Here is a 101783-nt window from a genome sequence, read left to right as displayed (position 1 = left end):
CACTGCTATAAACAGGGGTATACACAGATCTTTTTGGATAGGTGTATTTGGTTCTTTATCCCCAGCAGAGGGATTGCCAGGTCATAAAGTAGCTGCATTTCTAGCCTTCTGAGAGTTCTTCAAGCTGCTCTCCACATTGTTGGGCCAATTTACATTCCCACCAGAAGTGCAGGAGGGTTCCTTTATACCCACAATCTCTCCAGCATTTGTTGTTACTATCCTTTCTAAGGAATCTCTATTTCACAGGAGTGGAGTGGTATGTCATTGTTGTCTTTATTTTCATTTCCATCAAAGGCTTTCCTTGCTCCTGTGATTATCACATCAATTAATCTTTGAATGTCTTCATCATTTTTATTTGCTTCAGGCTTGCTGGAATTTTTTTTCTGGGCTTCTGTCCTGGTTCATTATGTCCCTGTTCTTTTGGGTTTGAGCGTTATATCTGGTGTTCTTTGAAATGTGTGTCCTTGGTGTTTACCTATGTAGGTTTGTGCAGATATTGTCTTCAATGTACTTACCTCTGGGCAATATGTAAAATCTGTTCCTCTGCAAATACAACAGAGTCCCAGGAAAGTATATCCTGAGTAACCCCACTGAGGGCTTTGCATTACTTGAGATAAAGGTGGGGTATACCAATGTCCCTCTACAGAGGTAGGTCGTCCAAACAAGCAACTCCCAAGTAACAGAACAATACACCCCAGCCCACAAGTTTCTCTGATAGGAGTATACCAGCCACGTGGGCTAAAGCTTGAGTCAGGATTCTTTAGATTCTGTGTGTAGCAGCAGTAATTGTCGTATAGCTCCAATAGTCAATGAGGTTCCTCTGTATTTGTTGATCACTTTAGGGTATAGATGCTGCTTGTGGCTAAATTTCTGGCAAAAAGTACTTGTAGGCCAGTGGGTGGCTGCCTGAAATTCCAGGAAAAGTCAGAAAAGGGGTACTATGGTCCCCTGTAGGTGCAGCTGCCTTTAGAGTCTCATGTTGCTGTTCAGGTATGGTGTTGCCATAGCCTCTGGTCTTTTGGTTCCAAGACCCCTGAAACCAGCCACCTTGTGGTGTGTCTCCAGAGTTTTTGGAGCTGTTGTCCTAATGGTGACACCACTGCCTCTGGAATATGAGTAGTAGTGTTGCAGGGGCTGTTGTAAAGGGAGATGGGTCTCCTGTGGAAAAAAAAAAAAAAGAAAGCCACAGCAAACTAAAGGAGTACACACAGAGAAATACTTAACAAACATGTACACCCTCCTCGCTGGAATGCAGAGATCTGGACACTTGAATAAACAGCTTCTGGGTTGGATGGTGGTGTTGAGGAGGGGGGAGGGGAGTAGAAAATTCACCACTTTTCTTGGTCCTTTTCAGTGCTTTTTACGGATCATATATACTGGGTATAAGTGTACTCCATGCTTTTGGTGGTGGTAATAGTGTTTACGTACTCTCCTATTAACTTATAGTTATATAAATCACTACTTAATTAATATGAGAGAGGAAAAATTGATTGAATGTCTCAAACTTTCTAATGCACATAGGCTGAGTCTGAAATGTCGAGTTTCTTAAGAGCTTAGACCAGGGAGAACAGAAACAACTGGTGGCATTACTCTATAAGACACAGCTATAGCTGAGGGTAGATAGCATAATGGTTATGCAAACAGACTCTCATGCTGGAGGCGCCAAAGTCCCAGGTTCAATCCCCTGCACCACCATATATAAAAAAATTTTTTTTAATTATGAACAAGCCAATCACAGCCAAAGAAATTGAAACAGTCATCAAGAGGTTTCCTAACAATAAAACTTCAGGACCAGATGGCTTTAAAAATGAGCTATACTAAACTAGCAAGGAATATTTAATACCTAGACTGTGTAAGCTATTCCAAAATGTTGAAGACATGGGAATACTCCCATTTTCTTTCTTTCTTTCTCTCTTTCTTTCTTCCTTTCTTTCCTTCCTTCTTTTTCTTTTTTTGCCTCCAGTGATATTGCTGGGGCTCGGTGCCTGCACTATGAATCCACTGCTCTTGGAGGCTATTTTTCATTTTTGTTCCCATTGTATTATTGTTGTTATTATTGCTGTCGTTGTTGTTGGATAGGATGGAGAGAAATCAAGAGAGAAGGGGGAGACAGAGAAGGGAAGAGAAAGATAGACACCTGCAGACTTGATTCACCACTTGTAAAATCAACCCCCCTGCAGGTGGGGTGCTGGTCGCTCAAACCTGGATACTTGTGCTGGGCCTTGAGCTGGTCATTGCGCTTCGCACCATGTACATTTAACCTGCTGTGCTACTGCCCAGCCCCCTCTCTTCCACTTTCTATGAAGGTAACATCACCTTGATACTAAAATCAGAGAGGGACACAACAACAACAACAACAACAAAGACAGACCAGTATTTCTGATACATACAGATGCATTCCCCCTCAGAACGGGGACTAGACAGGACTGTCCATTATCATCATTACTCTTCAACATAGTATTGGAAGTTCTCGGCATAGCAATCAGACAAGAGAAAGGAATCAAAGGAATAAAGCTTGGATGGGATGAAGTCAAACTCTCACTGTTTGCAGATGATATGATACTATACATAGAAAAACCTAAATAATCCAGCAGAAAGCTATTGGAAATTATTAGGCAATATAGTAATGTGTCAGGCTACAAAATCAATGTACAAATATCAGTGGCACTTCTTTATGCAAACACTAAATCCAAAGAAGAGGATATCCAGAAATCACTCCCATTCATTGTCTCAGAAAAATCAATAAAATATCTAGGAAAAACCTAACCAAAGAACTGAATGACTTGTATACTGAAAACTATGAGTTGCTATTCAAAGAAATAGGAAATGATACCAAGAAATAGAAAGATATCCAATGCTCATGGGTTGAAAGAATAAATATCATCAAAATGAATATTCTACCCAAAGCCATATATAAATTCAATGTGATACCCATCAAAGTCCCACCAAGATTCTTTAAGAGACTAGAACAAAAATTACAATTATTTATCTGGAACTAGAAAACACCTGGAATTGCCAAAACAATCTTGAGGAAAAGAAACTGAAATGGAGGCATCACATTCCCAGATCTCAAACTATATTATAAGGCTTTCATTGTCAAATAATCCTGGTACTGGAACAAAAATAGATACAGTCCAGTGGAACAGAATTGAAAGTCCAGAAATAGACCCCCACACTATAGACATCTAATTTTTGACAAAGGGGCACAAATTATTAAATGGAGGAAGGAAGCTCTCTTCAATAAATGGTGCTGGGAAAACTGGGTTGAAATATGCAGAAGAATGAAACTGAACCACTTTATCTCACCTCTGGTGACAAAAGTCAAGTCCAAATGGATCAAGGACCTGGGTGTTAGACCAGAAACTATCAAATACTTAAAGGAAAACATTGATGAAACACTTTCCCACCTAAACCTCAAGGACATTTTTGATGATACAAACCCAACTGCAAGGAAGACTAAAATAAAAATAAATCAATGGGAATACCTCAAATTGAAGAGCTTCTGCACAACAAAAGAAACCATTACCCAAACAAAGAGACCCCTCACAGAATGGGAGAAGATCTTCACATGATATACATCAGACAAGATACTAATAACCAAAATATATAAGGAACTCACCAAACTTAACACAAAAGCAAATGATCCCATCCAGAAATGGGCAGAAGATATGAACAGAACATTCACTACATAAGGACTAACAAACACATGACAAATGGCTCCAGGTCACTGTCAGAGAAATGCAAATAAAGATAACACTGAGATACCACCTCACCCTTGTGAGAATGTCACACATCAAAAATGACAGCAGCAGCAAATGCTAGAGAGGTTTTGGAGACAAAGGAACCCTCCTGCACTGCTGGTGGGAATGCAAATTGGTACAATCTCTGTGGAGGGCAATCTGAAGAACCCTCACAAGGCTAGAAAGAGACCTCCCATATAACCCATTAATTTCTCTCCTAGGGATATATCCTAAGGACTCCATAACACCCAACCAAGAAGATCTGTGTATACCTATGTTCTTAGCAGCACAATTAGTAGTAGCTAAAACCTGGAAGCAAACCAGATGCCCAACAACAGATGAATGGCTGAAAAAGCTGTGGTATAGGTACACAATGGAATACTATGAGCCCACCTTCTCTGACCCATCTTGGATAGAGATAAAAAGAATTATGTTAAGTGAGCTAAGTCAGAAAGACAAAGACAAGTATGGGGTGATCCCATTCATAAACAGAAGTTGAGAAAGAACAGAAAGGGAAACCTAAATAATCTGACTGAGTTTAGAGTAGGGCACCAAAGTAAAAAAATCTCTGGATGGAGGGTGAGGGTTGATGTTCAGCTTCATTGGGAGGGAGGTAAGGATGGGGAGAGGGGGGAGGGGGGAAAGACACAGACCCTTGGTGGTAGGAATGGTGTTAATATACAATCCTATTAACTTAACAATCTCACAAATTATTTAATTGATAAAAGAGAGGAAAACAAACTTTTTGATGCATAGATCCTAGGCTGAGTACATGTTCCTTCAATCTAAGCACCTAAGACTTCAAATTGGAAATCGATTAAATTTTAACAGTGGGCTCAAATTGTTAATACATTTCTAATAATGACTTGTTCTTTGAAATATTCTCTTCAAAACTTAGACGAGGGAGGACAGAAGCAACTGGTGGTGGTACTTTATAAGATACAGCTATATATAAATAGCAGAAAAGGTCATAAATTATGGTGAGGTCTTGTATGGTATGGCAAATCCTAACATTTTCAAAGTTAACCCAATTACTAAATGATTTGGTTATAGCCTTCTTAAAACCTAAGACAGCAGGAACCTTCCCCTTTCTCCATAAAGCCCATGTTTCTCCCAGTCCTGGAACCTCTAGGTCGGGACTCACTTCTCTGAATGCTTCTCTCAATTCATACCAAATGATATTGCATCTGCTGATCTCAACCTAATCAATGAAACCAGTACCACCTCAGCATGCTTAACTGTGGAATGTGTCCAAAGATGTCAGGCGTAGAATTTCAACTCCAGCTTCATTACTCTGGTGAGACAGTTTCTAGCTCATAGGACTCCTTAACTCCATTTTGAGTGGTGCACTTGTTAACAAAACCTCAAAACCTCGATATAGACCAGAGCCCATGAGATAGGGCATATGTACATGCATCCATAAGTTTAGGGCTAAATACATATCTTAAAGAAAAGTGCACAATAGTTTGCAGAGAGTCAAAAAATGAAGCAAGAAAGTAGAAAGAACTAAAAAGACACCTTAAAGTACCTAATGAAATAGTTTCTACTTAGACCTAGATACCCTTCTCACCTACTTCCTATTACATGTCTCCCAATTACTCCAAAACTAACTGTGTTACACAAAGTAAGAACTAAAAAAGCTGAATAAGGGCATGAAACTGGCATATTTTAATGATGACTCAAGTCACAACCAGGCCACCCCATCATCTGGGGCCCTATTCAGGGAGCCCGGGGGTTCCCACACAGACATGATAGGCCTAGACCTCTAACAGACCACTCTCCTCACTGTCGCTGGTCATCTCCATAAGGAACAACACAATGGACCCCTTTGTGTGCCCCATAGGACCTTGCCCTTAATGTGGATCAATAATGATAGGGAATGTTCCATTCTCTGAAGGAAGGTTAGACAACATACTCTACCTACTACCAGAGGATGATGGGTCCTGAAATTAGTACAACCTGGAATGTTCCTAGCTGTGACCTCAGAATGCGAGCTCAGACCTACAGCGATGCAGAGGTTACATAGGCTTCTGTGCTGAATATGGGCCCCAGATCAAACTGATGGGTTCTACAGTTAACAATATTTACATACTTTCCCATAGTTAGGAGCTACTTTTCCCTGAACCAGCTTTCTAGTCCTTTTTCCAACTATGACACCATAACCTTCAGACAGTAACCTGGGTCCACCTGCATGTTAGATGACAGACTCAGACAAAAACTAGTAAAATCATAGGCCTATAGGAATATACATAAAACAGACCTAGCTTTTTCCAAAATGGAGACCCCAATTTTCATCTGCAATCTTCATCCCTTTAGATCCATGATTAGTCAACAATTTGTTCTGCATTATATCTTAACTCTTTTTCAGCCACCAGCTTCTAGATGATGTCATGATAACAACCCAACTTCCTTGAGCAGAGAACCCCACCATGTGTCCTGGAGCCCTGTCCCCCCAGATCCCTGCCCCACTAGGGAAAGCGAGAGACAGGCTGGGAGTATGGTTTGACCTGTCAATGCCCATGTTCAGTGGCTAAGCAATTACAGAAGCCAGGCCTTCTACCTTCTGCACCCCACAATGATCCTGGGACCATACTCCCAGAAGGATAAAGAATAGGGAAGCTATCAAGGGAGGGGATTGGATATGGAGCTCTGGAGGCAGGCAATGTGTGGAAATATCCCCCTCTTATCCTATAGTCTTGCCAATATTTCCATTTAATAAATAAATAAATAAATAAGAAGTGAAAGACTTGATAATGAAAACTATGAGTCACCATTCAAGGAAATAGAAAAATATTCAAAGAAATGGAAATATAGCCCCTGCTTATGGAATGGGAGAATTAACATAATCAAAAATGAATATTCTACCCAGTGTGTGTACAGATTTAATGGAATCACCATCAATGTCCCACCAATTTTATTAAGAATAAGAGTATAGGCTGCAAAGGTTTATCTGGAGTCGAAAGTACCTAGAATCACCAAAACAGTCTTGAAAAGAAAGAAGAGAACTGGAGGCATTATGCCGCCAAATCTCAAACCATATTATAGGGCTGGTGTAATCAAAACTGCCTGATACTGGAACAAAACACTGACCAGTGGAATAGAATTAAGAGCCCAGAAACATGCCCCCACACCTATGAACATTTAATTTTTGGCAAATGGGCCCAAACTATTAAATGGAAAAATGGCAGTCTTCCCAACAAGTGGTGATGGAAAAAATAGGTTAAAACATAACAAAGGAAGAAAGTGAACCAGTTTGGACTAGGGCAACAAAATAAAAAGGTTGAGGTTGAAGGTGAGGTTGAGGTTGAGGGTGAGGGTGAGGGTGAGGGTGAGGGTGAGGGTGAGGGTGAGAGTGGATGTTTGGCATCATGGGGCAGGGGCTAGGGAAGGGAATGAGATGGGACACAGTCTTTTGGTGGTTGGAATGGTGTTTATGTACACTCCTATTAATTTCTAGTCATATAAATCACTATTTAATTAATATGAGAGGGAAAAAATTGATTGAATGTCTCAAACTTTTTAATGCACAGACCATAGGCTGAGTCTTTGATATGTTGATTCTCTTAAAAGCTTAGACCAGGAGGCTTCTGGAGGCAGGGCTACAAGCAGCAGCAGATCTGTTTCTCTCCTCTCCTCTCCTCTCCTCTCCTCTCCTCTCCTCTCCTCTCCTCTCACGGATCAACTAGGAATACCAAAGGAGACCACCTGGGATTGAAACAAGACAGGACTAGAATGACTACAGGAACCCACCAAATCACCAGTGAGCGCAAACACACTTGGCTGGTGACAAAGAGGAGCCTAGGGAGAGACTAAGTGGCTGGTAACAGTCTGACAGTCTATCAGTTGAGACAACACCTCCAGTCTGTTCCACCAACAAGGGGATAGCTGAAGGGAGGAGAGGACTCCCTGGAGATTCACCAAGTACAACTCTGAGTCTCCAATGCTACTGCCCTCAAAATCTGGAGCAGCGGCTGGGAGGAACACCAGGGGACAGAGATCTAACCAGGAAACTCAGGAGAAGAACTATACCTCGGTGGCATAACTGTGGGGCTGTGAAAGTCTCTTTGCATAACCACTGGACTATCTCTGCCACACCCTGCCTTATCTCTTGGTTAGGAGTCAGTGATTAAGTTAAGAAGCCTACTTATAGTTAGAAGCCTCCAGGCTCCCATAGCCTACAGAGAAGAAAGAAAAAAAAAAAAAAAAGGCTTTTAAGGCACTGAGCTCCAACTCAGGGATTAAAATACTAATGAAACAACTGTTAACTTACACCACTATGAACCCTTTAATTACCTTACTTAGGCACAAGTCAATCCAGGAAATAGTAATCAGTAATTTGAAAAGTACTAAGAGAAGGAACTCATAACATAAATATATAAAATGGGTAAACCAACAAGAAGAAATATCGGAGAAACTAACCAGGACAACAGTCCAGCTAAAAGCCCCCCAGTGGGTAAAGCACAAAATAATGAGTTCAACATCCAAACATTAGCTAAGGAAATAATAACAGGAGTGAGTAAAGAGTTTGAAAGAATTGTAATCAGAAATACAGGAACAACAAATGAGACTCTGAAAGAAAACACTATCTCAAGGTTATTAGAGAGCTGAAAGCTGAAATAGCTGAGCTAAGAACACAACTAGCTGAACAAGCTAAAACAGTATCAGAACAGGATAACAAAATAGATGAACTCCAGAAAACAGTAGAGGACAGAGAGAATAGAATCAATGAGGCTGAAGACAGAATTAGCAAGATTGAGGATGAATTAGAGACAACTGAAAAAGAAGTAAGAGACCTCAAAAAGAGATTAAGAGATGCTGAAAACAACAACAGAGACCTATGGGATGACTTCAAAAGAAACAATATATGCATTATTGGCTTACCAGAGGAAGAAAGATAGGGAGAAGAAGAAAGCATTCTTCAGGCCATAATAGCTGAAAATTTCTCTAGTCTAGACAACATCAAAGACATAGATTTAAGAAGCCCAGAGAGTCCCAAACAGAATTAACCCAGACTTAAAGATACCAAGACACATCATATTTAGAATGGAAAGAAATAAGGATAAAAAAAGGATCCTGAAGGCTGCAAGAGAAAAACAAAGAGTCACCTAAAGAGGAAAACCCATAAGATTAGCAGCAGACTTCTCCACATAAACACTACAGGCCAGAAGAGAATGGCAAGATATCTATTGAGTGCTCAATGAGAAAGGCTTTCAGCCAAGACTACTATATCCTGCTAGACTGTCATTCAGACTAGATGGAGGCATCAAAACCTTCTCAGACAAGCAACAGTTGAAGGAATCAACTATCACCAAGACTTCCCTGAAAGAAGTTCTGAAAAGTCTTCTATAAACAGTCAGACCATCATAAGTAAAACATATATCAGAACACTCTAAAACTCTACAAGAATGGCATTAAAATATCTTCAGTCTTTGATATCAATAAATGTCAATGGCCAGAATTCACCTATTAAAAGACACAGAGTAGGAAGATGGATCAGAAAATACAACCCAACAATATGCTGTCTACAGGAAACCCACCGAACTCAACAAGACAAACACAGACTTAAAGTGAAAGGATGGAAAATGATCATACAAGCCAATGGCCTACAAAAAAAGGGCAGGAACAGCTATTCTCATATCTGACATGATAGACTTTAAAATAGATAAGATAAAAAAGATAGGAATGGACACTACTTAATGCTCAGAGGACCAGTCAATCAAGAGGACTTAACAATTATTAACAACTATGCACCCAATGAGAAGCCATCTAAATACATCAAACGTCTACTGAAAGAACTACAGCAATATATTAACAGCAACACAGTCATAGTAGGGGACTTCAACACCCCACTCTCTCAACTTGACAGATCATCCAGGCAGAAAATCAATAAAGACATAAGGGAGCTAAATGAAGAGATAGATAAACTAGAACTGTTGGACATTTTCAGAGTCATTCATCCTAAGAAACTGGAATACACATTCTACTCAGATCCACATGGGTCATTCTCAAGGATAGACCATATGTTAGGCCACAAAGACAGCATCAGCCAATTCAAGAGCATTGAAATCATCCCAAGCATCTTCTCAGACCACAGTGGAATTAAACTAACACTTAACAATCAACAAAAGATTAGTAATAGTCCCAAAATGTGGAAGCTCAACAGTACATTTATTAACAACCTCTGGGTCAAAGAGGAAATAAAGGAAGAAATCAAAATGTTTTGAGACTTCAAAGAAAATGAAGATACAAGCTATCAAAATGTTTGGGACACAGCTAAGGCAGTACTGAGAGGGAAGTTCATAGCTATACCAGCACACATTAGGAAACAAGAAAAAGCACAAATAAACAGCCTGATTGCACATCTTAAAGACCTAGAAGAAGAAGAACAAAGGAATCCTAAAGCAACCAGAAGGACAGAAATCACTAAAGTTAGGGCAGAAATAAATAACATTGAGAATAAGAAAACCATACAAAAGATCAACAAAAGTAAATGTTGGTTCTTCGAAAGAGTGAACAAAATCGACAAACCTTTAGCCAGACCCACAAAACAAAAAAGGGAGAAGACCCAAATAAATCGGATACTAAATGAAAGAGAAGATATCACAACAGACACTGCAGAAATTCAACATATCACGTGAGATTTCTATGAACAACAATATGCCACCAAGCTAGAGAATCTGGAAGAAATGGATGATTTCTTAGATACCTACCAACTTCCAAAACTAAGTAAAGAGGAAGTGGATAACATGAACAGGCCCATCACAGCTAATGAAATTGAAACAGTCATCAAAAATCTCCCCAAAAATGAAAGTCCTGGACCAGATGGTTTTACAAATGAATTCTACAAAACCTTCAGAGAAGAACTAATACCTCTACTTTTATAAGTCTTCCAGAAGATTGAAGACACTGGAATACTCCCTGCCAGCTTCTATGAAGCTAACATCATTCTGATACCAAAAGCAGACAGGGACACAACCAAAAAAGAAAACTACAGACCAATATCTCTGATGAACATAGATGCTAAAATACTGAACAAAATACTAGCCAACCAGATACAGCAGTATATTAAAAAAGATTGTTCATCATGACCAAGTGGGGTTTATCCCAGGAATGCAAGGTTGGTTTAATATACATAAATCAATCAATATGTTCCACCGCATCAACAAAAGCAAGACCAAAAACCACATGGTCATATCAATAGATGCAGAGAAAGCCTTTGACAAAATATAACATCCCTTTATGATCAAAACACTACAAAAAAATGGGAATAGATGGAAAATTCCTGAAGATAGTGGTGTCTATATATAGCAAACCTACAGCCAACATCATACTCAGTGGTGAAACTGGAAGCAATTCCACTCAGATCAGGTACTAGACAGGGCTGCCCACTATCACCATTACTATTCAACATATTGTTGTAAGTTCTTGCCATAGCAATCAGGCAGGAGCAAGGAATTAAAGGGATATGGATTGGAAGAGAAGAAGTCAAACTCTCCCTATTTGCAGATGACATGATAGTATACACAGAAAAACCTAAGGAATCCAGCAAGAAGTTTACTGGAAATTATGAGTCACTACTCAAGGAAATTGAAAAAGACACAAAGAAGTGGAAAGATATTCCATGTTCATGGGTCGGTAGAATTAACATCATCAAAATGAATATACTACCCAGAGCCATCTACAAATTTAATGCTATCCCCATCAAGATCCCAAGCACATTTTTTAGGAGAATGGAACAAATGCTACAAATGTTTATCTAGAACCAGAAAAGACCTAGAATTGCCAAAACAATCTTGAGAAGAAAGAACAGAACCGGAGGCATCACACTGCCAGATCTCAAATTGTATTCTAGGGCCATTGTCATCAAAACTGCTTGGTACTGGAACATGAATAGACACACTGACCAATGGAATAGAATTGAGAGCCCAGAAGTAAGCCCCCACACCTATGGACATCTAATCTTTGACAAAGGGGCCCAGACTATTAAATGGGGAAAGCAGAGTCTCTTCAACAAATGGTGTTGGAAGCAATGGGTTGAAACATGCAGAAGAATGAAACTAAACCACTGTATTTCACCAAATACAAAAGTAAATTCCAAGTGGATCAAGGACTTGGATGTTAGACCAGAAACTATCAGATACTTAGAAGAAAGAATTGGCAGAACTCTTTTCTGCATAAATTTTAAAGACGTCTTCAATGAAATGAATCCAGTTACAAAGAAGACAAAGGAAAGTATAAACCTATGGGACTACATCAAATTAAAAAGCTTCTGCACAGCAAAAGAAACCACTACCCAAACCAAGAGACCCCTCACAGAATGGGAGAAGATCTTTACATGCCATACATCAGACAAGAGTTTAATAGCCAACATATATAAAGAGCTTGCCAAACTCGACAACAAGACAACAAATAACCCCATCCAAAAATGGGGGAGGACATGGACAGAATATTCACCACAGAAGCAATCCAAAAGGCCGAGAAACACATGAAAAAATGCTCCAAGTCTCTGATTGTCAGAGAAATGCAAATCAAGACAACAATGAGGTACCACTTCACTCCTGTGAGAATGTCATACATCAGAAAAGGTAACAGCAGCAAATGCTGGAGAAGGTGTGGGGTCAAAGGAACCCTCCTCCACTGCTGGTGGGAATGTCAATTGGTCCAGCCTCTGTGAAGAACAGTCTGGAGAACTCTCAGAAAGCTAGACATGGACCTACCCTATGATCCTGCAATTCCTCTCCTGGGGATATATCCTAAGGAACCCAACACAATCATCCAAAAAGATCTGTGTACACATATGTTCTTGGCAGCAAAATTTGTAATAGCCAAAACCTGGAAGCAACCCAGGTGCCCAACAACAGATGAGTGGCTGAGCAAGTTGTGGTCTATATACACAATGGAATACTACTCAGCTGTAAAAAATGGTGACTTCACCATTTTCAGTCAGTCTTGGATGGACCTTGAAAAATTCGTGTTAAGTGAAATAAGTCAGAAACAGAAGGATGAATATGGGATGATCTCACTCTCAGGCAGAAGTTGAAAAACAAGATCAGAAAAGAAAACACAAGTAGAACCTTAAATGGAATTGGTATCTTGCACCAAAGTAAAAGACTCTGGGGTGGTTGGGTAGGGAGAATACAGGTCCAAGAAGGATTCAGAGGATCTAGTGGGGGTTGTATTGTTATATGGGAAACTGGGGAATGTCATGCATGTACAAACTATTGTATTTACTGTTGAATGTAAAGCATTAATTCCCCAATAAAGAAAATGGAAGAAAAAAAAAAAGCTTAGACCAGGGAGAACAGAAGCAATTAGTGCCACAGCTATATACAAATAATGCCAAATGACATAAATTATGGTGATGTTGTACATGAAAAAGCAAATCCTAACAAAGAGATTTATCAAAGTTAAACCAATAGCCAAATAATGGGATTATAGTAAGAACTATCTACTGCCTTATTAAGCTCTAAGATAGCAATAACCTCCTGCTTCCTCTATAAGATCCTTTATTTCCCCCAGTCCTGGAACCTCTGGAGTGGGTCCACTTTCCTGCTTGCTTCTTTCAGTTCATAAAAAATGTAGACATATAAATCAGTAGTTAATTAATATGAGAGGGGGAAATCAATTGTATGTCTCAAAGTTTCTCAAAAGACAAACTGAATCTTTTTAATATATAGGCTATGTATTTGATATGCGGACTCTCTCAAAAGCCTAGACCAAGTAGATTAGAAGCATCCAATAGCACAGCCATATACAAGATACTGGGTACTATACAGCAAACCATAACAAAGGGACTTTTCAAAGTTAACCCAATTAACAAATAATGTGATGATAATATTAACTATCGATTGTATTTTTGAACCCTAAGACAGCAGGAACCTCACATCTTCACTATAGAGCCCCTACTTCCCCCAGTCCTGGAACCCTTGGATAGGGCCCACTTTCCCGTATGCATCTCCCAATCCAAACCAAATAATATTGCATCCGCCGATCACAACCTAACCAAAGCAACGATTGCCACCTCAACATGCTTCACCTCAGACTGTATCCACTTCACGTGTGGAATGACAACCCTTCAACTTCATTACTCAGGTGAGACCTTTCCTTTTATAGTACACTCTAATTTCATCTCAGGTAGTTCACTTTCTAACAAAGTCTCATAATCTAGATATAAACCAGTTTCTATGAGAGAGCTTATGTGCACACGTATCCATAAACTACTGCAAAATATATACCTGAAAGCAGAAGTACACTAGAGTTTGCAGTGAGTACCTCCCTAACACTTCCTCTCCAATATTCCAAGCTTGGGATCCATGATTGCTCAACAAATTGTTTGGCTTCATATGTTAACTCTCTTTTCAATCACCAGGTTCCAGATGCTACCAGGATGCTGGCTAGGCTTCCCTGGATTGAAGACCCCACCAATGTGTCCTGGAGCTCAGCTTCCCCAGAGACACACCTTACTAGGGAAAGAGAGAGGCAGACTGGGAATATGGACCGACCAGTCAACGCCCATGTTCAGCGGGGAAGCAATTACAGAAGCCAGACCTTCTACCTTCTGCAACCCTCAACGACCCTGGGTCCATGCTCCCAGAGGGCTAGAGAATGGGAAAGCTACCATGGGAGGGGGTGGGTTATGGGGATTGGGTGGTGGGAATTGTGTGGAGTTGTACCCCTCCTACCTTATGTTTTTGTTCACTAATCCTTTCTTAAATAAAAAATTAAAAAAAAAAAAGATCCTATATTTCCCCCAGTCCTGGAACCTCTGGAGTGGGTCCACTTTCCTGCTTGCTTCTTTCAGTTCATACCAAATGATATCACATCTGCTGATCCCAACTTAATCAATGCAACAAATACCACCGCAGTATGCTTCATTTCAGACTGTGTCCAGAGATGTCAGGCATGGAATGTCAACCCTTCAGCCTCATTACTTGGGTGAGACCTTTCCTTTCATAGGAATCTCAAATTCCATTCCAGGTGGTTCACTTCCTAACAAAGTCCCAAAACCTAGATATAGACCAGTTCCCATGAGACAGGGCATATGTTCATATGTATCCATAAATTAGGGCAAAATATATACCTGAAAGCAAAAGTACACAATACTTTGCAATGAGTCAGTATAAAGTTCCTAATGAAATAGTGTCTACTTAGACTTAGATGCCCTCCTCACCTATTTCCTATTACACTTCCCTCACTCACTCCTAAGCTATCCTTACCAAAGGAAGGACTGCAAAAACTGAGTAAGAGCAAGAGACTGGCATACTTTAACAATTACTCTTTAGTCACTATCAGGTCACCCCATCGGCTGGGGCCCTAGTCAGGGAGTCCTTAGATTCCCAAACAAACATGATGTGCCTAGACCTCGAATAAATTCCTCTCTTCATTGTTACTGGTCATCTCTATCAGGAACAACAAAATAGACCCCTTTGTGGGCCCCCATAGGACCTTGCCTTCAGCTTCAGTCAACAACAATAGAGAGTGACCAAACTGGACAAAATACTTTATGCTACACCTAGGAATATGGGTCCTGATATTTGGGGCAGCTTGGAATGTTTTTACTCATGACCACAGAATGTGAGGTAGGATCTACAGGGATGCAGAGGTCACATAGGCTCCTAAGCTGAATATGAGCCCCAGATCACATCAAATCGATGGGGTTTACAGTCAACAATATTTATACACCTTTCCCATATTTGGGAGCTACTCTTTTCCCTGATCTAGCTTTCTAGTCCTTTTTCCAGCCATAACATCATCTCCTCAGACATTAACTTAGGTCCACCTGCATATCAGATTTCAGGCTCAGGGGAAAAAAAAACAACAAAAAAAAACTAGTATAGTCACAGGCTCTTTGGAATATAACTAAAATATATCTATTAGCTATCTACAAAACAGAGACACCCCCCACCCCAATTCTTCATCTGCACTACTCCACCTTTAGGTCAACAACTTGTTTGGCTTTATATGTTAACTCTCTTTTCAGCCACCATGTTCCAGGTGCTAGTATGTTGACAACCAGACTTCCCTGGACAGACAACCCCACCAATGTGTCCTGGAGCTCTGATTCCCCAGAACCGTGCCCCACTAGGGAAAGAGAGACAGGCTGGGAGTATGGATCGACCTGTCAATGCCCATGTTCAGCAGGGAAGCAATTACAGAAGCCAGACTTCCCACCTTCTGCATCCCACAGTGACCTTGGCTCCATACTCCTAGAGGGTTACAGAATAGGATAGATGGGAGTTGGGCTGCAACGCAGCAAGTTAAGGGAGGTGGTGCAAAGCGCAAGGACTGGAGTAAGGATCCTGGTTCAAGCCCCCGGCTCCCCACGTGCAGGGGAGTCGCTTCACAGGCGGTGAAGCAGGTCTGCAGGTGTCTATCTTTGTCTTCCCCTCCTCTCTTCATTTCTCTCTGTCCTATCTAACAACAACGACATCAGTAACAACAACAATAAAACAACAAGGGCAACAAAAGGGAACAAATAAATAAATATTTTAAAAAAGGAATAAGGAAGCAATTAGGGTAGGGATGGGATACAGAGGTCTGGTGGTGGGAATTGTGTGGAGTTGTAAATAAATTAAAATAAATTTTAAAAAAAGAAAGGAGAAATTGAAAAAAGAAAGAAAGTGAACTAGTACATTCCACCACACACAGAAGTAAATTCCAAATGGATTAAGGATGTGTTTTGTTAGACCAGAAACTGCAAAAATTAGAGGAAAATATTGGAATTACTCTTTTCCATCTAAATAGCCACAATAAATGCTGGATAGGCTGTGGGGACAAAAGGACTGTCTTAAACTTCTGGGAGGAATGCAAATTGGTCCAATCCCTGTGGAGAGCAGTCTGGAGAACACTCAAAAGCCAAACACACCCTTCCAAAAAGATCTGTATATACCTATATTCAAGCAATGCAATTTGTAATAGCCAAAACCTGGAGGCAACCTAGGTTATCCACCATCAGATGAGTGGCTAAGAATGGCATGGTATATATACACAATGAAATACTATTCAGCTATTGAGAATGATTAATTCACCTTCTTTTATTATTTATTTAGTTAAATATCTACCTATATATTTATTTATTTACTTATTACTGGATAGTGACAGAGTGAAATTGAGTAGGGGAGATAGAGACACAGACGCCTGTGAACCTGCTTCACCACCTGGAAAGTGCCCCCCCCACTCCACCCCACCCCCTCAGGTGAGGACCAGGGGCTTGAACCTGCATTCCCTTGTGTGCATGCTTAACCAGGTGCGCCACTGCCTAGCCCCCATTAATTTACCTTCTTCACCTCACCTTGAATGGTGCTTGAAAGAGTCAAGTTAAGTGAAATAAGCCAGAAAGACAAGGATGAATATAGTATGACCTCACTCACAGACAGAAGTTGAAAAAAAAAACAGGGAGTGGAAACACAAAGCAGAACTAGGATTGGGTCTGATGTATTGCACCAAAGTAAAGGACTCAGTTGTGGAGAAGAGGAGATTTCAGGTCCTGTTCCACAATGGTGAAGGAAGACTTGGGGCTGGGGGCAGTGTTCTGCAGAAAACTGAGAAATTTTACACATGTGGCAACAACTGTATTTTTACTATAAACCATTAACCACCCCCCCAAAAAAAGAGATAGCACCTGATTTCTTGGTATTATAAAGGACTGGTTTCTAAACCCAGCCTGAGGCTATCTATATGTTGACTACTTGGTAGCTGATTGATAAGGGTACTTTTTGGCTGAACCCTCTTAAAAATGACAGTTTGGGGAGTCAAGCAGTAACACAGCGGGTTAAGCACACATGGTGACTGGCGTAATGATACTGGTTTGAGCCCCTGATTCCCCACCTGCAGGGGAGTCGATTCACAGGTAGTGAAGCAGGTCTGCAGGTGTCTATCTTTCTCTCCCCCTCTGTCTTCCCCTTTTCTCTCCATTTCTCTCTAACAGTATCAACTACAACAACAATAAAAAACAACAAGACCAACAAATGGGAAAGTAAATAAATAAACATAAAAAATTAAAAATGAGATTTTTAATTTTATTAGTGATTTAGTAATGATTGACAAGACTGTATGATAATAGGGGTGACATTCCACACAGTTCCCACCACCAAAGTTTTGTGTCCCATCCCCTCCATTGGAAGATTCCCTATGCTTTATTCCTCTGGGAGTATGGAACAAAATTCTTTATGGAGTGCAGAAGGTGAAAGGTCTGGATTCTGTATATGCTCCTCCACTGGACATGGATGTTGGCACGTCAATCCAGACCCCCCCCCCCCAGTCTGTTTCTATCTTTCCCTAGTGAGGTAGGGCTCTGGGGAGGTGAAGTTTCAGGACACATTGGTCAGGTCATCTGCACAGGCAAGTCAGGATGACATCTTGGCAGCTTCTGAAACTTGGTGGCTGAAAGGCACTAAGATGGGACCGGGTGGTGGTACACATCATTGAGTACACATGTTACAGTGCTTAAGGACCCAGGTTCGAGCCCCCAGCCCCCAATTGCAGGGGGAAAGCTTCCAAAGCACTGAAGCAAGTCTGCCGGTGTCTCTATTTCTCTCTCCCTCTCTGACTCCCCTACCCTCTCAATTTCTGGCTGTCTCTATCCAATAAATAAAGATAAAATAAAAAAATTAAGAAAGAAAGAAAGAAAGTCACTAAGATATAAAGCAGAACAAGTTGTAGGAAGTCTATTTTAGGCATGTTCTACTAGGCTCATGACTTTAGTGATTTTTTGCCTGAGCCAATAGCTAACATACAGGTGGACTGAAACTATTGTTTGAGAAGATGGTGTCAGATTTGAGAATAGGGCTAGGAAGCTGGAATAAGGCAGAGAGTAGCTCCCAAATATGAGGAAAGTATAGAAATAGCATTTTTAGCTGGAAGTATTCCTAGCTGACATAATAAATTCTGTGGTTAATTAAAATAATAAAATTAAGTGTCTCTCTCTCCAAGAATGTAGTATATGTGAATTAATGAAGTGCTGGGGAATGAACAGAGGGCCTTGCACATGCCTGATACTAAGTACTCCTCACCAGGTCCAATTTTTTTTCATTCTTTTTATTTAGAGTGACAGGAAAGAGAGAGAGAGACATAGAAAGAGAGAGGAGAGAGAGAGAGAGAGAGAGAGAGAAAGAGAGAGAAAGAGAGAGGAAGAAAAAGAAGATATTTTAGTGCTGCTATACCACTGATGAGCTTCCCTAGTCCAATCCTAGGTCTCCCGTGTGGTGCTGCAGTTTCAAACTACAGGCTTGTTTGGTTGTTTGTGTGTTTTTAGATACAGAGATGGAGAAAGACAGAGAGAGACTGAAAGAGACCACAGCACCAAAGCTTCCAGCCATGTAGTGGGGGCTGTGCTCAAATCTGGGTCACATGGCAAAACAGTACACTTTCCAAGTGAGCTGTTCCACCTGCCCACAAACTAAGCCATTTAAACACCATAAGATGCATAGTTTCCCAGGTTAGCAATATCCTGGTGCCAATGCTAATATTATTACTGCAGGATTCATGGAAATATTTTATTTTTCATTTATTACATGTTCCAAAATCATATCTATTAAAGAGTAAAATCAAAGTTGGACTATAACGTATAAGATGACTGGCGTTTCCATATTTCCAAGTTTTCTCTTCAGTGAGTTGAAAATGCAAACACTTTTTCAGTTATATTTTGTCTTCGGGGTTTTCAGATAACAATCTGCATCCTATAATAGAGAGACCAATATGAATTAGTTTCTCCTGCTACTTACCCCAATTGTTGGCAATTAACCCTTTCTATTCTAAGGAGCTCTAGCATTATGGTTCCTTTAAAGAATGTAAAACCTGGGGAAATGCTTAAGTAAAAACCATATCCCAAAGTCTAGATCAACACAAAAATATCTCTAGTGGGCTTGGTATCAATCTTTCCTCTATGTGAAGATTTATTTATTCATTTGTGTTTAATGAGAGAGAGAAAGTGAGACCAGAGAACTGCTCAGTCTGACAAATGTGATACCAAGAATGGAACCTGGAACCTCTCACATGCCGTCCCAGTCCGCTATCTCCTGTATCTGGTATAAATACTATTTTTTAAATGATCTTTATTTATTTATTGAATAGAGACTGCCGGAAACCAAGAGGGGAGGGAAAAACAGAGAGGAAGAGAGAAAGACACCTACAGCCCTGCTTCACCACTTCTGAGGCTTCCCCCCTGTAGGTGGGGACCAGGGACTTGAACTCGTGTCTTTGCACATGTGCACTCAACCGGGTACAACACCACCCACCCTTTTATAAATACTATTGCTTATCATTCACTCATGTTAGTTCCTAAAAGCTGAAATCTCTGTTATCACTATTTGGGTCAGCATATCATGCCTACACTTGCCTTAATAAAGACAAAGATTAGCTCTGGGTATTCAGAGATTAAGTATTTCACTGATAACTCTAAAAGTATTTGTGAATGTAAGCATAAAGAATAAAACAAGGCAACTAAAAATATTATAAAGATATGCCATTGGAAAGATGTGTCCTAATCCTTCCAAAAAAATAAACATAAAAACTATTTAATATAATTTAATATTTAATATAGCTAATGCTCATGAACTATAAAAATATTTTTAAATGTATATTTATTTAGTTATTGGACAGAGACAGACTGATAGGAAAGGGGAAGATAAAAAGGAAGAAAGTCACCTAACAGCACTGCATCACTGCTCATGAAGCTATTCTCCAGCAAGTGGGGACCAAAGCCTGGACCCAGGTGCTTTGCATTGTGAAATCATGTGTGCGATCTCCCAGGTGTGCTATGCCCACCCCCAAAATAATATTCTTAAAAACAAATCTTCCTTTGCCATGTGTACATCCCAGTTTTGAGCCTCACCCCTCCCGTGGGGAAGAAAGGAGCAGAGAGGAGTGAATTAAATGCAAAACTAATGAACATTTTGTTGGTATGCTTCTAAATTCTGCTTCTAAGACCCCTTCTGTCACATTGCTTGAGGCTGTGGTCTATTTACATAATCACTGTTTTACCTGGGTGCCGCCCTGCCTGCAGGGTATTGGTTTAATCCCCACTGGTTAGATGGAAGTTTTCTATGTTCTATTCATGCTCTTTTTTTGCTCCGCCCCCTCTCCTAGTCATTTCCTTTCCCTTACCACTTCTAGTGAAGAGTTGCATAAAAGGCTATGTATCTGATTAATAAACGAGATACTGCTTCCCAGCTCAGCCATGAGTCCCTGGTCGTCTCTCTACCGCCCGTGAAGCTAGCCCAGCCAGGCAAATGGCACCCTTAACAGGGACTGGCAACATTTAAAAAAAAATTTTCTATGATTTTGTGTGATGAGGCTATCTCAGAAATGGTACTAGAATTGAAAGACTCCTAGTTTATCATAAAGACTGATAAAGCTGTGTGGACTACACATTAAAGACCATACTCAAGATGGAGCCAGGGAGAGAAAGCCATCATCCTGAGGAAAGGCTAGATGTCATCAAATGCTCAATTTACTGATTAATGCTCATACTTTACAGTCAGAAACTGGTGCCAGAACAAAACAAAGTAACCTTCTAATGTGCTTTCCCAGAACAACAACTGTGACATTCCGACTGAGACTCAGCACCCTTCCATTCTCTTCCCTCTTCTCTAATGTATTCTTTCTGCCCTACGAACTTTCTGAATGTTATAATTTACCAGCCGAGTTTTCTGCTACCATCAAAAGAAACACATTTACAGGTAATGCCTAACAAACATAAACCTCCTAGGTGTTTTTCAGGGCTTTCCTAAGCTAACCCATTTAGTTAGTATAATACTCCTCTGATTATTTCCATTAACCTCCCTTTGGCACATAGGGAGACTGATTTAAAGAGAAGGCACTCCCTCAGGTTATGGGATAGCCTGATCTGGCATTTCAACCCAAGTAGCCTGTGCCACCTCTCTAGTAAGCAGGCCTTTCCCTCCCAACTCTCACCTGTCACTGGGCACACTGCTACTAAGCCAGCCAGTCTCCAAGTGTCATACCTGCTTGTAATATTTGAAGGATCTTTCCTCTTAGAGCTATTCCATAGCATCAAGGCCCAGCATTAGCAAGATGTTTATAAATGATTTGGCACAAACCAATCTGGTTCCCATTATATGTTAGTGGAAAACAAATAGTATGTTTGGTCTTTTCAACCACTACACATATTTGTGTATAGTCAAATATTAATAATCCTTCTACAATTTTAAGCAAATTTTTACTTTTTCTCTCTAATTAATTTTACCGTCCTGCAAAAAATTTCAGCAAATTAAATGTCTAACATTTGATAGTTCACTTCAATAGTGAGGTTGGGCATATAATGATACATACAATATGGTTCCATTTTATAATTATCTTTAATTTTAGTTGGTTTTTCTAATTAAAAAATAATTTAATGAGAGAGAGAGATTGGCCAGAACACTGCTCAGCTCAAAGGTCATGCCAGGGAATGAACTTGGGCATGCAAGTACTAAACTCTACCACTGAGCTATCTCTGCAACTCTTAATTATATTTATATAGCAATCCTAATGAAAATCAGGTTAGAATCACTGAAAGAAGCATTTTAAAAATAAAAACTAATCATGAAACTATCATTCTTTATACAGTAATATCAATAATTTTGGTTTAACTCCACTTGCTATGTCTCATATATTAAATTCATTTGATGGTCACAACTTTCTCAGATAAAGTTCATAATGTGCCTCAGTATCTTCTATAAGAACAAATGCTAAAAGCATAAGTAATCGAGCTCTGTTTTTAAATCTTTAAAAAAAATTTTTTTCGATATTTATTTCTTTTTGTTGCCCTTTTTTTTAAATTGTTGTAGTTATTGTTGTTGGATAGGACAGAGAGAAATGGAGAGAGGAGGGGAAGACAGAGAGGGGGAGAGAAAGACAGACACCTGCAGACCTGCTTCAATAAAGAAATACAACTTCCCTGCCCAGCTGTATGTCTCCGCGTCTCTGTTACCCGCCTGTGAAGCTAGCCCAGCCAGCTGGAACCTCCAAAAATTTAACAACAAATGGCGCCCACGTGGACCTGACCTGCGCATCTCTCAGATAAGTAAAGACAATTTGGCTACCTATATACTATGGCCTTCTCTTCTGCTTGTGAAGAGATCTCCAAAGGCCTCTGCTCTTTCTTCACGAGACTGTTTTGCTGTTTCTGGAACATTTATCTCTGGACCACTCTGTGGTTTCCACTCGCTCGGGCAAACTCAGAACAGCCAGCAGGAAGAGCCAGTGGGCGGGAGGCGAGGTGCGGAGCTGCTGTTTCCACCTCGTTAAACAGCCAGCCAGCCGGCTGCGCCCAGACAACCCCACACACCGCGCACGCAGCCCCGCAGTCTGGCAGCCTGCAGGAGGCTGACGCCACCACGCAGGAGCCCGATGCCACCACGCAGGAGCCCGATGCCACCACGCAAGAGCCCGATGCCACCACACAGGAGCCCGATGCCAGCACACAGGAGCCCGATGCCAGCACACAGGCCAGCCCACAGGAGCCGGCTCTCCACCGCGTGGCGCAGGGCACTAGACGTGTGATCCCTCCACACTGCTCGGCCACTGTGAGCAGGGCAGCAGACATGGCAGGGACATGGGGCAGGGCCGCGGTGGCCTATCATGGCCGCCACTCCTGGGCACCTAGGCCCACGCCTTCTACAAAACTGGCCTACCTGCCCTCTTGCTATGAATTCTGGAACGATCCCAGACCTCCTGGACCCCGGGGCTCCCTGCCGAAACTGGGCACACGAGATCTCCAACTGCCGGTCCGGTCTGAAGGCAGACAAGCTGGAGTACGCAGAGATTTGTACAGAGATCAAAACCTGCAATTCCTAGAAGTAAAGCTGCGCGGGAAGCCACCTCCGGATGGTGAAACCCCCCCCCCCAACAACTAAGACAGTACATATCTAAATTCGTGTTTGAAATGACATGTCTTCGTAACAAAGGTTTCTCTCCTTGTGTATTAATGACCATGTTTATGTGTATGTTTAAAGTTTAGTAAACAGTAACTTTAAGGCTAAATTCTTACTAGTTAAAGTTAAATGAAAAAGGTTTTCAACATAATTCTCATAAAGATAAATTGACTTACATTTAAAGTCTGAGGTAAAAATTAGTTAACAATCAATATATTTTAACTAAGTTGGTCTAAACAAAAGGTTAAATAGACTTGATGATATGTAAAACTCTTCATTACCTTCTCTATTAGAAATGGTACATAGCACAATGGCTATGCTAATTATTCTCATGCCTGAGGTTTCCTTTCCTGCACAACTAGGGTGTGACTCCATTTGAATGGGTGTAACAAAAGGTTAAAAGACGTTGTTGATATGTAAAAGTCTCAAATTCCTTCTCTCTTAGAAATATGCTAATAACAAGTTTTGTTTCATAGTAAGTAAATTGCAGCCAGCTGCCTTTGGGACTCTAGGCCGTTCCCCGCCCCCATGCAAATGCCCGACGAGGCAAGTACGCCCCCCAGAGGCAAGAAAGTACGCCCCCCAGAGGCAAGAAATGTTTTTTTAAGCTGATAAAGTTTTGCCCACAGAGGCAAAAATGGCCCCCTCAGGCCTTCCCTTGGCAGCACACTGGTTCTTGTTACTTGCTTACATGTTTCTCCATGTTTGTGCCAGTTTCTTTTTTTAAAATGCCTGTATGATATATGTTTTTGTTCACCCCACACCCTTGATACTGTAGTCATTTAGTTAAAAAGAAAAGGGGGAATTGTTTTATGCTTTACATTGGGTTGTTCTAGTTCTCCCCCACCAAGAAAATTGGATCAGTCCAGTTAGTTTCGTGGGCCCGTTTGGCCCCGCCCCTAGTAACCCCGAGAGAGGGTTCCTGAGTTCCAGAGTTGAAGAGTTGCAGAGTTCGAGAGTGCTTGCGCCGCGGCAAAGAGGCAGCAGAGTTCTGTTTGGTGATTAGTTTGGTTTAGTTTATGAATCGTTGTTCCTGAATAAAGAAATACAGCTTCCCTGCCCAGCTGTATGTCTCCGCGTCTCTGTTACCCGCCTATGAAGCTAGCCCAGCCAGCTGGAACCTCCGAATTTTAACAACAATTGCCTGTGAAGCGACTCCCCTGCAGGTGGGAAGACGTGGGTGACAGAACCTGGATCCTTAAGCTGATCCTTGTGCTTTGGGCCACATGTGCTTAACCGGCTGTGCTACCGCCTGACTCCCTCAACCTATGTTTTTAAACAGGGACAGGCACATTTCATTTGTGCAAATCACTTTCAGAATGAAGTAGCACTAGGCACTGAGCATGAATCTGGCTCAATAGAACAGGAGATGCCTATGGCCTAACTAAGCAGGGATCTGAGGTACACATTTTCCTAGGAAGAAGTAGAAGGTTGCCCAGGAACCGAGACTTGAAGGATAGATAGCAGATTATGTTGAGTAAAAATGAAGAAAAGTAAAGAGAACATTCTAACAGGAGCCAAGTGGTGATGCACCTGATTAAGCACACGTTACAATGCGCAGGGACTCGAGTTCAAGCCTCCAGTCCCTACCTGTAGGGGGGAGCTTCCCAAGTGATGAAACAGTGCTATAGGTGTCTCTCTGCCTCTCTCCTACTCTATCTCCCCTTTCTCTCAATTTCTGACTGTCACTATCCAATAAATAAATAAATATAATAACAAATTAAAAAAAGGAAATGATGCCAAGTAGCTGGGGTGACTGCTGCCCCTCATCTGCTTGCCTGAGGCTTGCCCACCTGGTCTGTGGGAAGTGACTGCTATCCTACTGCCAGCTAGGAAGAAATCACCAGTGTAGGGTTCTGTTTCATCATGCTCTGTAACTCTTGGTCTGGACAACAGAAACTTCATGTTCCTTTAAAGAACGGCCAAGCTTCATATTTTCATTTATTTTTGTTAAGACAGAGAGAAACTGAAAAGGAAGGTGAAGAGAGGGAGAGAGCTGACACACAATTTCACAACTTCTAAAATTTCTCTCCTGCAGCTGGTGACTAAGGGCTTGAACCTACATCTTTGTTCATGTTAAAATGTACTCTTAAGCAGGTGTTCCACCACACAGCCATAACTTTATATTTTCAAGAAACTGTTATGACCATCCAGCAATTAGATATGATTCCAACAGTGAAATCTTCCTCTTAAACTGAGCTCCCATAGCACCCATGCTAAATCATATCTCCTTCAGGCATTATTCCCCTATTGGTCTTAAACTTTGATTGGTTTCATATCATTGTTTAACAGCATTTTTTTTTACAAACCCCTAGGCCTACTTTAAAATTCATGTGTCTCTGTAGGCAGAGGAGTAGCTCCGAGGGCAGAGAGCAGAACATCATGTGGAAGAGGCCCCAGTGACCGCTTACACTGTTGGTCACATTCTCAACTGCATCAGTTGAGAAGGTCAGTTCCATCAACTGGAGTTGGAGCAGTCTCACCTGAAGGGCATGTTTGCTGGCAGAATATCCAGTGGCTAGGGGTGCAGATCCAATACCCATGATGCTATTCACAGTAACGATCTTTCCTTGCTTCCTCTCTATCATGTGAGGCAGAACACATTTTGTCAAGGACACTGTTTAGCTCCATTATTTCCTTGTAGACATTTAAGCTGGTGTCTACAAAGAAGCATTGTTCTTCCAATGATCGTCCACCATTGTTGATCAGAATGTCAATCTAGTTAAATGAAATCAAAAAGAGGCTAGATCAGCGTGACCTAAAGATGGACTGATGGAATTCCTATGGAAGAATCTGAAGAATTATGAAAAAGTTCATATCAATCATCCTGTAATGAAAAATAAAAACTAAGATTCATCTGTGTAATTATATTATCATTTTAGGCGACTTCTTCTATGAAGTACCAAGTGTCATAAAAGTAAAAGGTTGCAGTGAATTCTCTGCTCCTCTTGTTCTACGTGGAGGAATTACTACTTGTTATGGAATGAAAAGTACTGGTTACATGAAGACAAAGACTTGATGATGAAGCTCAACTCATGGTCCTTGACCTCACTGCAAGGACCCATTTAGTTTTGCTGTTTTGCTGTTGTTGTCACTGGGGATTCACTGCTCAGGTTGACTTTTTTTTTTCTTTTCTGTTTTTCAGATGGAGAGAGAGACAGAGGGAGAGACACCAAGCACTGAAGCTTCCTTCAGTACAGTGGTAGCCCCTGGCTCAGCCTGGGTCATGTGACTGACAAAGCAAGCACATTATCCAAGTGAGCAATCTTGCTGGCACACCCACTTGCTTTCAGTGACAGCAATACAAAGGAACATCTCTTTTGTAGCTACTACAAAGCAAGGTATCAACTCAAAATGATACTTACTTTACCAAACTCCTCGAGAGCCATTTTGGTAGCTGCTTCATGGGTACTTCAGTTAGTCAGGTCAAGAGGCAAAACAAGTATATCTTTTCCTTTTAAATTGCCATTCTCTAGAAAAAGATAATTGAAAAATAGCATGGGAATGATGAGAGTGGTTTGGTGAGCAGTGTGTACAAACTGCATGTGTGAGGGCACCAGCTGGTACTGTATGTGACAAAGTAGAACTCTGGTCTACTTCTCTCTCTCTCTGTCTCTCTTTCTCCAATATCTTTAATTCTCTCAATTTAAAATAACTGTTAAGCCTGCAAAATAGCTCACTTGTGGGACCACTTCTTTTGCCATGTGTGTGATGCAGGCTGAGTCTGGTCCCCATAGAAATGTGCTTGATGAATCTATCTGAAAAAAAAAAATGTTCTGAGTGTATTACCTGTAAATGACAGGAAAAAAATTTTTTTTCCTTTGGGGTTATAGAATCTGTGATACTACAGATAAGGATATGCCAGGCACCTGCTTTTCCTTATTTTGGAAAGAGAGAAAGAAATAGCGAGAAGAAAGATACCATAGCTCTACTCCAACATTCCTGAACCTTCCCCAGTTGAGTCTATTGTGTTACTATATGGTAACAGGGCTCAAGCCCAAGGCTCCATGCAGGGTTAAGGTATACATCTACCAGGTAAACCATCTCCAGGTCATGCAAGTAAAAATGTCTTTTAAAAAATAAAATGGGCTGTGTGGCTGGTTGAGAATACATGTTACAATGCTCAAGGACCTGGGTTCAAGCCTCTAGTCCCCACGTGCAGGTCGAAGGCTTTGTGAGTGGTGAAGCAGTGCTACAGGTGTATCTTTCTCTCTCCCTCTCTGTCTCCTCTACCCTCTTGAATCTGGACATCTATCCAATAAATAAAGAAATTTTAAAAAATAAAGATAAAATAAAATATGAATGTGGGATTCACACAGTAGCTCCCTGCTATTCAGATTAAGTTTAATGCCCACCCTACAAGTAGATCTGATAAAGTCATTTGGGAATGACCTGGTTAAAGTCATTCTCATTGATCAAGAAAGAGACCTTATATGACAAACACCAACCACCAAATAGGATGGTTTTCCTCATCTTCAATATACAGACTAACACTTTAGAAGATAACAAACATATTGGGTTGCCAAGAAGTCACAATGCATTTTTGCATAGAAAAACAGAAATATACATCATGATTTCTCTGACAGCTCAATATATCACAATCTGGAAGAAAGCAAAGCTTTTAGAGAGATTTCTGATAGGTTCAAAAATTTTAGTTTCTTTTACACACATAAAATCAAAACTGGGGATGGGGAGATAGTATAATGATTATTCAAAGACTCTCATGCCTAAGGTGCTGTGCTCTCATGTTCTAAGTCCAATGCCACCATAAGGCACAGTTGAGTGGTGTTCTGGTGTTTCTGTAGCTTACTCATTAAGATACAGAAGTAATTAATTAAAAAATCAAGCCCAATGCAGCGTTGTCTAATCATATGCACACCGAAGTATCCTACCAGAGTCTAAGAATTCCAGGAGACAAATAAAGAAGAAAAAATTATAGACATCTGAACCAAGGAACATTGGGCCATAGTGGCCATTCCATTATTGCTCATCAAAATGACAAGTGAAACTAATTTTAACTCTGGAAAAATAACTAGTGCCAATGAGAAACACAGGTAGCAAGCAATAAATGATCAGAGTACTCTGGCCAGGGAGGTAGCTATAGTGGAGCTAGAGCAAGGGACTCACAAGCATGAGGCCCTGAGTTTGACCCCTAGCACCACATGTGCCAGAGAGATGCTCTTATTCTTTCTCTAATAAATAAATAAATACAGAATCTTTTCCAAAAGTAAAATATCAGAGACAAAGGAATACATTAAAGACAAAGGAATACATTGTGAAACATTACTTTTCCAAAGAAGTGAAACAGTCTGTACCAATGACCTGACAGATAAAGGAAAACAATCAGCTTCACGTAATAGATGCTGACATGCAACATCTCTACCAGAACCAGAACTTACAGGTCACGAGAGCAAAGGAGGAACAGTGGGACAGTGTGAAATTACAAGAGACTGTGTAAAGCAAAATCAAAAAAGAGGCTTGAGGTCTTTGCTTAGCATATAATTTTTTTTATTTAAGAAAGGATTAACAAAACCATAGGGTAGGAGGGGTACAATTCCACACAATTCCCACCACCGAATCTCCATTTTCACCCCCTCCCCTGATAGCTTTCCCATTCTCTATCCCTCTGGGAGCATGAACCCAGGGTCATTGTGGGTTGCAGAAGGTAGAAGGTCTGGCTTCTGTAATTGCTTCCCCGCTGAACATGGGCGTTGACTGGTCGGTCCATACTCCCAGTCTGCCTCTCTCTTTCCCTAGTAGGGTGGGTCTCTGGGGAAGAGGAGCTCCAGGACACATTGCTGGGGTCTTCAGTCTAGGGAAGCCTGGCCGGCATCCTGATGACATCTGGAACCTGGTGACTGAAAAGAGAGTTAACATACAAAGCCAAACAAATTGTTGAGCAATCATGGACCCAAAGCTTGGAATAGTGGAGAAGAAGTGTTAGGGGGGTACTCACTGCAAACTCTAGTGTACTTCGCTTAGCATATAATTTTATCTCTGGATAGCTTTCTCACAGCAAAATAAAGGTATTCAGAGAATGAGAATTATAGAAAATGACACAGAATGATCTGTTAGAAAATTCGAAATTATCTCAATTTAAGTACTAAATATACCATAAGTAATATTAGTGAGTATTTGAGGTTGGTGAGCACAACTATAGCAAAACTCAAATAAAAAAGGATACTGTTGCCTTATATATGAATAGGAAAAGTTACCTCAAGTTGCATTTGGTAAACCTAATTCCATTTATTTCTCACCTTTTCTAAAGACAACCCTGCTGCTTTACCTCCCCCCCCACTCCAACCCCTTTACACTTTCCCTTCCAGGCTCTGAAAAAAAGTGGATTATTATGATAGAGACCAAATGGCTCTACGTATTTTCTCCCAAAATATTTAGAGAAACAATTTTTTATGTAAGTGACAGCTAGCAGATATAATCCTCTGAAAGTCAGTGAGGAGGGAGGAACCAGACATATGAGTTCTAGCAATGTCTATCATACTGGAGGGAGAAATTGCACTGCCATCTAATGTATGTGTGTGTGTATGCACATTGAGTATCTCTCTTGAACTCGAATCACTTTCTTTGAATGCTATTAGACATCTGCAGTAAATAAAGACAGTACTCAAGAAGACCATTCATGCCCAACCCCCTTGACTTTCTGCAAAGTCCTGCATGGTCTTTGGAATCAGATGAACTCAATGTGTCTCCTGTCAAATAGGTTTGGGAACTATCATTTAAAACTGCATTTTTCAGAATTTGCTTAATATGTTCTTTCCTAGAATAGTGGCTCTTAGAGAAAAAGGGAAGTTAGCCAGTATCTGTATTTATGCTTCATTTTCTAGATAAGAGAACGAGGTACTGCAGACCCATTTCCTCTCCACCTTCCTTCCTTGAGGATGTATGATCCCTTTCACTACGTTTTGTATCCACATGGTTCCAAAACCAGGAGCTTTCTCTTTTATTTATATTTTGGTGCACTGTCTTATAAATCTAACTCTTTGTTAAATAAACCTATACTCTTTATGCCTCCCCCCAAGAAAAGGTAATAAAATGATGCATAGAGGGTTCAAAGACTTCTGAAGACTTCAAAACCAAATAGAAACATAAAAGCAGATTCCTTGATCCTAGTTTAGGAAACTTTTTATTACTATTTTAGTTCTTGGGAAACATATCACAAATTCTGGTTCAATTTAATAGAAATTAATGTAATTTTAACATATTTTTTAAAAATACTTTTGAGACAGCCAGAAATCAAGAGGGAGGAGAGTGATAGAGAGGGAGAGAGAAAAAGACACCTGCAGCACTGCTTTACCACTTGTAAAACTTTCCCCCTACAGATGGGTAATTTTATATTTACCATCAGTTCTACATGTTTGTTGTATTCATAGGAGAAAAGGTTTTCACTAACATTTTCCTGTAGCAGAGGCCTCCACAAATAAATCAACACTGCCCTCTACTGGCTGGTGCATGTTTTGTTACTCAAGACTTATGTCCAGGATAATGAAATAGAATTATTATTTTTCTTCATTACAGTGATTCATGGTACCAGGATACTGGACTTCTCTGGATATTTCCCATGACTATTAATATGACTCTATAAATATTTTTATCAGAAAAGCTCTTCCTAGAATGTAGATTAAATGGTTGGGTTCAGTTTGAGGCCAATTTATAAACTAATGATCTTTTGGATGCTCTTTTAGGCATAAAGAACAAATATTCTTTCCCCTGCTTATTTTATAAATCTGTGATAAATGTAGGGAGAAAATGCCAAGGTTTTCTTTGGTTTTTGTTCAGAAATACCATCTGAGACATGAGCATCTATCTCTGCCACTTACAAGCATAATGCTTATGATCCCTAAAACAACTAGATTCAGAAAGTAGGAGAGGCATGAAACAAATATTTGTGATTGGGGATTCATTTTATTCCTTCTCTTTTTAGAAAGTTGGAATTCTCTGGGCACATATCAACAAACATGCTATTTCTTAGAATAAACAATATCATGGCAATGAAAGGGTACAAAGACTAAACAGGGTGCCCCTACCTAAACTTTTACCTGCAAGGGAATGATTGTGAAATTTAAGTGTTGAAATATGAACACATTGGACACCAAGGTTACTCCCTAAGCTATATAAAATTACTGCACATCTGTAAGAGTCATATTAATAAATAAATTCACAAACACTCCAAATAGAAACATGTCTAGTGTTTACAATTGATAAAGAAAAAAGATAGGCTAGTAGTTTATGTAGTCAATTATAAAGTTAGTACATAGAAGCATGAAAGAAAATGATTCATTAATCAGACTCATTAAAGTGACTTATTTAAGAACTGACTAGAAAAATCAATTTGATTATCTAAGGCAGGCAGTATGGAATGTGAGGCAGACTCTTATAATATTTGTGGCCACTCACGTCCTAATACTTGGGGATTAGGTGATGACTACCTTGGAAAGGGAACCCAATATTTTTCCTTTAAAACAGGAACATAGCGCAAAGCACAAGGACCGGCATAAGGATCCCGGTTCGAAACCCGGCTCCCCACCTGCAGGGGAGTTGCTTCACAGGCGGTGAAGCAGGTCTGCAGGTGTCTATCTTTCTCTCCTCCTCTCTGTCTTCCCCTCCTCTCTCCATTTCTCTCTGTCCTATCCAACAACGACAACAACAATAATAACTACAACAATAAAACAACAAGGGCAACAAAAGGGAATAAATAAATAAAATATATATTTTAAAAAAATTAAAAAAATAAAATAAAATAAAATAAAACAGGAACATAGACATGTAACTACAATACAGCCAGTTGAGAGACACTGACACAAAAGATAGAAACAGAAGAAGTTGATGTACAAAGTTAACTTTCTGTTGGTGATGACAGCACTGGTGTCCACTTTGTGGGCATCTGGGCTTCTGGCATCAACCAGTTCCCAGATTTAGCAAGTGAGCTACAGCAGTGTTACCTGATGACAGTAACATAATCTTCTCTGGGATTGCCCCAGTGTGGTGTGAGCATCCTTCAGTGCTGTGAAGTCCCAGTATTCCCAATCAACAAATTCCTTAGCCTGCAACATTTACATACCCATGGTGCAAATATAAACTGGAACATCACTTTTGTAATGTGTTTCAGTATTATATAACAAGATTCAGAAAAACATTTATCTCTGGCTTCGTAAAAACTCTTCTAAGAATGCATGATAAGGAAATAGCCTCCCCACAAAAGGATAAATGTCTATATGATGGGCATGATTTAATATGTCAAGGGGTTAGGAACTAGTCTGAAGACTCATCATCAGGGAAACAATGAAGGCAACTCTGGTATTCCTTTGGGAATCAGTACAGTGACAGTATGGTAGGGATTTGGGATACACAACTTTGTTGGAGGGAGTCTAGGAGACTTTAAATGCTATTGATTGATTGATTGACTTTGATAAACTAGGCCTAGAACATAAGAAAATTCACCACTCCCAGGTACTTTTTTCATTAAGAAAAACAAAGAGAGACACCACAGCACCAGAGCTTCCTTCCTCTAGTGCCATGGCATTTTCAATGGTACAGGAACTTAAATCTGGCTTGTGTATGGCAAGGCAAGCAGTGCTGCAGGTCTCTCTCTCTCTCTCTCTTTCTTCTCCTCCTCCTCCTCCTTCTCCTCCTCCTCCTTCTTCTTCTTCTCTACCTAACCTTTCATCAAAAAGATTGTTAGTTTGTAAACTGACCAAAACTCTAGAATTATTCCAACTATCACTGAAAGCTTTCAGGAATTCATTTTGATTACATACAATTTGCAACTTTTGCAGGAAAAAAAAAAGCATTATCTTCCATTATAACTATAAAATGTAATGACTTTGGAAGACTGGGCAGTGACACACTGGGTTAAGTGCACATACTACCATGTGCAAGGACCCAACTTCTTTTTTTTTTTTTTATGTTGACAAGATTTTTATTTCTTTTTCACCAACCACATATACAAAAAACAATGTAATTTTAATAGAGTCATACTGTTGCATTTTTAGCTGAAAGCAATTTTCTTTCTGGTAGGTGGTTTTCTTTTATTATTATTATTATTATTATTACTTTAAATTTATTTATTTAAAAAAGGAGACATTTACAAAACCGTAGGATAGGAGGGGTACAACTCCACACAATTCCCACCACCAGACCTCTATATCTCATCCCCTCCCCTGATAGCTTTCCCATTCTTTACCCCTCTGGGAGTATGGACCCAAGGTCATTGTGGGTTGCAGAAGGTGGAAGGTCTGGCTTCTGAAATTCATATCCAATAATATTGCATTGGCCCATCATAACCTAATCAATACAACGAGTGCCACCTCAGCATGCTTCACTTCAGACTGTGTCCAGAGACTTAAGGTGTGGAATGACAACCCTTCAGCTTCATCACTCAGGTGAGACCTTTCCTTTCATAGGATTCTCTAATTCCATTCCAGGTGGTTCACTTCCTAACAAAGTCCCAAAACCTAGATATAGACCAGGTTCTGTGAGAGAGAGCATATGTTCACATGTATCCATAAACTAGGGCAAAATATATACCTGAAAGCAAAAGTACACAAGAGTCTGCAGTGAGTACCCCCCCAACACTTCATCTGCACTATTCCAGCCTTTAGGTCCATAATTGTTCAACAATTTGTTTGGCTTTGTATGTTAACTCTCTTTTCAGCCACCAGGTTCCAGATGCCAGCATGATGCCGACCAGACTTCCCTGGACAGACGATTCCACCAATGTGTCCTGGAGTTCTGCTTCCCCAGAGACCCACCCTACTAGGGAAACAGAGAGGCAGACTGGAAGTATGGATCGACCAGTCAACACCTATGTTCATCAGGGAAGCAATTACAGGACCCAACTTCTAATTCCTGCTCCCTACGTAGAGGGGATGCTTCATGAGCCGTAAAGCAGATCTGCAGGTGTCTATCTCTGCTCCCCTCTCCATTTCTCTCTGTCCTGTCAAATAAAACAGGAAAGAAAAGAAAAAAGTAATGACTTTGAGGCCAGGTGGTGGTGGTGCACTTACTTGAGTGTATGTATCACTATGCACAATCACCTGTGGGAAGGCTAGGGGGTGCTTCACAAGTGATGAGGCACTCCTGCAGGTGTCTCTCTTTCTCTTCTATCTCACCTCCCCCTCTCGATTAAACTCTTTCTATTCAATAAATAAACAAAATATTTATAGAAAAGTAATGATTTTGGGAGTCAGGCTGTAGTGCAGCGGGCTAAGCGCAGGTGGCGCAAAGCACAAGGACCGGCATAAGGATCCCGGTTCGAACCCCCGCTCCCCACCTGCAGGGGAGTCGCTTCACAGGCGGTGAAGCAGGTCTGCAGGTGTCTATCTTTCTCTCCCCCTCTCTGTCTTCCCCTCCCTCTCTCCATTTCTCTCTGTCCTATCCAACAACGACAACAATAGTAACTACAACAATAAAACAACAAGGGCAACAAAAAGGGAATAAATAAATAAAATAAATATAAAAAAAGGAAAAGAAAAGTAATGATTTTGTGATTATATCTCAGTACACAATTGTTTGCTTTCCTTTTATGTTGTGAACCTCTTTTTCTTCACTTTAACTACATCATTTGTCTCTGATCTTTTTATTTTGTAATAGATATTCTAGTGTCATTAAAATAGTGATATTTCAAAAAAAAAGTAATGATGATATTTCATCTGTAAGGTTGATTAAAAAATCTAAAAATTCTTGTTTTCTCCTTTTTAAATATACTCTGAAACTAATGATAGATAAAGCAAGTTTGGGTCCAATAGGAGGCTTTAAGGAGCTGATCAACTACCTTGAAGAATATGAAAATTACTGGTATATTGGTGTAGTATCTGATGAAAAGTGCAAAGAAGCAGTTTTACAAGAAAAACCATACTTGTTTTCTCTGGGATATGTTCCTAATATGGTAAGGTTAAAAATATGTTGTTCAACATTTTCATACATTGACCTTCAAGAATAGAAATCACCTATAAAGCGTTTAAACTAAAAGAGAGCACTATAGCATTCCAGGCATGTATGTAAGTGAATACAACACATGTAATTAATATATACTGCTTTGTTTCTTGCATCTCATTTAAAAGATATAAAAATTATAATGATGTGTTATTAGGTCATATTAGCTTAGAACATTTATAGATATAACAGTACAACAGTAATACCACAAGAGTAGAACATGGTGAGGATAAAGTGTATAGAAATGACATTTCTGTATTTCACCAGAATGAAGTTCGTATAAACTGGAACTATTCTAATAAGTTGAAGATGTGTAAGAGTTCATCCTGTGGTAACCACTGATGAAATATTTTTTATGAAAAATACAAAATTAAAACTTAATGGAATGATGTATAGAATGCAAAGAAAGGGAGTCGGGTGGTAGCTCAGCATACTCAAAGTTAAAGGACGGGGTAAGGATACTGGTTCGAGCCCCTGGCTCCCCACCTGCAGGGGAGTTGCTTCACAGGCTGTGAAGCAGGTCTGCAGGTGTTTAACTTTCTCTCCCCCTCTCTGTCTTCCCCTCTTCTCTCCCATTTCTCTCTGTCCTATGTAACAACGACAACAATCATAACTACAAAAATAAAATAAGGGCAACAAAAAGGAATAAATAAATAAATATTTTTTAAAAATGCAAAGGAAAATCAAGAGAAAGATGAAGTAGCTGTGCTATCATTGGCCAAAACAGACTTTAAAACAAGGACTATAGAGATCTCGAGCAGCTGCTACGGAGCGGCTGAACAGATCGCCCCGCCATGGCTGAAAGCAACTGGGACACCATGACAGTGCTGCGCAAGAAGGGCCCCAGGGCCGCCCAGGCCAAGCCCAAGCAGGCCATTTTAGCCGCTCAGAGGTGAGAAGATGTGGAGACTTCTCAGAAATGGGCCACTAGTCAGAACAAACAGCATTCGATCACTAAGAAATGTGTGTGTGTGTGTGTGTGTGTGTGTGTGTGTGTGTACACGTGTGTATTTTTTAAATCAGAACACTGGCTATGGCTTATGTTGGCACTGGGGATTAAACCTGAGATATTTGATGCCTCAGGTATAAAAGGCTTTTGATATAACCATTATGCTGAAAGTCAGGAGGTAGCGCAGCAGGTTAAGCACACATGGTGCAAAGCACAAGGACTGGCCTAAGGATCCCTGTTCGAGCCCCCAACTCTCCATCTGCAGGGGAGTCACTTCACAAGTGGTGAAGCAGGTCTGCAGGTGTCTCTGTCTTCTCCTCTTCTCTCCATTTCTCTCTGTCCTATCCAACAACAATAACTACAACAATTTAAAAAAGGGCAACAAAATGGTATAACCATTATGCCATCTTCCTAGCCCTCAGTTCTTTATGTTTATGCATTACTCAGCTCACTACCAAGTGAGCATTCTTTTATTTTTATTTTTTTGCCTGCAGGGTTATTGATGGGGCTCAGTGCACTTGAATCCACTCCTAGAAGCTATTTCCCACCCCCCTTTTTTGTTGTTGTTGTTGCCCTTGTTGTTTATCATTGTTGCTGTTGTTGGATAGGACAGAGAGAAATGGAGAGGAGAGGAAGACGGGGAAGAGAAAGACACCTGCAGACCTGCTTCACTGCTTGTGAAGTGACACCTCCCCCCCCCCTGCAAGTGGGGAGCCAGGGGCTCGAACTGGGATCCTTATGCCGAGTCCTTGAGCTTTGCACCATGTGCACTTGACCAGATGCACTACTGCCCACCCACCCCCAAGTGAACATTCTTGGTGCCAGTGCTAATATTATTACTGCAAGATGCATAGCAATGTTTTATTTTTTATTTAGTACATATTGTAAGCAAAATCATATTGAAAAGTAAAATCAAAACTATTCTATAAAGTATAAGGAGACTGATGCTTCCATATTTTAAATTTTTCTCTTCAGTGACTTGAAAACACAATTCACTTGTATTTTTTCTTCAATGCAATCATATAAGAAGAATCTGCATCCTATAATAGAAAGATAGCAATGTGAATTAGTTTCTCCGTCTATTTACCCCCAATTTTTGACAATTAATCCTTTCTGTTCTAAGGAGCTCTATTATTATGGTTCCTTTAAAGAATGTTTGTAAAACCTGGGGAAATGCTTAAATAAAAACCATAGCCCAGGGGTCGGGTGGTGGCACGCCTGGTTGAGCGTACATGTTACAGTATTCAAGAACCCAGGTTCGAGCCCCCGGCCCCTAACCTAGGGGAAAGCTTTGTGAGTGGTGAAGCAGGGCTGCAAGTGTCTCTCTCTGTTTCTCTTCCTATCATGCTCTTCCCTTTCAATTTCTGGCTGTCTCTATCAAATGAATAAAGATAAAAAAATTAAACCTTTTTTTATATTTATTTTATTTATTTATTCCCTTCTTGTTGCCCTTGTTGTTTTATTGTTGTAGCTATTATTGTTGTTGTCGTTGTTGGATAGGACAGAGAGAAATGGAGAGAGGAGGGGAAGACAGAGAGGAGGAGAGAAAGATAGACACCTGCAGACCTGCTTCACCGCTTGTGAAGCGACTCCCCTGCAGGTGGGGAGCGGGGGTTCGAACCGGGATCCTTATGCCGGTCCTTGTGCTTTGCGCCACCTGCGCGTAACCTGCTGCGATACAGCCCGACTCCCAAATTAAACCTTTTTTAAAAAAAACTATAGCCCAAAGTCTAGATCTATACAAAAATATCTCTAGCTACACTGGTATCAATCTTTCCTCTATGTGAAGATTTATTTACTCATTTATATTTAATGAGAGAGACCAGAGAACTGCTCCATCTGACATATGTGATACCAAAAATGGAACCTGGAACCTCACACATGCAGTTCCTGTGTCTTACCAGTGATGTACCTCTGCAGTCCTCTTCCTCCTCTATCAGGTATAAATACAGCTAGTTAGCATTCATTCGTGTTAGTTCCTAAAAGCTGTAATCTCTTTTTTTAAATTATCTTTTATTTAATGAATAGAGACAGCCAGAAATTGAGAGGAAGGGGGAGATAGATGGATAGAGAGACCTGCAGTACTACTTCACCACTTGTGAAGCTTTCCCACTGCAGGTGGGGACTAGGGGGCTTGAACCTGGGTCCTTGAGCATTGTAATATATGCACTCAACCAGGAAAGCCACAACCTGGCCCCAAAAGCTGTAATCTCTGTTCTCACTTTTCTGAAGCAGCTAATCATGCCTTCATTTGCCTTAATAAACACAAAGAATAGACCTGGATATTCAGAGATGAAATATTCCACTAATAACTCTAAAATGATTTGTGAATATAAGTATAAAGAATAAAACAAGGCAACTCAAAAATCATTAAACTATACCACTAAAAAGATATGTACTTATCCTTCGAAAAAATAAACTACATAAAGAAATTTTACATGTGGTCCGGGAGGTGGCTCAGTGGATGGAGCATCAGACCCTCAAATATGAGGGCCTGGGTTCAATCCCCGGCAGCACATGTACCAGGGTGCTGTCTGGCTCTTTCTCTCTCTTCCTATGTTTCCCATTAATATATAAATAAAATCTTTTAAAAAAAAAAAAAAGAAAATTTGGGGAGTCGGGAGGTAGCACGTTAAGTGCAGGTGGCGCAAAGCTCAAGGACAGCAGAAGGATCCCGGTTCGAGCCCCCAGCTCCCCACTTGCAGGGGAGTCACTTCACAAGTGGTGAAGTAGGTCTGCAGGTGTCTATCTTTCTCTCCCCCTCTCTGTCTTCCCCTCCTCTCTCCATTTCTCTCTGTCCTATCCAACAATGACAACAACAATAAAACAACAAGGGCAACAAAAGGAAACAAATATTTTTTAAAAATTTAAAAAAAGAACTATGACTTGAATTTTTAAAAAAATAAAATAAAAATAAAAAAAGAAATTTTACATTAAGTACAAAATTTAATGTAGCTAATACTCTTGATTCCTAAAAATAGTACTTAATAAATATTTATTTCCTTACTGGATAGAGACAGACAGAAATTGATAGGGCAGGGGAGATAGGGAGAGAGAGAGAGGGAGAAAGAAGGGCATATAACATTGTTTCACTGCTCATAAAGCTTTCCTCTAGCAAGTGAGGCCCAGAGCTTGAACCCAAGGTCTTCTGCATTGTAACATGTGCAGTTTACCCCCAGGCGGTACTGGGTTAGGTGCATATGCAAGGATTTGCTCAAGGATCCCATTTCGAGCCCCTGGCTCTGCACCTGTGAGGGGTGGGGGAGGGGTCACTTCCCAAGCAGGTGAAGCAAGTCTACAGATGTTTATCTTTCCTCCCCCATCATCCCCCTTCTCTCAATTTCTCTGTCCTATGCAATTAAAAAAAAAAAAAAAAAAAAGGAAAAAATGGCCTCCAGAGCAGTGGATTCATAGTGTTAGCACTTTTCTGGTTGGTTTCTCTCATTCTTTTTCTCTTTCTCATAAAAGTAAATCCTTTTTTTTTTTTTTCCAACCAGGGTTGTTGCTGGAGATTGGTGCCAGTGCTTCGAATCCACTGCTCCTGGTGGCCATTTTTTCTATTTTTTTTTAAATTGGATTATTCCAGAAATTGAGAGGGGAAGGGAGATAGAGAGAGAAAGTGACACCTGTAGACCTACTCCGCCACTTGCTAAGTGTCCCTCCTGCAGGTGGGGATCCTTGTGCTGGTCCTCAAAATCGGGATCCATGTTCTTTTACTATGTTCACTTAACCCAGTGCTCTACTGCCTGGCCCCCAAAGTAAATAAATTTTTAAGAAAAAAAAAATCCCCCACAGTTTAAGCATAATCTCCCTAGCCTAGAGAACAGGAAAAAAATTCAAGTATTAACAAGTACATTAATTTTGTATATTATATTAGCTTATAGACTAATCTAAATAAGGAAATGGATAAATACAGCATTGAAAAACCATTCTGGGGCCCTCTGAATGCCAGGGTGCACCATTTCATTCACATTTCAAAGGTGAGAAATAAACTTTGTTACAGCATTAGTAGTGAGAGGAAGGAAATTTTGTCAAGTGGCAGACTCACAGCATGTTTCTCACAATGAGGTTCTATCGAGTTATCCCATGAAGGTAGTGTAAAGTTCTGCCAAAATGTCTCCCACTTGTGTGTCTCCCAATCTCTGCATGTGTCTGCCTAATTTTCCACATGGACTCACTGTGCCTCATTTTACTGGGTATGTATGCATATATGTATGTCAAGTATAAACATCTTATGGGTATACATAAGTATACAGCCTAAAGATATGCATAACACATCTTCAGGGCATGCAAAATGGAATGATGTCTCGACTAGCATGCAGAACACTCTGTAGCATACTTGCTACCTCCAATTCTACTGAATATATCAGGTTCTATGTTTACTCTGTGAATTTGGATCCTACCCAAGGATATAGGCATAATTCTGGGATATCAGGTAAGGCAAGCTACATGTAAGCCTGAATAACCTGTTGACCACTATCTCTGTTTACCTTCATAAGGCCAAAACACCCCTGAGGAGACATAAATACAGAACAAACAAAATTTTCTGGTGCTTCACTTCAGACAGTGTCTAGAGACTTCAGGTGTGGAATGACAACCCTTCAGCTTCATCACTCAGGTGAGACCTTTCCTTTCATAGGATTCTCTAATTCCATTCCAGGTGGTTCACTTCCTAACAAAGTCCCAAAACCTAGATATAGACCAGGTTCTGTGAGAGAGAGCATATGTTCACATGTATCCATAAACTAGGGCAAAATATATACCTGAAAGCAAAAGTACACAAGAGTCTGCAGTGAGTACCCCCCAACACTTCATCTGCACTATTCCAGCCTTTAGGTCCATAATTGTTCAACAATTTGTTTGGCTTTGTATGTTAACTCTCTTTTCAGCCACCAGGTTCCAGATGCCAGCATGATGCCGACCAGACTTCCCTGGACAGACGATTCCACCAATGCGTCCTGGAGCTCTGCTTCCCCAGAGTGTCACCCTACTAGGGAAAGAGAGAGGCAGACTGGGAGTATGGATTGACCAGTCAACGCCCATATTCAGCAGGGAAGCAATTCCGGAAGCTTGGGTCCCGTGTGGACTACATATTAAGGGCCAAGCTCAAGATGGAGCCAGGGAGAGAAAGCCATCATCCTGAGGAAAGGCTAGATGTCATCAAATCCTCAATTTAGTGATTAATGCTCATATTTTTTATTTCCTTTTGTTGCCCTTGTTTTATTGTTATAGTTATTATTGTTGTTTTTATTGATGTCGTCATTGTTAGATAGGACAGAGAGAAATGGAGAGAGGAGGGGAAGACAGAGAGGGGGAGAGAAAGATAGACCTACTTCACCGCCTGTGAAGCAACTCCCTTGTAGGTGAGGGGAGCCGGGGCTCAAACCGGGCGCTTTGCGCCACATGCGCTTAACCTGCTGCGCTACCGCCTGACTCTCTAATGCTCATATTTTATAGTTAGAAACTGTGCCAGAACAAAACAAAGTAACCTTCTAATGTGCTTTCCCAAAACAACAACTGTGACATTCCGACTGAGACTCAGCACCCTTCCATTCTCTTCCCTCTTCTCTAATGTATTCTTTCTGCCCTATGAATTTTCTGAATGTTATAATTTACCAGCTGGGTTTTCTGCTGCCATCAAAAGAAACACCTTTACAGGTAATACCTAACAAACATAAACCTCCTAAGTGTTTTTCAGGGCTTTCCTTTTTGTTGCCCTTTTTTTAAGAAAATTTTTAAATATTTATTTATTTTCCCTTTTGTTGCCCTAGTTGTTTTTTATTGTTGTAGTTATTATTGTGGTTGTTAGATAGGACAGAGAGAAATGGAGAGAGGAGGGGAAGACAAAGGGAGAGAGAAAGACACCTGCAGACCTGCTTCACCACCTGTGAAGTGACTTCCCTGCAGGTGGGGAGCCGGGGCTCAAACTAGGATCCTTATGCTGGTCCTTGAGCTTCGTGCCACGTGCGCTTAACCCGCTGTGCTACCGCCTGACTCCCTTTCAGGGCTTTCCTAAGCTAACCCATTTAGTTAGTATAATACTCCTCTGATTATTTCCATTAACCTCCCTTTGGCACACAGGGAGACTGATTTAAAGAGAAGGAACTCACTCAGGTTATGGGATAGCCTGATCTGGTATTTCAACCCAGTTAGCCTGTGCCACCTCTCTAGTAAGCAGGCCTTTCCCTCCCAACTCTCACCTATCACTGGGCACACTGCTAGTAAGGCAGCCAGTCTCCAAGTGTCATACTTGCTTGTAATATTTGAAGGATCCTTCCTCTTAGAGCTATTCCATATCATCAAGGCCCAGAATTAGCAAAATGTTTATAAATGATTTGGCCCAAGGCGGTAATGCAGTGGGTTAGGCACACTTGGCACCAAGCGCAAGGACCGAGGTAAGGATCCTGGTTCCAGACCCTGGCTCCCCACCTGCTGGGGGATCGCTTCACAAGTAGTGAAGCAGGTCTGCAGGTGTCTTTCTCTCCTCCTCCTCTCTGTCTTTCCCTCCTCTCTCAATTTCTCTCTGTCCTATCCAACAATGACAGCAATAACAGCAACAACAACAATGATAAACAATAAGGGCAACAAAAGGGAAAAAATCGCCTACAGGAGCAGTGGATTCATAGTGCAGGCACCGAACCCCAGCAATAACCCTGGAAGCAATAAATAAATAAATAAATAAATAAATAGCTCAAGAATGATTTGGCCCAAACCAAACTAGCTCCCATTATAAGTTTTAGCGGATAACAAATAGTGAGCACTTGTTTTGTTTTGTTTTTGCCTCCAGTGTTATCATTGGGTCTTGATACCTGCACTACAAATCCACTGCTCCTGGAGACCTTTTTCCCCCCCATTTTATTGGATAGGACAGAGAGAAATTGAGAGAGAAGAAGATAATGAGGGGCAGAGAAAGATAGGCACCCACAGACCTGCTTCACCACTTCAGGTAGAGGGCCGGGGGCTTGTGTGGGTTCTTGTGTTTTGTAACACATGCACCTGCACTTGGTTTTTACAAGCACTACACATATTTTTATATAGTCAAATATTATAAGTGTTAAGTCACTTTGAGCATTTTTTTTACTTTTTTTCCACTAATTCATTTTACTGTCTTGCAAAAAGTAGGAGCAAATTAAATGCCTAACATTTGGTAGTTTACTTCAATAGTGAAATTGGGCATATAATGATATATACAATATGGTCCTATTTTATACTTCTCTTTACTCTTAATTGTTTTTTCTAATGTATAAAATTAATGAGGGGGCCAGGAGGTAACGCAGTGGATTAAGCGCACATGGCGCAAAGCGCAAGGACCGGTATAAGAAACAAGCAGGTCTCCCCATTTCTGTCTTCCTCTCCTCTCTCAATTTCTCTCTGTTCTATCTAACAACAACAGCAATGGCAACGATAACAATGACAACAAGAAGAAGGGCAACAAAATGGGGAAAATGGCCTCAGTGGATTCATAGTGCAGGTACCGAGCCCCAGTGATAACGCTGGAGGTAAAATGATAATAATAATAATAAATTAATTTAATGAGGGAGTGAGGCCAGAACATAGCTCAGCTCAAATAAATGTCATGTCAGGGAATGAACTTGGGGTCTTGAGCATGCAACTACTAAACTCTACCACTGAGATATCTGTCCAGCTGTTAATTATACTTATATAACAATCCCTACAAAAAACAGGCTAGAGGGAGCCGGGTGGTAGCGTAGCAGATTAAGCACAGGCGCAAAGCACAAGGACCGGCATAAGGATCCCGGTTCTAGCCCCGGCTCCCCACCTGCAGGGGAGTCGCTTCACAGGTGGTGAAGCAGGTCTCCAGGTGTCTATCTTTCTCTCCCCCTCTCTGTCTTCCCCTCCTCTCTCCATTTCTCTCTGTCCTATCCAACAACGATGACATCAACAACAATAATAACTATAACAAGGGCAGGAAAAGGGGAATAAGTATTTTTTTAAAAATTTAAAAAAGAAAGAAAAACAGGCTAGAATCACTGAAAAATATTTTAAAGTAAAAACTAGTCACTAAAATAATCTTTTTTTTCATAGTCATATCAGTAATTTTGGTTTAACTTCACTTCCTATGTTTCTTATATATTAAATTAATTTGATGATCACAATTTTCTTAGATAAAGTTTATAATGTTCTTCAGTATCTTCTGTAAGAACAAATGCTTAAAGCATGAGACCTATTAGATGGGGATCTAGACACATTTCAGATGTGCAGAGCACTCTCAGAATGAAATTCAAAAAACTAGCATTGTGCATTGAGCATGCATCTAGCTCAATTATACAGGCAGGAATCTGAGATGCACATGTTCTTAGGAAGATATAGGTTGCACCAGAGCTGAGATTCAAAGAATGGAAAACAGATTGTGTTGGGTATCAACAAAGAAATGAAAAAAGTGCGTTCTGACAAACATACTGGCCAAACAGTAGGGAAAAAAAAAAACAAACACAGGATATGGAGTTCCGGTGGCAGAATCACATGGAATTGTACCCCTCTTATCCTATGGTCTTATCAGTGTTTCCATTTTGTAAATAAAAACTTAAAAAAAAAACACACAGTAAATGTGTATATGATTTTCCTTATAGAAGAAATCTTTATCCAAAGCTAGCAATAACTTATAGTATGCCAAGAGATATAGATGGGGACAAGAGACTTGTTTGTAGTTTTTATACCTATATTATGAGCTCAGCTGAAAGCTAGTATGAAGTTTTTTGAAAACTAGAAAATTCCTTATGTTAATACTATAAGGTTGATTGATATTCATTAAAAACATATATAAGTTGATCTTACCAAACCACTTTTAAAGTTCTCAATCCTTCTCTTTCCAACTTTTCCAGCTAACCACCAGGCCCAGGTTGGCATATATTGCCACAAATATGCGATTAGCAAGTAAGGTTGATCTGAAATCCAAACTTCTTTTAGATCATTGGCCATGGTGACCAATATCAGTCGAGCACAACGACTAGTTGCCATCTTGTAGGACTGGTCTCCAATAACATCCATTCTCTACGGAATATTAAAAAAAAATGTTACTGAAGACTGAGTAATTATCTAAGACTTTCTCATAAAAAAAAATTAACAAGAAGAACCCCAAAGCCATCTTTGTTGAGTGACTCTTTTAATGAGCCCCAGTGTCCTTAATGAGTATCCCCCACCCCACATGTGCACTAAAGCGTAGCTAAAAGCTATTTGTAACATTTAAAAAAACCTAACAGAAATCATACTTAGAATAATAGTTGTAAAATAACTATAGAATGAAGGTTCTTTGCCATTAATTAAGGTATCATCTTAATATGCTTAGCAATTTTCAATTTAATAATCAACATTGTAACAAACTGTAACACATATACTTAACAAATGGTATTGTACACAATGTGGAGCTCATGGAGATAAAATGATGAAAAAAATAAAAGTAGCTTCTCAATAGTGAAAAAACAAAACTCATATTGCTAGTCCAATTAATCCACTGTTAATCTATCCCTACCCCACTAGGGGAACAGAAATAAGTTAGGGATATGGATCGACCTGTCAATGTCCATGTTCAACTGAGAAACAATTAGAGAAGCCAGACCTTCCACCTTCTATGAAGAATTTTGGTCCATATTCCCAGAGAGGGATAAAGAGTAGGGAAGCTTCCAATGAAGGGGATGGGACACGGAACTCTGGTTGTGAGAACTGTGTGGAATTGTACTCCTGTTATCCCACAACCATGTTAATCATTATTAAATCACTAATAAAAATTTATTAAAATTTTTAAAAATTACAAAAAACATAGTTTAATTAAAAAAAAAAAAGCTCAGATATCTAGCAACTTATCTATGTGTGCAGTAGCCAATATTTGTAACTAGGTTTAGAATCCAAGTCATTTAATTTCTAAACTAGGGTTTTCATTCTATTTTATTTGAAACCACTGTGAAAATATGAAATAGTTAGCACCAAAAAAGCAAATGACCCCATCCAAAAATGGGCAGAGGATATGAACAAAACATTCACCTCAGAGGAGATCCAAAAGGCTAACAAACATATGAAAAACTGCTCTAGGTCACTGATTGTCAGCGAAATGCAAATTAAGACAACACTAAGATACCACCTCACTCCTGTAAGAATGGCATACATCAAAAAGGACAGCAGCAACAAATGCTGGAGAGGATGTGGGGACAGAGGAACCCTTTTACATTGCTGGTGGGAATGTAAAGTGGTACAGCCTCTGTGGAGAACAGTCTGGAAAACTCTCAGAAGGCTAGACATGGACCTTCCATATGATCCAGTAATTCCTCTCCTGGGGTTATACCCCAAGGACTCCATAACACCCAACCAAAAAGAGGTGTGTACTCCTATGTTCATAGCAGCACAATTCATAATAGCTAAAACCTGGAAGCAACCCAGGTGCCCAACAACAGATGAGTGGCTGAGAAAGCTGTGGTATATATACACAATGGAATACTATGCAGCTATCAAAAACAATGAACCCACCTTCTCTGACCCATCTTGGACAGAGCTAGAAGGAATTATGTTAAGTGAACTAAGTCAGAAAGATAAAGATGAGTATGGGATGATCCCAATCATCAACAGAAGTTGATTAAGAAGATCTGAAAGGGAAACTAAAAGCAGGACCTGATCAAATTGTAAGTAGGGCACCAAAGTAAAAACCCAGTGGTGAGGGGTAGACATGCAGCTTCCTGGGCCAGTGGGGGGTGGGAGTGGGCGGGAGGGATGGGTCACAGTCCTTTGGTGGTGGGAATGCTGTTTATGTACACTCCTAGCAAAATGTAGACATAAATATCACTAGTTAATTAATATGAGAGGGGGAAATCAATTGTATGTCTCAAAGTTTCTCAAAATACAAACTGAATCTTTTTAATATATAGGCTGTGTATTTGATATGCGGACTCTCTCAAAAGCCTAGACCAAGTAGATTAGAAGCATCCAATAGTACAGCTATATACAAGATACTGGACAGCAAACCATAACAAAAGGACTTTTCAAAGTTAACCCAATTAACAAATAATGTGATGATAATATTAACTATCGATTGTCTTTTTGAACCCTAAGACAGCAGGAACCTCACATCTCCACTATAGAGCCCCTACTTCCCCCAGTCCTGGAACCCTTGGATAGGGCCCACTTTCCCAGATGTGTCTCCCAATCCAAACCAAATAATATTGCATCCGCCGATCACAACCTAACCAACGCAACGATTGCCACCTCAACATGCTTCACCTCAGACTGTATCCAGAGACTTCACGTGTGGAATGACAACCCTTCAGCTTCATTACTCGGGTGAGACCTTTCCTTTTATAGTACACTCTAATTTCATCTCAGGTAGTTCACTTTCTAACAAAGTCCCATAACCTAGATATACACCAGTTTCTGTGACAGATTATGTGCACACATATCCATAAACTACTGCAAAATATATACCTGAAAGCAGTAGTACACTAGAGTTTGCAGTGAGTACCTCCCTAACACTTCCTCTCCACTATTCCAAGCTTGGGATCCATGATTGCTCAACAAATTGTTTGGCTTCGTATGTTAACTCTCTTTTCAATCACCAGGTTCCAGATGCCACCAGGATGCTGGCCAGGCTTCCCTGGATTGAAGACCCCACCAATGTGTCCTGGAGCTCAGCTTCCCCAGAGACACACCTTACTAGGGAAAGAGAGAGGCAGACTGGGAGTATGGACCGACCACGCCCATGTTCAGCGGGGAAGCAATTACAGAAGCCAGACCTTCTACCTTCTGCAACCCTCAACGACCCTGGGTCCATGCTCCCAGAGGGCTAGAGAATGGGAAAGCTATCATGGGAGGGGGTGGGTTATGGAGATTGGGTGGTGGGAATTGTGTGGAGTTGTACCCCTCCTACCTTATGTTTTTGTTCATTAATCCTTTCTTAAATAAAAAATTTTTAAAAAAGAAAATATGAAACATAAATTTTATCTATGAATACTTATTTATATACATATTCAGGTTATGTCTCCACAAAAAATATATCTTAGTGAAACAGAAAGGATTTTCAATGTCTTTAAAATAATTCTATTTTAGCTATCAGGGGAATGGATGGGATATGGAGTTCTGGTAGTGGGAATTTTGTGGAGTTGTGCCCCTTTTATCCTGTGGTTTCTGTCATTGAGTGTTTCCTTTTTATAAATAAAAATTTTTTTAAATTCTATTTTGGACCCCTTGGAATATACCTAAAATAGATCTACCAGCTTTTTCCAAAACAGAGACCCCAATCAATCTTCATCTGAAATATTCTTGCCTTTAGGTTCATGATTAGTCAACAATTTGTTCTGCTTTATATCTTAACTCTTTTTCAGCCACCAGGTTCTAGATGATACCATGATGCCAACCTGACCTTGCTGGGTAGATGACCCCACTATGTGTCCTGGAGCCCCGCCTAAACAGAGCCCTGCCCCACTAGGGAAAGAGAGAGATAGGCTGAGAGTATGGATTGAACTTCCAACACCCATGTTCAGTGGAGAAGCAACTACAGAAGCCAGACCCTCTACCTTCAGCACCCCATAATGACCCTGGGTCCATACTCCCAGAGGGGTAAAGAATAGGAAAGCTATAAAGGGAGGGGATTAAATATGGAGTTCTGGGGTTGGGAATTGTGTGGAAATGTATCTCTCTTATCTTATGGTCTTGCCAATATTTCCATTTTATAAATAAAAATGTTAAAAAATAATTCTATTTTGTTCTGTGATACAGGGTTCTTCATGAAACATATACTATACTGTATTTCTTTGATAGATCACTGTGTGACATCTGTTCCTAAGGTTTGATTGAGGCTAACCTAAAATTAACACAATTCAACAATACTTTTTCTAAGCTTCTAGGCATAGCTCCTTTTTTAAATTTCAGTAAGATTAAAGCACTCACATTCAATCACCAAAGAAGCTTCAATGTTGCTACAATCTATGAATTGACTAAACTATGTTTTAAAATACTGATAGTTCACATAATAGTGGGTTATTTATAGACAGTGCCTTAGCCACTTTTTAGCCTTTTGTTTGTTTGTTTGTTATTGTTCTTGTTGTTGGATAGGACAGAGAGAAATGGAGAGAGGAGGGGAAGACAGGGAGGGAGAGAGAAAGATAGATACCTGCAGCCTGCTTCACCGCCTGTGAAGTGACTCCCCTGCAGGTAGGGAGCCAGGGGCTCGAACCAGGATCCTTATGCTGGTCCTTGCGCTTTGCGCCACCTGTGTTTAACCTGCTGTACTACTACTCAACTCCCCTTTTTTAGCCTTTCTTAAAACTGCATGCCAAAATATTATCAGCAAATCTTAACAATTTTCCTAGTACCAGTAAGTCTTATAGTTAACTCATAAGGACTGTTATATGAAAACTCTAAGATGAAGTGTGAACAACAAAATATAACTATGAATAATTCAAATTATCCCCCAATCAGAAATGTTTACCTTTGTGATGTCTTCAGTGAAGGCATTCTTCACAATATTTGACTGCACAGGTCCTGGGCAAATGTTAGAAATTACTATACCTGGGTAATCAGTAAGTTCAGTTCGAAGGCCATTAAAAAAACCCTACCAGAAAGAGAGAGATAAAATAAAGAAAAAAAAAAAGGAAAGAAATTAATATTATATACAGATACATATCTCATGCTTCTTTTAGAGAATACAATAGCACATTATAATACTCTGGTTTCTCTTCAGATCACATAAATCTTTCGCCTTTTACAATAGCACATTATTAAAATATGTTCAAAAATGCTTAAAAACAAGAACTGTAATTGTATAGATTCATTTGTTATTTAAATAAAGAACTTTAATGTGTATGAGCATAAGGAAATTGAGAGGAGGGAAGAAAGAGAGGGTTAGAACAGCACTTAGCCATGTATAGTAAGATGGATGAAACCCAAGGTCTCAAACATGTCGACATGTGATCAGCCCCTCAAGTCACCTCCCAGGACACTAATATTCTCTACTTTTCTTTTCTATTTCTTTCTTTTTTGTTTGTTTGTTTTGGGTTTTTTGTTTGTTTTGCTTTGTTTCTTTTTCATCAGAACACTGCTAAGCTCTGGCTAATGGTAGTGCTGGGAACTGAACCTGGGACCATGAAGCCTTGGAACCTCAGACAGGAAACTTGTATTACATAACCATTATGCAATCTCCCCATCCCTAACCTGCCATTTTTAACACTGCAGGCAGAAAGAAAGAAAGAGAGACGGAGGGAGGGAGGGAGGGAGGGAGGATGGAAGGAAGGAAGGAAGGAAGGAAGGAAGGAAGGAAGAAAGAAAGAAAGAAAGAAAGAAAGAAAGAAAGAAAGAAAGAAAATTAACTAAAACCTCACCAAATTACAACTGTGACTTCTTGAGTCTTCATTGCTGTTGCCCCACAGAAGCTGGAACAGCAGCAGGGAAACTCTATATTGACATCAAGGTCACATAGCCAGCCTGGTGACTCAGGATAAAATATCACCTCCCTAATCAAGATATACAAACAAGGAAATAGAACACCTTAGCCACAGTGCCTCCTGTTGGCACAACAAAAGCCACCCTAAATGAAGAAACTAAGACATACACAGACAGCAATGTCAGAAACCTCAAATGACCAAAACAGACTCATATCTAGAAAAAATGATAAACACAGAGTTTATAAAATTCATGAAATCATTTCAAGAAACTAAAATTAAGATTCAAGAACTCAGAGATAATTTTACCAAAAAAAATTACAAACCACAGGAAAAAAAAAAACCAAACAGAACTGCGGGGCCTAAAGCACACTTTGAATGCAGGTCAAGTTAAGAGGTCTTGGAAATAGGTTTAATCAGGTGGAGAAGAGAATATCAACATTAGAAGACACAACCACCACACTCTTGGAAAAGAAAAGTTTAGGAAAAATTAATTTCTCAATAAAATAGCAGACTCAATCAGAAAGACGAGCACCAGAGTTATTGGGATCCCTGAGGAAAAGAGAAAGAAAAGTAGAGAACATATTCAAAGAAATCTTGAGAGAATTTTTCATACCTGAACACTGTTCCAAATATAGAAATCCAAGAAGATAAATGTACATTTAAATTCTTGAATCCAAAATGACACACACTAAGACACATTACTATAAAACTATACAAAATCAGGGACAAGGGAAAAATATTACAGGCTTCAGGGAAAGGAAGAAAGTTACATACAAGGGCAGAACTAGGTGTATTGCACCAAAGTAAAAGCATCTAGGGTTGTGGGGGGAGGGTTCAGGTCCCAGAACATGATGGTGGAGGAGGGCCTAGTGGGGGTTGTATTGTTATGTGGAAAACTGAAAAATGTTACATATGTACAAAATGTTACATATGTATTTTATTGTTGACTATAAGCCATTAACCCCCCAATAAATTTTTAAAAAATCAGAACTATCAGGCTTTCATAATACTTCTCATCAAAAGCCCTAGAGGCAAGGAGGGAGTGGGGTGGCATACTCAAGGTACTAAAAGAGAGCTTCCAGTCACAAATTCTGTATCCTGCTTAGTTATCCTCATATCAAATATGAGGGAAAATAAAGATCTTTCAAACATTCAGAAACTGAAAGAAAGTGCAACTCCCAACCTTGCCTTGCAAGAAGTAATGTGAGGAGTCCAACATGAAAAGAAGAAGCAAAGGAATCCCAACTTTAATATGATGATCAGCATTAGAATAGAAACAGTAACACAACTGGGAAAACCAGACACAGGAAAGGGGAGAACAAAATACAGTCACACAGTCCAATGTTGATAAAACAAGGCTAACTTGAAAAAGACTCTTATAGGGAGTTGGGTGGTAGCACAGCAGGTTAAGTACACATGGTGCAAAGCGCAAGGACCAGCATAAGGATCCTGGTTCCAGCCCCCAGCTCCCCACCTGCAGGGGAGTTGCTTCATAAGCAGTGAAGCAGATCTGCAGGAGTCTATCTTTCCCTCCCCCTCTCTGTCTTCCCCTCCTCTCTCCATTTCTCTCTGTCCTATCCAACTACAATGACATCAATAACAACAATAATAACTACAAGGGCAACAAAAGGGAAAATAAATATTTTTTAAAAAACTAAAAAAAAAGAAAAAGACTCATAGATATTATAAGTTAGACACAATATTCAAGATAAACACAAAACAAAAGATAGCATAAAGAGAAATAAGAAACATATATACAGTAGGCAAGAACATTATAAAAAATCCATATGATACGGCACCAAAGTAAAAACCCTGTGGTGAGGGGGAGGGTGGACATGCAGCTTCTCGGTCAGGCGTGGGGGTAGGGGTGGATGGGTAGGATAGGACACAGTGTTTTGGTGGTGGGAATGGTGTTTATGTACACTCCTATTAATGTGTAGTCATATAATTCACTACTAATATGAGGGGAGGAAAAATTGATTGTATGTCTCGAACTTTTTAAAACACAGACTGAGTCTTTTTAATACATAGGCTGAGTCTTTGATATGCGGACTCTCTCAAAAGCTTCGACCAGGTAGATCAGAAGCAACCAGTGGCACAGCTATATACAAGATACTGGGTATTATACAGCAAACCCTAACAAAGGGACTTTTCAAAGTTAACCCAATTACCAAATAATGTGATGATAACAATAGCTATCCATTGTCTTCTTGAATCCTAAGACAGCAGGAACCTCACATTTCCTCTATAAAGCCTATATTTCCCCCAGTCCTGGAACCTTAGGGTAGGGCCCACTTTCCCGCATGCATCTCCCAATTCATATCAAATAATATTGCATCGGCCGATCGCAACCTAATCAACGCAAGGAGTACCACCTTAACATGCTTCAGTTCAGACTGTGTCCAGAGACTTCAGGTGTGGAATGACAACCCTTCAGCTTCATTACTTGGGTGAGACCTTTCCTTTCATAGGATTCTCTAATTCTAACCCAGGTGGTTCACTTCCTAACAAAGTCCCAAAACCTAGATATAGACCAGGTCCCCTGAGATAGAGCATATGTTCACATGTATCCATAAACTAGGGCAAAATATATACCTGAAAGTAGAAGTACACTAGTTTGCAGTGAGTACTCCCCAACACTTCATCTTCACTATTCCAACCTTTGGGTCCATAATTGTTCAACAATTTGTTTGGCTTTGTATGTTAACACTCTTTTCAGCCACCAGGTTCCAGATGCCAGCATGATGCCGACCAGACTTCCCTGGACAGATGACTCTACCAATGTGTCCTGGAGCTCCTCTTCCCCAGAGACCCACCCTACTGGGAAAGAAAGAGGCAGACTGGGAGTATGGATTGACTAGTCAATGCCCATGTTCAGTGGGGAAGCAATTACAGAAGCCAGACCTTCCACCTTCCACAACCCACAAGGATCCTGGGTCCATACTCCCAGAGGGATAGAGAATGGGAAAGCTATTGGGGAGGGGATGGGATATGGAGATCGGGTGGCAGGAATTGTATGGAGTTGTACCCCTCCTATGCTACGGTTTTGTTAATGTCTCCTTTCTTAAATAAAAAAAATTTTTTTTTAAAATTAAAAAATCCATATGAAATAACGAACAGAAACAAACAGGAAGAGTGAACAAGAGCATAAGGCAACCTCGAAACAAAAAACAGAATGGCTATAGGAAACCTCATTTATCAATAATCACCTCAAATGTGAATGACTTAAATTCTCCAATCAAAAGATTCAGAGTAACTAAATGCATTAAAAAGCAAGACCCAAAATGCATTAAAAAGCAAGACCCAACCTTTCACCCTCATCACTCGGGTGAGACCTTTCCTTTCATGGTATTCTCTAATTCCATACCAGGAGGTTCACTTCCTAACAAAGGCCCAAAACCTGGATATAGGCCAGGTCCCATTAGAGCATATGTTCACAGGTATCCATAAATTAGGGCAAAATATATACCTGAAAGCAAAAATACACAATAGTCCGTAGTGAGTCAGTATCAAGTTCATAATGAAATAGTGTCCACTTAGACTTAGATACCCTCCTCACCTACTTCCTATTACAGTTCTCTCACTAACTACAAAGCTAACCTTATCAAAGCAAGGACTGCAAAAGCTGAATAAGGGCAAGATACTGGCATACTTTAATGATGACTCTTTAGTCACTATCAGGCCATTCTACCAGCTGGGGCCCTAATTGGGGAGTCCTGAGATTCCCAAACAGACTTGATGGGCCTAGAACTCAAATAAATCCCTCTCTCCATTGTTACCAGTCATTTCTAACAGGAACAACAAAATAGACCCCATTGTGGGCTCCTACAGGACCTCACCCTCAACCTGGATCAACAATGGTAGAGAATGTTCCATCCTATGAAGGGAGGATGGACAACATACTCTATGCTACACCTGAGGAAGATGGGTCGATACTGGGGCAGCATGAAATGTTCCTACTCATGAGCAAAGAATGTGAGCTCAGATCTAGAGGGATATTGAGGTCACACAGGCTCCTAAGCTAATTATGGGCCCCAGATCACAAAAAAATTGATGGGGTTTACAATCAACAATATTTATACACCTTTCCCATATTAGGGAGCTGCTCTCTTCCCTGATTCAGTTTTCTGGTCCTTCTCCCAGCCATGACATCATCTCCCCAGACAATAATTAGGATCCACCTGCATATCAGATTTCAGGCCCAGGCAAAAAAAAAAAAAAAAAAAAAAAAACTAGTATAGCTACAGGTCCTTTGAAATAACTAAAATATGCCCACTAGCTATCTACAAAATGGAGGATCCCCCAACACTTCATCTGCACTATTCCAGCCTTTAGGTCCATGATTGTTCAAAAATTTGTTTGGCTTTGTATATTAACTCTCTTTTCAGCCACCAGGTTCCAGATGCTAGCAGGATGCGACCAGACTTCCTGGTCCAACAACCCCACCAATGTGACTTGGAGCTCTGCTTCCCCAAAGCCCTTCCCCACTAGGGAAAGAGAGAGACAGGCTGGGATTATGGATCGACCTGTTCCATAATGTTCAGTTCCCCATGTTCAGTGGGGAAGTAATTACAGAAGCCAGACCTTCCACCTTCTGCGTCCCATAATGATCTTGGGTCCATATTCCCAGAGGGTTAAAGAATAGGAAAGCTATCAGTGGAGGAGATGGTATATGGAGTTCTGGTGGTGGGAACTGTGTAAAACTGTGCCCCTCTTATCCTATGGTTTTGTCAACGTTTCCTTTTTATAAATAAAAAAATTAAAAAAAAAATAAAAAGGATCCCGGTTTGAGCCCAGCTCCCCACCTGCAGGGGTGTCACTTCACAGGTGGTGAAGCAGTTCTGCAGGTGTCTGTGCCTCTCACCCCCATCTTCCCCTCCTCTCTCAATTTCTCTCTGTCCTATCTAGAACCAACAATAGGAAGGGCAACAAAATAGGAAAAATAGCCTCCAGGAGCAGTGGATTTGTAGTACAGGCACAGCCCCAGCAATAACCCTGGAGGCAAAAAAAAAAAAAAGCTATTCTAATATCATATCAGATAAATTGGACTTTCAGACAAAGAAGGTGAAAAGTGACAGACATAGACACTATATGTTTTGTTCAGAGGATCTATCCAACAGGAAGACATAACCACCCTCAATATATATGCTCCCAATGTGCATGCACATAAATATACTAAAAAATATATATACTGACCTTAAGGGAGACATCAACAGCAGCACAGTATTAGTTGAAATCCTCAACATACCACTCACAGCAAGAGACAAATCATCAAGATAAAAAAAAAAAAAAATCACAAGAAAATAGAGGTCTTAATGAAACAAATCCAATTACAAAGAAGACTAAGGCAAGCATAAACCTGTGGGACTACATCAAATTAAAAAGCTTCTGCACAGCAAAAGAAACCACTACCCAAACCAAGAGACCCCTCACAAAATGGGAGAAGATCTTTACATGCATACATCAGACAAGAGGCTAATAACCTGGATATATAAAGAACTTGCAAATCTCAACAACAAGACAACAAATAACCCCATCCAAAAATGGGGGGAGGACATGGACAGAATATTCACCACAGAAGAGATCCAAAAGGCCGAGAAACACATGAAAAAATGCTCCAAGTCTCTGATTGTCAGAGAAATGCAAATCAAGACAACAATGAGCTACCACTTCACTCCGGTGAGAATGTCATACATCACAAGAGGTAACAGTAGCAAATGCTGGAGAGGGTGTGGGGTCAAAGAAACCCTCCTGCACTGCTGATGGGAATGTCAATTGGTCCAACCTCTGTGGAGAACAGTCTGGAGAACTCTCAGAAAGCTAGAGACCTACCCTATGATACTGCAATTCCTCTCCTGGGGATATAGCCTAAGGAACCCAACACACCCATCCAAAAAGATCTGTGTACACATATGTTCTTGGCAGCACAATTTGTAATAGCCAAAACCTGGAAGCAACCCAGGTGTCCAACAACAGATGAGTGGCTGAGCAAGCTGTGGTATATATACACAATGGAATACTATTTAGCTATAAAAATAGTGACTTCAGCATTTTCAGCCAATGTTGGATGGACCTTGAAAAAAATCATGTTAAGTGAAATAAGTCAGAAACAGAAGGATGAATACGGGATGATCTCACTTTCAGGCAGAAGTTGAAAAACAAGATCAGAAAAGAAAACACAAGTAGAACCTGAACTAGAATTGGTGTATTGCACCAAAGTAAATGACTCTGTGGTGGGTGGGTGGGGACAATACAGATCCAAGAAGGATGACAGAGGACCTAGTGGGGATTGTATTGTTATATGGAAAACTAGGAAATGTTATGCATGTACAAACTGTTGTATTTACTGTCTAATGTAAAGCATTAATTCCCCAATAAAGAAATTAAAAAAAAAAAAAGGAGAAATAGTGTGGAGAAATATTTCACAGGATGTGTGGTGGTTGATGAGTTGAAAGTGGGGAAGTGTGGGTGAAATCAGACTGAGGATGTTGTGGGTGGGTGTGGGGAAAAAATGGACAGAGGGGGGTAGGACAGCATATTGCAACCCCTTTGCATTCTCTAAGTGTTCATCACCTTCCCTTTTTCATTTTCACATGGCTTTCAGGAATATAAAAAAAGCTACGAAATTTCTTTAAGGAAGACTTATTAATTGGGGAGTGGATACTAAAAACAAGTTTTACTTAGGTCTTTTAATTTTGACAGGGATTTTCATAAGCCAGAGAAGAATATTTAATCAGTAATACAGCTGGTGTCTCTGGCTGTGATTCTCTCTATTTGTTCTCTAGAGAGAATGAATAAATTATGGGAAATAATTGTCATGTGAGATGTGAAGTTACATGCCAACTTTCACAAGTGCACATGGAACATTCTCAAGGGTTGGCCATGTGTTGGGACACAAAGACAGCCTTAATAAATAGGTTAATACTGAAATAATAAAAAGTATCTTTTCTGACCATGAGGCAGTGAGGTTAGAAATCAACCACAGGGAGTTGGTGGTAGTACAGCGGGTTAAGCGCACATGGCGCAAAGTGTTAATGGACCAACCTAAGGATCCTGGTTCGAGCCTCCGGCTCCCCACCTGCATGGAGTCACTTCACAAGCAGTGAAGCAGGTCTGCAGGTGTCTATCTTTCTCTCCCCCTCTCTGTCTTCCCCTCCTCTCTCCATTTCTCTCTGTCCTATTCAACAACAATGACATCAGTAACAACAACAATAACTACAACAATAACACAAGGGCAACAAAAGGGAATAAATAAATAAAATAAATATTAAAAAAAGAAAAGTTTAAAAGAAATCAACCAAAATTCCCATAATTGGGAGTGATTCTCTAATCTGATCCAGTTTTCTAGTCCTACTTCCAACTCTAACACCATTAAAGACAATCCTTTCAGTCCACCTACATGTTAGTTGTTGGGCTCAGGCAAAATTAGTAAAGTCATAGGACCCTTGGAATATACCTAAACTAGACTTCAAAGCTTCTTCCAACATGAAGACCCCAAATATCATCTGCTCTATTCTTACCATTAGGTTTATGATTATTAAACAATTTGTTCTGCTTTTTATCTTGAAGCTTTTAAGCCACCAAGTTTCAGATGCTACCATGATGCCAACCTGACTTCCCTGGGCAAGATGACCTCACCAATGATTCATGTAACCCTACCTCTAAGAGCCCTACCCCAGTAGAGAAAAATAGAAACAGAGTGGGATTATGGATTGACCAGTCAATACCCATTTCCAACAGAGAAACAATTACAGAAGCCAGACCTTCCACCTGCTACACACCATAAAGATCTTTGGTCAACTGGCAGAGTGTGTAATTGGGCCTGTGGCTTTGGACTTTCAGGGCATGTGAGTCTCTCTGCATAAGCATTGTGCTATCTTTTCCCTACCCTGTTTTATCTCTTGGTCCCAAGTGAGTAATTAAGCTTAAAAAAAATCTATGTACAGTTAAAAAGCCCTCAGGCTCCCATAGCATGCAGGGAAGAACATAAGAACATAAGAAGGATTAACAGCCACTGTGCTTCACTTTAGGGATTGAGATAATACTGAAACAACCTTTAATTTCCAAAACCGTGAACTTTTACTACCTTACTTAGACAAAAGTCAATCCAGAAAAGTGTGATTAGTGGATTGAAAAGGACTGAGAGAGGGACCTCATAACACATTATATACAATGGCTAAACCAAGAAGAAACACTGGAGAAATGAATGAAGACAAAAGCCCCCCTCAAAGGTAGAAGCACACAAGAATGAGGACAACATCCAAATATTAATTAAGGCATTAGTCTCTGATAAGCAACAGTTAAAGGAGGCAACTATCATCAAGCCTACCCTGCAAGAAGTTCTGAAAGGTCTTCTATAAACAACGACATCACCATAAACATAACGTATATCCAAACACTCTTAAAGTCTAGAGTAATGGCATTAAAATATCTTTAATCTATAATATCAATAAATATCAAAAGCTTGAGTTCACCTACTAAAAGGCACAGAATAGGAATAGGATCAGAAAACAAAACCCAGCAATATGTTATGTGTAAGAATCCCACCTAACTTAACAAGAAAACACAGACTCAAAGTCAAAAGATGGAAAACCATCAAACAAGTCAGTGGAACACAAAAAAGGGGATTGTGATCAAAACTGCTTGGTACTGGAACATAAATAGGCACACTGACCAGTGGAATTGAACTGAGAACCCAGAAGTAAGTCCCCACACCTACGGACATCTAATCTTTTTTTTTCTTTTAATTTTTTTTATATTTATTTATTGCCTTTGTTGCCCTTTTTAAAAAATATTTATTTATTTATTCTTTTGTTGCCTTTGTTTTTTTATTATTGATGTCATTGTTATTGATGTTGTTGTTGTTGGACAGGACAGAGAGAAATGGAGAGAGGAGGGGAAGACAGAGAGGGGGAGAGAAAGACAGACACCTGCAGACCTGCTTCACCACCTGTGAAGCAACTCCCTGTGGGGAGCCGGGGGCTGGAACCGTGATCCTTCTGCTGGTCCTCGTGCTTGGCACCACCTGCGCTTAACCAGCTGCACTACCACCCTACTCCCTGCCCTTGTTTTTTATTGTTGTGGTTATTATTGTTGTTGTTATTGATTTGTTGTTATTGATGTCGCTGTTGTTGGATAGGACAGAGAGAAATGGAAAGAGGAGGGGAAGACAGAGAGAGGGAGAGAAAGACACCTGCAGATCTGCTTCACTGCCTATAAAGCGACTCCCCTGCAGGTGGGGAGCCAGGGGCTTGAACCGGGATCCTTATGCGGGTCCTTGCACTTAACCCACTGTGCTACTGCCCGACTCCCGGACATCTAATCTTTAACAAAGGTCCCCATGGGGAAAGGAGAGTCTCTTCACAAATGGTGTTAGAAAAATTGGGTTGAAACATGCAGAAGAATGAAACTGAACCACTATATTTAACCAAACACAAAAGTAAATTCTAAATGGATCAAGGACTTGGATGTTAGACCAGAAACCATCAAATACTTAGAGGAAAGTATTGGCAGAACTCTTTTCCATCTAAATTTTAAAGGCATTTTCAATGAAATGAATCCAATTACAAAGAAGACTAAAACAAAAATAAACTAATGAGACTCCATTAAATTAAAAAGCTTCTGCACAGCAAAAGAAACCACCACCCAAACAAAGAGAACTCCCGCAGAGTGGGAGAAGGTCTTTACATGCCACAGTCCCCAACTTCAATTTATACTACAAAGCAATAGTAATCAAAACAGCATGGCAGGACCAGGTGGTGGCACACCTGGCTGAGCTCACATGTTACAGTGCACAAGGACCTGGGTTGAACCCCCCAGTACTCACCTGCAGAAGGAAAGCTTTGCAAGTGGTGAAGCAGGGCTGCAGGTATCTCTCTTTCTCTCTCCCTCTCTATCTCCCCTACCCTCTTGATTTCTGACTGTCTCTATCCAATAAATAAATATAATTTAAAAAATTTTAAAAAACAGCATGGTACTGGAATAAAAATGGACACTTGGATCAGTGTAGCAGAAATGAAAGCCCAGAAATGAGCCCACACATTTACAACCACCTAATATATGACAAAGGGAAAAAAAAAAAAAAAAGGTCTCTTCAAGTGATCGTGCTGGGAAAACTGGACAGCCACATACAGAAAAGTGAAACTAGACCACCACCTAACACCACACAGCAAGATCAAATCAAAATGGATTATATATCTAGATACTAGACTAGAACCTCTAAAATTTATAGAAGAAAATGTTGGTAAAACTTTGCAGGATCTTCATATCAAGGATGTATTTGGAGACACAAGCCCCTGGGCATGGGAAATGAAAACAAAAGTAAGTAAATGGGATCACATGAAACTAATAATCTCCTACACATCAAAAGAAAACTATACAAGGATAATCAAGAATCCTAGTAAATGGGAGAAAATATTTGTACATCATACAAGCGACTGATATCAAACAACTACACAGAATTTCAAACAACTATACAGAATTGGTACAGATATCTAAAAGAAGAAAAAAAAAAAACAATAAAAAAGTGGACCAAAGAACTAAATAGACAGCTTTCTAAAAAAAGAAAAAAGAAAAAAAAAGAAAAGAAAAAAGCACACGTGGCCTACAGACACATGAAGAAATGTTCCACTTCACTTATCATTAGAGAAATGCAAACTAAAACTACACTGAGGGAGCTACGAGCAGCAGATCGCTTTCTCTCCTCTCCTCTCCTCTCCCGGATCAACTAGGAATACCAAAGGAGACCACCCGGACCGAAACAAGACAGGACTAGAATGACCACAGAAACCCAGTAAATCACCCGTGAGTACAAACACGCATGGCTGGTGACAGAGAGGAGAGAGGGGCCTAAGGAGAGATTAAGTGACTGCTAACAGTTCGACAGTTTGTCAGTGGAGACACCACCTCCAGTCTGCTCCACCAACAAGGGGACAGCTGAAGGGAGGAAAGGACTCCCCAGAGACTCACCAAGTACAACTCTGAGTCTCCATTGCTACTACCCTCAGAATCTGGAGCAGCAACAGGGAGGGACACCAGGGCACAGAGATCTAACCGGGAAACTCAGGAGAAGACCTATACCTCGGTGGCATAGCTGAAGGGCTGTGAAAGTCTCTTTGCATAACCACTGGATTATCTCTGCCACACCCTGCTTTATCTCTTGGTCAGGAGTCATTGATTAAGCCAAGAAGCCTATTGATAGTTTAAAAGCCCTCAGGCTACCATAGCCTACAGGGGAAAAAAAAAAGGCTTTTACACCACTGAACTCCAACTCAGGGATTGAAAAAACTGTTAACTTATATAAAATGGTTAAAACAACAAGAAAAAATAATGGAGACTCGAACCAGGACAAGAGTCCAGCTAAAAGTCCTCCAGAGGGCGAAGCACAAAACAACGAGTTCAACATCCAAACATTAGCTAAGGAAATAATAACAGGAGTGAGTAAAGAATTTGAAAAAATTGTAATCAGAACTGCAGGAACAACAAATGAGAATATGGAAGAAAATTCTAATAATCGCATGGTTATTAGAGAGCTGAAAGCTGAAATTGCTGAGCTAAGAAGGCAACTAGCTGAACAAGCTAAAACAGTATCAGAGCAGGGCAACAAAATAGATGAACTCCAGAAAGCAGTAGAGGGCAGAGAGAATAGAATCAATGAGGCTGAAGACAGAATTAGCAAGATTGAGGATGAATTAGAGACAACTAAAAAAGAAGTAAGAGATCTCAAAAAGAGATTAAGAGATGCTGAAAACAACAACAGAGTCCTATGGGATGACTTCAAAAGAAACAATATACGCATTATTGGCTTACCAGAGGAAGAAAGAGAAGGGGAGGAAGAAAGCGTTCTCCAGGCCATAATAGCTGAAAATTTCTCTAGTCTAGACAACACCAAAGACATAAAGATTCAAGAAGCCCAGAGGGTCCCAAACAGAATTAACCCAGACCTAAAGACACCAAGACATGTCATACTTAGATTGGAAAGGAATAAGGATAAAGAAAGGATCCTCAAGGCTGCAAGAGAAAAACAAAGAGTCACCTACAAAGGAAAACCCATAAGATTAGCAGCAGACTTCTCCATACAAACACTACAGGCCAGAAGAGAATGGCAAGATATCTATCGAGTGCTCAATGAGAAAGGCTTTCAGCCAAGAATACTATATCCTGCTAGATTGTCATTCAGACTAGATGGAAGCATCAAAACCTTCTCAGACAAGCAACAGCTGAAGGAAGCAACCATCACCAAGCCTGCCTTGAAAGAAGTTCTGAAAGGTTTCCTATAAACAACCAGACCACCACAAATAGAACATATATCAAAACACTCTAAAACTCTACAAGAATGGCGTTAAAATATCTTCAATCTTTGATATCAATAAATGTGAATGGCCTGAATTCACCTATTAAAAGACACAGAGTAGGAAGATGGATCAGAAAACACAACCCAACAATATGTTGTCTACAGGAAACTCACCTAACGCAACAAGACAAACACAGACTTAAAGTGAAAGGATGGAAAACTATCATTCAAGCCAATGGCCCATAAAAAAGGGCAGGAACAGCTATTCTCATATCTGACATGATAGACTTTAAAATAGATAAGATTAAAAAAGATAGGAATGGACACTACTTAATGCTCAGAGGATCAGTCAATCAAGAAGACTTAACAATTATTAATATCTATGCACCCAATGAGAAGCCATCTAAATACATCAAACTTCTACTGAAAGAGCTACAGCAATATATTAACAGTAACACAATCATAGTAGGGGACTTCAACACCCCACTATCTCAACTTGACAGATCATCCAGGAAGAAAATCAGTAAAGACATAAGGGAGCTAAATGAAGAGATAGATAAACTAGAACTATTGGACATTTTCAGAGTCATTCATCCCAAGAAACTGGAATACACATTTTACTCAAATCCACATGGATCATTCTCAAGGATAGACCATATGTTAGGCCACAAAGACAGCATCAGCCTATTCAAGAGCACTGAAATCATCCCAAGCATCTTCTCAGACCACAGTGGAATTAAACTAACACTTAACAATCAACAAAAGATTAGTAACAGTGCCAAAATGTGGAAGCTCAACAGTACACTTCTTAACAACTTCTGGGTCAAAGAGGAAATCAAGGAAGAAATCAAAATGTTTCGAGAGTTCAATGAAAATGAAGACACAAGCTATCAAAATATTTGGGACACAGCTAAAGCAGTCCTAAGAGGGAAGTTCATAGCTATACAAGCACACATTAGGAAACAAGAAAAGGCACAAATAAACAGCCTGATTGCACATCTTAAAGACCTAGAAGAAGAACAACAAAGGAACCCTAAACCAACCAGAAGGACAGAAATTACTAAAGTTAGGGCAGAAATAAATAACATTGAGAATAGGAAAACCATACAAAAGATCAATGAAAGTAAATGTTGGTTCTTCGAAAGAGTAAACAAAATCGACAAACCTTTAGCCAGACTCACAAAACAAAAAAGGGAGAAGACCCAAATAAATCGGATAGTAAATGAAAGAGAAGATATCACAACAGACACTGCAGAAATTCAACATATCATACGAGGCTTCTATGAACAACTATATGCCACCAAGTTAGAGAACCTGGAAGAAATGAATGATTTCCTAGATACCTACCAACTTCCAAAACTAAGTAAAGAGGAAGTGGATAACATGAACAGGCCCATCACAGCTAATGAAATTGAAACACTTATCAAAAATCTTCCCAAAAATAAAAGTCCTGGACCAGATGGTTTTACAAATGAATTCTATAAAACTTTCAAAGAAGAACTAATACCTCTACTTTTAAAAGTCTTCCAGAAGATTGAAGACACTGGAATACTCCCTGCCAGCTTCTATGAAGCCAACATCACCCTGATACCAAAAGCAGACAGGGACACAACCAAAAAAGAAAACTACAGACCAATATCTCTGATGAACATAGATGCGAAAATATTGAACAAAATTCTAGCCAACCAGATACAGCAGTATATCAAAAAGATTGTTCATCATGACCAAGTGGGGTTTATCCCAGGCATGCAAGGTTGGTTTAATATACGTAAATCAATCAATGTGATCCACCACATCAACAAAAGCAAAACCAAAAACCACATGGTCATATCAATAGATGCAGAGAAAGCCTTTGACAAAATACAACATCCCTTTATGATCAAAACACTACAAAAAATAGGAATAGATGGAAAATTCCTGAAGATAGTGGAGTCTATATATAGCAAACCTACAGCCAACATCATACTCAATGGTGAAAAACTGGAAGCATTTCCCCTCAGATCAGGTACTAGACAGGGCTGCCCACTATCACCATTACTATTCAACATAGTGTTGGAAGTTCTTGCCATAGCAATCAGGCAGGAGCAAGGAATTAAAGGAATACAGATTGGAAGAGAAGAAGTCAAACTCTCCTTATTTGCAGATGACATGATAGTATACATGGAAAAACCTAAGGAATCTAGCAAGAAGCTTTTGGAAATCATCAGGCAATACAGTAATGTGTCAGGTTATAAAATTAACATTCAAAAGTCAGTGGCATTCCTCTATGCAAACACTAAGTTAGAAGAAATTGAAATCCAGAAATCAGTTCCTTTTTCTATAGCAACAAAAACAATAAAATATCTAGGAATAAACCTAACCAAAGAAGTGAAAGACTTGTATACTGAAAATTATGAGTCACTACTCAAAGAAATTGAAAAAGACACAAAGAAGTGGAAAGATATTCCATGCTCATGGGTTGGAAGAATCAACATCATCAAAATGAATATATTACCCAGAGCCATCTACAAATTTAATGCTATCCCCATCAAGATCCCAAGCACATTTTTTAGGAGAATAGAACAAATGCTACAAATGTTTATCTGGAACCAGAAAAGACCTAGAATTGCCAAAACAATCTTGAGAAAAAAGAACAGAACCGGAGGCATCACACTGCCAGATCTCAAACTATATTATAGGGCCATTGTCATCAAAACTGCTTGGTACTGGAACATGAACAGACACACTGACCAGTGGAATAGAATTGAGAGCCCAGAAATGAGGCCCCACACCTATGGACATCTAATCTTTGACAAAGGGGCCCAGACTATTACATGGGGAAAGCAGAGTCTCTTCAACAAATGGTGTTGGAAACAATGGGTTGAAACATGCAGAAGAATGAAGCTGAATCACTGTATTTCACCAAATACAAAAGTAAATTCCAAGTGGATCAAGGACTTGGATGTTAGACCAGAAACTATCAGATACTTAGAGGAAAATATTGGAAGAACTTTTTTCCGCATAAATTTTAAAGACATTTTCAATGAAACGAATCCAATTACAAGGAAGACTAAGGCAAGTATAAACCTATGGGACTACATCAAATTAAAAAGCTTCTTCACAGCAAAAGAAACCACTACCCAAATCAAGAGACCCCTCACAGAATGGGAGAAGATCTTTACATGCCATACATCAGATAAGAGTTTAATAACCAACATATATAAAGAGCTTACCAGACTCAACAACAAGACAACAAATAACCCCATCCAAAAATGGGGGGAGGACTTGGACAGAATATTCACCACAGAAGAGATCCAAAAGGCCGAGAAACACATGAAAAAATGCTCCAAGTCTCTGATTGTCAGAGAAATGCAAATCAAGACAACAATGAGATATCACTTCACTCCTGTGAGAATGTCACACATCAGAAAAGGTAACAGCAGCAAATGCTGGAGAAGGTGTGGGGTCAAAGGAACCCTCCTGCACTGCTGGTGGGAATGTCAATTGGTCCAACCTCTGTGGAGAACAGTCTGGAGAACTCTCAGAAGGCTAGAAATGGACCTACCCTATGACCCTGCAATTCCCCTCCTGGGGATATATCCTAAGGAACCCAACACATCCATCCAAAAATATCTGTGTACACATATGTTCTTGGCAGCACAATTTGTAATAGCCAAAACCTGGAAGCAACCCAGGTGTCCAACAACAGATGAGTGGCTGAGCAAGCTGTGGTATATATACACAATGGAATACTTACTACTCAGCTGTAAAAAATGGTGACTTCACCGTTTTCAGCCGATCTTGGATGGACCTTGAAAAAATCATGTTGAGTGAAATAAGTCAGAAACAGAAGGATGAATATGGGATGATCTCACTCTCAGGCCGAAGTTGAAAAACAAGATTAGAAAACACAAGTCGAACCTGAAATGGAATTGGAGTATTACACCAAAGTAAAAGACTCTGGTGTGGGTGGGTGAGTGGGGAGAATACAGGTCCATGAAAAATGATGAATGAAATAGTGGGGGTTGTATTGCTAAATGGGAATCTGGGGAATGTTATGCATGTAAAAAAAAAAAAAGAAGAAGTAGAAACGCAAAGCAGAAATTGACTGAGTTTGGAGTATGGCACCAAAGTAAGAAAGCAGAAGTATACTAGAGTTTGCAGTGAGTACCTCCCTAATACTTCCTCTCCACTTTTCCAAGCTTTGGGTCCATGATTGCTCAACAATTTGTTTGGCTTTGTATGTTAACTCTCTTTTCAGTCACCAGGTTCCAGATGCCACCAGGATGCCGGCCAGACTTCCCTGGATTGAAGACACCACCAATGTGTCCTGGAGCTCCGCTTCCCCAGAGACCCATCCTACTAGGGAAAGAGAGAGGCAGACTGGGAGTATGGACCGACCAGTCAACGCCCATGTTCAGCGAGGAAGCAATTACAGAAGCCAGACCTTCTACCTTCTGCAACCCACAATGACCCTGGGTCCATGCTCCCAGAGGGATAGAGAATGGGAAAGCTATCGGGGGAGGGGGTGGGATATGGAGATTGGGTGGTGGGAATTGTGTGGAGTTGTACCCCTCCTACCCTATGGTTTTGTTAATTAATAAAAAAAAAAATAAAATAATAAAAAATTAAAAAAAGAATTTTAACCTAAAAAAATAAAAAATAAAAAAAAATAAAACTACACTGAGATACCATCTCACACCTGAGAGAATGGCTTCCATCAACAAATAAGGAAATGACAGTGTTGGAGAGGTTGTGGAGAAAAGTAAACTCTGCTTCATTGCTGATGGGAATGCAAACTGGTACAGCCCTTTTGGAAGCTTGTATGGAGAGTCTTTAAACAAATAAAAATGAATTTACTTTATTATCCAGCAATACCACTCTTGGGCATCTATCTAGTGGACACTTAATCACTAATTCGAAGGAACATATGCATCCCTCTGTTCATAGATTAGATACAATATTCACAATAGCCAAAGAGTGGAAGCAGCCTAGATGCCCATCACAGATGACTATTTAAATAAGTTATGTGATATATATTCCATGGAAAACTATTCTGCAATCAAAAAGATGATAATGTGTCTTTTGGGACATAATGGATGGAACTGGAGGTGATTATGCTTAGTGAAATAAGTAAAGAAATAAAAGACAACTACTAGATGGTTTCACTCGTGTGGAATCTAGAAAACTGATACACATGAACTTGATTTAAAAAAAAAGAAGCAAGCAAACTGTAAGACTTATAAGAACTATGGTGGTTATCTTTGGGAGGTGGGAGGGTGGGGATATAGAATTTCGGTGGTGGATGTGGTGTGGAGCTATAAATTGTAATCTTACAATCTGGTAATAAACTATTAATAACAAATAAAAATGGAAAAGACAGAGAAAAAAGAAAGAAGGAAGGAGAAGAAAGGAAGGGAGGAAGGGAGAAAGAATAAAGGAAAAGTACAAAGCTAGAGTATGAGTCTTTACCCAATAAGTGTTAGGGAAAAAAAACTTCTAAAATAAAGATATAGGCATAAATCAATAAGGAATAAACGTCTTCTTCCAACATCTCTATATTTCTAAATTAGGAAATGTTCCAGTGCTCTACTATTATAAGTAGAACTATGTCATAGGCTAACCATTGAAAAGTCTAAATATTTAACCCAGCTAAATTATTCACTTATGATTCAAAAGCAATTAACAGTTACCAACCCTTAGCTGACCACTAGCACACACAGGGCCTATGAAGGGTCATACTATCAGAGATTAACTCCTATCACCTTATCCTTCTGCCCCCACAGCAAAATAGAAGGCACCAGTAAATCAAATGTATCTGATGCAAAACACCCAACTTGCTTGAAATCATATATAATTAATGTTTTTGGGGTGTCAGTGTATGTTTGAAAGCTATCTGCTTCCCTTTTATTTACAGCATAGGAAGCATTTCACAGACTGAAAGCAACCAACAATCCAATCATGTCATGTCCACATTAACATATACTGAAAAGATGCTAAAACTATTATGAACATACAATAGTCCTCTCTTTAAACACATACAAATTAATATACATGAAGAGACCTCTCCAAATCAGTGGGTCGCTAACAAAAGTTATTCCTTAAAGGAGATTTGGCAATTTCATCCACAACCCTCAACTCCAGGGTCATGTTGTTGAGAAAATGCTGACTTACAGGGTTGTTGTTGTCAACAAAGATACATTTCCAAGTTACCCCAAGAGTAAACTTTTCAATGATAAGCAATACTCTATAGCTCACTGGGAACTGGAGAAGGAAATGGACTCTTGAAAAAACCTCCTGGTCTGGGTGTTTAGCTCTTGGTACAACTAGTTAGGATCTCAACCTGCCACACTGTACTCTGATCAAATCTAGTAATAAAAGTAAGCACGGCTCCTAGCATCTTTTATTGAAAGCATCCTGCATGTCTTATGGGACACCTAATGCCAAGTAGCTAGGATGACTGCTGCCCCTCATCTGCTTGCCTGAGGCTTGCCCACCTGGTGTGTGGGAAGTGACTGCTATCCTACCGCCAGCTAGGAAGACATCACCAGTATAGGGTTGTTTCATCATGCTCTGCAACTCTTGGTCTTGACAACAGAAACTTCATGTCCCTTTAAAGAACGGCCAAGCTTCATACTTTCATTTATGTATTTATTTTCATTTGATAGGACACAGAGAAGTTGAGAGGGAAGGGGAAAAGAGTGAAACCAACACACAGAGAGAGAAACTGACAGGGAAGGGAAATAGAGTGAAACAGACACAGAAAGATCTGCCAAGTTATTTCACAACAGGTGAAATTTCTTTCCTATAGGTGGGTATCAGGACCTTAAACCCAGGTGCTTGTGCATCACTGCACACCCCCAGCATCATATTTTCAAGAAACTGTTATGACCATCCAGCAAGTAGATATGACTCCAAAAGTGACATGTTCCTCAAACTGAGCTCCCCATAGCACCCATGATAAATCATATCGCCTTCAATCATTATTTCCCAATTGGCCTTATGATTTGATTCGTTTCTTATCATTGTTTAACAGCATTTTTCATACAAACCCCTAGGCCTACTTTAAAATTCATGTGTCTCTATAGGCAGAGAAGTGGCTCAGAGGACAGAGAGCAGGACATCATGTGTGAGGACCCAGTGGCCTCTTAGTGTTGGTCACATTCCCAACTGTATCAACTGAGAAGCTCAGTTCCATCAACTGGAGTTGGAGCAGTCTTACCTGAAGGGCATGTTTGCTGGCAGAATATCCAGTGGCTAGGGGTGCAGATCCAATACCCATGATGCTATTCACAGTAACGATCTTTCCTTGCTTCCTCTCTATCATGTGAGGCAGAACACATTTTGTCAAGGACACTGTTCCCAGGTAGTTTAGCTCCATTATTTCCTTGTAGACATCTAAGCTGGTGTCTACAAACAAAGAACGCTGGGATCTTCCACCATTGTTGATCAGAATGTCAATCTAGTTAAATGAAATCAAAAAGATCAGCATGACCTAAACATGGATTGATGGAAACCTTATAGAGGGCTAGTTTATAGTATTAATTTGAAGCATCATGAAATAGAAAAGTATATATCAAACATCCTGTAATGAAAAATAAAAACTAAGATTCACCTATGAAATTGAGTTATCATTTAGGAGACTTTTTTCATGAAGTACCAAGGGTCATAAAAGTAAAAGGTTACAGTGAATTCTCTGTTCCTCTTGTTCTACGTGGGGGAATTACTACTTGTTAAGGAATGAAAAGTGCTGGTTACATGAAGACAAAGACTTGATTATGAAGCTCAACTCATGGTCCTTGACCTCATTGCAAGGACCCATTTAGTTTTGCTGTTTTGCTGTTGTTGTCACTGGGGATTCACTGCTCAGGTTGACTGATTTTTTTTTTTTCTGTTTTTCAGATGGAGAGAGAGACAGAGGGAGAGACACCAAGCACTGAAGCTTCCTTCAGTACAGTGGTAGCCCCTGGCTCAGCCTGGGTCATGTGACTGACAAAGCAAGCACATTATCCAAGTGAGCAATCTTGCTGGCACACCCACTTGCTTTCAGTGACAGCAATACAAAGGAACATCTCTTTTGTAGCTACTACAAAGCAAGGCATCAACTCAAAATGATACTTACTTTACCAAACTCCTCGAGAGCCATTTTGGTAGCTGCTTCATGGGTACTTCTGTTAGTCAGGTCAAGAGGCAAAACAAGTATATCTTTTCCTTTTAAATTGCCATTCTCTAGAAAAAGATAATTGAAAAATAGCATGGGAATCATGGGAGTGGTTTGGTGAGTAAAGTATATAACTTGTATGTGAGACCACAAGCTTGATACCCAACACTGAATATGACAAAGGTGAACTCTGGCTGCTGCTCTCTCTGTCTCTTTCCAGTCTCTCTCATTCTCTCTCAATAAAAAAATAATTTTTAAAGCCAGAAGGATAGCTCATTGGGGACCTTCTACTCTGCCATGTGTGTGAGCAGGCTCCAGTATGGTTCCCATGGCACTATGGATAGATTCAGTGCTGTGATATATCTCTCTCTCCTTTCTTTCTCTTTCTCTTTCTTCCTCCCTTCCTTTTCTTCCTTCCTTCCTTCCTTCCTTCCTTCCTTTCTTTCTTTCTCCTTTCTTTCTTTCTTCCTTCCTTCCTTCCTTTCTTTCTTTCATGTAAACCCAGAGTGTTGAAGCCCTGATTATTGGTGTTGATCCCAGAATGTTGAAGTGTAAGGAAAAAAAACTAACTTTTTTTTCCCTATTCTAGAGCCTTAGCATGCGTGATACCACAGCTGATTGGCATCTCAGGCACGTATGTTTCATTATTGTAGAAAGAGAAAGAGATAGTGAGAAGAAAGACATCACAGCTTTACTCCAGCATCCCTGGACACTTACCAGTATAGTCTATGGTGTTACTGTATCCTAACAGAACTCAAGCACAAGTCTATACATTGTTAGGCAAGCATCTACCATCTCCAGGTCATTCAACTAAAAATGTATTTTAAAAGGGAAATATTAGTGCGGGATTCATAAAAAGCTCCTTGCTACTCATATTAAGCTTTTTCTTTCACATTAAGTTTTAAATTCACTCTAGAACTAGACCTGATAAAATTAATCATTCTGGAGTGACCAATCAAAGCCTTTCTCAGTGACCAAGAAAGAGACTGGTTGTACTATGGCAACAACTTATCAGACAAAGTGTGATTAGGCACACAGCCAATAGGATGGTTTGCATCTACTTCAATATACAGACTAACACTGGAACAGACTCTAGAAGATATCAAACTTACTTGTCAGAAAACTTATGACACATTTTTGCAAAGAAAAACAAAAATATGTCATGACTTCTCCAACAGCCCAATATATATAACAATATGAAAGAAAACAAATTTTAGAGACATTTCTGATAGCTTCAAAAAACTTTGGTTATTCAGGAGTCAGGAGGTAGTGCAGTGGGTTAAGCCCATATTGTGCAAAACACAAGGACCTGTGTAAGGATCCAGGTTCAAACCCCCTGCTCCCCACCTGCAATGGAATCACCTCACAAATGGCAAAGCAGGTCTGCAGGTATCTATCTTTCTCTTCCCCTCTGGCTTCCCCAGAAAACAATGACATCAATAACAACAACTATAATGACTACAACAACAATTAAAAAAAAATAACAAGGGCAACAAAAGGGAAAATAAATATTTTTTAAATTATGGTTATTCTTTTGCACATATAAAAAATTTAGTTCTGGGGAGACAGTATAATACTTACACAAAAGATTTTCATGCCGGAGGTACTGCAGTCTCAGGTTCACCACTCAACACCACCATAAGCCAGAGCAAGTGGTTTCTGGTATGTATGTATCGCTCTCTCATTAAAATACAAGAATAGGGGTAGCGCAGTGGGTTAAGCGCACGTGGGGTGAAGCAGAAGAACCCGCATAAGGATGCCAGTTCGAGCCCCTGGCTCCCCACCTGCAGGGGAGTCGCCTCACAAGCAGTGAAGCAGGTCTGCAGGTGTCTATCTTTCTCTCCCCCTCTCTGTCTTCCCCTCCTCTCTCCATTTCTCTCTGTCCTATCCAACAACGACATCAATAATAACTACAACAATACAACAAGGGCAACAAAAGGGAATAAATAAATATTTTTTAAAAATACAAGAATAGTTAATTAATTAAAAATTTTAGCCAAATGCAACAATGTTTAGTCACATAAAACACAGAAACATTTTTCCAGAGGCTAAGAATTCTAGGAGGCAAACAAAGAAGACACAATTATAAAATCTGAACCAAGGAACATTGGGCCATAGTGGCCATTCTATTACTGCTCATCAAAATGACAAGTGAAACTAATTTTAACTCTGGAAAAATAACTAGTGCCAATGAGAAACACAGGAAGCAAGCAATAAATGATCAGAGTACTCTGGCCAGGGAGGTAGCTATAGTGGAGCTAGAGCAAGGGACTCACAAGCATGAGGCCCTGAGTTTGACCCCTGGTACCACATGTGCCAGAGAGATGCTCTTGTTCTTTCTCTCTCTAATAAATAAATAAATACAGAATCTTTTCCAAAAGTAAAATATCAGAGGACTAAAGGACTTACAGACAAAGGAGTACATTGTGAAACATTACTTTTCCAAAGAAGTGAAACAGTCTGTACCAATGACCTGACAGATAAAGGAAAACAATCAGCTTCACTTAATAGATGCTGACATGCAACATCTCTACCAGAACCAGAACTTACAGGTCACGAGAGTAAAGGAGGAACAGTGGAACAGTGTGAAATTACAAGAGACTGTGAAAAGCAAAATCAAGAAAGAGGCTTGAAGTCTTTGCTTAGCATATAATTTTATCTCTTGATAGTTTTCTCACAGCAAAATAAAGGTGTTCAGAGAATGAGAATTATAGAAAATGACACAGAATGATCTGTTAGAAAATTCAGGGGCCGAGTGGTGGTTCACCTGTTTGAGTGCACATGTTACAGTGCACAAGGACCTGGGTTCAAGTCCCTGGCCCCCACCTGCAGGGGGAAAGCTTCACAAATGGTGAAGCAAGGCTGCAGGTGTCTCCCTGTCTCTCTCCCTCTCTATTACCCCCTTCCCTATTTCTGGCTGTCTCTATCCAAATAAATAAATAAAGATAATTTAAAATTTTTTAATTAAAAAAAAGAAAGTTCAGGTGGTCCGGGAGGTGGCGCAGTGATAAAGCTTTGGACTCTCAAGCATGAGGTCCTGAGTTCGATCCCCGGCAGCACATGTGCCAGAGTGATGTCTGGTTCTTTCTCTCTCCTCTTATCTTCCTCATTAATAAATAAATAAAGTCTTTAAAAAAAAAAGAAAGAAAAAGAAAATTCGGGAGACTTCCGGAGGTCAGTAAATCTGTGTGTCTCCTCTCCTCTCCTCTCCTCTCCTCTCCTCTCCTCTCCTCTCCTCTCCTCTCCTCTCCTCTCCTCTCCTCTCCTCTCCCAGATCAACTAGGAATACCAAAGGAGACCACCTGGGACCGAAACAAGACAGGACTAGAACAACTACAGGAACCCACCAAATCACTGGTGAGTGAAAACACGTGTGGCTGGTGACAGAGAGGAGCCTAGGGAGAGACTAAGTGGCTGGTAACAGTCTAGCGTTTATCAGTTGAGACACCACCTCCAGTCTGTTCCACCAACAAGGGGACAACTGACGGGAGGAGAGGACTTCCTGGAGACTCACCAAGTGCAACTCTGAGTCTCCATTGCTACTGCCCTCAGAATCTGGAGCAGCGGCAGGGAGGGACACCAGGGGACAGAGATCTCAGGAAACTCAGGAGAAGACCTACACCAAGGTGGCATAGCTGTGGGGCTGTGAAAGTCTCTTTGCATAACCACTGGACTATCTCTGTCACAACCTTCTTTATCCCTTGGTCAGGAGTCAGTGATTAAGACAAGAAGCCTACTTATAGTTTAGAAGCCCTCAGGCTCCCATAGCCTACTGAGAAGAAAAAAAAAAAAAGAGGCTTTGAAATCACTGAGTCCCAATTCAGGGAATAAAATACTACTGAAACAACTGTTAACTTCCACCACTGTGAACCCTTTAATTACCTTACTTAGACACAAGTCAATCCAGGAAATAGTAATCAGTAATTTGAAAAGTACTAAGAGAGGGAAGTCATAACATAATATATAAAATGGGTAAACTAACAAGAAGAAATATTGGAGAAACTAACCAGAACAACAGTCCAGCTAAAAGCCCCCCAGTGGGTGAAGCACAAAATAATGAGTTCAACATCCAAACATTAGCTAAGGAAATAATCACAGGAGTGAGTAGAGAGTTTGAAAGAATAGTAATCAGAAATACAGGAACAACAAATGAGACTCTGGAAAAAAACACTGACTATCTCAAGTTTATTAGAGAGCTGAAAGCTGAAATAGCTGAGCTAAGAACACAACTAGCTGAACAAGCTAAAACAGTATCAGAACAGGATAACAAAATGGATGAACTCCAGAAAACAGTAGAGGGCAGAGAGAATAGAATCAATGAGGCTGAAGAAAGAATTAGCAAGATCGAGGACAAATTAGAGACAACTAAAAAAGAAGTAAGAGATCTCAAAAAGAGATTAAGAGATGCTGAAAACAACAACAGAGACCTATGGGATGACTTCAAAAGAAACAATATACGCATTATTGGCTTACCAGAGGAAGAAAGAGAGGGAGAGGAAGAAAGCATTCTTCAGGCCATAATAGCTGAAAACTTCTCTAGTCCAGACAACATCAAAGATATAATGACTCAAGAAGCCCAGAGGGTCCCAAACAGAATTAACCCAGACATAAAGACACCAAGACACATCATATTTAGAATGGAAAGGAATAAGGATAAAGAAAGGATCCTGAAGGCTGCAAGAGAAAAACAAAGAGTCACCTACAAAGGAAAACCCATAAGATTAGCAGCAGACTTCTCCATACAAACACTACAGGCCAGAAGAGAATGGCAAGATATCTATCGAGTGCTCATTGAGAAAGGCTTTCAACCAAGACTACTGTATCCTGCTAGACTATCATTCAGACTACATGGAGGCATCAAAACCTTCTCAGACAAGCAACAGTTGAAGGAATCAACTATCACCAAGCCTGCCCTGAAAGAAGTTCTGAAAAGTCTTCTATAAACAGTCAGACCATCATAAATAGGACATATATCAGAACACTCTAAAACTCTACAAGAATGGTGTTAAAATATCTTCAATCATTGATATCAATAAATGTCAATGGCCTGAATTCACCTATTAAAAGACACAGAGTAGGAAGATGGATCACAAAAAATACAACCTAACAATATGCTGTCTACAGGAAACCCACCTAACTCAACAAGACAAACACAGACTGAAAGTGAAAGGATGGAAAATAATCATACAAGCCAATGGCCCACAAAAAGGGCAGGAACAGCTATTCTCATATCTGACATGATAGACTTTAAAATAGATAAGATTAAAAAAGATAAGAATGGACACTACTTAATGCTCAGAGGATCAGTCAATCAAGACAACTTAACAATAATTAACATCTATGCACCCAATGAGAAGCCATCTAAATACATCAAACATCTACTGAAAGAACTACAGCAATATATTAACAGCAACACAGTCATAGTAGGGGACTTCAACACCCCACCCTCTCAACTTGACAGATCATCCAGGCAGAAAATCAATAAAGACATCCTTATGAATGAAGAGATAGATAAACTAAATAAGCTAAATGAAGAGATAGATAAACTAGAACTATTGGAAATTTTCAGAGTCATTCATCCCAAAAAACTGGAATACACATTCTACTCAAATCCACATGGGTCATTCTCAAAGATAGATCATATTTTAGGCCACAAAGACAGCATCAGCAAATTTAAGAGCATTGAAATCATCCCAAGCATCTTCTCAGACCACAGTGGAATTAAACTAACACTTAACAATCAACAAAAGATTAGTAATAGTCCCAAAATGTGGCAGCTCAACAGTACATTTCTTAACATCTGGGTCAAAGAGGAAATCAAGGAAGAAAGCAAAATGTTTCGAGACTTCAATGAAAATGAAGACACAAGCTATCAAAATACTTGGGACACAGCTAAGGTAGTACTCAGTGGGAAGTTCACAGCTATACCAGCACACATTAGGAAACAATAAAAAGTACAAATAAACAACCTGATTGCACATCTTAAAGACCTAGAAGAAGAAGAACAAAGGAACCCTAAAGCAACCAGAAGGACAGAAATCACTAAAGTTAGAGCAGAAATAAATAGCATTGAGAATAAGAAAACCATACAAAAAGATCAGCAAAAGTAAATGTTGGTGCTTCAAAAAAGTTAACAAAATCGACAAACCTTTAGCCAGACTCACAAAACAAAAAAGGGAGAAGACCCAAATAAATCGGATAGTAAATGAAAGAGAAGATATCACAACAGACACTGCAGAAATTCAACATATCATGTGAGGCTTCAATGAACAACTATATGACACCAAGCTAGAGACCCTGGAAGAAATGGAAGACTTCCTAGATACCTACCAACTTCCAAAACTAAGAGAAAGTGGATAACATGAACAGGCCCATCACAGCCAATGAAATTGAAACAGTCATCAAAAATCTCCCCAAAAATAAAAGTCCTGGACCAGATGGCTTTACAAATGAATTCTACAAAACCTTCAGAGAAGAACTAATACCTCTATTTTTAAAAGTCTTCCAGAAAATTGAAGACACTAGAATACTCCCTGCCAGCTTCTATGAAGCCCACATCACTCTGATACCAAAAGCAGACAGGGACACAACCAAAAAAGAAAACTACAGACCAATATCTTTGATGAACATAGATGTGAAAATACTGAACAAAATTCTAGCCAACCAGATACAGCAATATATTAAAAAAAAAAGTTCATCATGACCAAATGGGGTTTATCCCAGGAATGCAAGGTTGGTTTAATATACGTAAATCAATCAATGTGATCCACCACATTAACAAAAGCAAGACCAAAAACCACATGGTCATATCAATAGATGCAGAGAAAGCCTTTGACAAAATATAACATCCCTTTATGATCAAAACACTACAAAAAAATGGCAATAGATGGAAAATTCCTGAAAATAGTGGAGTCTATATATAGCAAACCTACAGCCAACATCATACTCAGTGGTGAAACTGGAAGCATTTCCACTCAGATCAGGTACTAGACAGGGCTGCCCACTATCACCATTACTATTCAACATAGTGTTGGAAGTTCTTGCCATAGCAATCAGGCAGGAGCAAGGAATTAAATGGATACAGATTGGAAGAGAAGAAGTCAAACTCTCCCTATTTGCAGATGACATGATAGTATACACAGAAAAACCTAAGGAATCCAGCAAGAAGCTTTTGGAAATCATCAGGCAATACAGTAAGGTGTCAGGCTACAAAATTAACATTCAAAAGTCAGTGGCATTCCTCTATGCAAACACTAAGCTAGAAGAAATTGAAATCCAGAAATCAATTCCTTTTACTATAGCAACAAAAACAATAAAATATCTAGGAGTAAACCTAACCAAAGAAGTGAAAGACTTGTATACTGAAAATTATGAGTCACTACTCAAGGAAATTGAAAAAGACACAAAGAAGTGGAAAGATATTCCATGTTCATGGGTCGGTAGAATTAATATCATCAAAATGAATATACTACTCAGAGCCATCTACAAATTTAATGCTATCCCCATCAAGATCCCAAGCACATTTTTAGGAGAATGGAACAAATGCTACAAATGTTTATCTGGAACCAGAAAAGACCTAGAATTGCCAATACAATCTTGAGAAAAAAGAACAGAACTGGAGGCATCACACTCCCAGACCTCAAATTGTATTCTAGGGCCATTGTCATCAAAACTGCTTGGTACTGGAACATGAATAGACACACTGACCAGTGGAAAAGAACTGAGAGCCCAGAAGTGACCCTCCACACCTATGGACATCTAATCTTTGACAAAGGGGCCCAGACTTTTAAATGGGGAAAGCAGAGTCTCTTCAACAAATGGTGTTGGAAACAATGGGTTGAAACATGCAGAAGAATGAAACTGAACCACTGTATTTCACCAAATACAAAAGTAAATTCCAAGTAGATCAAGGACTTGGATGTTAGACCAGAAACTATCAGATACTTAGAGGAAAATATTGGCAGAACTCTTTTCTGCATAAATTTTAAAGACATCTTCAATGAAACGAATCCAATTACAAAGAAGACTAAGGAAAGTATAAACCTATGGGACTACATCAAATTAAAAAGCTTCTGCACAGCAAAAGAAACCACTACCCAAACCAAGAGACCCCTCACATAATGGGAGAAGATCTTAACATGCCATACATCAGACAAGAGTTTAATAACCAACATATATAAAGAGCTTGCCAAACTCAACAACAAGACAACAAATAACCCCATCCAAAAATGGGGGGAGGACATGGACAGAATATTCACCACAGAAGCAATCCAAAAGGCTGAGAAACACATGAAAAAATGCTCCAAGTCTCTGATTGTCAGAGAAATGCAAATCAAGACAACAGTGAGGTACCACTTCACTCCTGTGAGAATGTCATACATCAGAAAAGGTAACAGCAGCAAATGCTGGAGAAGGTGTGGGGTCAAAGGAACCCTCCTACACTGCTGGTGGGAATGTCAATTGGCCCAACCTCTGTGGAGAATAGTCTGGAGAACTCTCAGAAGGCTAGAAATGGACCTACCCTATGATCCTGCAATTCCTCTCCTGGGGATATATCCTAAGGAACCCAACACAATCATCCAAAAAGATCTGTGTACACATATGTTCTTGGCAGCACAATTTGTAATAGCCAAAACCTGGAAGCAACCCAGGTGTCCAACAACAGATGAGTGGCTGAGCAAGCTGTGGTATATATACACAATGGAATACTTACTACTCAGCTGTAAAAAATGGTGACTTCACCATTTTTAGCCCATCTTGGATGGATCTTGAAAAATTCATGTTAAGTGAAATAAGTCAGAAACAGAAGGATGAATATGGGATGATCTCACTCTCAGGCAGAAGTTGAAAAACAAGATCAGAAAAGAAAACAGAAGTAGAACCTGAAATGGAATTGGCGTATCGCACCAAAGTAAAAGACTTTGGGGTGGGTGGGTAGGGAGAATAAGGTCCAAGAAGGATTCAGAGGACCTAGTGGGGGTTGTATTGTTATACGGGAATCTGGGGAATGTTATGTATGTACAAACTATTGTACTTACTGTTGAATGTAAAACATTAATTCCACAATAAAAAAAATGGAAAAAAAAAAGAAAATTCAGGGTAGGGTTGTGGCACAACAGTTACAGTGCACAAGGACCCAGGTTCAAGCCCCTGGTCCCCACATGCAGGGGGAAAGCTTTGCGCTTGTCTCTTCCCCTCTCTATCTTCCTTTCCCTTCTCAATTTCTGGCTGTCTGTATCCAATTAATAAATATAATAATAATAAAAATAAATAAAATTTAAAATTATCTCAGTTTAAGTACTAAATGTCCCATGAGTAATAATAGTGATTACTTGAGGTTGCTTTCATTGTGAGCACAACTATAGCAAAACTCAAATAAAAAAATGATACTGTTACCTTATATATGAATAGGAAAAGTTACCTCAAGTTGCATTTGGTAAACCTAATTCCACTTATTTTTCACCTTTTCTAAAAACAACCTTGCACTATTTCATATGACTTGAATATCTGACTTTCTAACAAAATGAATATGGATCCATTCTAATTAAACGTATAAGATTACAGACCTGCGTGTGTTATGTAAGAATCAAACTATCATTTCTCTAAAATAAAAAATGTAAGCTGTTTAGTAACTACAACTCCACCAGCATTTGAGAGAATATTGACCTATTTCTAGGAAATACCACTGGTATTTTAAATGGACTTACCGGGAGTCAGGTAGTAGAGCACCGGGTTAAGCGCACGTGGCGCAAAGCACAAGGACCAGCATAAGGATCCCGGTTCAAGCTCCTGGCTCCCCACCTGCAGGGAAGTCACTTCACAGGCGGTGAAGCAGGTCTGCAGGTGTCTATCTTTCTCTCCCCCTCTCTGTCTTCCCCTCCTCTCTCCATTTCTCTCTGTCTATCCAACAATGACGACATCAATAACAACAGCAATAATAACTACAACAGCAATTTTAAAAAAAAGAGCAACAAAAGGGACAATAAATAAATAAATATAAAAAAACAATTAAATGGACTTACCAAGGCATCTTCTCTTCACCCTTTCCAGTTCATCCACTCTTCTGGCTGACAGCACAAGAGACACTCCTAATTTCGACAGCTGGTAAGCCAGCTCCTCACCGATTCCACTGGATGCTCCAGTCACCCACACCACCATATCAGTCAGCTCCCATTCTAGTGAGCAAGGCATAGCGATGAAAGGCAAAATAAGATCAATATCACACCCATAAATCAAAGCTAAGGAAAAAAAAAAAATGTTTCAAGGGGCCAGATGGTTGTGTACCCAGTAGAGTGCAATGTTACAATGTACAAGACACAGACAGGATCAAGACTCTAGCTCCCACCTGCACTGGGTAAGCTCCACAAGCAGTGGAGCATGCTTCAGGTGTCTCTTGCTTTCCCTATTTCCCTGCCCTATTGATTTCTGTCTCTATGCAAAAAATACACAAATAAGTAAAATTTAAAAATTGCTTCATACAATATCATTAGATATGGAGATGTAAACTATATCTTAAGAAATTAAATATTGGGGAGTTGGGCTGTAGCACAGCGAGTTAAGCGCAGGTGGCGCAAAGCACAAGGACCGGCTTAAGGATCCCGGTTCGAACCCCGGCTCCCCACCTGCAGGGGAGTCGCTTCACAGGTGGTGAAACAGGTCTGCAAGTGTCTATCTTTCTCTCCTCCTCTCTGTCTTCCCCTCCTCTCTCCATTTCTCTCTTTCCTATCCAACAATGACAACAACAATAATAACTACAACAATAAAACAACAAGGGCAACAAAAGGGAATAAATAAATTAAATAAATTAAAAAAAAAAAGAAATTAAATATTCTGGGGAGTCGGGCTGTAGCGCAGCGGGTTAAGCGCAGGTGGCGCAAAGCACAAGGACCGGCATAAGGATCCCGGTTGGAACCCCGGCTCCCCACCTGCAGGGGAGTCGCTTCACAGGCGGTGAAGCAGGTCTGCAGGTGTCTATCTTTCTCTCCCCCTCTCTGTCTTCCCCTCCTCTCTCCATTTCTCTCTGTCCTATCCCAACAACGACGACAACAACAATAATAACTACAACAATAAAACAACAAGGGCAACAAAAGGGAATAAATAAATAAAATAAAATATTTTTAAAAAATTAAAAAAAAAGAAATTAAATATTCTTTGATTTTGATTGTCTCACAGATATATTCTTGCATTATTAAGTTTAAGGAGTTAATCTATGTACCACTTTTTCTATGATAATCAGACCTTAACAAAATGAAATGACTTAAGATCTATTAAAATATAACTTTTAAAACTACCTTTTGTCAACTACAACAATAAAACAACAAGGGCAACAAAAGGGAATAAATAAATAAATAAATATTTATTTATTAAAAAAAAACTACCTTTTGTCTAATAAGAAAGCACAAGTACAAATCATGTAAGTTGCACTTACCAATACATTATTTTATGTACTATGTAAACTCCAGGGTGAATTATCAGACTTTAAGATAGCCCTGATGACTCTATAGCTTATAATATATATATATATATAACTAGAATTACTGAGTGTTTGTTAGCTCACTGCCTGTGCTTTATTTACATACACCATTTCATGCAACTATAGCTTGCTGATGTATTACTTTCATCTGGCAAATTTCTGGGTCACCTGAAAATGTGTGAAATTTGCAGTAGAAAGGAGTAAATGCCCTTATGGAAGTTGCAACCACCAGTTAACCCATGCAGGCTACTGCTGATGCTAAGAAGTCTGACTGCCTGAGATGTTCCCTTTCTTCCTGAGTCTCTTCTCCACACCACAGGCCTATAAAATTCCTTGACTGCTTTCATAGATTGGAAAATGATGCTCTCCCATTCTCCCTTGGGACAATTCTAAACAAATCTGCTTCTCTCTGTTCAAACACTACCACTGTATTTGGACTCAACTGGGTGTTGCATCTATAAGCCAAAATTGGAAATGACTACAATAAGTTACTGAGTCAGACAGGGGCTTTATGCCCATGACAGGTGGTGGCAGCAGAGGGGAGGCTCTGTACATTAGCTCCTGCATATCCTAGATATTTTGCCTTGGAGACTCTCCTCACTCTCCTTTCAACCAGTCTTGGCCTAAGACTGCAGTGTTGCTTGGAATTGGGAGGCCTGTCTCAATTTATTTATTCTGGGCAAATTTCCAGGACACACAGATTTGTGGTTATCTTTCCATTTGCACTTGCTCTGTTAAAAAGGAGGGGCCCTAGTTTGAAAGAGAATAGGAATTCCTCATTTGGATGAAGAATTCCACTATATGTTATGCCCCGGTATATCTGCTGAAAAAATAAAGGGGTCGGGGGAAAGGACCAAGACTGGTGGAACAGAAGTAGATCTGCAATTTAAGCAAAGGCTTTAGGGTGGTGATGGATCACCTGGGTGCTGACTTTGAATGAAAGAAGACTTTTTTTTTTTTTTTGCCTCCTGGGTTATTGCTGGGGCTTGGTGCTTGCACTACAAATTCATTATTCCTGGTGGCAACTTTTTCTATTTTGTTGGGTAGGTCAGAGAGAAATTGAGATGGGAGAGAAGACAGAGATGGAGAGAGAAAGGTAGACACCTGCAACCTGCTTCACCACCTGTCAAACGACTCCCCTGCAGGTGAGGAGCCAAGGGATCAAACCAGGGGGCTTGCACCAAGATCTTTGCGCCAGTCCTTGCACTTTGTACTATGTGCACTTAAACTAGTGCGCCACTGCCTGGTCCCCATGAAAGAGGACATCTGCAGTATGGTTTTGATTGGAGAAGCAACATGACCTTGAATTTCTAAAATTATTGGCTAAACCATGCAATAAGCAAATAGAAGAGATCAAATGCTGAGAGAAGCGGTATGTGCAGGTGTGAGGGATCTTCACACAAAAAAGAACATACAGATGCCAACACTTGCCTATTACTTTGAAATTCAGAACATGAATTTTAAGATCTCATTATTCTCTATTACTGGGGAAATGCAAATCAAGACAACATTAAGTTGCTGCCTTGTATTTGTGAGAATGGCCTACATTAAAAAGATCAAAACAACAAATTTTAGTGAGGGAACAGAGAAATGGAAACACACATTGCCAATTTGAGTGTAAATTTACCCGATCTCTATGGGAAACAATTTGGATATTTCTTTTAAAAAAAAATCATAAGCAAAAAATGGCCCATTTTATTAGAACTAGTTTGCAAATGATTTAATTTTATTGTAACTATTTTGGTAAACATGAAAAAGAAAAAAAATGTCTCTGAATAACTAAGAACACCTGAGACATTGAAACCCAAGAGAAACTGTCATCTAAATATGCTTTAATCTAATCACATCTCAAAATCTTCTCTGAGTATCCTCAGAAATGCCAATTGTATTTTTGGTTTGTTTCCTTCCATCTTTAATCTTTCTTTTCTCCACAGAAACATTATTTACAAGATATAGACTTAACCCTGTGACCCACCTCCATAATTCTCTCAAGGATCTAGACACCATTGCTTAATAGGATTAATAGAGTCTCAGGACTGAGAGCCTGATCCTAGGATAAATTCAACTAATTATAGTTGAATAACCTGAATAGTGGAACTCTTTGATAATTGTGGAACTACTTGTGGAACAAAGGCAGGACTTGCCAGGGGTTTAAAAAAAACTGTCACCTTAAAAATTATTGGGGGGGTGCTAAACACAGGAAAAAGGCTTTTAAATCTCTTATCCAGAGTGATCTTGGATAGTCAACCATATCACTAGCCAAAGAAGCCAAAGTATATGTTATAGCAAATTCATTCTACTGTACCATCTCCAATTGTCAATCATACCAGAGGCTTAGCAACTGAAGGTAGTTTTGTAAAAAGTGCTCCCAAAAAGCCTCAGTTTTCAGCTTAGTCCTGAGAATTTTTTTTATTAATTTATTTATTCCCTTTTGTTACCCTTGTTGTTTTATTGTTGTAGTCGTTGTTGGAAAGGAGAGAAATGGAGAGAGGAGGGGAAGATAAAGACACCTGCAGATCTGCTTCACCTGTGAAGCAACTCCCCTGCAGGAGGGGAGCCGGGGCTTTGAACCGGGATCCTTACACTGGTCCTTGTGCTTTGCGCCACCTGCGCTTAACCACTGCACTACCGCCCGACTCCCTAGTCTTGAGAATTTATATTCACACTAGCAGTGTATAAGAGTTCCCATTTCTCCACACCCTTGCCAATATTTGCTGTTTTGACCCTTTTTAATGTAGGCCATTCTCACAAATATGAGGCAGCTTCTTAATGTTGCCTTGATTTCCATCTCGAAGTAATAAAGGATAACAAAGTAGGTTTTGTTTGTTTATTTGGTTTTTTTTTGGGGGGGGGGAGACAGTTGCTCATGTTCTATTAGGCATCTGTATGTTCCTTTTGTGAAGACTGCTCACACCTAGTTTTACTTGATCTGTCAACATTTGTCATTACTGATCTCTTCTCTTTGTTTATGGTATGGCTCAACCTATAACATATCTAATTTCTGCTACCTTCCTTCAGATGACATGGCATCAGTTTTCCTAGCTCTTCTGCACAAGTTCCAGTTGGTCAATGTTCCTATTAATGGGAGTAGGGCCCATGGGGCCTGATTGACAGCTCACAGGATAACAAGAAACCTAAGTCACTACCCTTGTGCCTCAGAAGGTAGGTTGGAAGAGTGTCCAGACAGTGGCTGCTGTGTCCCCAGGGTCCCCAGAGCCTTGCATAGAGGTTGACACATGCAAGCAGGTGTTTGAAAGACTTCTGTTGTTGTTTGTGGTCTGTTGCTTCAGACACTAAACCTCTCCCAGGCTTGCTCAATTTTTTCTGGCAGTCACTTTGACACATAGCAAGGCTAATGTCAACTATAATCTCAAGCTTTCTTCACATGTGCTGTTGTTGAAACTTTCCTCACTCTGCACTCATGCCATGGCATTTTCTGGATCTAACTGTAATGTCTAAAATTAGACACCCTAAAAAAATAATAAAGTAAAATAAAATAAAATAAAACCAGACACCCTTAAATTTTACCAAGTGGGATAGATACTTGGAAACAGAGAGGGCTGGCAAAATAGCTCACTTAACGAGGGTCAGGCAGTAGCACAGCAGGTTAAGTGCACATGGCGCGAAGCACAAGGACTGGAGTTAAGAACCCCAGTTCGAGCTGCCAGCTCCCCACCTGCAGGGAGTCACTTCACGTGGGGTGAAAGAGGTCTGCAGGTGTCTATCTGTCTCTTCCCCCTCTCTATCTTCCCCTCCTCGCTCCATTTCTCTCTGCCCTATCTAACAACGACAGCAATAATAACTCCAACAAGGATAAAACAAGAAGGGCAACAAAAGAGAAAAAAAATAGCCTCCAGAAGCAGTGAATTTGGGAGCCCCAGCAATAACCCTGGAGGCAAAAAAAAAATTGCTCACTTAGTGTGCTGCTTTCCCACTTGCACACCCCAGCTTCAATTCGAGCACACTGCATTACCGTGAGTTTTGGTGCTGCAGTTTCTTTCACTCCTTCTAACCTTCTGCCTCTTTGCCTCTATTAAAAACAAACAAAAAGCAAACAAAACACTTCCTTTATGGAAACACAAATAATTTCTCTATAATGATACATTAAAGGTTGGAGATGGTGATAGTGTCAGAAAGGCATGCTTGCGGACTGCTGAACTAAGATTGGAAAGGGTTGTTTGTACTTCAACCATCCCCTCCTGTAGTTTTAGATTCTGCACCACATGAGTATAATGTCTATAATTTATTTATTTTTCCTAAGCCATATGCTTGGACTTCTGTGTTTTTGTAAAGTGACAAAATAATAATAAGCCTACAGAAAACAAATGAGGTGTTTTACCTTAATTGAACTTTCTCTTTTTTCCAATTTGATATAAACCCCAAGTTTATATCTATGTTTCTTTTACTTCTTTATTACTATACCAACATATCAGCCTGTAGGACTTTTAAAAATCATTTTCTTCCTATTGACTGACACATAAAATTTAAATTCTACAGATATACTGTGGGTTACTTTAGATATTGAACAATATCTAAAAGAATTGAAAAGAATCCTAGAGAGTTTATTCTTCAGTAATTATTTAGACATGAAGTTAAATTTTAAGTTAAAATTTAAGAGTAGTCTAGGAGGTGATGCAAGCATGAGGTCCTGAGTTCAATCCCCAGCAGCACATATACCTGAGTGATATCTGGCTCTTTCCCGTCTCTCCTATCTTTCTCATTAATAAATAGATAAAATCTTTTAAAAAATAAATTAAAATTTAAGAACTATTAATGTTTAAGTTTAGAACTGTTTTGCTGAATAACTTATAATTTATTTGCTTATATACATGGTAGTGTCTCCAATTGCATCTGCAAATAAGCAAATTATATAAATACATCAATAACAGCAATGTTATTAAATGTACTTTTTTAAATCCTTCAAAACTTATTTTTCAGCAGAACTAAAATATTAAAAACTTAATACAAATTTTATATTATTTTAAAAATTTCTCTTGATATGTGAAAATAAGTTTATCCAGCTGCTGGTGTTCACTCAGATATTGTCAACATTTTTCTTTTTCATCACTTGACATAATTAATATGTTGACCAACTTGTGTATAAGTGAAAATTGGGTTCTCAAAACCCAAGACAAGAACCCACAAAGCTGCAAAAAAATGCTCCCATTCCATCCACAGACATGAAGCAATTTATCAAGAGAAAGCTAACCAGTCCCAACCAGTTGCCAGTTTTCTGGCACTAACCTTGCTTAGTGGAGTGGAGTGCCACTAATGTCAGCACTGCATGTTATAATCAAGAGAAATGAAACCTTAATTAAGATTTCACCAGGTAAGGCAGAGTGTGGAAGGCCACAAAACATTGTACTACAGAAAACTACTTTCAGTCTCCAAGAACCAAACTGCATCCCTTTATCACCCTACACACACACACACACACACACACACACACACACACACACACACACACACACACACTTTCCCTGGCCCCATTTTAAAGCCCAATTCATCTTTTGAGCTACCAGCTGTCACTTTCAAGCAAACCTCACATGCTTTGAGTATTTTCATAGAGGAAACGTGGTAACGTGGTCCAGGGAGATTCCACTTCCTCCCTTTTTGGGTCAAAAGTTAGCTCTGGACGAGTCATTTAATATCTGTAAACATTAGCGAAAATCCTGACTTACAATGCCTACTTTATACAAGTTATTGCAAAAAGGTCATGAGGTTAAAAGGGTCAGCACGCGGCTGACCACACAGAATATGTTGGGTAAATGATCATTGAATGTGACACAGATTAAATGTAGGATTGGCAGAATGCCCTCTAGTGTGCCAATACTCATTCCAAGCAAAATGTCAATAGGATTCTTTTGAGAGTCACGTTTCCATCCCAGTGTATATGGAGGATAAACAACTTTAGGAAGGAGAAAAACTTCCGGACATAGGATCACAGGATAAAAGGGGGGGGGGGGGAGCCGCTCACTATTTCACGAGCTTCTTGCTCAGTCAGTTGCCCGATCAGTATCCCTGAAAGCCGGCTTAGTGGTTTTTCATAAAAACTGAGAATGCCCCACGGTTGCAGCTCTCTTTCTCTCTTAACAAGCAAGGGAGTCCCTGGCAACTTGGACAGAAGACAAAGCGGCAGAATCGCCTCCCCGTCCTGGGCCTCTTCCTCCCGGCGTGAAGCTCTTGGGAGGGGCGCTGTCTCGCTACCCGGAAGCTCCAGGCAGCCAGGAAGCACCGGGAAAACGAAAAGGAAAACAGCGAGGACACAGCCCCGCAGAGACGGCCTCCAGTCTGGGAAATGGGACAGCAGGTCCTCACCTGGGCGTCGCCCCTGCCACTCTGCCCACAGCAGAGTCAGGTCTCCATCAGCCCGCACCAAACGCACTAGCTGCACCAGGAGCGCCAGCAGCGCGCCCAAGGCCAGCAGCCATAGTAGCAACTCCCAGGTCATTGCAGAGGAGAGCGAACTGCTACACAGAGGAAAACCCGCCGCGTTTCTGACTGCTGCAGCGCTCCGGATCACAACAGCACCACCCCGCCAGGCTGAGAGCTGCTCTGCGAGACTCCGCCCAGAGGGGGTTGGAGGGAGGAGCGGCCAGGGGCGCTCAGAGTGACAGCACTGGGAGGGAACTGCCAACCCGCCATGGCTGAGCTGGCAGTCAGTCCCTGCACAGCTTTCAATAGGCCAGGGAGCCTGGTTGTGGCGCAACTGCTTAAGTGCACATGTTGGGACAAACAAGGTCCGGGATTATAGCCCCCCTCCTGTTCCCTACCTGCAGAGGGAGCACTTCATGAGTCAATGAAGTAGTGCTTCAAGTGTCTCTCACACTCTCCCTGTGTTATCCACCCCTCTGAACACCTCTCTACGCCTCTCTGTCCCATCAAAAGAAAAATTGAGAAAATGCCTGCATGACTTACTTAGTGAAACTACTGGTGGCACACCAGTTATGGGGTTTATAGTATGAATAATTGTTTCAACAATGAAATGCAAAGAGTTTTCTCCCCCACTCACTTCTCATAGCGGCAGACAGAGAAACTGATAGAAAAGTGGATGTGGATAGACGAGGGAGAAAGGAAGACATTGCCTCACTGCTTTAATGCTTATGAAGCTTTCCCCCTGCAGGTGGGAGGGGGACTGGACTGGAGGCTTGAACCTTGGTCCTTGCACGTGTTAACATGTGTGCTCTACCAAGTGCAACACTGCCCATCCTGTAAGTGCAAAAAGTTTTCAAATCCTTGATTGTGTCAACAGGAAAAGCCCAAGCCTTCCAATAAGTGAATGTGGTCTCATCTTTTTATTTTTTAAATGCAACAGAGCATTACATAGATTTCCACACCTTCACCTCTGTGTCCCCATAAATGACATTTGCTGCACTGCTAAGACTAAAATGTGTAGCTTCTGTCATGACTACCAGTAAGTAAGTTCTAGAGTGTGGGCTGGGATTGTAGACATGAGTCCATCTAGTTGAGACCAACGTCTTCAAAATCTCTGAGTAAATTATTTACTAATCTTACCCACAGAGAATATGTGTGGCAGTTTACATCAGAAGATACCTATGGAGGGTACAATGACTCATGCACAGTGATTATCATATGTTTTCTTTTTTGGTAATTATTACTTTAATTATCATGATCATGATTTTCTTTATTTTGATCATTTCTTAGGCTCCAACCTGAAACTCGGGGGGCATTGTCTATAGCCCGCAAGTTCCTGGGGCATGAGCAAATAGTAATGTTTAAATTATGATGAATAAGAATTGTTGTGCTAAGATTCTGTGAAAATTATGGTGGTTATTGTTGGGGCAGGGGCCTAATAGAACTACTAGGGGCAGTTCTAGAGTGCTTTGGACTGAAAAGGTCCATAACTACAAGCACGATCTGCAACCAAACTGTCCACTCACTGCTGGCTGCTAGCACCTGGAAAGAGCTTTGAAGGACATATGCTCACCCTTGCAAGAATAGCAGCTTGCCTTTAAAGACAGCAGTTCACTTTGGAAAACAGATTACTCTCCAGCTCCAAATGAATCAAAGACATGGACATTAGGCCAGAAACAATAAAATAAATAGCAAGAAATATCAACAGGATATTTCACAATCTATGCTTCTGAAGGAGTCCAACAGCAAGGAAAATAAAAACAAAAGTAAACTAATGGCACTGCCTAAAACTGAAAAGCTTCTGCACAGCTAAGGAAATAATCACCAAAACAGAAAGACACCCTACAGAGTGGGAGGGAGATTGTTACACATCATGCATCAGGTGAAGCAAAATATATAACCAAAATATATAAAGAACTCGCTAAGCTCAGCAACAAAAATACAAACAACTTCCAAATATTGAGATACCTTGTACTGCCCTCAGAATATCAGTCACTTAGCTACTGCTTCCTCTCCCTTCCTGGACCTATTTCACAAATGACTTATTCTTCCTGTCTCATCTACTTGTCTTGACAAATAGATAACTAAAACAAGACTGAACAAAAATAATTGACAATAAAATGTGGTGTGGGGTGGTATTTTTTTTAAGTTTATTTTATTTTTATAAGACAAAGAAAAATTGAGAGGAGATTGAGAGATAAAGAAGGAGAGAGAAAGTATCACTGCTTCACTATGAAGCATCCTCCTTGCAGGCGAGGACCAGGAGCTTGAATTCAAGTCCTTGCACATGGTAGTATATATGATGAACCAGGTGTGTCATTGCCGAGCTTGTGGGGGTATGTCATCTTTTTTTATTTGTTTGTTTTTACTTATTTTTAATTTCTTTTATTTTATTCTATTTTATTTTTTATTTAAGAAAGGATAAATTAACAAAACCATAGAGTAGAAGGGGTACAACTCCACACAATTCCCACCACCCAGTCTCCATATCCCACCCCTTCCCCTGATAGCTTTCCCATTCTCTATCCCTCTGGGAGCATGGACCCAGGGTCCTTGTGGGTTGCAGAAGGTGGAAGGTTTGGCTTCTGTAATTGCTTCCCCGCTGAACATGGGCATTGACTGGTCGATCCATACTCCCAGTCTGCCTCTCTCTTTCCCTAGTAAGGTGGGTCTCTGGGGAAGCGGAGCTCCAGGACACATTGGTGGGGTCTTCAGTCCAGGGAAGCCTGGCCAGCATCCTGATGGCATCTGGAACCTGGTGACTGAAAAGAGAGTTAACATACAAAGCCAAACAAATTGTTGAGCAATCATGGACCCAAAGCTTGGAATAGTGGAGAGGAAGTGTTGGGGGGGGGGGGTACTCACTGCGAACTCTAGTGTACTTCTGCTTTCAGGAATATATTTTGCACTTGTTTATGGATACGTGTGAACATATGCTCTCTCTCACAGAACCTGGTCTATATCTAGGTTTTGGGACTTTGTTAGAAAGTGATCCACCTGGGATGGAATTAGAGAATACTATGAAAGGAAAGGTCTCACCCAAGTAATGAAGCTGAAGGGTTGTCATTCCACACCTGAAGTCTCTGGACACAGTCTGAGCTAAAGCATGTTGAGGTGGCAATCGTTGTGTTGTGGATTTTTTTTTTTCTTATGATAAAAGCTTGTAAGACAAACAGCTTCTTTCCCCACCTGTACAAAAGAAGACTGATTTAGATTTAGTATTCAAAGCCAGATAGTGCCATAACTGGGAAAAAAGATTCCCCATCATGAAGTCCAGCTGTACCTTAGGTGAAAAGGAAACCAAGCTGCACTTGGCAATTTGGAGTGTGGGGGATGGACTGCAGACCCAGGACTGGGACAAAGCGACTGGAAGAGTACTATCTCTGATATGCCTCATGGGGCCTGCCAGGGAGATTGAGCCTGTGAACTCTCAACATCTAAGTATCAAAAACACAGCCTTACCTTTTTAGTCAGCTAATTTAGTCCAGTTTCATTAATTTCATTATATGCACACAATTTAAAATTCACTTTTAAATTCACCATCGGTGCTAATTAATTGTATGTGTTTACTAGGCTAAACCACAGTGCCATGTTTTTGCTCGAGCACATTCTAAATACTGCAGTGAAGATACTTTTCAGATGTGACAAACATTTGAGTGTCAGTATACCTCACCCTCCACCAAGCCATCATCTTATTCCACAACAGGACATGAGGTAATTCCCTCCCCCTTTATCTTATTGTCACCAGGATTATCTCTGGGATTTCTTGCCTGAACACTGAATTCACCACTTCTGTTAGAGAACCCATGATTATAATGCATGGTATTTCTCTGCTGAACTATGTTTCTAATTACTATCTGCTGTGCATTATATTAGGCTTGTCAGAAATGGTTTGCTTTCTCTATAGTTCCATCTCTAGTCTCCAAAGATGTTTTGGCCATATGGGATGAACACTGGTCAAAAAGCCTTTAGGTTAACAAGAAGCTTGTCTTATCTGATTTATCTGAATCATACTTTGTCCTTGGGGGAAACTCAGGGTTTACAGAGTGACATAGAATCTGATATAATCACTAGAATTGGAGATAACAAGTCTGATATAATGTAGTCTACATAGTAGGAGAGATAGCCTTCAATTATGTATGCCATTAAGAAGTTTTATATATATGCTTCTGTAAGCCCATAAAATGTCTATATTTGACACTGCTGTATGCATATACACCCAAAATATAGAGAGACAGTGAGCCTGTGCTCACATTAGAGACTTGAGAGACACTGGCAACCTTAGAGAGATCAGAGATTTAACAGACAGACACAGACAGAAGACTTGGAGACACACATGCAGGAGACATTTTTGCCAGAACCTCATGGTGCCCACATGGGACATACTTGGTAAAAACCTCTTGTCTCTCACTACTAGTGGTGTGATAAAGTTTATTTCTCAACACCAAGTCTTGAATGATACTCTGCTACCTTGCAACCTGGATGCCAGGCTAGCATCACAAGAGAGAGAGAGAGATGACCCAGGAACTAAGCTTGTGGTGGCAAAGCAATACAAATCTTTATTCATTCAAGCATCCCAAAGTCGGGCAGTAGCACACTTGGTTAAGCCACGTGGCACAAACCCAATGGCTGGCATCAACCTCCTGGTCTGCACCCCCGCCCTCCTCCAGGTCAGGACACAGAAGAGACAAGACAGAAATGGAAGTGGCTTGACAATACCATACATAGTTAGGAAAGGGGTGGAGAAAGGCAAAGGGGGCCGGGAATGGTATGGACCTCCCCAGCAACTGTTGCTAGGGGTTTTAACTGGTAGGATTAATAATAATACTCTGGAGGCAGGGAGGGTCTTGAGGGTAGAAAGAAGATAGATCAAAGGAATGGGATGGGTGGGGATCTTTCAGGCAAAACAATGATTATGTAGAAGTCCCCTCAAGTCAAGCCATGCCAAGCTCAACCACATCCTCACAATTTCCCAACATCTCCCCCTTTCTTTTTATATAATGGCCATAGTATCAGGAATTCAGGGTGCTTTGTAAGGCAGGGAATCTGATAAGATGGGGCAAACCTTTGGGGTTATTTCTGTCCTTCCTTGCTCAACCTCTTGGTAGAGAGAGAGAGAGACTGACAGGATAGATGCACTCCTCAAGTCAAGCCCTGCCAGGCTCTACCGCATCCTCACAATTTCCCTACACCTGGAACTTCATTTATTTATTTACTTATTCACTTATTTATTTTTATAATTCCATTTCTTCTTTTATTTCTCCCTTTCTTCTTTTCTTCCTTCCTTTCTTTCTTCTTTTCTTTTTCCCTTTTAATTGATATGACAGAGAGAAACTTGAGAGAGAGATAAAGAGGGAGAGAAAGATTGCTTCATAGCTTCTAAAGCTTCTCCTGCAGGTGGAGAGCAGGGACTTGAACCAGAGTCCTTGCTCATAGTAACCTGTGTACTCTAACTGGTGTTCTACCACCTGCCTCTCCTCTCCACTCTCCCTTTCTATCCTTCCTTTCAGGCTCTGAGAAAAGCTGTATTATTATGATAGAAACCATGTAACTCACAAAGCCTGGTGTATTTACTTCCTAGATCTTTACAATACACTCTGTTTTAAATATTTTATTTGCTTTATTGTAGTGATGGAGAGAGAAAGATACACACACATAGACAGAGAGAGATGAGAAGAGATACCAGAGCACTGTGCAGTCATGCTGGTGATTGAACTTGAGACCAGAGCATGATAGTCTTTTGTATAACCATTATGTTGTCTCCCCAGCCCTATATAAATGTATCTCTGTGTAAATGAAAGCTAATAAGTATAGTTTTCTGAAAGCTAGTGAGGAGGGAAGAACCAGACATGAGTCCTATCAATGTCTATCATACTAGAGAAAGAAATTGCACTGTCATCTAATGTATGTGTGTATATGAGTATCTCTTGTTCTTGATCTTCAGTCACTTTCTTTGTATGCTGCCAGACATCTGCAGTGAATAAAGACTGGGTATTCAAGAAGACCAGTGCTACATGTATTTCATGACAAGGCCCCCTTGATTTTCTGCAAAGTTCTGCAAATTCTTTGGAGTCAGATGACCTCAATGCATCTCCTGTCAGGTAGGCTTGGTAAATACCATTTAAAACTATACTCTTCAAAATTTATTTAATATTTTCTTTCACAGATTATGTGCTTTGTAGAGCAAAAGGGAAGGTATCCAGTATTTGAGGCACTGACAGACCCATTTCCTCCCCACCCTTCCTTCCTTGAAGATATACTAGCCCTTTCACTACATTTTCTATTCCACGTGGAACTTGCAATCTGATGCTTTCTCATTTCTCCATATTTTGGTGCACCATCTTCTAAGTCTATACTTTGCTAAATAAGTCTATACTCTTTGTACCCTATCCCCAAGAAATAATAAACGAGGCACAAAGATTTCACAGGCCTCTGGAAGCTTCAAAACCAAATAGAAACAAAAGAAGATTCCTTGATTCTAGTCTAGGACACTTTTTATTACTATTTTAGTTCTTGGGAAACATCACAGAAGTAGGTGAAATTTAATATAAAGGAATATAATTTTACTGTATTAAGAACTGTCCATTCTACGTGTTTGTTGAATTTACATCAAGAAAAAAAATTGCCCTATTAACATTTTCCTCTAGTGGAGGCCTCCACAAATAAGTCAACACTGCCCTCTACTGGGTGATGCATGTTTTGTTTCTCCAGAGTTAATGTCAAGTATGATGAAATAAAATTGTTTAGTATTTTTCTTCATTTCAGTGATTCATGGTACCAGGATACCCAACTTTACTTGCCTACTAATGTGACTCTATAAATATTTCTCCTCCCAAAAAAAGCTTTGGTTTTCTACTTTTGAGAATTATAATTTAAAAAAATAAATTTTAATGTGCTATAAAAATAGCAAGTCAGAGAAAAAAATAAAGGTAGAGGTGAGGAAGAGAGAGATAGAGGATGAGAGTAATTTCTCATCAGAATAAATGTGTTCCCACTTTGGCAACTTCAAAAATAGACTCAAATAAATGCTTTCTTTGTGACATCACCAACTGTAGTTCTTATAATGTGCATGCTAATTCTAGCTCATGGAATAAATTTTGCTGTCTTCTTGAGACAGAATTTAAGCTGTGAGCTCAGTTATAATCCTTGTCTCTACTGCTGTGAAAATGTTATGCTTCCATCTAAGAAGATTAAATTGTGGTTGGTTGGGAGTCAGCCAGCACACGTGGTCTCCAATTTAGGGAGAGGAATAAAATTGACTGAAACCTAGCCCACATTTTGACTTATAAGGTGAGAAAAATATACAATAATTAAGAGGTATTACACTACATATCTCTTACAAAGAAAAGAAAGGAGTAAAAAAGTACTGTTATAAATTAAAACATGTGCCATAAATAACCTTGACAGCCTTAAGACAAGGTGAACCATCATTTCTGAGTTAAAGAATCCTACACTCAATTCTCCAGCCTTAACTTCTACCTATCTCTCCCTGAAGCAGGTTCAGATCCTGGAAAGAATAGGGTTTTGCATAGACAATCTGAAATTAGATTCCAGCTATTCTTGTTTATAACCTTTAGAAAGGTATTACCTTCCTTATCTCCAAGATTCAGGTAATAAGAAGTAAATCGGGGGGCGGAGGGCAGGCATTGGAGCGGCAGGCATTGGAGCATTGGGTTAAGCGCACTATGCGCAAGGATACCCGCAAGGATCCGGCTTGGAGAGCACCCCGCCACCTATCCCCCTCAGCTCCCGCTACCCACCTGCAGTGGGGATGTGTCACAAGTGGTGAAGCAGGTCTGCAAGGGTCTGTCTTTCTCTCTCCTTATCTCCCCCTCCTCTCTTAATTTCTCTCTATCCTATCGAATAGAAAGATGGGTTGGGTGGGGGAAAGGCCACCAAAAGCAATGGATTGGTAAGCACTTGCGACTGGAGGGAGATGAAGGAGTAAGTCAGAGTTTGGGGAAATTAAATGAAATGAAGTTTATAAATCACCTGAAGCAGTATTTGGTGGGGGGGGGGGGGCGGGCAGTAGCGCACCGGGTTAAGCACACATTGCACAAAGCGTAAGGACCCGTGTAAGAATCTGGGTTCAAGACCCCAGCTCCCCACCTGCAGGGTGGTGCTTCGCAAGTGGTGAAGCAGGTCTGCTGGTGTCTAGCTCTGTCTTAACCTCTCTCGATTTCTCTGTCTTATCCAACAATAACAACAAGGGCAACAAAATGAAAAAAAAAAAAAAAAAAAGGCCTCCAGGCAGGAGCAGTGGATTCGTAGTGCAGGCACCGAGTTCCAGTGATAACCCTGGAGGCAAAAAAAAAGGAAACAATATTTGGCATATACTAATTTTTCTATACAACTATGTCCCCCTTTCCTCCTTTCTTCTTTCCCTAGAAACTCACACTACCCAGTTACTAGACAACTCTAGATGACAAACAGTTCATCAAAAGCTTACTGAGAGCTAAGTACTTTTAATTGTTCATCTTATATGGACTCAAGCAGCCCCCACCTACAATTTTTTTAAATTTATTTATTTGTTTATAAAAAGGAAACATTGACAAAACCAAAGGATAAGAGAGGTACAACACCACACAATTCCCACCACCAGAACTCCATATCCCATCCCCTCCCCTGAAAGCTTTCCTATTCTTTATCCTTCTGGGAGCATGGACCCAGGGTCATTGTGGGATGCAGAAGGTGGAAGGTCTGGCTTCTGTAATTGCTTCCCCGCTGAACATGGGTGTTGGCAGTTCGATCCATACTCCCAGCCTGTCTCTCTCTTTCCCTAGTGGGGCAGGGATCTGGGGAAGTGGGGCTCCAATTTTGTTTATTTTATAGAAGAGCTTCATGCAGGACAGACAGCAAGAGGTGTTAGGACACCACTCTAGCATATGCAGCCCTGGGAATTGAGCCTGGACTCTCAGACAAGCAACCCTGTGCTCCACCAGCTATTTCCCTCTACTGCACTTCATTTTTTCATGTTGACCTTTTCTTATTTTTAATTTTTTATTTGATAGAAGATAAATAAAAAGGGGGGAGAGAGAGAGGCACCTGCAGTATTGTTTAATTACTTGTGAAGCTTCCATCCTACAGGTGGGAACCCAGGGGTTTGAACCCAGGACCTTGTACATGGTAATGTGTGTGCTCACAGAGTGTGCTAACACCCTGTCTCTTTTTATGTTCATCTCGACCCTCCTTCCAGATTTTTGCCTGGATGTTAGCCAATGTTCAAGGTGCCTTACTAAGCTTTCTTTTCTAAGGGGTCTTTGACGTCCTCTAAGAGACTCCCAAAGGCTGAAAAGGAACGAAACACAAGGACTGGCATAAGGATCCCACTTCAAGGGGTGGGAGCTACTTCACAGGCCTGCAGGTGTCTATCTTTCTCTCCCCCTCTCTGTCTTTTTACTCTCTTGATTTCTCTCAGTCCTGTCTAACAACGACAATAATAACAACAAGTGCAACAAAAGGAAATAGATAGATAGATAGATGATAGATAGATAGATAGATAGATAAAAATTAATCTCCAACACTGGAGTGTCCGTGAGGAGTTGTTTCCAGGTAGGTGACTGACACTTCAGTGTCTGGTCTGTATGTGCCTGAGGTTGACCCTGGACAGAAAGATAATACAAATTCATGTCTTTGAGTTTAAAAATTAAAACATTTTAGAAGGCAGCTCCAAATATCTCTCTTCTAGCATATGGCAATTGTGGCACTGTCTTAGAGTGAGTCATCCTAAACCCAAGTTAGAAGCAGACATAATTTCCAGATGTCAGGGTTGTTGTTTTATTTTGTTGTTGTTGTTTGTTTGTTTTGTTTTGTTTTACTTTAAGCAAGCAAGATGGAGTACAGCTTTTTTTGTTTAATATTGCTTATTTTACTATCTGTTAATGTTTACTCAATTCTGATTTTCCTGACATTATTCCCTTCTAAGCTGTGGCCTAAACGCATTTAAATTGCCTTTGAATATCCCAAGCAACCCTTACTACCATGGAAACAGAACCAAGGATATGCAAGATGACTCCTTGAGGACATAATTTGGTGCTCTCACTACTTCTGATTGGTTGTTCCCTGATCTACCACCCTCTGTGAAAGGTAATTGTGTTGGTTGGAATTATTTTATTATACATGGGAATACAATTCACCAAGGGAAAGAAAGTGCCACTCATCCATCAAAGTCCTGTAGACATTCATAATCCTGGGCAGCATTAAAAAGGGCAAATCTGAGTGTGTCAAAAAGCATGTAAAGATTGAACCAGAAGGATTTAGGCATGTACCCAATGATCTATGAGGTAACCTGCACCTTTTGTGCCTGTAGTGGTGGAGAAAGGAATATGGCATGGTGCCCCAAAGAATGTTGTGTATAGTCCTGGTTCTTGAGAATGTGACTTGGCAGTTGTATAATTCTGTATAAAGGGCATATGAGATAGTAACAATAAGAAACTAAACTTAAGAAATGTCCATAGGAGTTGGACGGTAGCTCAACTGGTTAAGCACACTTGGTGCAAAGCAGAAGGACTGGCCTAAGAATCCCGGTTCGATCCCCCGGCTTCCCACCTGTAGGGAAGTGGCTTCACAGGCGGTGAAACAGGTCTGCAGGTGTCTATCCTTCTCTCCACCTCTCTGTCTTCCCCTCCTCTCTCCATTTCTCTCTTTCCTATCAGACAATGACGGCATCAATGACAACAACAATAATAACTACAACAATAAAACAACAAGGGCAACAAAAGGGAATAAATTTTTAAAAAATTTTTTGCTGGGAAATTGTGCCGATGCAGTCACATCTGCCATGTTGTCCCCTCAGGCTACTGCTAGAGTTGGGACATTCTCGGAGTGCCCGTTCAGCCATGTTATGCCCTCAGAGCATTGTCTATATCCCCGCGATATTTGGAGTGCTTTGGTTACTCCTCCCCCCTCCCATTCTCACGAGAGTTATTATCCTATCCTGGAGTGCTATGGTTACTCCTCCCCCTTCCCATTCTCGAGAAAGCTGCTCCTATAAAAGCCTTTCTTCTTCCGCACCTCGTTCTCTTGCCAGCGCTTCACTCCAGTGTTCAGACGCAGGAAAGGTTACTGCGTGAAGCGGCCATTTTTGCTACCTCCACGTGGCCCAACCTGCTTCTCTAGCACCCAACTCTGAGGTGCCAGCGCAAATAAAGATTTGTGTTTCCTCTTCGCTCCGGACCCCTCCTCTCTCTCTTCTCCCCGGCCTGCGCACAACAACAATTTTTAAAAAAGAAGAATCCCGGCTCCTCACCTACAGGAGAGTCACTTCACAGGTGGTAAAGCAGGTCTGCAGGAATCTATCTTTCTCTCCCCCTCTCTGTCTTCCCCTCCTCTCTCCACTTCTCACTGTCCTATCCAACAATGATGACATCAGTAACAGCAACAATAAAACAACAAGGGCCACAAAAGGGAATAAATAAATATTTAAAAAAAGAAATGTCCAATTCTGAATTCTGTTGGAAAGTATTTATAGCCTTAATAAAATGACTTGACTGTCCCACACCATCCCATATGTAAATGATTATTCCTAAAATGCAGAATTAGGGTTTGGGTTCAGTTTAAGGTCAATTTATAAACTAATGCTCTTTTGGATGCTCTTTTAGGCATAAAGAACAAATATTCTTTCCCCTGCTTATTTTATAAATCTGTGATAAATGTAGGGAGAAAATTCTAAGGTTTTCTTTGGCTTTTGTTCAGAAATACCATCTGAGACATGAGCATCTATCTCTGCCACTTGCAAGCATAATGCTTATGATCCCTAAAACAACTAGATTCAGAAAGTAGGAGAGGCATGAAACAAATATTTGTGATTGGGGATTCACTTTATTCCTTCTCTTTTTAGAAAGTTGGAATTCTCTAGGCACATATCAACAAACATGCTATTTCTTAGAATAAACAATATCATGGCAATGAAAGTGTACAAAGACTAAACAGGGTGCCCCTACCTAAACTTTTACCTGCAAGGGAATGATTGTGAAATTTAAGTGTTGAAATATGAACACATTGGACACCAAGGTTACTCCCTAAGCTATATAAAATTACTGCATATCTGTAAGAGTCATATTAATAAATATACTCACAAACACGCCAAATAGAAACATGTCTAGTGTTTGTAATTGACAAAAAAGATAGGCTAGTAGTTTATATAATCAATTATAAAGTACATAGAAGCATGAAAGAAAATTGTTCATTAATCAGATTCATTAAAGTGACTTATTTAAGAACTGACTAGAAAAATCAATTTGATTATGTAAGGCAGGCAGTATGGAATATGAGGCAGACTCATAATATTTGTGACCACTCGTGTCCTTTGAACAAACAGCCTCCTAAATATTTGGGAAAGTTGTCAAATGATGACTACCTTGGAAAGCAAACCCAATATTTTCCTTTAAAACAGGAACATAGGGTTAAGCACACGTGGCGCGAAGCTCAACGACTGGCGTAAGGATCCCAGTTTGAGCCCCTGGTTCCCCACCTACAGGGGAGTCACATCACAAGTGGTGAAGCAGGTCTGCAGGTGTCTATCTTTCTCTCCCCCTCTCTGTCTTCCCCTCCTCTTTCCATTTCTGTCTGTCCTATCTAACAAGGACGACATCAATAACAACAGCAATAA

The 101783-nt window shown here is 40.1% G+C and overlaps 1 protein-coding gene across 2 annotated transcripts; it reads right to left on the bottom strand.

The window, feature by feature from the left end:
• Positions 1–37371: 37371 nt before the first annotated feature.
• Positions 37372–89372, bottom strand: DHRS7 (dehydrogenase/reductase 7). Of its 2 annotated transcripts, XM_060174889.1 has the most exons (8): positions 89117–89372; positions 86772–86828; positions 81348–81500; positions 71287–71393; positions 70387–70626; positions 49942–50064; positions 45309–45524; positions 37372–37552 (listed from the first exon to the last, which is right to left on the bottom strand). In XM_060174889.1, the coding sequence occupies exons 1-8, from the start codon at positions 89247–89249 to the stop codon at positions 37505–37507; spliced, it is 1077 nt and encodes a 358-aa protein (XP_060030872.1). In that variant the 5' UTR covers positions 89250–89372; the 3' UTR covers positions 37372–37504. The 2 variants fall into 2 exon arrangements, with proteins under 2 accessions (XP_060030872.1, XP_060030873.1); XM_060174890.1 differs by lacking the exon at positions 86772–86828 and having other exon boundaries at positions 89117–89366.
• Positions 89373–101783: the final 12411 nt, after the last annotated feature.

The sequence above is a fragment of the Erinaceus europaeus genome, chromosome 16 (assembly GCF_950295315.1).
Source record: "Erinaceus europaeus chromosome 16, mEriEur2.1, whole genome shotgun sequence".
In the NCBI taxonomy this organism is placed as follows: Eukaryota; Metazoa; Chordata; class Mammalia; order Eulipotyphla; family Erinaceidae; genus Erinaceus; species Erinaceus europaeus.
Note: the sequence above shows the minus strand (reverse complement) of the source record. Positions and strands in the feature narration are given on the sequence as shown.

Bases quoted from the DNA above. Each gene is read 5' to 3' on its own strand.
- DHRS7 (XM_060174889.1), bottom strand. From the start codon at position 89,249: ATGACCTGGGAGTTGCTACTATGGCTGCTGGCCTTGGGCGCGCTGCTG. The intron at 81,501-86,771 runs GTAATGCAGTGT...CTTGCTCACTAG, and splicing joins CTGCAGCACCAAAACTCACG to AATGGGAGCTGACTGATATG. The intron at 45,525-49,941 runs GTAAACATTTCT...AATATTCCGTAG, and splicing joins TCACTGAAGACATCACAAAG to AGAATGGATGTTATTGGAGA.